General features: G+C 44.2%; 2 protein-coding genes across 2 annotated transcripts; one reads left to right on the top strand and one right to left on the bottom strand.

The window, feature by feature from the left end:
- Positions 1-8,025: 8,025 nt before the first annotated feature.
- On the bottom strand, positions 8,026-16,534 carry ARPC5 (actin related protein 2/3 complex subunit 5). Its single transcript, XM_060232411.1, has 4 exons — positions 16,390-16,534; positions 13,093-13,176; positions 11,618-11,794; positions 8,026-9,418 (listed from the first exon to the last, which is right to left on the bottom strand). The coding sequence occupies exons 1-4, from the start codon at positions 16,528-16,530 to the stop codon at positions 9,356-9,358; spliced, it is 465 nt and encodes a 154-aa protein (XP_060088394.1). The 5' UTR covers positions 16,531-16,534; the 3' UTR covers positions 8,026-9,355.
- Positions 16,535-23,834: 7,300 nt separating this feature from the next.
- LOC132567373 (adenylate cyclase type 10-like) lies at positions 23,835-118,368 on the top strand. Its single transcript, XM_060233047.1, has 34 exons — positions 23,835-24,193; positions 29,444-29,548; positions 30,673-30,711; positions 32,258-32,401; positions 35,940-36,145; positions 36,484-36,583; positions 42,123-42,211; positions 44,075-44,266; positions 45,815-45,936; positions 52,362-52,438; positions 54,627-54,816; positions 58,819-58,874; positions 61,664-61,817; positions 62,247-62,439; positions 63,837-63,923; positions 66,441-66,724; positions 67,376-67,512; positions 70,780-70,905; positions 73,857-74,063; positions 75,399-75,440; positions 75,504-75,854; positions 88,005-88,064; positions 91,780-91,828; positions 93,681-93,912; positions 96,060-96,167; positions 97,692-97,867; positions 101,909-102,068; positions 104,222-104,426; positions 104,508-104,604; positions 107,399-107,514; positions 109,246-109,363; positions 112,441-112,636; positions 115,114-115,296; positions 118,072-118,368. The coding sequence occupies exons 1-34, from the start codon at positions 24,037-24,039 to the stop codon at positions 118,264-118,266; spliced, it is 4,953 nt and encodes a 1,650-aa protein (XP_060089030.1). The 5' UTR covers positions 23,835-24,036; the 3' UTR covers positions 118,267-118,368.
- Positions 118,369-119,017: the final 649 nt, after the last annotated feature.

The raw sequence follows: 119,017 nt of genomic DNA, 5'->3' as shown, positions 1-119,017 counted from the left end.
ATAGGGAAACATATAAGGGTAGACACACAGGGTGATATTACCTATCGTAGTCTTCGAGGAAGGCTCCAATGGGCGACAAGCGAGGGAATGGGAAAGGGACCCGAAATTGATCAGGAATCGGGGATGGATCTATGCAGAGGAAGGTGGGTTACTGATAGAAGCACACCTATGGGTAGCTAGTCCACAGGTTATAAGGGCTCTCTTGAGCCCTCAGGGGATGGGAGGTAACAGGGAGGAGAAAGGGGAGGCTCTGCAATGACCATGAAGGCTGGACACTTGCATAGCCAATGGCGAGTTCCTTGGTGGCACCTAATTGGGTACCTGCTCTTGACCAATGAACTTCGCCTAGGTCCTGTTTACCTGAGAGAACTTCCAGATTGCAACAGGCCCTGGGGTGGCTCCAAAGTGTCAGTCGGGAAGAAGAATGGAAATGGCTACTGGGTGGGGAAATACTTAAGATTAGATGGACTTATCTGGGAAGGTGATAATAGGGAATCAAATATTGACCTAGGTATCCCCTGGTTTAGACAAAAGACTTGGCTCTGGCAGGAGATGGTCTTCCTCTTTCCTCATCATCTTCTGGGTAGGAGCCTTTGTCCAGGGTTTTGCCAGACAAAAGGAGCAACAGTTGAGCTGTTAATCCATTCATGGGGCAGACGGGTTGCTTGCAGGCTAAAGGTGACATAGGGTGTGTACGTGAGCCTTCCACTATGAGGGAATGAAGTCCAGCCTGGCGGGAAGATGGCTACGAGTGGTGTTAGCGTTACACGGTGGATTCCATGTTCAGCGCTTCATAACCGGTTGCCTGGATAGCTCCGTGGCGGCGCAGACTCTTCCGCTCCATGGCTGGCCCATGCGATGACGGGGAAAAGTCCGTTTGTGTTAGCAAGCATTCTGTACCGGTTTAGAATGCCTGTATAACTTGTAGCTGCTTATACACATAAGTCCCTTTATAGTCCTGGATAGTTTTGCCCACACTCTCTGGCCAGACGTGTGCGAGCTCACTTCTCCAGGCGCCCTGGCAACCATACTGGTGACTACGATGTTCGGAAAAAAGGGGGCTTTTCCTCACAATAAAAACACATGCAATGAAACATGCACAAAATAATGAATGCAAACTAAGACGGGTGACAAAGACAGTGACACCCTCCTCTAACAGACAGACAAAATTACTGGGACTCAGTCAGCCCTTTCTGCATCCTGCATGCTGGAAGGCAAAATCTGGCAACTTTGTAAGCTATCTCCTGGGAGGAGTTAGCAAAATTAAGACATAAAATTGTTCTTATCTTCCTGGTATAGTGAGCAAATTGGAGCAATAAATTGATGTTGGACGTCATTATAGAATGGGCAACACAGCAGAACATCTTCAGTCTCTACTTTCCTGGTATGACATGGACAAAGTCATTGAGGGAGCGGGACACAATGGTATCTGCTTTCTAGAAAGGCTGTAGAGTATTAAAGTGTGCCAAGATTTTTTTTTAAATCCTCTGATATTTGGAGATGTCAAGGATCTAAGATAATCTGCTGGTTGGAAGCATTTTTTTTTAGTAAAAATGAGTAAAAGACTCATATAATCTTTTTTTATATTACAATATTACAAGAAAAGCCCATCCAATGAGCACCCAGATACAGGCTCATTTCGTCAGAAAACTTCCTCAGGAATATTTCTATTCCCTTCAGGGTTATCAGTCTCTTGTAACAATTCTGTGTTAATGCTCTCTGCTTTATTTTCTTCAAGAGCTCTCATCCTGGAATAAACCATGATAATTACAGCGAGATTCAACACAAAGCTGAATGGAAGTGGATAATTCTTAAAATTTTAAATGAATGATTTTAAAAATATATTATTGTTAAGAACCTCTCAGTACCACTTGTGTTTATATTTATATTAGGAGCTTAAGCCAGTCCTGAACTTCTTCTCTAACCAGATGCAAAAGCCTGCTGGTTGGAAACATTTGACATACTGCAGAATAATTGGATAGTTCAGTATCTGAGCCCTGTCTGATTGTAAGGCATGTTTTTGATACCAAAGTTGCAGTAAAACGTGAGGGAAAGGCTATGCTCATTCCTAGAGTTTCCCTTCAACTGCTCTTAGCCAAGTTGAGTGGTGGCTGTCAGCAAAGACCAAAGCAGCTAGACCCACCTGATCGAAGATGAGCTTTAGAAGTGAGCAGTCACATATGTGCCTTCAAGATCAGTCCAACCTCTAGTCAGAAAAGGACTATATGGGCAAAGTTACCACAGCAAGGGAGGGCCCCTTTAGGAACATGGATGGAAGGTAAATTGGCCTTAGCCTTCCCACCTGCAAGGTAAGCTCAATCGCTGCTTAGGTCAATGTGGCTGTAGCTTTGACAGCTGTCAGTGTAATTGCCGTCAAAGGTAATTATTACTGTCTGAGCAATTATGCTGAGCCATTCCCTAACAAGGTAATAGGACAGCAACTCCTATTGGGCAGTCTGGAATGCCCAGGAGGGTTGGGATCCTTTAATTACCCACCATCTGAAAAGAGGGTATTGCAGAGGATATGCCGCTCTTCCCGGAACAAGCTTTACATGTCGTTATGCTGTCCAGCTGAGGACTGAGGCCAACATCCACATGGTAAAATTAGCCTGGTCCAATGTTGTGTGTTTAGCCTTTTTATGTTTAACATTTTTTATTTTCCTGCACTGCCTGAATTATGTACTTTTGACTTGCTTTTTCCTAAATAAAAAGCCTTGGTTTTAGCACTAGTCTGTTTGCCCACTAGAGCTATCCAGGGGATTCAGTGCTTTAGGCTCTTGGTAACAACACTGCCTGCGTACCTTTGGGTGTGGCTGCAGGTAGTCTACCCTGCAGGGCTGCAAGTGATCCTGGTAAGGGCAAGGGTGGGGTTTCCCCTTCTTCCCTCCTGAGGCCCCAGACCTACAAAAGGAATGGTGGCAGTCTACTGGGAAGGCTGTGTAGTTTTACAGCCTGAGGTTGATTTTCTAAGGAAGACAGCTCTGGCCTCCTGTGGTAGGCTGGCAAAGGGCTTGATTCCTTGATAATGTAGAAATTAAAAAGTAAAAGGGCCAGGATATTATGATGTTATATATTTTCAGATTGTAATTCCTTTGTGGGCAGAAATACATTTGGAGAAAACTACTGTGTGGTTACGGGACAGCAGGATCTTACATATACCAGAGGTGACAAGGGTGAAAGAATGAGAGATCCTAACATGATATGTGATTTAAACCTGGGGGACTTCTTTTCATAGGGCATGTTTGGAGAGTATACTACATGTTGAGTTTAAAAAGTTGCTCAACCACCTCTTCCTGTGCAGCAACAGCGGTTCCTTCCCCTTTCCCTCCCTTGCAGGTTCTTTCCAAGCTCAATAATATCCTCATGTGATTGACAGCAACTATCTGACACATTTCCTTTTAAAAATCTGTTAAGGGTACTGTCAGGTAGAAGCCTCATGAATGATTCCACCCACCATCATTATTCAGTTTAGATATGAAATGGGAAGGTGAGGTCTGAAGTCACAATTAGGGCAGGAAGAGGTAATCTGACTTTCTCAAAAGGAGAACAATTTTGCTGTAAAAGTTTAGGTTACAGCTTATGGCTGCCTACGGAGAATGATTTATCTGGCAGAAAGCACTGGACCAGGCAAGGATGAACACATGCAACTGCCTTATATTGAATGGTCCATGAAAGTCAGCATTGTCTATTCAAACTGGCAGAGGCCCTTTCACATCATCTACTGACTGGTCCTTTTAAGGAGAGATTGCAGAGACTGAGCCTTCTACATGTCAAGCAGGTGCTCTACCACTGAGCCACAGCCCCTCCCTAAGGATGGCTCCACCCTTCTACTTTGATATGAACCAGGTTGCCGGCTGCTTTTCGTGCTCACTATTTTTGTCAAACACTATCCTCTTTCTTTGTACAGATGATGGTGCTGCCAAATGGCTGTTCTGTATTTGTGTCATCCTCCCTTTGCTTCCTCTGGGGATGAGAATGACTTTGAAAGGGTATGCCACTTTGCATGCCACAGAAACAAAGCAGTAATATGCTGGATGTGCAGATCTCCATTCAGTTGTTCATAGTAACAATTATATGTTGAGTAGTGTAGCTACTGGAGGCCCTTGCTCTCCCTCCCAAGCAGATAGTGAGGGCTATCACTGAAAAACTTATTGAGCTATATACGTATGCAGCCCCCATCCGCTAGATTGGGCCTTGAGCCACATGTGCACGCCTGTATGGGTTTGTTCATCATCCAGCTAGGCAGAAGAGGACCTAACAGGAGGGGGACAGAAAACATAAAACAATTTATGCTTTAACAGCGCAAACACTCTAGCAGTGTTTTATCAGTAACAATATTTTACCCTTTATTTTTCCTCCAGCTACAATTGGCAGCAGCACTGGACCCAGGTAAGTTTCCATACCTGAAGCAAAATGTCAACATGGTGACCTCTTAACCTGGATTGGAGCCAAGAAAAAGGGTGCTCCTTGTAAAAGTAGCTGCCTAGAGCAATAGTTCCCTATTGCTGCATGGAAAGACCAGTCTTCCAGGGAGAACGGACCTCCCTATCATCATTGGAACAACTTTTGCATGGTAAGAAATTTATCCTTGCGTTGATTCCCTTGTTTGATGTTTTTTTTCAAAGCTGGAACATTTCTCCTGAGATGCAGTGACTCATTTCTTTTACATTAAGTTCAACACCAAAGGGAGAAAAATCCTCACCTTTTTGACACTTTTTGTTTATTCCCTGGTTATAGGCAAGGAGTCCCACAAGCAAATATTGAGCCACAAGCTGGGTCTTGGAAGTTGCTATAGCAACCCTGCATAATGCTGTAGTCAGGGGGCAGGGAATGCAATCTTTTTTTACTATAGGAAAAGCAAGGTTGAGTTAGCAAGGGAAAACTTGAAGAAACAGAGGGAAAAATACAAAGGTTGTGAGCACGAATTCTCTCATTTGCAGAGAATTCTTTCATAACTTTCTACAATAAACACAGAGGGTATTGTCTATTTGTACATGCATAATGCTATGTTATCCACCATCTTCCCAGTCCAGAACATTTTGGAGACATTAATTTACCATTGCAATATCTTTCAAAACTGAGAAACAAAAAGCAAAACATGCATGAATTTTAACCATCAGATTATATTGTAAGGTTTATCTTGAACAGTACTGCTTTTTCTTCAACTGCTTCATAAAAATTGGAGAGATGCTAACGTAAAAAGTAAAATACATCAAAAACATGTCTAGTTAATAGCAAGAATGGTCTTGCAGCTCACACTAGCAATCTAAATCAAGATCCATTTTCCATCCCCTGAATCCAGTGTGCATCAGAGGTAAACTGCTTCTGGGCATGGAAGTTCCATTTAACTATGATGATAAGTGCCAGTAGTGTAAATCCAACCACCCATGGACTTTTCAGAGCAAGATGTTGTTTCCATCAACTTAAGAACGTAAGAGAAGCCATGTTAGATCAGGCCAATGGCCCATCCAGTCCAACATTCTGTCACACAGTGGCCCCCCAAAAATTATATATTTATATATATATACACATACACACACTGTGGCTAATAGCCACTGATGGACCTCTGCTCCATATTTTTATCTAACCCTCTCTTGAAGCTGTCTATGCTTGTGGCCGCCGCCACCTCCTGTGGCAGTGAATTCCACATTAATCACCCTTTGGGTGAAGTAGTATTTCCTTTTATCCGTTTTAACCTGTCTGCTCAGCAATTTCATCGAATGCCCACGAGTTCTTGTATTGTGAGAAAGGGAGAAAAGTACTTCTTTCTCTACTTTCTCCATCCCATGCATTATCTTGTAAACCTCTATCATGTCACCCCGCAGCCGACGTTTCTCCAAGCGAAAGAGTCCCAAGCGTTTCAGCCTTTCTTCATAGGGAAAGTGCTCCAGCCCTTTAATCATTCTAGTTGCCCTTTTCTGGACTTTCTCCAATGCTATAATATCCTTTTTGAGGTGCGGCGACCAGAACTGCACACAGTACTCCAAATGAGACCGCACCATCGATTTATACAGGGGCATTATGATACTGATTTGTTTTCAATTCCCTTCCTAATAATTCCCAGCATGGCGTTGGCCTTTTTAATTGCAATTGCACACTGTCTTGACATTTTCAGTGAGTTATCTAGCACGACCCCAAGATCTCTCACTTGGTCAGTCTCTGCCAGTTCACACCCCATCAACCTGTATTTGTAGCTGGGATTCTTGGCCCCAATGTGCATTACTTTGCACTTGGCCACATTGATCCTCATCTGCCACGTTGACGCTCACTCACCCAGCCTCAACAGATCCCTTTGGAGTTCCTCACAATCCTCTCTGGTTCTCACCACCCTGAACAATTCAGTGTCATCTGCAAACTTGGCCACTTCACTGCTCACTCCCTACTCTAAATCACTTATGAACAAGTTAAAGAGCATGGGACCCAATACTGAGCCCTGCAGCACCCCACTGCTTACCGTCCTCCACTGCGAAGACTGCCCATTTATACCCACTCTCTGCTTCCTATTAGCCAGCCAGTTTTTGATCCACAAGAGGACCTGTCCTTTTACTCCATGACTCTCGAGCTTTCTAATGAGCCTTTGATGAGGAACTTTATCAAAAGCTTTCTGGAAGTCATCCTCTGCTGCAGTCCACTAAGCTCCCTGAGATTTGAGACAGATTGTTTGAGGGTGACAGTGACTCCTCTGGAACAAAAGTGGAGGTTTTCAGGTGGGAGAGTAGAACTGCCAGAAATGATCATCTGCTCTTTGAAAGATGGAAGTACTGCTAGAGAACTACAATGTTGGATACATGCCACTGACACTTCCATGAAAGCGTCCAGCACTTTTAAAAGTAACATAACCTGGTGGTTGCTCAGTGACTGTAAATTCCTTTAGCAACCGAGTAAAATATTTCTTGCTGACTTAAAGGGCGGGGGGGGGGGACCCTAAGCATTTTAAATTCAGTGACTAAATATTTTATGGTGAATATTTTTGCTGACTTCATCATACATATTTAACAGAAATAAAACAAACAAGAGCGTTTTAAAAAGTTCTCTTCCTTTTCATATGCATCATGTTAATCCAGCGTTGGTGCTATGCAGGGCAATAGTTTGTGGACTCACACCTAGAAAACCTCACCAGTTCATGAGCAGGATCATTTGATGAAGCTGCCTGGGGCAGTAATTGAGAGAGAAATCTTGGAAGACGTGCAGGTTGAATGCTGAGTCTGTTTTAGTAGCCTGAAGCCATCTTAAATTTAGGACTCAGTGAGCTGTACAGGATGGAAGCAAAAGAAAACTGCTTGAACTAATGTACTTCCAGCGGAAGGAATGGTGGTGGGTGACAGTGAGTGCCAAGAGGATGTTTGCTTAAGCTTGACACAGAGATGGGCAGCCAGTGTGGCAGGGCTTAGCTGCATCAATTACACAACTGCTTCCCAAAGGTAGCCCTCTTCTCTGCTTGATCAGCAGATCAAAATCCCATTCTCTAAAACAAATGGAATCCTCCTTTTAAAAACTGGAACAGTTATGCCCTACCTAGTTATTGGTTGTCTTTATTGCTTCTGTATTCCACATGTAAAGATGGGTCGCCATCTGAGGCTAGGTCAGACCACTGGTGATGGTTGATGCAACAGGTGCCATGGCCTCTGGACATGGGCCCCCTGGCCTCTGGACATTCATTCAGATCCCTTTTCACACACTTTCTTTTTTAAAAAAAAACCTTTAGCAAAACAGCCCACTTTTCTTTTTTATATTCTTCATAATAAGACTTCTGCTTTAACTGAAGATGCTCAATGCTCCAGAAGAGTTTAAAGCATTCTTCCATTCTTGGACATACCGATTTGTACAGGTCCTTGCTAAATGCACACTCTCTCATTAATTTCCAACCAAATAATTGTGCAGGGGCAAACATATATTTGTGCCTCTTTTGGAATTGTTGTAACCTTACCCCATCCAAGAACATAAGTTTCTAAACTTAAATGCTCCATTAACATTTGGCACATACTTGTATAGTAACAACAGATCAACAGGACAACAAAACTATGTGAAAAAAAATAAATATTTAACAGTGACCATTTATTTTTTGATTTTTTCATTTTACAAAAAACCAGGTATAAAAAACGAGCAAAGGTTTCAGAATTCCTTACCAGTTTTTGGATATGAACTGGCAATGAGTATAAATGAAACACACCAGTCAGCTTCACTCCTAAATCATTCATATTCAAGCTGTTTCCAGGTCTGGAATGCACAAGGTCTGGTGGAAAGTCACACTTTTTTTTATTTATAAGCACTTAATTTTTTTTCTTGGTCAATACTATCTCCTATAATACAACAAAGACCATGACCCTATTATGAACATAGGTCAAGCTCTTAGGTCTCTGGTACCTCAACACTGATTTCTGCATCTTAAGGCAGAACTACATATTACACTCAACATGCAGCTTCTACCAAAACCAGCCCCCTTATCAAATCTCCCCTACCTCCCTCTGGAGTAATTTGTCTTATCTCCTGTTGTCATCATATAATATGTTTCCACACCATCTGCAACCAATGAGGATTGAGGGCAGGGAAACACAAAACATTATGACATCAGGATATAGGGAGAATTGATCCTAAACATTATAACAGAAAGGAGAATCTGCCACAGGGATGCTATTTTTAACATAGTCCCAAATAAAGTATAACAGGTAGTTCTGTGCTAAAACATTAAATATACACATATTAGACCATCAAGAGGCAACCATTATATGGAGTTCCAGAAAAAAATTGCTTCATTCCCCTTTTGATGGCTCATCAAAGAAAGTAGGACATTTCTCCTCTTACTGATTCATCATGGAAGAGACTGCAAAGAAACACTGTGAGAGATACTTCTGCACTACATTCACCCATTGAGGGATAACCTGACCTTTTGGCAAACCCTTGCTTGATGCTGTACAGTCAGAATGTGATCAGGAAACACACAATCTAGTTTCCATTACTAGTGAAGGAATGTTGCCTGACCAGCTGAACAGTTTAGACACTGACCTCAATCCCCCTGAGGTCTGGCCATAAAAGGGAGAAGGCAGTAGTATCCTGTCATGATTCTCTGAAAATGCTAATCATCCTATGCAAACACTGTATTTGAGTCACTGAAATGCATTGAGAGTACCAAATCCTCTTTTTACAAATAAAATTGCACCTGTATAATTATCCAATATTTAACATAACAAAAAAAAAATCTGATATGCATATTTCACCATAGATATGAAAAAGCAAGATGGCAAGCTGAGACAGAGAGAGAGAGATGCTACCCACAGGGCAGTGATGGCATTTGGTTGTTTTGGTCTTTGTACCAGCATTTCCCACACCTATGGCAGAAGGGCACTTCCTGCTGGACTTAAACTGTTTTCCTGGCAGTCAATACACGGACAATGGAGCCTACACCTCCAGCAGCAAGAGCCTGAAAACCAAAGGCAAGAAACAAAAAGTTGAAGCTATTGGAAGAATATCAATACTAGCTATCAGCATAATTTATTTTTCCAATTGATATGACTGTCACAATGACAATTTTAACTGTGGACTTCTAATGCGTCTCATGTGAAGTGAGCAGCATTTTTCTATCATGTATGTGCAATGAGATTTTGACAGCATTTCTTCCCAAAGAAATGCAGCAGTTAGATGTTTAAAATATGCAAATACCTCCTTTCACCTCTTATTTTTCAATTATTCAGCATGTGATGAAAGACAGCTGACAGAGTGAATCAACTCATCTGAACCTTATTACATTAGATGCAATATGAGGTGATGTGAAACATTCGGGGCATTAGATCTGTGGGATTTTGTTTCCACAATATGTCATCACCTGATGCTGCAGTCTGAAGAAAATGACAGAACAGGCACGAATGAATCTGTCTTAAGTGAATATACTAGCTCCTACTTACAATAACATAAAAATGCATGGTATAACCACTCTTATCTTCCACAAATTTTACCCCTTCCATTTCTAAAAAACTCTGATAATAGTATGGGCAGTCACTATGACCTGGTCTACACACACAGCACAATGAGGTGGTAGAATCCTGATGTCATAAAATGGACTGTAGTTGGAAGAGTCACATATTTGTTCTTCCCCATGTAAAAACTCTGCAAACTCTCTGAATACTATACTACTTTTCCATATACAGGGAACTACCAATATAGTATTAGGGAACTAGACCAGGCCTACATCAAAGTCTAGTGAGTTTTATTATGCTTCCTTGCAAACTATAAAGCCTCCAGTTGCTCATTCCATTAGTTGTCCTCTGGTTCTGAGGATTGAACTATCCCATTTATGCATAGTTTTATTTTCTTATCTCATATTCCACAATCACGCGGCATCTCTTGTAAGCTGAAGTGAATCAGCTGTTTTCATTCTTCTGTGCAGCTCTTTTAGCCATCTTATTACAGAGTTACTCCCACTCATGTATGTGTGTGTGGGGGGGAGGGGGCTTAAAATAAGCACATGGAAACCAAAAGGCTGTATGAAGAATGGTCAGTCAATCTATTCAATGATCATTCTTTACAGGTACCAGTCTTCTGACTGAAGAGAAGTTGGGAGTTTATTTATTCCGGGTCTTGGTGAAAACCTAGTATCCCAGCCAATAATCAGTCAATGCTGTTTCTTCAAAACTTTAAAATCACCCCAAAAGTACCCTTGAACAGATGAAATAAATAAGAATCACAACTATACAGCTTATATACACTAACAAATTATAAATACTAACACACAACTATAAATAAAAAGCACACATGTAATCCCTTCTCCTATCTAACCCGCATTTAAGAATAAAATGGAATTTCTAAAGTTCTTACCAAGCCTTTTCCAAAATATGCTCACTATAGCATAGATTTTAAAGGTTCAGGGGGGTTGTAGATATAGTTATGTGAGCCTCACATGACTTTTATTATTAAACCTTCTGAGCTTTCCTTATGCAGAACGTTATCTAGCTGCTCATCTTGAAAAGTTTGAAATCTATTTGAAGTTTTTACCCCCAAACTAAATAAACCATCTACTTTACTCTTATATAAAGGGGAGTTTATAGGATCAAAAGGACAATCTCTCTTCCTGCTCTTGGTTCAGAACAATAAGACCAGTTACCTCAAGTATAATTACTTTTCCTCTTTCCCTTTCGCTATCCCTCTCACGCTTCTTCTTCTACTGCTTTCCACTCTTTTCTCCCTTTTCCCAACTTCCCTACCACTCCCTCTTATTTTATAGTAAAATATCCTTAAGCAGTTGCGACCAAATTAAAACAATTAACATCTGAACATTCCAAAGAATAACTGTTGTAAAGTGTAATAATTGTTCATTTGTTCAAGGACTGATTTGAGGTATAAAAGCCACTGATCCCTATTGTTATTCTTCTCAGACCATAAACCGGTAAATTATCTACAAGACTGAAAAAATGCATGTTTACAGATTTACACAAAAACCTAAAGGCAAATTCCCAGGCCTGTGTGAAAACATTCTAAATAGTGGTTTAAAATTAAAAATAAATATTATATCTTTTGCATACACGTTGCTCCCTTACTACTTCTCCACCTACCCATGTTTTAAAATATAGAGAAGAGAAAAAAGATGCAATCATCAGGCTAAAGGTGCTGTGTCTTGCTAACATACCTTTTCATGCCACTGAAGTAAGACAGCACTGCTGTTATCAGATGGGCTCTCAAAGCCCTTGTAGATGTATTTCATTAAGAGATCAACTCCATTCTTGTCCAAAGACTGTACAGCCTTTTCAATGTCATTGGCTTTGAAAGAGATGAGAACCTTCAGAACAATGCTTTCTGCACGATCCTAAGGACAAATGAAGAGTGTCACAAATAGGGGAAATACTGCAAAATCTTTTAAACAGCGTCTCAGTCTGGAGATTCAGATTGAAATCCTCAGAATTAAGTTCCACAGAACTCAGTCATTCTTACTTCTGAAAATGCATGCACACTGGATTGGCCTGTTGTACTTTACAAAGATAAAGGGTATTTGTAGAAACTCAATAAACCTCAAGTGATTAATCAGACATGCATCTATCTCCAGAGCAAAACCAGACTGGTTATAATTCCAAAACCACAAACACCTATTCCAATACTTGTGTTAGATATGGAAATCAAGAGATTAGTTATGCTTGCAGGTGGCATTTTTCTAAACACGTTAAGTTTTTTTTTAAGGTTTAATGCCTCTTTTCCCCATGTTTGCAGGGCCAAATTCAAGCTTAATTAACAAAATCTGTGCAACATGTTCAGAATGAATAGAATTTAAAATGTATCTGTTTCTACAAACCCTGTTGTTGTGCTCCATCCATTTCCTCTCAAGCATGGAGGTGCTGTGCCTTGCTAACAGAGCAGATAGATGGAGACAATAGGGTCTCAGTTAATTACATTCCACAATTAAGAACACATCAGTCTCCAATTCTGATATATTTATTTGCTTCACTATGTTTCTCCCCCAGAATTAAATCCAAACAAATGGTGACCATATAAACTAAGCTTGTTACTCCGGATTGGTCCTTGCATCTGTTAAACATCTTCATGTTATATGCTGATTTGCTGCTCACCCTCTACCTACATGTGTGGACTGGCAACTTCCATTTCAATGTATCTGAAAAAGTGTGCATGCACGAAAAAGCTTATACCTTGAATAAAACTCTGTTGGTCTTAAAGGTGCCACTGAACTCAATTTTTGTTCATACCAACACAGCAACCCACCTGAATCTCTACTAGCAGCTAGCAAAAAACATTTTTAGATCAATAAGAAAGCAAACATATGCTCTAACGTTACTGAAGAGCATAAAACCTCATTATTCCATTTTCAGAAATCAAATGTTTGCGAAACTGCTCTAAGTAGAACTATGTGCATATTTCCTATAATTAATTCCACATCTCCTAGCTTTATAATGGAATTGGCTTATGAACATGATTTAAGAGGTATTTTTTCGGAATCTTCTTTTTGCTTTTAATAATAAATGGCCACATTCCCAGTTCAAGCTCTGGGAGTACTTGTTTTTAGAATTACTGCTGAGATGTTACAATTCAGCAGAGCTTTCTTTAGATGTAGTAAAGAAAAAAAAAATTCACAGCATATTTCTCTAGCAACCTCACCTTTACTGCTTGACTCTTGGTGTTGATTGGAGGATTCTTCAAAGCTGCCTGTAAAGCAGCCGTCATGTTCCCTGTAAAAAAATGGTTAAGGAAAACAAAATCTTGACAGGGATTAGAATTCATAAGATAATACATTTATTCACTGCATTACAATCCTTACAATGACAATTTATGTCAATATCATTGCCCCCATGGAACAGTAGCTTACATAAATCCTCTTAGTGAAAATAAAGGCTGCAATGAAATTTGAACAAGGGCTTTCTAGTTCACATAGTCTTCCCAGTCTTAACCATTACACTATGCAAGCCTGGAGCAGTACTCTTAGTAGGCCCAATATTCAAAGCTGAGCTAAATCCATTATTAAAAGCAATGAGGTGGATACTAAGAGACAACTCAGTTAAGTTCACAAAGGTGCAATCATGCAAATAGCACTGCATCCTGGAGTAGCAGCTAAATCTGACAGCTGACAAACACCACACCTTACAATATTCCTGAATTAAAATTCCATTTACAGGGAAGAACTGGAACACAGGAAATAGAAAAATATTGCCAGTCATGATTTATGTCAATTTGCTTGAACTTATAAGATCTCTACAAATATATTTTGCTTGGATGCTTATACTGCACTTGCACGCATTTATTTATGTCTCACTTCTCTCCCTACAGTTGGGAATCAGAGTGACTTAGAACATTTTTCTCTCCTTTCTTTCTCAACAAACCTGCGAGGTAGGCTAGGCTGAGAGTTTGTGATGGGCCAGAGGTCACCTAGCAAGCTTCTAGGGCAAAACTGATGATTCAAACCTTGGGCACTCAGAGTCCTAGACTGCCACTCTAACCACTACACCACACTGTCTCTCCTCAAGTATATTCATCTAAAATTATGAGCAATCTTAGTGTCCTCCCTAGAAAGAGCTAATCCTGATCAGCTCTGATAAGCAAAGAAATCCAACATCACATTAAATATATAGAAAATGCAGACATTCTATTAACAGTGGAGCAGTATCTCAGTTAACTTCCAAATCTGTTTTAGGAATGGGAATTCCCCCTTCCCTATTTTTGTTCTGATTCATTCCAGAAGCCCTTTGAAATACATCACAACAGCAGGGCATTTCCTCTACAAGGACTTTTTGAACTAAAAGCTCAGTCCTATGCATTACTATGGTTACTCAGAAACAAGCCCTATTATGTTAAATAGACCTTTCTTCCAAACTAGTACCTAGGATTGCAACATAACATTGATAACAAATGGAGCGGGTCATGTCATCACTAACTAGATGCAACCGTTTCCATAAAAGGAAAGCCTCTGCAGAACTCACGTACTTCCTCTACTGCTTTAGTCTGACAGGAGGAAGTCTGACGGCTCTTGTTTCATTACAGCCAGCTTCAAATGCTTGCTTTACATCTGTGCAAGCAAAGCAGGATAAAAACAGGCATAAATATTGATGTGCAAAGCTGTTCTGGTAGGAGTTCAGATATGGATATTCATATTATAATGCATATAAAGCATTTCAATATGTTTCCTCTTCAAATCCTGTTGAAGTTCTTTAATGGAAACTTAAAAGCTGGCAGCTTTATGTTCTCAATTTACCCACATTTTTAACCAACGTTTTTGTTTTGTCGCCACTAAAAAATTATAAAAGGGTATCACAATGCACCTGATTTTTGAGATTATTAAGAAAAAAGAAGATTCAAGGACTACAGTGTTTTACAAGATTACTTGCTGAAGCAAGACGCATAGGGCACTAGCAACTTCAGCAACCCTGAAACCCTTTCATATTCAATAATTTCTAACAGAAAACTAAGCATCACGTATCTTATATTCTCAACACCATAATTATAATTAATAATAAAACAACCATAGTCCAGTAAACAAATGCACCTCCCCACACTCCTAAGGCTTAGCGCAGTACCAGGCAAATCGCTTTCCTTGGAAGCCCTCACTCTTTGCAGCTCACAATGGTCTCTCAATGCTCCTTTTGTAAGAACCAAGGGTAAGCAGTGTTCATATGATCTGAAACAATGCTAAAGGCCCAGAATATTCAGTTAAAATCTCAGCTCAGACTTGGATTACATAGCATCTATCCACAATTCCCACCTGCAAAAAAATCACTGTGATGCTTACAAGAATGTACCAAATTATAAAGCACTTTGCAGTCTTACATCCTGCTCTTGGAGCAGTGAGCATGCCCCTTTTACTACCGGCAGCGATAATACCTAGGTGTTCTTTTTTACAGGTTAATTGTACAACTTGACAGCAAATAAGTGTGTGATAGGCAGCCATCAGCTAACCATAAAACCAGGCTGTAAAGGCTGAGATCTTATCCAAGCTTGCAAAAGAGGAGAAAAGGCTATAACCAACAACGAAAAGCAAAGGCATTATTGGGAGATTATTCAAAATGCTTTGTGCAACCCCTCACAACAACCTTGAAAGGCAGGTCAGTATGTATTACCATTACTCTGTTGTGGGAGGTGGAGAAGGCTGGAAAATAATGGCTGACTGAAGTCCTTTACTAAGTTTATGGCGACATGTACAAAGTGAAGCATATATATAGAGGGCAGGGCTGGCCAAACTTGCTTTATCTACGAGCCACAAAGAATAAACATCAGATGTTTGAGAACCACAAGACATGAATGCAAGATGTGTGAGAGCAGGCAGGCAGGCAAATAGATGGGGGGAGAGAGAGGTGGAAAGAAAGCAACTTTAAATGCATTTCCCAAGCCACTGGCTGGTTTGGCTTGGAAAAGTGATTAAAGAGAGAAATGTCTTTTCCAAGCCAGCTGATTGGGTGGTGGAGGCTTCAAGAGCCACACAATATGTGAGAAAGAGCCGCAGTTTGGCCACGCCTGACATAGGGCAAACTTTTAACTTTAAATGCATTAAATGCAACATGACTGGCCATGCAATGAACAGAACACGGGCTACCTCAAGAAGTGAGCAATAGGGGCTACTGGTTATCATCATCCCTACTGAGGAAGCGGTGATCTCGGACCCCGGCCAAGGCCAGAACGATGCATGGCTCTGGGTGCTCCTTGAGGGAGAAGGAGGAAGAGAAGGCCGGGCCACCGTCAGGTGAAACGAAGAATAAACGACTCCTCTTGGCAGGGCGGGTCACAAGGCGCTTCGAGAGCGACAAGACAGGTGGCCTGCGAGAGGGGTGAATGAAGGGAGCCTCCCCAGCCCCTGAAAAGAACAAGCCGCTTCCGGGGAAGCCGCCCCTCACACTCTGAAAGGAAACCGGGAGGCGCCCCCCGGGGACTCTTTCTGTTAAGGGAAGCGCCAGCAGCGGAAGGATATTGCCTCAGACACGAGTCCACTTCGCCTTCGTCGGGACCGGCTTGTCCGTCGCCGCCGTCCTCTTCGTCCACGAATTTGTTCTCGTCGTACTCGTCAACGTCCACCCGGCGGAAGCGCGCGGAGGAGACCGTGTGCTTCGCCATCCCCGCGCCCTCAGCTCAGCGCAGACGCTCCGGTCTGTCAAAGAAAGGGAGCAATCGCCAACACCCACTCTCTGGCCTCAAGGAAGGAAGGGGTAGATGAGTCGTGGGGGCGGAGGGAACCCTGTATCGACACTGCACATGCGTGGAAGCGGAGACTGTTGTGGGAGTTCCCCCTCCCTTTTTTAATGCGCGCGCAACAAGCCGTTACTTAGTTTTTCCTTATGCTTTAACAGGAAAAAATACCAGATAGTACGCGGCACGTCTTTCCTACTGCTTCATATAGTAGAAACGAATTTTAGCATTAAGTTTTTTAAAAAACTGGCCACAGTTTTTAGTGATGTAAAAAAACATTTTTTTCCTTTTCTTTTGCGCATGCTTAAAGTAGCCGTCAGCATCTCCCCTTCTACGCCCGCCCATAAGCTAGTGATCGCCTATGTGCGCGCGCAGCATTATCGGACTGGCGGTAAAACTGGATGGGATTGGTTAAAATCTTGACGAAACACAGTGATCCTTACACCGGTACTATAGAACTGTTAGAAATGGGCTGCAGGATTGGCCCTCCATGTTTACTGAGGGCGGAAATGTACGGCTGCTAAGGAGCAAATGGGTTGTTATGCTAATGTGAAGACGGTCTCGGGGCGTGCAGTGGGCTTTTCCAAGAAGCTTTGTGCTGCATGTTTCCTGTCTTTTTTCAGTGGACATGTCATTTGCTTGCTTCTAGATTTGGCTAGATCTGAGTCAAGTGGCACCTTTAAGATCAACGAAGTATTGATGAAAGCTTATTCCCAGAAAGCTTATTCCCCTCCTACTTCAGACCCACAGGGCTCTCTCTCGGCTTGGCTTCGCGAACGAAGATTTAAGAAGGGTGCAATAGTCCACGTTTGCTGCAGGCTCGCTGGTGGCTGACAAGACCAATGCGGGACAGGCAGGTCCGGCCACAGTGGCTGCAGGGAAAAGTCTGATTTGGGGTTGGTGCTGTAGCAGTGCGATTCTTCCTCAATCTCCTTTTGTCCTCAAGACCAGCTATGCGTGCGTTCTCAAAGGAAGAGACAGCCTGGTGGATGGTGTGCCTCCATGCTTTGCGATCTGAGGCTAGGTCAGACCACTGGTGATGGTTGATGTGACAGGTGCTAAGGGATTTCTTCAAGGAGTCCTTGTACCTCTTCTTTGGTGCCCCTCTATTTCGATGGCCGGTGGAGAGTTCACCATACAGGGCAATCTTGGGAAGGCGGTGGTTTTCCATCCTAGAAATATGCCCTGCCCAGCGCAGCTGCGTCTTCAACAGCAGTGCCTCGATGCTGGTAACCTCTGCCCGCTTGAGGACTTCAGTGTTGGTCACAAAGTCACTCCAGTGGATGTTGAGGATGGTGCGAAGGCAGCGCTGATGAAAGCGCTCAAGGAGTCGCAGGTGATGACGGTATAAAACCCACGATTCGGAGCCATAGATGAGGGTTGTCATCACAACCGCTTTGTAAACATTGATCTTTGTGCCTTTTTTCAGATGCTTGTTGCTCCACACTCTTTTGTGCAATCGGCCAAATGCACGGTTTGCCTTTGCCAGCCTGTTGTCAATCTCCTTGTCGATCTTGGCATCTGAGGAGATGATGCACCCCAGGTAGCTGAACTGCTGGACTGTCTTCAGAACTGATTCACCCACAGTGATGCAGGGAGGGTGATAATCTTCCTGGGGTGCAGGCTGGTGGAGAACTTCTGTCTTCTTCAGACTAACTTCTAGGCCGAATAGCTTGGCAGCCTCTGCAAAGCAGGACGTCATATGCTGCAGAGCTGATACCGAGTGGGAGACGAGTGCAGCATCATCAGCAAACAGTAGCTCTCGGATGAGTTTTTCCATTGTCTTGGAGTGTGCCTTTAGTCGCCTCAGGTTGAACAGGCTGCCATCGGTGCGATAGCGGATGTAGACACCATCGTCCTCATCTAGATCTACTGCGGCTCTTTGAAGCATCATGCTAAAGAAGATCGTAAAGAGAGTTGGCGCAAGAACGCAGCCTTGCTTTACACCTGTGCCTATTGGGAAGGGCTCCGAGAGGTCGTTGCAGTGTCTGACTTGGCCTCGCTGGTCTTCGTGTAGCTGGATGATCATGCTGAGGAACCTTGGGGGACATCCTAAACGTTCCAAGATTTGCCACAGGCCTTTCCTGCTAACGGTATCGAAAGCTTTGGTAAGGTCGACAAAAGTCACATACAGACCCTTGTTCTGTTCCCTGCATTTCTCTTGGAGCTGCCTGAGAACAAATACCATGTCGGTGGTGCTCCTGTTAGCTCTGAAGCCGCACTGGCTCTCTGGGAGGAGTTCTTCTGCAATGGTGGGCACCAGTCTGTTCAGGAGTATTCTGGCAAGGATTTTGCCTGCGATGGAGAGCAGGGTTATCCCCCGGTAGTTGGAGCAGTCTGACTTTTCCCCTTTGTTCTTGTATAGGGTGATGATGATTGCATCGCGAAAGTCCTGTGGTAATTTGCCTTGTTCCCAGCAGGTGACAAGTACTTTGTGAAGTGAGCTATGTAGTACTGTGCCCCCATGCTTCCAGATCTCTGGTGGAATTCCATCAACTCCTGCTGCCTTGCCACTTTTCAGTTGCTTGATGGCTTTAACAGTCTCTTCTAGGGTGGGGATCTCATCCAACTCTGTTTTCACCGGTTGAAGTGGGGTGAGGTGGATTGCTGAATCTTGAACTACGCGGTTGGCACTGAAGAGAACCTGAAAATACTCCGACCACCGGTTCAGTATGGATGCCTTGTCTGTGAGGAGCACTTGGCCGTCTGCACTATGCAAGGGACTCTGAGCCTGATAAGATGGACCATATACTGCCTTCAGGGCTTCGTAGAACCCTCTTAAATCACCAGTGTCTGCACACAGCTGGGTTCTCTCTGCAAGCTTGGTCCACCACTCGTTCTGAATGTCTCGAAGCTTGCGCTGGAGGTTGCTACATGCAGCGCGAAAGGTTGCTTTTTTCCCAGGACAGGAGGGCTGAGCAAGATGTGCTTGGTAGGCAGATCTCTTTTTTGCCAGTAATTCTTGGATCTCTTGATTGTTCTCATCAAACCAGTCCTTGTTCTTCCTTGTGGAGAACCCGAGGACTTCTTCAGAGATCTGCAGGACGGTAGTTTTTAGGTGTTCCCAGAGTGCTTCTGGAGAAGGGTCTGTGGGGCAACTGAGGTCCTCAATTCTTGACTGGAGTTTTGCCTGGAAGGCAGCTTTAACTTCGGCTGACTGGAGGCTGCCAACCTGAAACTTCCTCCGAGGGATACCTCCTCTCCTGGGTGTGGGTTTAAAGTGAAGACGGAGATTGCAGCGTACAAGACGATGATCCGTATGACATTCTGCGCTGGGCATTACTCGGGTGTGTAAGACATCTCGAAGGTCTCTCTGGCGCACCAGAATGTAGTCGATAAGGTGCCAATGCTTGGACCGTGGGTGCATCCAGGTTGTCTTCAGACTGTTCTTCTGCTGGAAGATAGTGTTGGTGATGGTGAGCTGGTGCTCCATGCAGAATTCTAGCAGGAGGCGCCCGTTGTCATTGCAGTTGCCAATGCCGTGTTTGCCAAGTACTCCTTTCCAGGCTTCCGAGTCTTTACCTACTCTGGCATTGAAGTCGCCAAGGATGATCACCTTGTCCTCTGTAGGGGTCTTCCGTACGAGGTTGCGTAGATCAGCATAGAACTTGTTCTTTTCTGCAGGATCTGCTTGAAGGGTTGGGGCATACACACTGAAGAGTGTTGCATGCTGCTTGTTTTGAAGTGGGAGGCGCATGGACATGATGCGATCTGAGTGACCTGTTGGCAGGTTTTCGAGTTTGGAGGCAATGGAGTTCCTGACCATGAAGCCAACGCCAGAAAGGCGGCTCTCAGCCTTTGACTTACCCGACCAGTAGAGGGTATAGCCAGCACCGTGTTCTTGAAGACTACCTTCCTCAGGGAAACGGACCTCACTGAGAGCTGCTATGTCGATATTCAACCTGAGAAGTTCGTGGGCAACTAGAGCAGAGCGTCGTTCAGGGCGACCACTGCCTACTGTGTCAAGCATGGTTCTGATGTTCCAACACGCAAGCTTTAGTCTTTGCACACTTTGTGAGGCAGGTGCATGCCTTTTCTTTGTTGTTATTTTTCGACCGCAAGTAAGGATGCCCGTTGACCGCGGCTAGCCAACTGGGGTGGGGGAGACGAGCTTTGTTTAGGCCACCTTTTCTAGGCCCCTCTCCGTGTGGAGCAAGCAGTGCTGTCCCTAGATAAGGCTGCTTGGTCGTTCAGGGTGCTGCCGAAAGATGCTTTCGTCTCCGGGTTAGCATCAGGCGACCAATATCCTGAACCGCCTACATGCAGGATCGGGACTGCGGCTTCCAGTGGCACCTTCCACCTGCCGTTTCGCCCCTTGCCTATCGCTGCAGGACTTGATGCGTTGTGGATATGCCCTTCAGGCCTGCGCAGAGGAATTTTTTAGGTGAAGCGCAGTGTGCGCGGTACTGGCTCCACCCTTTCACCTGGGGGTCATCTGCCATGGCCCAGTAAGCCGGGACGCCGGCAGTGAGTCCTCCAGGTGGTAGGTGTTACATTAACGAGCTCTATCTGCCCGGGTTTGATGTTAGAGTTTTCCTTCTCTTAGGCTGACGAAGTTGGTGGGCCCAGCCTGCCCATCCGGTTATACTGCCGGACAATTCGGTCGCACCATGACGTAGCAAACTCTGTGAAAACGGGGGGGACCAGCGAGAAGGTGTTGCTACGGATGCAGTAATGCAGGAGAGGCCATTGCAGTGACCATCTGCCAGGCATAGCCAGACAGTGACCACGCGGCATTCACTACACCGGGAGAGGAGAGGCTATGTATTGCGCATGCACTTTCCCTGGGGGGGTAGGATTCCCAGAGGGAGCCCACCCCCCACCACCACCCACAGGGCTACTTACCTGAATATAGGAAGTAGAGATTGGGGGGAGGGGGGGCTGGTTAGTAAAAGGAATGACAGTAATGGCCCCTGGGTACAAAGGGAGGTGCCTGAAGTCCATTGGCTATAATGGGAGCTAAGAATGCTAGCTGACTTGAATGGGCTGCACAGTACGGGAACCAGAGCAATGAGGAACCTTTTAGAGCAATGCTTCAGCGGGGAGGGCAGGATATAGATTAAATATTATTATTATTATTATTAATGTGTCTTGTTCCAGGGACTGCTTTTCCAGTCCCACTCCAGTTTATCAATTTACCTGGGAAAGCTTGGCAGGCAGAATGTCCCTGGTTCAGTCCCCAGCATCTCCAGTTAAATAAATCAGGTAGGAGATGATGTGAAAGACTTCAGTATGAGACCCTGGAGAACTGCTCCCTATCTGAGTACACAATAATGACTTTGACAGACCAATGGTCTGATTCAGTATGTAAAGCAGCTTATGAACATATGAAGCTGCCTTATACTGAATCAGACCCTCGGTCCATCAAAGTCAGTATTGTCTACTCAGACTGGCAGCGGCTCTCCAGGGTCTCAAGCTGAGCTTTTTCATGCCTATTTGCCTGGACCCTTTTTTGGAGATGCCAGGGATTGAACCTGGGACCTTCTGCTTCCCAAGCAGATGCTCTACCACTGTGCCACCGTCCCTCCCCCGGAAAGTGGATGGTGAGAAGGTTTTCCTTCTCCCATAATACCAGTGTTCATAATACCATATGAAGCTGCCGTATACTGAATCAGACCCTCGGTCCATCAAAGTCAGTATTGTCTACTCAGACCGGCAGCGGCTCTCCAGGGTCTTAAGCTGAGCTTTTTCATGCCTATTTGCCTGGACCCTTTTTAGTTGGAGATGCTGGGGATTGAACCTGGGACCTTCTGCTTATCAAGCAGATGCTGTACCACTGAGCCACTGTCCCTGCCTAGCTTTATGTGTTCATGTGATTTTGAGACTAGACCTTTGTAGGGTTGCTAGGCGCCCCCTGGCCACGGGCAGAAGATGAGGGGTAGAGTTGCTGGCGATGTTCCAAAGTTGTGAGCTACTGCATAAATTAGTTTGCTCTGGGGCCATTTTTCCTGAGCTAAGACAAAAATGTGTGAGCTGGAGGCTAAAAAACTGAGCTAGCTCACACTAACTCAGCTTAGAGGGAACATTGGTTGTTTGATGTTGGGAGATTTGGGAATGGAGCATGGGGAGTACAGGGACCTCAGCAGGAGACAATGCCACAAAGTCTACCCTCTAAAATCATCCATTTTCTCCATTGCAACTGATCTCTATAGTATGGAGACGAGCTGTAAATATGGGGGATCTCCAGTTCCTCCTGGAGGCTGGCATCCCTAGACCATTGTAATGTCCTCTACATGGGACTGTCCTTCAAAGCAATTCGGAAACTTCCGTTGGTTCAAAAGGGACAGAACATAAAATGGCCAGTATTGTAATGCCCTTGTATAGATCTGTGGTGCAGTTTCCTTTGGAATACCATGTATAATATCTCAAAAAAATATTGCAGAGCCAGAAAAAATACATAATGCAACCAATATGATTGTATCCAGCCCACCAAGAGCTCATTTGCATATTAGGCCATACCCCCTGACATCACCATTGGTCCACACAGGGCTTTTTTGTAGAAAAAGCCCAGCAGGAACTCATTTGCATATGAGGCCACAGCCCTGATGCCAGTCCAGCCACAACTGCATTCTTGTGCGTTGCTGCTCAACCCCCCCCTCTCTGGATTATATGGTTGAAGTATTTAATTTCCACTAAGAGGAAAGGCTGAACAGTATGTGCTTTGGAGAAAGACAACAGAAGTTTATAAAATTATGCAGTGGATCAAGAAAGCAGATAGAACTTTTTCTTCCTTTCCAATAATAATAGAACCTAGGGGCATCCGATGAATGAGTAATAGATTCAGGACAGAATAAGAAAATTCTTCTTCAAGTCAATGTGCAATTAAATTGTAGGATTAACAGCCAATGGACATGGTATTGACCAAAAGCAGAGATAAGGATTGGACAGATCCATGGAAGATAAATTCATCAATGACTATTAGTTATACAGTGTGTGAATGGAACATCTACATCCAGAGGCAGTAAGCCTCTGAAACCCAAGAGGTGCCAGCAGGAGAAGACCTTTGTCTCTACTGCTTGCTTGTTGACTCTCTATGGCTGATAGTTGGCTATTGTTTGAAACAGGATGTTGTATGAGATGGAACTCTGGTCTGATCCGCAGGGTGGTTATGATCTTAACTTTTATGTGGGTGGTCTCCTCCTATTGGGAAAATGAATGTTGGTTTGTGGCTGGTGGGGTGTCCGAAGGTCATAGCTTAGGTCATCAACTGTCTTAAAACTGGGTTGATTCAATATTCCTAAGTAAAATGAGCAAATCTAGCTTAGCAACAGTTGTTGGAAAGGGACATAACTTTCATTGGAGGGGAAGGTGCTGTCAGTCCATTATGACAGAAGCTTCGCAACACTGATACTATCTAAGCATGGGCAGGATTCTCACTCTTAGGGCATCACTTCAGAAGATCTAAAGCCTTAGCAGCACTGTGGAAGTGGCGTGATGAATCCAGCAGTTTCACAGCCCACTAAGAATGAGAGCTCCACCCTCGGTAAAGTAGCTGCCCACATCCCTGACCTCATTGTGTATGGTGATTTCTCACAGGATTTGCCCTTCATTGAAACTTTTGATGGAGTTCTCCTCTTCATAGACATTTCAGGTAGGCAAAGGGCAAACTGATGCTGAGATGTGAATGTGTGTGGATTTTAAGGGCACCTGAGTATAATAAATGAAGAGGACTGAGATGTCCATACTTACAGGTTACCAGCAGTGTTCCCCCTAAGCTGAGTTAGCATGGAGCTAGCTCACAGATTTTTAGCCTCCAGCTCACGTATTTTTGTCTTAGCTCAGGAATGATGACCCCTAGGGGTTTTTTTGTAGAAAAAACCAGCAGGAACTCATTTGCATATTATGCCACACACCCTGACACCACCATTGTTTTGCACAGGGAATTTAGTAGAAAAAGCCCAGCAGGAACTTATTTGCATATTTGGCCACACGTCCTGACTCCAAGCAAGCCGGAATTGCATTCCTGTGTGTTCCTGCTCAAAAAGAAAAAAAAGCCCTGTGATCCTAGAGCATACTAATTTATGTAGTAGCTCACAACTTTAATGCCAGTAGTTCACAAAGTAGAATTTTTGCTCACAAGACTCTGCAGCTTAGAGGGAACATTGGTAACCAGGACTTTTTTTTTTTTTTTTTAGCAGGAACGCAGTTCCGGGTGTTTTGGTGTCAGGAGATGTGGCCTGATATGCAGATGAGTTCCTACTGGGCTTCTTGTACAAAAAAGAGCTTGCATCTAGACCCAGAATTCAATAAAGATTGTCTTCTCTAAACTAATGATTCGTACAAAGTTCAATGTGAGATATTCTCTGCGCTAACAGCAAAATAAACAGTTGGGCTCACAGGAATTTTATTTCTAGAAATCTTAACAGTGAAATCCTAAAGGCAATTTTTTTTCCTCCAGGTGGCTGGCAATTCTAGAAGTTGTCCAGTAAGTAGAGACCACTGCCCCTACTCTGGGTGGCTCAGTTGTGCATCTTTTGTCATCCATACAGGGGGGAGCCAATGCACTAATGACAATGGTGGACTCTGCAAAGCATAGAGTTCCTAACCTCCAGGTGGTGCCTGGAGATCTCCTGGAATTACAACTGATCTCCAGCAACAGAGATCAGTTCACCTGTAGAAAATGGCCGCTTCGGAAGGGGGATTCTATGACATTATACCCCACTGAAGTCCCTCTGCTCTTCAACATGCCCCCCCCCACACACACACTTAGGCTCCATCCCCAAGATCTCCAGGTATTTCCCAGCCCAGAGCTGGCAACCGTTTGAGAAGGGAGACCAGTTGGAAATAGGGTTGTCAGCTTCCTGGAGGGAAAAAAAACCCTTTACCATTAATAGATGCCTTTAAAAAGGTAGTCCCCTGTGCAAGCAGCAGTCATTTCCGACTCTGGAGTGATGTCACATCACGATGTTTTCATGGCAGACTTTTTATGGGGCACTTTGCCATTGCCCCGTGGCGCAGAGTGGTAAAGCAGCAGTACTGCAGCACTGTGATCTGAACTCTCTGCTAACAACCTGAGTTCGATTCTGGTGGAAGCTGGATTTAGGTAGCTGGCCCAAGGTTGACTCAGCCTTCCATCCTTCCGAGGTCGGTAAAATGAGTACCCAGCTTGCTGGGGAGAAAGTGTTAAAAGACTGGGGAAGGCAATGGCAAACCACCATGTAAAAAGTGTGCTGTGAAAACGTGAAAGCAACGTCACCCCAGAGTTGGAAACGACTGGTGCTTGCACAGGGAACCTTTCCTTTCCTTTCCTTTCCTTTGCCATTGCCTTCCCCAGTCATCTACACTTTCTCCCCAGCAAGCTGGGTACACATTTTACCAACCTCGGAAGGATGGAAGGCTGAGTCAACCTTGAGCCGGCTACACCTGAACCTAGCTTCTGCCAGGATTGAACTCAGGTAGTGAGCAGAGAGCTCAGACTGCAGTACTGCAGCTTTACCACTCTGTGCCTTGGGGCTCTAATAGATGCTTAATGGGCTACTATTTACTAGATAATGTTATTTAGTTCCATATCATAAAAAAATTTCAGCTGCTCTTTTCCAGATATTAAGACATGGGACACTTATTTCCAGGCTGCTGGCAACCATAATGGGTAATCCCAAAACCTCTGTATTTAGGATTTTCTAAATAGGGGTTTCTCCTTGATTTTTATTGGTTGTAATTTTTTTTTATTTTTTCCCCATGTATAATTTTTAATTTTTTTTAAATAAAAACAAACTTTATTTATTCATAAAGCATCATAGCAATGAAAAGAGAAAATGCAGTAGAACAACCCAAAAAGGGGCAAATGTGTAAAAAACAAGCATACAAATATAATAACCATGAGTGAAAAAAAGGTATACTGATACAAATATCAATGTATTAACCTGTGATTACCAACCATTAACCGATTTAAGGAGCCGTAAGAATAAATATATACCTAAAAAATAAGAGACCTTAAACTCAGTAGTAGGAGATCCTGAGCAAAAAAATAATACTAATTGAAAATTAAATTAAAAATATAGCCAAGAATGATAAGTGATGTTAGATGGAAGAAAATTATATCTAGACATAAAATCCAAAACCGGAGCCCATGTAGAAACAAATTTGCTATATCCAGAATGAGCAGAATGCACAATTGTTGAGATTTTCTGCCTAGCTAATTGACCCTAGACTTTGTCAAACCAGGCTTGTCAATTTGGAGGGAAAGAAGATTTCCAGACTGATATGATTGTGAGACATGCAGCAGCTAGTAGAATGCGAATAAAATTTTTATGATGAATATTTGAGGTTAACTCATCCCACAGATCTAACAGCAGAAGTTCTGGTGACATTTGTAAGGATTGTGATGTAATAAGTGAGATTTGTTTCAAAACATCAAGCCAGAATTGTTGAATGAGAGACATTCCTATCAACAGTGAAAATAAGTGCCTACAAGTCCCCAGTTTTTCCAGCAGTATGAATTGAGACAAGGACTGATCTGATGTAGTTTCCTAAGGGAATAATACCAGCGTGACATGATCTTGAAAAGTTGCATCCTAATATTAAGAACAGACGAAGAGTTTGTTGGAGAGCTCCAAATTTTTAGCCATGAGGTAGAAGAGATGGTTTTGTTAAGATCTTCTTCCCCAGCTCTTTGATAACGTAATGGAGAGGAATCTAGACCAATCAAAGTTTTATGAAGTTTTGCCAGAAGACCTATTATAGATGTGGAGGAATCCTGAAGGATCAATTCAAAGCTTGTAAAAGGTCTACTGAAAGTTCCTGATCTCAAAAGATTTTCAATCATATTTCTCAGTTGTAGAAAGTGAAACCAGAGGCCTATCAAAATAAGATTTCACTCTCATTCTCCCATTAAGCATTAAGTCTACAGGACGAGAAATACCAGCTTTATGCCTGGAAGATAGTTAAGAGACAATGTACGTCGTACTATAGATATCATCAGTTATAGTAAAAGCCTTCAAACTGACATGCTGATTTTGGGGATAGATTTCGAAAAAGCCTTTGATTCCTTAGAAGTCCCTTACTTGTTATCTCTACTTCAAAAATGGGTTTTGGCCCAAACTTCTTATGTTCTCTCAGTTCAATCTATGCTGAACCCAAGTCCATGGTAAGGGTGAACAGTTCAACTCTCTGGACTTCTATCCAACTAGGGGAGCTCGGCAAGGTTGTCCTCTCTCACTCCTCTTTGCTTTGGCCATTGAACCAAACCTCTCCTCAGGGAGCATGTGCTGAATAAGGATTGTGTATTTTGAGCTGAGGAGAGGTTTGTGAATGTATGAGTTTGTTATAGTTTGTTAAGGAATAATCCCTGAGGAAGCTGTGAACGTGAAACACTGTCACAAGCCGGTGGAGGTGTCAGGGTGGGGCTGCTTTGGCAGCTCATGAAGGATTTTGCTTCTGCAGCCTTTGGAAGAACATTGCTACATTGAATTCTAAGTGACCTGGATTTACTTCCTACAAGAGCTACTGAACTGGATTTCCTATCGGGTTTATGGATGCAATATCTGAAACTGGACTGGATTTTTGAACTGGGGGAAAAAAAAAACCTGGAGGGAAGTTATTTATATACACGGTGAATTATGTTGAGTGCTGGATGTTTATGAATTCTGTGTAAATCTTGTTGATTGTATAGTGTGAATTCTAATGTATATTATATTAATTTCTCTGATGTGTATATTTCAACAATTTGAATACTGGCTTGCACAGTTTATTTTTTTCACTACAGTAAATTGTCAGCCTGAAGTATGCTAACAAGGTCATTTAAGGAATCGGAGGACAGCAGTTACAGTGCCTTTGTGCATTCAACCTTAGGGACCATCTCTCCCCACATATTCCCCAGAGGGTACTGAGATCTGGATCACAAAATCTATTAGAGATCCCCGGGCCGAGGGAGGCAAGATTGAAGGCTACCAGAGAACGAGCCTTCTCTATTGCTGCCCTCCACTGGTGGAACCAACTCCCTGATGATGACCTTCCCCAATTCCGCAAGGCTTGTAAAACAACACTTTTTTGAATGGCCTTCAACTAAAGTACAGAGCTGCTTAACATCATGGTATGGAACTTAGCACCAAAACTGTTTTTAAAATCTGTTCAATATTTAAAGTGTAATTGTTAATTTTAATTGATCTTACTGTAATTGTTTTTATTGCTTTATGGTTTTATTGTTTTATTGTGGATATTTAATGTTGTTGTTAGCTGCCCTGAGCCTGCTTCGGCAGGGAGGGCAGGATATAAATGTGAAAAATAAATAAATTCAAAGACCCTCAACTTGGGTATCAGAACAGTAGCTCCGCTCCATCCCTGTGCTCTTGCTATGGTTGCCAATTCTGGATTGTGAAATTTGTGGTGATTTGGTGGTAGATACTGGGGAAAGCAGGGTTTTGGGACTGGAGGGACTTTGGTGGGGTATAATGTCATAGAGATTTAAGGTTGCCGGGTTCAGCTGGGGGAAGGTTGGGAGCAGAGATGTAGAGGGGGCATGCAACATTAGTGACATCAACAACATCACAGGATCATTTCTGAAGAAACCCCAGAAGTGACATAGGACTGCTGTAGGAAACTCCAGATCCCTACATCACTTCTGGGTTTTTCCCAGAAATGACATAGTGACAATGGTGATGTCGCTGCTTTCTTTAAAAAAAATTCTCCCACTCTTGTAGGCAAAGAGGGCTGCCAGCAAGGGATCTGCTACTGTTATGTAGAGAGCCCAAGGTCCACCTGTGGGGACGGTGGGATAGAAATACTAAATAAATAAATACTAGACATCCTGCTCAAAAGGGCAACCCACTCTTCCCATTTTCTGACTTCAGCTGCAGAATTCATATTTCCTATAATTAGTGACAAATGCTTATGCCTGTTAAAGGTTTCACAGCACTAACTGAAAAATACGGCACAAACACCAACTTCGAGAGTGGCGCTGACCAGCTGACCCAAACACTGAATCGATATGTGGGTGACATCGTGGAGGGTGAGTATGGCTGCAGTGCACTCAGTCTGTCCCAAGAAGAGCATACTTTTTCTCCTTCATAGAGTTTCCCTGGTGGGGCAGGTGCTTACAACACAACACTACATTGTTGTAGGGGAAAGTATCTCATTTCATCAGGTCCATGGTCATACTGTTTGTAGTGCTGCCTGAAAAGTGATTACTCTCCAGACAGCTCTACAACGTAGAGATTCACTGAGCGATAAATTACTATATGACAAGATCTCCTGTCTCTAAGATGGGAATTGTGATACCCAAGCTCACAGGATTGCTATGAGGTAAGATAAGACAGGCTTGAGAGAGTGACTGGTCTAAGCAATTCACTGAGTTTCGTGGCTCAGTGGTGATTTAAACCCAGGACATCAGCCTGATTATAACTACACCACACTGACACTTGGATCCTTCTGAAAATTACCACCTACTGAAGGATCTCCTACTGAAGGAAGAGTGTGATTTTCCTCCCTTCCCTTCCTAACCCCCAAAATTTGCTGGGGGAGAATGAAATCAGCAAAAATCTCCCCCTTCCACCAGTGGAATCCAACCCTGGCGTAGATGCATGTTGGCATATATTGGCTAGTGCCTGTGACATCAGTGGTGGCATCATATCTATGCCTTCTCCTCGTTGCCACTGTTCCCTCTCCACTTCCACCAGTGTTCAGTTTCCAAATACGAGACTTGCTTAACTAACACACTGTTTTCTGTTATCTTGGTTGTTATAATAAAATACATTATATGACTTGTTTTTAACCTTAGAGGTCCTGAAGCCCAAGAGCGTGCTAATATCTATTTCCTCATGTGCTCAGAGTTGTGTTCTTTTTCCATTATCACTGTAGAAGACTGTATTGTGACACTGAAATTGTTTTAGATGAGGATTCAAATACCAGTTCACCTAGAGATTCACTGAGAGATAAATTACTATATGGCAAGATCTCCTGTCTCTAAATTTAAGATGGGAATCATAATACTCAAGCTCACAGGATTGCTGTGAGGCTGATTGACATGAGGATTTAAAGCACTTTGGATGCCTGAATGGACTATTAAAAATGTAAGGATAAGTTTCTCCCCTAATTCAGTGCAAGCTTTTTTTCTTGTTTCTCTTTCATCAACAGAGGTGTTGGTTTTCGGAGGCGACATATTGAACTTTGCAGGTACAGAATGTGGAGAAAAGGTGTTAAAAAGCTGGGAGGGTTCAGGGTATAAATCCCGTAAAGAAATGTAAATGAACAAATAATAAATTATCATGCAGTTAAGCGGGGGGTGGGGTGTGATAGCCTAGTTGAGTTTGAAAATGGAGCCTAGTAGATTTCATGTGACTCTGTCAACTCAGTTAAATTGTGTGAATGCCAAAAGCTAGCCCTTTAGCCCACAGATACCCAATCAGCATTAAGTGTTAATTAGTATGAAATTATGTATTACCTTTAAGTGTGTTCTACAAGTATCATGTTGGGTTCTTTCCCCCAGTAAGGGCCAAAGTCATTAAGACCAATTTCAATTCCATCTCCTCAGGGGATGTTTAGCATTCCTCTTATACCACATGGCACCTGAAGCAGACAGAGTCTAAGGGTTGCCCTAAAAGAGGCAGTAGCTCAGTGGTAGAGAGGAGGGGAAGGCAGGGCTGGGCCTCCAGAGCAACTGTGGGGTAGGCAGGAGCCACTGACTGCACTGGCATTCTCTGTAGTAAAATCTTCCTTTGATGTAAAAGTCTCCTTGGGAGTAAAAGCCTGCTGAAAAGGAGACCAAGAGAGCTAGGCATGGCCAAGAAGGAAAGAATCAGCTGGCTGAGATAGGTAGGAAGACTGGAAGGCGGTCAGCCAGCAAGCAAGGCTGGAGCTGTTGGAGTCCCTCCCTGGCACTAGGGAGGCAGCATTCCTGGCCAGGAATAGTGCAGAAAGGCTGCAGTAGTTAGAGGCAAAGGCTAGAGGACCTTGGGAATGGCCCATGCCAGGGAGTGGTCACAGAGCAGGTGGAGGTAGTCATTGGGGAGCTGACCTCCTGACTGGAATCCGGCTGCTAAGCTCAGAAGTTCGTTGTTGAAGATGAATTATACCATTAATCCAGAAATATCCGCTATTCCCTGGTGTTGATTGTCATTGACAGGGCTTTTTTTGTAGCAGGAACTCCATTGCATATTAGGCCACACACCCCTGATGTAGCCAATCCTCCTGGAGCTTACAGTAGGCCCTGTACTAAGAGCCCTGTAAACTCTTGGAGGATTGGATACAGAGGTATGTGGCCTAATATTAAAAGGAGTTCCTGCTACAAAAGAAAAGGAAAGGAAAGGAAGAAAGAAAGAAAGAAAGCCCTGGTCAGGAAGCAATTCCTGTCCCCAGAAACTAGCAGTTCCCCTCCTGTCAGTAAGCAGTTTCCCAAACAAGTAGTCATTTGCAAGGGCTGAGCCAGCTCAGTGGCTAGGAAAGCACCATCTAGCCTGGTCTTTTCCAGGGGTGTTCTGGCCTCCTAGTCTTCGATCGTATTCCCTCTCCCCCTTCTTTTTTTCTTTAAACTGAAAAACCTTTCCCCATTCTTTAGCCTTTCCTCATAGAAAGAGTGCTCCAACCACTTAATCCTCCTTCCCCTAGAAAGTCTGACTGTTTTGCACATGCCTTTAGCCTGGAATGGCAGCTGTACAGCTGTGTAAAAATAGTGTCTGTAAAGAAATGAATGAGTTCTGTCCCCTTTCCCCGCTGTCTGCAGGGGATGCTTTGCTGGCACTCTGGAGAGTCAGCCGTCAGTATATCAATGACATCGTCATTCTGGCCCTGAAATGTAGCATGAGAATCCAGGAAGAGTACGGTGTCCGTGACACAGAAGTGGGGTTGGAGCTGCGAGTGAAAATAGGTACTTGTCTCTTCTTCTAGGACAGAGTCTAGAGAGCCAATTAACCCCAGGGTTATAAGGTTGAGTGTCACCCTCAGCACGTGGTAGGGAAAACAGAGACAGATAGAAGGAAGTCAGGCAACAAGCATTCTCAGCCCCTTGGCTCTACTGTTCCCTTGTTATCTGGGTATCTCATTATGATTAGATGATGGCTTTGCTCAAATATTGCATGAAACCATGGTTTGAGTACGCTCCGTATATCAGGTATCCCCGGCATGGCGCCCATGTGCTCCTGGCGCCCACCAAGTGTTTTTAGAAAGTGGGCGGGGCTTGTTGGTGAGGCTTTTGTTCAGCAGGGCTCCTGATTGGCCACTGGGGATGTGATTAGCTGTGCAGATTAAAAGGCATTCAGTTAAACAGAGTTTATGCCTGAAATGCTGAAAAGTTAGAGTTATGTATAAGCTCACTCCCTGACATTCTGTGGTTGGCTTTGCCTCCTGTGGCAGCCATTTCTTGGTTGTGTCCTTCACCCTGTGTCAGAATTCCAGTGGTGCTGCCAACAGGTTCAAAAAGCTTTGATCTATGATGATTGCCTGAAAACAGGCCAGTCTACAGATAGTTGGGATCTATCAAACTGCAATCTGAGAGTGGGTGATCAACCATTGCTAGTCCTAATTGGGGTTGCCAATCCCAGTTGGGGACAAGGGATCCCCCGGTTTGAAGGCCCTCTCCTCACTTCAGGGTTATCAGAAAGCGGGGGAGGGGGAATGTCTGCCAGGCATTCCATTATTCCCTATGGAGACCAGTCTCCATAGAGTATAATGGAGAATTGATCTTTGGTCTGGGGCTGAGGGGGCCTGTTTTTTGAGGTAGAGGTACTAGATTTTCAGCATAGCACCTGGTGCCTCTCCTCAAAACACCCCCTAAGTTTCAAAAAGATTGGATCAGGAGATCCAATTCTATAAGCTCCCCCAAAAGATGCCCCATTATTTTCAGTGAAGGGAAAGCATTTAAAAGGAGCACGATCCCTTTAAATGTGATGGCCAGAACTTCCTTCAGAGTTCAGTCATGCTTGTCACATCATTGCTTCTGGCTCCACCCCCCAAGCAGGCCTGTAGCTAACCAGGGGCCCATGGGGCCTGGCCCCCCTGACAGTTTTTTTGGGTCTCTCACCCCATCACAGGGCCACTCCTTTCCTTCTCTCTCCTGCACAATTTAAATAATGCATGAGGGGCTCCTGCAAGCCTCTCCCATGTGATATAGATCACACAAGACAAAGACAGATAGCCCCGGATTCTCCAGCTTCCTACTCTCACCCCGCAGCCCCTCCCCCATGGCTCTCTCATGGCCCCCTTCCTCCATGACCCCTAGCTACGGGGCTGCCCCCAAGCCCCAGATATTTCCTGAGTTGGACTTGGCAACGCTAGTCTTAACTATATTTTGGGTGATGTATGAACACAGGCATCCTAGTTTAATCCTGGCTTGTTCCCCCAGCGATGCCATCCAAGGCTACAAAGAGAAGGCAATGAAACTAGCATTTGATGGGGCAAATCAAGATCTTCTGCATAGTCTATGCCTCCTTCCCTCCCCACCGCCCCTGTGGCCTCCATGGCTGCTTGAGAGCTGCCCCTTCCTTTGCAACTCAAATCATAGGAGGGGTGTGCAAAAAAAAAAAAAGGGGGGGCCCACCAATCAGCTGAGGGTGGGAAAAGCCGACAGCTACTTCTGCACACCCCTGAAAGTAAGAAACCCTCAAGCCATGGAACTAATAGAAAGAGACCTTCAAGCTATGGCAGAAGTGGGGAGGGAAGGTCAGTTGGGGGCCTTCAAGTGTCTCCTCCTATCCAGCAAGACTTGGCACCCCAGGTGAACTCCCCCTGTACTGCATCTTGCCATGGCCTCTCCTTGTTTTCCTGGGCTAGACTGCTTCAGTGCCTGCCACCCCATTTCCAAAGTGTTCCACACAATAGCCCTGCTTGCTTTCTCTCAGTGCCTCTTGCTCACAAGGCTAACCTTCCTTTGCACCCAAAATTTGGGGAGGGGGGAACCACGCACTTGCCACTTTGGGCTTTCTTTAGAGAGAAGAAGCTATTGAGGGAGCAGGGGGAAGCCCTTGAAACAACTTATGTAGACAAAGGAGAAAAGTTTTGGTAAGGGTAAGAACATAAGAGAAGCCATGTTGGATCAGGCCACTGGCCCATCCAGTCCAACACTCTGTCACAGTGGACAAAAACCCAGATGCTATCAGGAGATCCACTAGAAGCCCTCCTACGGTTGCCCTTCCCCAAGCACCAAGAGTACAGAGCATCACTGGCCCCAGACAAAGAGTTCCATCTATACCTTGTGGCTAATAGCCACTGATGGACCTCTGCCCCACATGTTTATCCAATCCCCTCTTGAAGCCACCTATGTTTGTTGCTGCCACCACCTCCTGTGGCAGTGAATTCCATGTGTTAATCACTCTTTGGGTTACCTTGGTGTTTTTGCATTTTGTTTGGGGCTTGATGTTTGGAGGAGATTTTACATTTGGAAGCATGGATGGGGCAGGGTGGTAGATGGATCGCTCAACCAATCATCTCTTGAATGTTGTTCAGAGATCCATTCTTGGAAGGCAGTTAATTCTTTTCCCAACTATTCTCCTCCAGACTGCAGAGGAGGAGGCATCCCAGAAAGGAGTTTTTTGCTGAAGGAAGTCAGCCGGAGGTGGTGGTGGGGGGAGGACCCAGCAGACTTAACTTTCACAGTAGCTTTGCCACATTTATTTCATTTGCTTCTTTGTGCTGGTCCTCACGAAGTGCTGAGAAGAGAGGGAGGAGGGGAGGCAGAAGGGCTGGAGCTCCCCCCAGGGCTTTTTGCCTCACACCTGACAGCAAGAGACCCATTGTGGGTGGGAGAGAGCTGGCCGCAGCATCCTAATTTCAGCAACCTAGTTGGTGGATGGAAAATGGGGGAGGAGGCTGGATAGTTCTAATGGGGGGGACAGCCACCCTTTCTAAAAGAGGGAAGTGATTGATGCACTGTTTGCAAAGTCTAGGATGATGCATATGCGACATGCAGCAGTAGCCTGGAGAATCTCTGAGTTAATTAAGTTAATTTTAATTAAAATAACAAGTGCCCCCAAGGAATTTAAAAGACCCCCCCAACTTAAAAATTTCTAGCTGCGGGGCCAACTGAGCCTCTCATTCCTTCTAATAGTAAATGATAGTTGAGAATCTATCAATATAGCAGTAAATTTGCTCCATCTGCCGCATATGTTTGGGGAATTTACCAAGTTTACAGAAAAATATTGCTTTGTAAATTCTTTAAAAAGGGAAGATTCTCACCCCCTAAATGGTCTGAGGAGGACCGAACATTGTCTAGAACCATGGAACTCTGAGGGTAGTTGAATATCAATTAAAAGTCAGAGAGGAGGAAAACATAAAGGGCAGACCTGCTCATGTCCAAAGGGCCTTCGAGCTCAGGGTGTGGTTTGAAGGCACATGTTAGAGCAGATACTTTTTAAAAAGATTCTTATGAGGCGCTCAGTTTCCACAGGGATTATGTTTCCTGTCTTGCCCAGGAGTATCTGCAGGCCACATGTCAAAAGTTGTTGTTGGAGATAACAGGCACCAATATTTCCTGGTAATTGGCCGGGCAGTGGATGAAGTGCGATTGGCTCAGAACCTAGCACAACCAGGTGAAATTATTCTGTCGCCAAATGGCTGGGAGCTCTGTCACCGGAAACTCGTTGAGATCCAAAAGATTCCTAATGAACGAGCTGTCAAGGTGAGCACATGGTGTTGCGGACTGTTGTGGGAAGCACTCCCCGCTGGGATGATTGTGTTTCACTTCTGGATCAAACTTTTAAAAGAGTATGACAGAATCTGTGATAAGAACATGGCTGAGTTCAAAGTACCAATGGAAGTAACTGTAGCCAGCATGAGATCCCACCTGTCCTGAGGAGACCAGAATATGGGAACACAGGAGAAGGCGGGGGGAGACACACACAATACAGTTTGCTTGATGCACTGGGTGTGTCATGATTTGTACTTTGAAGAGATAGGCCTAGATAAAAGGGATTGGAGGGAATGCCACTGAATGGCACTGATTCCTTTCACTTTCAGGTTAAATACCTCAGGAGCAGCTCTAAAGAGTTTGATGAAGATGGGTTCTATGAGAGATGTGCAAGTCATCTGGCTGACAATCACATCTGTGACGGCATGGGTAAGTCCTATTGCCAACAATTCTGGCAAATAGGTGGTTTCTATGTTCTTTGATTGCAGGCACCTCACTCCCTATCACATATTGTTTTCTTGTTCACAACTGCTAGTTCAACTCTGAAACAAGTTACAGACTACTGTCCTTAAGCCAGTATCCCTGTTCAGTCAAGTTCCTCTCAGGCCTCGCTGTATATTCTGGGTTGTCTGTGCTTGAAATGCAGATGTCCACACATCCTCCCTTTGGCTGGAGTTCCTGAAGTTTACGGAGACTTTCTCCAACTACTGAAGGAAGAGCCACTTATGCTGAAGGAAGTCTCCTTAGGCCAGGGGAAGGCTTCAGACTCCGTTCAGTGGAGTGGTACGTGCCATCATGTATTTGATGGAGTGCAGCTCCTGAACCTTTTTGATAGTTCCATCTCCTCCTTCCTACCTTGTCCACTGAATAGTAGGTACAGCTGCATAACAATTCCTGGATGAGCTCCACCATCTATTTTTCTACAAAACAACCCCATGCTTGGTATAATTTGATGGAATGAGAGTTAGAACTGGCTCTGGGCGTATCCTTTCTGTCACCCACTTAGCTGTAAAATGGGAATTGTAGTGACGTCGTCTTTCTACCTAGACTCCTCCGTTTTGAAAAATGCAGTAACATCTATGATAATCAGGGCTTTTTTTGAGCAGGAATGCATAGGAACGCAGTTCTGGCTGGCTTGGTGCCAGGGGGAGTGGCCTAATATGCAAATGAAGTCCTGCTGAGCTTTACCCACAAGAAGCCCTATGTGAAACAATGGCGATGTCAGGGGGTGTGGCCTAATATGCAAATGAGTTCCTGCTGGACTTTTTCTACAAAGAAAGCCCTGATGATAACCATCTCATTAGCTTCTGACTTTTCTATAATATAGTGGGTTCTAGACATTGAAGAGGCGAGGTGGTAGTGATAACAAGCTCTGTATTGAATACAGCGTGGTAGGTGGCTGCACTAACTGAACTGCCTAACGGGGTCCAATGGGTCAACTATATACAACACTGGGTTCCCGCGCTAGCACGTACTTGGGTCATTCAAACCAGCAGGGGGCCCATGATTGGAGTAGGACAGTAGGGATTTGGATCCTACTGCCCATTGTTCCTAGGTCCCCAAGCTCAGTCCTTCAGGCTCCAATGAGCCAGGCAGAAAACCCATTTGGTAGCACTTAGATTCACATACATAACACTTTCCATTAGCAGTTATCTATTTCTTTCCATGTCTCTGTGTGTTTTACTGGTTACAGTGCCACTGCATAAATTATTGAGAAATTCCTGCCTGGCTTTTGGGGGATGGAAGGGGTAGCATTTGCAACTACCACTCCTAGTCTGCAGTGCTGTTTGTGCTCCAGGCAGTGCAAGCAATATCCCCGTTTTTCCCCCTACCGGCCTTCAGCATTGTCTGTCATTTGAGGGAGCAAGTGTAGCCTTTGCCTTTGTCCCCACCATCTGAACTTGCAGTGTGTATCCCAAGAAGCTTAAAAAGTAGAAAAAAACAAGGTATCTTAGACCAAAGATGTTCATTACCAGGCTATGGTGCTGTGCATAGGAATTTCCTCAAAGCCTTATTTGATTATAGTTCTTTTTTCTCAAGCTTTTCCCAATAATTTCACTATGTATATGTGTTGAAGCGAATGACTGCAACGACCACCAGTTCCAGAAAAGAAAAGAAAAAAGACAAAAAAGGACATTCACAACACTGAAAGGCATGCTTTCTTCAACTCTCACACTTCCCAGGTTCCATCTTTAGATGGTGGGTGGGTGGGGGGGAGGAATGGTGCTCCCTTTTGGAGTTGGACAGTCTGTATGAGACATTGTAAAACCCAGTCAAAGGGTTTTACAGCTGCCACTGTAAAGTCCTATGCAGAAAGAAAGATACTTTTAAATATGTGCTCATAAGTTCTGGGCAATAAATGGACTGTGGGGAAATGTCGGCATGCTTCACACCCTTGTGGAGTAGGGAAGTGGGAAATTTTTCAGAAGCACTTGCAGGATACCCAAACTTGAGTTAGCATCACTTACCTAATAAGATAAGGAAGGTTTGAAATTTCTGCTGCTGAGTGACATAGACATTGATCCTCCAAAGGAATTTAAATATGTCTAAGGAAGCAAAAAGGCATCTTGAGAGTGGATGTTTCGTTGTAGAAATGCAGCACCATTCAACCTAAGGTTATCATGTAATGAGGCACTGGGGACAAGAGGGGGGTGGTGGTTTGCAGCCACAATCCCTTAAAGAGGGGACAGCATCTATTCCTTTAGTATTCAATGACTTCTTCCAAAAATGACCGTCCCTCAAATTTGCGCAGTGAAGCTGCTGCTCTCTTGTATACCCCAATACAAAATGCTTAGTTGCCATGTTCAAATACATGCTGACAGCAGCCAGAATAATATGGGCAACCAAATGGAAAGCTGAGGAGTTTCCAAACAACAAAAACTGGAGAAATAAAATGGCAGAATATGCTATTATGGCCGAAATAACCAACTATATAAAGCAAAGGCTGGTCAAAGAATTTGAAAAAAAAATTAGGAAATTGCCATGCTTATTATAAGTAAAGATGAAATGCTTTCTGTTATCTCAATTAGTATAAAATTAGCATCAGCATGAATACAGCTGTATTAATATACTTTAGGTTGTTACAGACAATATTATAATTGCATAAATAATTTTGAAACTATGTTATATTTTATGACATAATTATACACTTAAGATTACAAAAGTTAGCTGTGATGAACATATAAACTTTATTATCTTTTTACATCTTTAAAATGTTTTTAAAAATACTCTCAAATTCAAATTAGACCATGATAACTGTATCACAGTCAAATTTGAATTTATATATATTAGGATATATTTAGTTCAGGTTTCACTTTAAATAAAGAAACCTGTTACAGCAAGAAATAATGAATGCTAACAATACAATAATAAATGTTAGGTTTTAGTAAAAAGCATAGTATGTAGAAATTACTGAATATTAGGTATCTCCCAATGCATGTTTTATGCTTATTCTGATGCTATTTGTCCTTAAAATGAACAAATAATAGATACAATACTTATAATTTCCCCGCCTTCTTTTCTGTACCCCTATCTCAATTTATAAGATAGATCCAAGTAGGCAGCCATGTTGGTCTGAAGCGGTAGAACAAAATAGGAGTCTATTGCACCTTTAAGACCAACTTAGTTTTATTCAGAACGTAAGCTTTCGTGTGCATGCACACTTCTTCAGACGAGGAATGAGGTATAGTAAGCAGAGCCACATATAGCTGGTGGGGTTTGGAATGCAAAGTGGTACAAAGTTAAAATCCAATAGCAGAATAGTAAAATTATCAAATTCAGAATACCTTTGATCTGGGTTGCTTTAGCGTGGGAAACCATAAAACAGTAACATGTCAGAATGTGAGAATGCCTGTTAATTATTCTATTGCTAATAAACATGGGTGACAATGGGGGCATTTTTTCCCCTTAACATGTAACATAAATATATACATCATTCTAGTTTTGCCATTAGGAAAAAATACATTAAACTACAGTGGAAGATGGGTTTCGTGTATGTAATGAGATAAACAGCCAATATCCCTTGTTTGAGTATGTCAATACAAAAGCATTATTCTGATAAAAAGGTAAAGATAGTCCCCTGTGCAAGCACCAGTCGTTTTCGACTCTGGGGTGTCATTGCTTTCACAGCAGACTTTTTACCGGGTGGTTTGCCATTGCCTTCCCCAGTCATTTACACTTTCCCCCCAGCAAACTGGGTACTCATTTTACCGACACACTATCCTAAAAGAGAAATACATTGGAATACTGTGAATATGTCGCCATACTTGGTGAAAGTGGGTTTAGCAAATGTAATGAGATAAAAAAACAAAACAACATCTCTGTTCAGTCCTGGGGAGGTGTTTGTACCAAGTTTCATAATAGTTTGTAATTCAGCAATTTCCCTCTCCATTCTGTTCTTGAAGTTCTGAGAGTGGGTTTAGCATCTGTAATGCTGGAAACTCGCGCCTGGCTTTTGACCTTTAAGTTTTGGCTGCGCCTTTTATTTAACTCTGATAAGAATTCTTTCACCTTTTTGATGCTGATGGACCATCATGCATCCATATGGTTGACCCTGATCCAAAAGAAAATCACATCCATAGGAATTTCCTTGGATGCATTTTATCTATCCTCTGCTCCTGCGGTATTTCAATCCATCAAACGCAGACTACTAGATATCCAGTTGCAACGTCTAACTGAGGCAGCTCGGAAAACTTGCTCCCCAAGCTATCTGGGTTTATCCCAGACTCCTGGGCTTTTAGCTCCCTATTTCCTCTTTTTAACTGATCCTCACCAAAGAAGAGCACTTATGCTGGCTAGATTTAATGCACTACCATCGGCCATCCTCTCCGGAAGATACCACAGAATCCCCCTCAATCTTAGACGATGCCCTTGTAGCCAAGGAGTCATCGAAACGGTCCCTCATGTTCTTCTGGACTGCCCTTTCTATAGCAGTCCACGAACAAGATACTTAGATGCTCTGCTCTCTGACCATCAAGGCCTTTCTGACAATGCCAAGGTTCGCTTTTTACTCCACGGAAAACAGAACTTTGTCACTACTCACGTTGCTTGCTTTTTACAGGTTGCGATCCAAATCAGAGAGGCTTTTACTCATGCATAGCCCACAGCTATTTTATGTCATTTAACTTTTGCTGTTTTTTTTAAGGTTTTATTATATTCTATAGTGTTACTGTTGGTTTTAAAGTATACTGTATTCTTGGGATGGTATGGTATGGTATGGAGATGAAAAACCAATATCCCTGTTCAGTCCTGGGGAGGTGTTTGTTCCAAGTTTCATAATATTCAGCAGTTTCTCTCTCCATTCTGTTCTTGAAGTTCCTTTGCAGTTAAACAGCTACTTTGAGGTCACCCACTGAATGCTTTGGAAGGTTAAAGTGTTCCCCCACAGGTTTCTCAGTCCTGTAATTCCTGATGTCAGATTTGTGTCCATTTATCCTTTGGCAGAGGGTTTGTCCTGCTTGCCCTATGTAGAGAACTGAAGGGCATTGTTGGCATTTAATGGCATATATAATGTTGGAAGATGAGCAAGTGAATGAGCCTGAGACGGTATAGTTAATGCTGTTAGGTCCAGTGATTGTGTTGTCTGGGTGTATGTGGCAGCAAAGTTGGCACTTGGGTTTATTGCAAGCTCTGGTTTATAAGAGAGAGAGAGGACTCCCATGCTCCATTCTTGCATAGGGCCCGGGAAAATGGAGTCACCCACTCCAAGCAGGCACAGAGAATAGGATTATTCTTTGTATTTTATTTGTCTGTAAAATTTGAACATATCTCATAATGAGCTTAGTGCCAGTTTTCCATGAGATTAATTTTTTTGATGCAAACATTGCAGTTTAATTGCCCATCAGTCCTGGTCAACAACATACTCGCCTAACAAATGCCAGGCAAAAAGCTATGAGAGAACTTCATTCCTGGAGGACTTTGCCTACTGCATTTAATTTTCTTATCAAAATTTTCTTCCTTTCCTCCCCAGAGGTGCTGAGAAAAGCCTCGGTACTGGCTCCAGATGCAGAACTTGAGAAAAGACTGCGAAAATTTGTAACAAGGAATGTCTTGAAGAAGGTACTTCAATGAGAGCCTGAATTACTGATGGTTTTCTGATTGCTGTAACATGATAGCTGTCTTCAATATTAAAAACCTGGAAAGGACAAAGGAAACATCCCCTGTGCAAGCACCAGTCGTTTCTGACTCTGGGGTGACTTTGCTTTCACAACGTTTTCACGGCAGACTTTTTTTTACGAGATGGTTTGCCATTGCTTTCCCCAGTCATCTACATTTCCCCCCCAGCAAGCTGGGGACTCATTTTACCGACCTTGGAAGGATGGAAGGCTGAGTCAGCCTCGAGCCGGCTACCTGAAAACCCAGCATCTGCTGGGGATCAAACTCAAGTCGTTAAAAACCTGGCAACCATGCAAATTGGGACTGCACTCTAACTGCAGTACTTCCAGTATGTACAGGTACCATGATATCCATGCAAAAGAATACATGTATTTTGCATGTGTGTATGGCATGCACAACCCAAATCTCTGAAAGTCCAGTGGTTGAATCACACATGCACATGCAGCATACTAAGGATAAGCATTCACTGGGAAAATACAATTCAAGATGCATGATTCTTGGCTGAACCATGAACTGAACCAAACAGGGAGGCTCATTCATGAAGTGAACCAGTTTGTGTAGTTTGTGGCCCTGCAAATCCGTTGAAGGAGACCACAGTCTCTTTAAAAAGGGGTTGCAGAAAGCCCAAAAAGCAGCTGAGTGGTGGGGAGCAGCTTGCTCCCTGCTGCTCAGTTGTTTTGGGCCGTCTTGTGCAGTCCCTTTAAAGTTTAAAAGGGCTGCAAAACAGTGCAAAAAAAACAGCTGTGCAGAGGGAGGTGCCTCCCCCACCTGACAGTGTTTTCAGGCTGTCTTCTGAAGTCTCTTTAAATTTTAAGGGACTGAAGAAGACTGTATGAAGAAAAGCTCTGTGGCAGGAAGGCACTCCCTACCCCGCTGCTCTTTCAGGCTGTCTTCCACAGTCCCTATAAACTTTAAAAGGGATGCAGAACACAGAGTGAAAAACAGTTGCACAGCAGGGAGGCACTTCCTGCCCTGCAGCTCTTTCTTCTTCCTGCAGTGCGCAATTGTTTTTTTGGTTTTTTGCTCCATCCACGAACCACCATGAACCACTGTAAAAATTCACTGTAGTGAACCCGTCATGAACTTTTATTTGTGAACTACGAAATTCATCACAAATTTTGCTTCGTGGTTTCGTTTGTGCCCATCTTTACAGCATACACATTTTTCCTGTTCAACTAACATGGCATTCACATGTATCGGAAAGATCCATACATGGTTGGGAGACTTCCAGTATGCATGTTAATCAGTTCAATTTTCTTTGCAAACTGAGCAAAAGTGGCTGCAACCTGCTTTGTTACTTATTTACTAAGACATAACTTTGTCGTTATCCTGTCATGCAAGTAGCTACTGCACAGGCACGACACTGTTCTGTACCCTGCTTGAGACAAATACCAATGGAAAACATTGAGGCTACCCAGTTAGCAGCAGGGGTAGAATTCTTGCAGGAGCTCCTTTGCATATTAGGCCACACACACCTGCTGTAGCCAAACCTCCAAGAGCTTACAAGGCTCTTTTTTTTAAGCTCTTGGAGGATTGGCTATATCAGGGGGTGTGGCCTAATATGCAAAGGAGCTCCTGATAGAATTCCACACCTGTTCATATGTAAATTCAATCGAGGTACATTTTCCTGTTGATCCTCTTTGCGATGGTACTTTCTGCATTATAGCTTACCTGCAGTCCAAAAGCAAGTAATGCAGCTTTTACAAGAGTTTCTGTACCATTTGTGAAAGCAGCAGCATTTTGGTGTTAAAAATTTCCTTGTCTCCGAGATCACTGAATGTGAACAGAGATGACCCTGTTTTTCAGATTGATGATGACCAGCCGCTGGAGTACTTGTCAGAACTTCGTCCAGTTACCATAGTCTTCGTGAACCTTCAGTTTGAAGAAAGCGCCAATACTCTCCACCTGTCCAAGGCTATTCAGGATGCCAGCATTTATATCACAGACACATTACGCCCCTTCAGAGGCAAGATCAACAAAGTCTTCATGTTTGACAAAGTGAGCCTTCTGATCATGGGTTGATTTGATTCCTTGGGACAGCAGCAATTTTTTGTGGCTATTCCAAAGAGATGTGTCACTAGTTCCAGTTCTACCAGTCATTACTTGCTTGCAGGACCCTGAAAACTAGTCTAATGTTTTGTGCTAGTGTGGTGTGATGTAATTCCTGAGAAAAGCAGAATGGTACATTTGGGCAGCACAAGTTAGAAGAGAGGTGAACAACCTTTTACAATCAAAGAGCCAAATTATGTCAAAATCCAGAGCAAAAGATCAAAATAAACAAGTGTAAGAGAGCTAATTTGTGTAACTAAAATACTATTTAACAATATTGATAATGATTTATTGACAGCATGGTTCTGTGAGTTGAGAGATGTGCTTTGCCCTGGAAGAGCTGAGTTCACATTCCAGCTCTGCAGATAGCCGAGGGTATGCTTCTTTTTCACCTGATACCTACAGCCCCACAATGGGACAAATAGTGTTTTGGGTTAGGAAAATAGTCCTAGTTCAAATCACACCCTGCAGCACTTGGAAAATAAGTTTCCCTGCAGCTGCCTTCTAGCTTTGAGGAATGCAAGTCATATTTGGACAGCCCTGGTCCAACTTGAGGCCAAAACTCCCATGTAAGTATCTTAAACCTTTGTTTTCCATCTCCTCAGTGTAAACAGTAATATTATTGTCCCTTGCCTAGACAGTGTGAGGCACTGAGAAACACGTGAATGTACAGGGCTGCATTACAAGTTAAGGAGAAACATCAGCATTCCTCTAAACTGTGGAGTGTTGTGAGGAAAAATTCTATTTCATGAGTTACTAGCATCAAAGTTGTGTGAGCCTACATCTCATAAATTAGTTTTTAGATTATTACCATAACCTTGTAAAAATCTCAGAATGAATTCTTTTAAACTGTATTTTAAAAGTGATTTAAACATTATTAGTGAAAACAGAATCAAGTCAAATTTCATTACAAAAATATTCTTCCTTTCTCTGGTTTCCAGAAATTTACACTGTCAATATTAATATTATTCCCATTAGACAGTTTAATTCTGATTAAGTTCTCCAGGTGATCTGTATCTAGCTGATTTCTAATCTTAGTTTTAATAGCATTCATCAAGCTAAAACTTTCTCTTAATCAGCACTTTTTTTAGTAAATGGGACTTTTGTTTACTTGTATTAATTACACTAAACCTAACTTTGGAAATAAACAAGGATAACATTGAAGTACCAGAGAAATAAGAAAAAGTATAAATTATTAATTCAATACCAACTTGTTCACGTTTGAAACACGCTGAATTCAACCAGATGCATGTTCATCTTATATACATGACTGACATACTCATAGTATTGTGGATTAATACTTCTCTGGCAGGACTTCTTAAAGGTTGGCTATCACAAATGCAATGGAAACCCAAAACAGGAATAGTCTTTTTAATCATCCTTTTTCAAAGAGGATCCCTATTGCCAGTAGTTTGTGAACATGCCTTTTGTAATCATTACATAGCTGCTTTTTGAATCAACCCTTTTTTGACATTCCTTTCTTCCCCCTCCCCAAAGGGCTGTACTTTCCTTTGCGTTTTTGGTCTCCCTGGAGACAAGCAAGCGGATGAGAGCGCGCATGCTCTGGATTGTGCCCATAAGATCCACGGCTTTTGTTCCACGTCACTCATGAAAGTAAAGTAAGTGACTGAGGGTAGTGATGCCAATGAGGTATATCTAGTGTGGCTAGGGTGACTTGCAGAGATCCACCTCCTGCTGCAGCACCAGAAATGGTTGCTAGTCCTGTTTGCTTTACACTTGCAATGACTGCCTGTGGTCTAGTTCCCAGCTGAGCATGCCTGGTATTGTGAAGAAAAATGAAAGCTGGGTGTCACGGCTGGGGCCGGGTCAGGCAAAGTCCAGAGGCAGTCCGAGGTCTGTAGCCAGTAAGCAGGAGGGTCCGAGGCGCCAAATCCGAATCACTGTAGAAGTATCGCAGGTCTGAGGTCCAGAAGCCGAGGTCAGGGAGTCCAGAAGTCCAAAGCCAAAGTCAGGGAGTCAGGAACCAAAGTCAAGCCGGAGTGGATGCTAGAATGTCAGGGAGATGACTAGTTGCTTCCACAAAGCTTCCTCCCAAAGCCCACAGCTATATAGCCCTCTGCTGGCTGTTGCCCGTTTGGGCTAATTGCTGGCTCAGGGAGGCAGCCAGGATCCTGTTACCACTCAAGCATCCTTGCTCTTAGAAGGGCCAGAATCCTCTCAGAACTCAGGGCTCAGGGAGCGTCTTGCTTGTGAGCGTGCCGCCCTCCTCCGATCCCTGAGGTCCTGCCGGAGGCGGTCACGCACACGAGCCACCCGAGAGGGCGAGGCAGGGGGGCTGGGATCTTCTCCAGCAGGAGGCAGGGGCACTGGTGCAGGTGGCAGGGGCACAGTTTCCTCATCAGACTCAACTTCCTCTGAAGGGTCCCCAGCACCCATGACACTATCCCCCCCCCCAGGGCCCCCCTCCGTCGAGGGACCTGGAAGGTCGGGGTGGTCGTTGTGGAACTGGTGCACCAAGTCCGGGGCATGAAGATTGTCCTCGGGCTCCCAAGACCGGTCTTCTGGGCCGTATCCCTCCCAGTCCACCAGGTACTGGAGGCCTCCACGATGGTACCGGGAGTCCAGGATCTGGCGCACCTCATATTCTTCCTCGTCATCCACCAACACTGGTGGTGGCGGCGGTGGGGAAGGAGTCCGAGCTGGGTCAGGGGGTGCAGCCGGAACAAGGAGGGAGCGATGAAACACGGGGTGAATGCGGAGGTGGGGTGGCAACTGGAGCCTGAAGGCGACGGGGTTTATTTGTTCAACGACGGGGTAGGGTCCAATGAACCGTGCATCCAGCTTGTGAGACCGACCAGGCCGGCGCAGGTAGCGAGTTGAGAGCCACACCTGATCCCCCGGCTGCACTGGAGGGCCTTCTTGCCTCTTTCGGTCCGCAGCCCGTTTATATGCCTCCTTGGCTTGCTGTAGCTGCTCTCGGAGCAAGTCTTGGCTGGCACGGAGTTCTTGCAGGTAGGCATCGACGGCGGGGACATTCGTGGGTGGTAGGATCGCTGGGAAGAACCGAGGGTGGTACCCGTAGGTTGCAGCAAACGGGGTCATTTGGGTGGATGAATGGACCGCGTTGTTGTATGCAAACTCCGCTAGGGGCAATAGAGTGGTCCAGTCATCCTGCTGGTAACAGGTGTAACAGCGGAGATATTGCTCTAGCGTGGCATTGGTGCGCTCTGTCTGGCCATCTGTCTGTGGGTGGTAGGCCGAGGACAGGTGCACTCGAGTACCCAGGCTGGAATGGAGGGCTTGCCAGAACCGAGAGGAGAACTGAGGGCCCCGATCGGAGATCAGATGGGCTGGGAGTCCATGCAGACGAAAGATGTGTTGCAGGTAAAGCTGGGCCGTCTCCTGAGCTGTGGGGAGTTTCGGGCACGGAACAAAGTGGGCCATCTTGGTAAATAGGTCGACGACCACCCAGATACAAGTCTGACCCTTGGAGCGTGGAAGTTCCGTGATGAAGTCCATCGAGATGGTATCCCAGGGTCCTGAAGATGTGGGCAAGGGCTGCAGCAACCCTGAGGGTTTGGCTGGGATGTCTTTGGCCCGTCGGCAGACGTCACAGGAGCTGACATAGCGGGCAACATCAGCGCGAACTCGTGGCCACCAGAATTCCCTTGTCAGCAAGTGGGTGGTCTTATGCTGTCCAAAGTGCCCGGCGGGTAACGAGTCGTGGGTCAGGCGTAGCACTTCTGCCCGCAAGGGCCCGGGCGGCACATAGAGGCGTTCGCGGTGTAGCAAGAGGCCGCCTCGAGTCGTGAACTCCCCTGTTGGGTCATCTTGGAGAGCCTGGAGGTGTTGCTGGACCCAGGGATCATTGGCCTGGCTAGCCCGAATGTCCTCCACGAGTGCTGGTGAAGTGGAGGTGGCTGCAAATACTGAGGGCGGCAGGATTGGAGCAGCGGGCGCGGTCTCAGTTGAGGCAGGGGCGTATTCCGGTTTCCGGGAGAGCGCGTCTGCTTTCCGGTTCTGGGTATGGGGGATGTAGGAGATCCGGAAGTCGAAGCGAGAGAAGAATAGGGACCACCGGATCTGGCGCTGGTTGAGACGGCGGGTGGTCTGGAGGTGTTCCAAGTTCCGGTGATCGGTGAGCACTTGAACAGGGTGGCGAGCCCCTTCGAGGTAATGTCGCCAAACCTCAAACGCCGCCTTGATCGCGAGCAACTCCCTCTCCCAGATGGTATAGTTCCTCTCTGCGGCAGTGAGCTGCCGCGAGTAATAGGCGCAGGGCTGTAGTGGCTGGGACGGCTCCTCGCGCTGGGACAGCACTGCTCCCAGGGCCACGTTGGAGGCATCAGCTTCCACCGTAAAGGGAAGCTGGGGGTCGGGGTATCTCAGGAGTGGCCCGGTGGCAAAGCGAGTCTTCAGGGTGGAGAAGGCGTTATCGGCCTCTGGGGACCAGTGGAAGGGTTCTTTGGGGCGGAGTAGTTGAGTCAGGGGTGTGGTCAGGGATGCATAGGCTGGGATGAATTGCCGATAGTAGTTGGCAAAACCGAGGAACCGCTGCAGGTCTTTGCGATTCTGAGGAGCCTGCCAGGTCAGGACCGCTTCTACTTTTTTCGGGTCCATGAGGATCCCCTGCGGTGACACGATGTGCCCAAGGAACTCGACGGAGCGCAGGTCGAAGTCGCACTTCTCCAGCTTGGCGTAGAGACCATGGGCTCGTAGGCGCTGCAGGACCTGGCGGACGTGCTCGGCGTGCTGGGCAGGATTGCGGGAGTAAATTAGGATGTCATCCAGGTATATGATCGCGAAGCGGTCGAGCAGGTCCCGGAATATGTCATTCATGAACCTCTGGAAGACAGCGGGGGCATTGGTCAGTCCGAAGGGCATTACCAGGTGCTCGTACTGCCCGTATCGGGTCCCAAACGCGGTCTTCCATTCGTCTCCGGGCCGTATGCGCACCAAATTGTACGCTCCACGGAGGTCCAGCTTGGTGTAGATTTGGGCCCCCTTTAGGCGATCCAAGAGTTCAGGGATCAGTGGTAGAGGGTACCGGTCGCGGATGGTGATCTTGTTCAGGGCCCGGTAGTCATTGCACAGCCGGAGCTCCCCACTTTTCTTCTTCACGAAGAGCACTGGAGCAGATAGGGGAGAGGTTGAGGGTCGGATGAATCCGCGTTTCAGGTTCTTGTCCAGGAAGTCTCGCAGAGCTGCCAACTCCGGCTCCGACATTGGGTACAGACGCCCCACCGGGAGTGGTGCCCCAGGTACCAAATCAATGGCACAGTCGTAGGGCCGGTGAGGGGGAAGCTGATCAGCTCCTGTCTCTTCGAAGACATCAGCAAAGTCCACATACTTCTGAGGGAGCTGAGGACCACCACTCGGGATGCCAGCTGCTAGAGTGGTGGGAGGAGTCAGATGGGGGCATGGGTCTCGGAAGCGTAGTTCCTGCTGGGCCCAGTCCACGATGGGGTTGTGCAGCTTCAGCCAGGAAAGGCCTAGAATCAGCGGGAAGCGAGGCATGCGGGCGACATCAAACCGCAGCTGTTCTTGGTGCTGCTGGACGTGGAAGGTGATGGGACAGGTCTCCTGGGTGACGGGGCCAGAACGGAGGAGGCGCCCGTCAATAGCCTCCACCAGCGACGGAATCCCTTTTGTCTGCACGGGGATCTGGTGCTGCTTCACAAAGGCGGCATCTATAAAACAGTGGGCCGCTCCCGAGTCCAGCATGGCATACACGAACAGCCAGCGTTCGTCAGGCAGACGGAGTTTGACTGGTAGCAGGAATGGCCCTGGGGTATCAGCCCGCTGTTCGGAGGACCCAGCTAGTCGCCCCAGGCTGGGGGGTCCACTTATGCCTGGGGCTGCCCTTTTGGCGGCGGTGGCAGCGAAGGTCCAGGTATCCGATGCTTAGCAGGGCAGCCAGAGGCATAGTGGCCTGCCGTGCCGCAGTAGAGGCACAGATTCTGCGTGCGGCGTCTGGTCTTTTCCTCTGGGGTCAGGCGGGGTCGAGCAGCTCCAAGCTGCATAGGCTCATCCTTGGTGCTGGTACTAGCTGGGGACGGGCGAGGAGCCAGGTAGCACGGCGCAGGGAGCTGGCGCCCTCTGGTCTTGGCTTGGCGGCGACTTTCCAGGCGGCCATCAATGCGGAGGCAGAGGGTGATAAGTTCTTGGAGCGTGGGTGGCTGCTCCACCCTGGCCAGTTCATCCAGGACCTCCTCTGCCAACCCCTCAGTAAACTGGTCCATCTGGGCAGCCTCATTCCACGCCAAGTCCTGGGTCAGGAGCTTGAATTCAGTGGCATATTGAGCCACCGAGGAGTTGCCTTGTTTCAGTGCCCTGATCTTCCGGTTGGCTGTGGCTGCTTGGACTGGGTTTGAGAAAGCAGCAGACAGGTGGGCCTCAAACCCCTGGTAATCAGTCAGTAGGGGAGAGGACGCGACCAGTAAGGGTGTGGCCCATTTGGCCGCCTGCCCCTTTAACAGACTGATGACGAAACACACCTTGGTTTTGTCATTGAGGAAGTCCCGTGCTCTCAGTTCAAAGTACAGCCGACACTGTGCTAGGAAGGCAGGAAATTCTTCGACGGCACCCCCAAATCTGTCAGGTGGGGGAACTGGGCACTTGGCTGGAGCACTGGCCGCAGGTTGTTGCTGCAAGTGCACTACTGCCTGTGTTAGCTGCTGTACCTGGGCTTGGAGCGCAGCCAGTAGTTCTGTGGTTTCACTTGCTTCAGCATCCATCCTGTGGAGTGGGTGTTTGTCGGTGGAAGCAATCTGTCACGGCTGGGGCCGGGTCAGGCAAAGTCCAGAGGCAGTCCGAGGTCTGTAGCCAGTAAGCAGGAGGGTCCGAGGCGCCAAATCCGAATCACTGTAGAAGTATCGCAGGTCTGAGGTCCAGAAGCCGAGGTCAGGGAGTCCAGAAGTCCAAAGCCAAAGTCAGGGAGTCAGGAACCAAAGTCAAGCCGGAGTGGATGCTAGAATGTCAGGGAGATGACTAGTTGCTTCCACAAAGCTTCCTCCCAAAGCCCACAGCTATATAGCCCTCTGCTGGCTGTTGCCCGTTTGGGCTAATTGCTGGCTCAGGGAGGCAGCCAGGATCCTGTTACCACTCAAGCATCCTTGCTCTTAGAAGGGCCAGAATCCTCTCAGAACTCAGGGCTCAGGGAGCGTCTTGCTTGTGAGCGTGCCGCCCTCCTCCGATCCCTGAGGTCCTGCCGGAGGCGGTCACGCACACGAGCCACCCGAGAGGGCGAGGCAGGGGGGCTGGGATCTTCTCCAGCAGGAGGCAGGGGCACTGGTGCAGGTGGCAGGGGCACAGTTTCCTCATCAGACTCAACTTCCTCTGAAGGGTCCCCAGCACCCATGACACTGGGACTTGGATGCAAGCAGTAGAGAAAGGTCTTTGAGCAATGGCTGTGGCAAGGGAAGAGGAGCCAGGTAGAGAGGCATAGCAAGCTGGATATGTCTCAGCAGGGCTTTTTTTGTAGAAAAAGCCCAGCAGAAACTTATTTGCATATTAGACCACACCCCCTGACACCAAGCCAGCCGGAACTGCATTCCTGAGTGTTTCTGCTCAAAAAAAAATCCCTGTATCCCAGGGATTCTGTGGCATTCTGGGAAAAGCAACTTGATACTTCAAGTTTGTGTATTTATGCATTTTCTGCTCCATTATTTTCTTGTAATAAATGTTTTGATAGAATAGTGTTTATAGTTCCACCCTGATGTTTCTTCTGTTACTGCTTTTCTCCCTAGCAGGGTCCACATAAAGCTTACAAAATAAAATTTAAATATATTTTTTAAAGCTATCTTTTGGGTGGATTCACTTGGCTGGCTCATCCAAGGTCTTAGTGAAAAGTATATGGGATTCTTAGGATGGTAAATCCTGAACAGTCCCACAGGCTTAGGCATTTCTATGCTTGCATGTCACGACACAATTTGTCCATCTGTTTTATGTCTTTATATTTGTTCCTAGCTTTGTTCTTTAGGCACTGGATAGAAGGAGAATACTGAGACATTCCAAGGCTGAAAGAGGTATCTAGATCTTTCCTTTGGCCTATTGACTTCATGTTCCTCTCCTTGTGTTGTAGGCTTGTCTCCGTTGGGATCACCAGTGGGCCAGTGTTCTGTGGAGTAGTTGGTCATCGTGTGAGACACGAATATACAGGTACAGGCAATGTGAACCACTGGTAACTGGCCACGCTCCATCTTTTAGCATTTGGGTGCTACAAGGGAAACATCAGTCCCCCCCCACCCCACTCCTACAACTACTCCTCCAAGGACTACCTCTCCCTATACACCCCCCCAGAGGGCATTACACTCATCTAGTAACAACTTATTTGTAATCCCTAGCCCCAGAATCATCTGGCTATTCTCGACTAGGACCAGGGCCTTTTTGGCTCTGGCCACAACCTGGTGGAACTCTTTGTCTAGTGAAACTCGGACTTGGCTTAGTTCTGCAGGGCCTGTAAGACCAAGATGTTCCACTGGGCGTATGGTTGAAGACTGTGGCAACTAAAAGATGACCTGGCCTCTCCATTGTTGGGCCATGACTTTTGCTGTACTGCCTACCCATTTTGTTATCTATCTTTGTCATGGCGCCAACTGATAGGTATGACAGTAAGGTTCCCAGTTCTGACTCAAGAAATATCTGGGGACTTTGGGGGTGGAGGACCAAGGTTGTGACAAGCATGATTGAACTCTGAAGGGAGTTATGGCCATCACATTTAAAGGGACCATGCTCCTTTCAAATGCCTTTCTTCCATTGGAAATAATGGAGGATGGGGGCATCTTCTTTAGGGGCTCATAGAATTGGACCCCCTGGTCCAATCTTTTTGAAACTTGGGGGGTGGGGTTTGAGGAGAGGCACCAGATACTATGCTGAAAATTTGGTGCATCTGCCTCAAAAAACAGCTCCCCAGAGCACCAGATACCCACAAATCAATTAGCCATTATACCCTATGGCAGGGGTGGGGAACCTTTTTTCTGCCAAGGGCCATATGGATATAACATCATTCACGGGCCATAAAAAAATATCAACTTAAAAAACAGTGCTCCACTGAGGAAGAATGATTCAGGCCAGCAAAATTAATGCAAATAATTGTGGGGAGAGCCTAATCTGGCACACACACACAAACACACCCCTGGCCCGCCGCCCTAGACAAATGCCTAGGTCCAGGGCTTTTTTGTAAAAAAAGCTCAGCAGGAACTCAGTAGGATATTAGACCACATCTCCTAATATTCTCATATTAGGTCACACACTCATTAGCATATTAGGCCACACCATCTGGGATAATCAAGTGCAAACTGAACTGTGACAGGAACTTTTCCACGCCCTGCAGCAATTCTGGCCAGCCAGCCAGCCAGCCAGGGAGGCTGCCGCACAGTACATCTGGGCCCTGTGGTCCCTGCCTGGCCCTGGAGAGGTTGCTGCACAGCGCTGCTGGGCCCCACGGAGGCTACCACATGGCTTGGTTTGGTCCAATAATCCCCAAGGGCGGCTTACAACATATAAAAACTAACATAAGAGTATAAAATTAAGCATAAAAGTTTAAACATTTCACAATTTACATAGTTAAAATCTAGACATTTCTCACGGTTATATACTTAAAACATTAAAAACATACAGCGATCTTACAAACTACACTCAGTTCAAGTTTCAGTGCCGGTTAGTTGTGAGCCAGCCGGAAGAGGACTGTCTTACAGGCCCAGCGGAATTGAGCAAGGTCCCGCAGGGCCCTTACCTCTTCTGGCAGCTGGTTCCACCAGGAAGGGGCCATTACAGAGAAGGCCCTATCCCTTGTAGTTTTCAAACGGGCTTCCTTTGGCCCGGGGACAACAAGGAGATTTTGAGTTCCTGATCTCAGTACTCTCTGGGGAACGTGTGGGAAGAGATGGTCCCTCAGGTAGGCAGGTCCTAGGCCTTTTTAACTGTGATGCTGATTTTATTGTGTTTAATTGTTGGAAGCTGCCCTGAGCCCTACCAAGCAGGGAGCGGAGCAGGACAAAAATAAATAAATAAATGTGAAGAAGTTTTCAGATGTGTCAGTGTCTGATTGAAGACATAGGCTCAAATTAATCCTCTCTCTCTCACTCTTCCCATGATAGTGATTAACATGTGGAATTCACTGCCACAGGAGGTGGTGGCGTCCACAAGCATATGGAGCAGAGGTCCATCAGTGGCTATTAGCCACAGTGTGTGTGTGTGTGTGTGTGTGTGTGTGTGTATATATATATATATATGTATATATATGTATGTATATAAATTTTTGCCACTGTGTGACACAGAGTGTTGGACTGGATGGGCCATTGGCCTGATCTAACATGGCTTCTCTTATGTTCTTATGTTCTTACAGTAATTGGCAGCAAAGTGAACCTGGCTGCCCGGATAATGGTTTACTATTCCGGGTTAGTGACCTGTGATGCAGTCACCTACTCTGAATCCAAGTTGCCGCCCTATTTCTTTCAAGAGGTCCCATTAACTCCAATGAAAGGCATTCTGAACCCTGGAACAATCTATAAATTTCTTGGTATCACAGAGAAAACGTAAGTGCTACCTTCACATACAGCAGGGAAAGGAAAAATCAGAGTGGACATTCCTTGGGCTGGCTGAAACCCCAGTGAGGGACATTCTTGAGAGGAAAATAGAGTCAAGGAACTTCAACTGCCAGAAGACTTCACTCCTCACATTCTGTTCTGAAAAGAAGGCAAAAATCTTATGGAGCAGAGAGCCATCAGTGGCTATTAGCCACAATGTATTGTTGAAACTCTCTATCTGGGGCAGTGATGCTCTGTATTCTGGTGCTTGGTGCTTGAGGGGGGCAGCAGTTGAAGGGCTTCTAGTGTCCTGGCTCCACTGATGGACCTTCTGATGGCACCTGGGTTTTTTTGGCCACTGTGTGACGTAAGAGTGTTGGACTGGATGGACCATTGGCCTGATCCAACATGGCTTCTCTTATGTTCTTATCTTGCTAATTTGATGTTCTTTTAATATCAGCACTCAGTGAAAAGATCGCATGATATATTTAGACCGGTCAACTACTGAAGAAACTTATGTATGATACAAAGTAGCTGGTAACACTTGACTATTAAAGTATGCTGCTTAAGGGTTATACCTTGATTCAGATAATAAAGGAGGGATATAAAAAGACATGCAAGAAAAAGAAATAAAGAAAAAGTTAACTCAAAACCCTCTTCTAAAGATAATGTAGGTATTTTGTCCTCTTTGTATAAACTTCTTTACTCATCAGGAAGTCCAAATCTTAATCATCTCCAGGATTTTCTAAATTCGAACAACTATTTCAGCAGATTTCTAACCAGCACAAACAGCTATTAGACAACCCAATCTCTGAACAGGAGGTCATATGAGCTTCCCAATAAAAGTGTAATTTAAAAAAAAACCCCTTAAAATATGTAGGACAGAATTTTTAAAGACTTTTCTTTATGCTTAGAAATGCTGGAATGAGAGGAAACTGCTTGGGAACAATCTACAGATGGTATTACCTAGTGGGGAACTCTAGACTCTGTGGGCAACGCAAGAACCAAGGGAGCTCTTGTAGGAATATATGGTGGGATATCAAGCACTTAGAATATTTTAGAGACAAATTCATAAAATAAGTGGTGAAATATTAGAGATTAATATGGAGATATCACCATGAGTGTATTTATGAATCTACTGCTCTCAGGGCTGACCCTAGACTGTTTGGCATCCTAGGCAATGCTAACTTCTGGCGACCCCCCCCCCTCCCAGTCTGATAACGTCACAAAGTCACATGGGGGCACCCAATTTGGTGCCCCCAGAAGGCTGGTGCCCTGGGCAGTTACCTAGTTTGCCTAGTGGCAGGGCCAGCCCTGACTGCTCTGGAAAGAAGACTAGAGGACAGTTATATAATCTGAGACACTTAATAGTTGCAGCTAGAATACTCCTTGCTCAGGATCAGAAGCAACGATTTTTGCCTAGTGCGGAATCTTTGTCGCACAAGAATTGCCATGTCATGTTAACGGTCAAAATATCATTTCTAAAACAAACAAAAAATGTTTTCTATTTATACCTCTGCTCCTTTGCCCAATGGGACTCAGAGTGGCTTACAATATGAGAGCCAGTTTAGTGTAGTGGTTAGGTGTGTGGACTCACATTTGGGAGAACTGGGTTTGATTCCCCACTCCTCCACATAAACCTGCTGATGCGACCTTGGGTCAGTCACAAGTTCTTTCAAGGCTATTCTGCTCAAGGGCAGTTATGGGAGAGCTCTCTCAGCTGCACCTACTTCACAGGGTGTCTGTTGTGGGGAAGGGAAGGGAAAGGAGATTTGTAAGCCGCTCTGAAACTCCTTTGGCTAGCAAAGGGTGGGGTACAAATCCAATCTCCTCCTTCTCTTCCTTCTCCTCCTCCTCCTCCAATGTATCCTCACAGCAGCCCTGTGTGAGATAACTTAGTGTCAAGCCCCAAGATTCCCAGTAATGAAGTCCTTTGTTTCTTTCAAATAAACTTGTTTATTCAGGATTTCAAAGGTGCTCCACGAACAGAGTTAGTGGAAATACTGAGATACAAAAGGTTATATGCTTGCTATATATAGGGTATCATAAACCATTACTAAAGGTATTTCATTTGAATCTTAGGTTCATAGGTTAAAGCAATAATTATCTTTCTACTACAAAAGCATTCTCACACTATACTGTGAAAAGATAAGCAAGCCTGTGAATTTGGGGAGTACATCCTTGAGACACAGCAGGCCCTTTCAGTATCATAAACATTCTGCTGTCAGATGGTAGTGCCTGCATGCCTTCTAAGTTGTAAATAATGGAGACTGGTCCAGCCTGCTATGGTTAGGTAAAATAACGGGGCTTGACACTTAGGTTGAGAGGGTATCACTAGGCCAAAGTCACCCAGCGATGGTAGAGTGAGGATTTGAACCTGGGTCGCCCAGATCCTGGTCCAACACTCTAAAGCAGGGGTGGTCAATGGTAGCTCTCCAGATGTTCTTTGCCTACAACTCCCATCAGCCCCAGCCATTGGCCATGCTGGCTGGGGCTGGTGGGAGTTGTAGGCAAAAACATCTGGAGAGCTACCGTTGGCCACCCTTCTCTAAAGAAAGAACAAAATGGCTGCTCAGACTCTTTTAATACAATGTTGGGATCCTTTCTTTTGATAATGACACAGAAAGCCTCCCAAGTAAGACATCTGGAGATATGTTTTTATGCTAATTGATATGGGCAGAGCTGATATATGTTTAGAGTATGATTAAATTACACTGAAAATGTATGATGATGGTCAGCTGTGTATTTTTATTATTACTTAGCTGCAATCTTGGTGGAAGATGGTCAGACCAAATAGAGCTAACTTATTAAGCTTGGTGACTTAGTTTAATTGCCCCCACTTGCCTCTGTGTCTTCAGCTATGCTGGATAAAACAAGGTAGTTTAATATGCTCTAAAAGAAATGGGATTCTAAATGAACTTATTTCAAAATCCCATGGCAGCGTAAAGTGGTGGATGATGCAGTGCCAAAGCTGTTGCTTCTGCAGTTTGGTGGTACAGCTTTGGAACAACTCAGATTCTTCTGCTTCTTGCTTTGCCTCATGTTTCTTTCTCTTCTGCTCCAAGAAGAATACATTAATATTTGGAGGGGGGGAATACATGCATACAATCAAGCTACAAACTGAACAGAAAGAATAAATGATCTTGTTTTCAATTCATGCAAACCTGCCTTTTGCTGAATTCCATCCAAGAGTACTGAATCCCAGACCATGAGTCTTTTAGACACTGCATAGGAAATAACCTTGAGTTAAACTAGTATTTTCAAGGATCTATTATCTACTGATATGGAGTGGAATACTTTCAGGTTTGCTAGTTTTCTCTCCAGTTACAGTGAAACTTGCATACTGTTGCTATACATGCTTTCTTGAAAGCAAATGCCATTGAATTAAATGAGGCTCCCAAGTAAGTGTATATAGAACTGAAGCTTTACTATGTATAATAATGGTATGTGGATCTCTGAATGCATAGCTGCTCCTTAGTTACTTTTTGGGAGTGTATTATCTGAGTCTACCAGCACCTTAAGGACCAAAAGGATTCCTAGGGTATAACTTTTTGAAAACTTTGTACAAATAAGTTTTGTAGAAATGTTCATTTTCTGAGCTTTTCCTCCAAAAGTTTGTTCTGTTTCTACATAATAACATTGAGGCCTACATGATGCCCTTAAGGGCAAATAGTATTGTTTACTTCCAAGCTTGCATTGGAAGCATTATTGATGGAGCATTATTGATGGGTTTTAATTTTCATGTTATTTTTTTCAAATTATGTATTTTCTCCTCCAAAGAATGTGGAACTCTTCTGAAGTTTCCCTGCACAGAGTTGTGGTTCCCAGAATCCCTGGGTAGAAGCTCTGCTCACTTCTAATAAGCCCCATTCATTCCAAGTTGTTTCCCCCCACCCTTCCCCTGTAACAGCAATAAAAGTTATTTTCCTCGTAGATATTTGAATGGATATTATTTGCTTGTTCAACTTTTAGGGTATACTGACCCTTCTTTGTCTTGTTCCCCCTTTTTAGAATGATGTTCAAGGCATATCTGACCAAGGAGAGATCTGAAAATTATCCTTTACTGGGTAAGTGGAATACTAGGTTCTTACAATGAGCACTTACTCAGACAAGAGCCAGGAAGGCATAGGCTCTTCATCCAAGGAGTAATTAAGAAGTGATGGCAGCTACAGGCATTGACAACTTCAAGAGGGGATTGGATAAACATACAGAACAGGGGTCCATCGGTAGCTAAGAGCCACAAGATATAGATGGAACACTATGTCTGGAGTAGTGATGTTCTGTATTCTTGGTGCTTGGGGGGCAACAGTGAGAGGTCTTCTGGAGTTTTGACCCCATTGGTGGACCTCCTGCTGGCAGCTGGGGCTTGGCCAATGTGTGTCAAAGAGTGTTGGATGGGCCAAAGGCCTGATCCAACATGGTCTCTCTTATGTTTAGGCTTGCCAATCCCCAGGTCCCAGTGGGGGTTCTTCCACTTTCCCAGACTCCTTCCCACCCCCAGTCAGCTAGCCGGCGGGGGGAAGCCCCGCCCCCAGAGGACCCTGTGCCTTTGGAGGCTTCATTCTCCAATTGAAAGGCTTCCTCTTGGGATGGTGTGTCTGTGTTACTTTGAAGAAGTTGGCAGCAATTTGTGAGTAGAGACGCCAATCTGTCGCTTCAGAGTCACCAGAAACGGGGTGTGTGTGTGTGGGGAAAACGTCTGCTGAGCACTTCATTATTCCCTATGTGGAGATCGATTCTCATAGGGTATAATGAGGAATTGATCTGGAGGTTTCGGGGGCTCTGGGGGAGCTGTTTTTTGAGGTAGAGGCACCAAATTTTCAGTATAGTATATAGTGCCTCTCCCCAAAGTACCCCCCCCCCCCAAGTTTCAAAACGATTGGACCAGGGGATCCAGTTCTATGAGCCCCAAAAGAAGGTGCCCCTATCCTTCATTATTTCCTATGGAAGGAAGACATTTAAAAAGGTGTGCTGTCCCTTTAAATGTGATGACCAGAACTCCCTTGGAGTTCAATTATGCTTGTCACACCCTTGTTCCTGGCTCCACCCCCAAAGTCCCCAGATATTTCTTGAATTGGACTTGGCAACCCTACTTATGTTCATAGATGTCAGTAGGTACTTTCTTGGAGGTTCATTCATAAGGTGGCCCTAAACTGGGTGAGTGGAGAGATAGTACAAAAAAAAAAGGGTATCAGCAACCATGATAGGTTTTATGCCTCAGTGGCTGTTTTAGGCTGTGATGTCTAAGCAGATGCTGGTAATCCCTACATTTTACTTAAGGAGTGTTACTGGGCAAATGCAGTTATGTCTGCATTCAGGTGTAACGATTCATGTAATGTTCAGAGGGGAATCTGTATATGGGGAAAAGGGAGAGGTCATGTGTTAGTGGTAGAGCACATGCTTTGCATTGAGAGATCCCAGCAGAGGTGGACTGCCTACTAGGTTACTGTAGCCAATTGCCTAGGTTGCAAGAAGGGCATGGAGGCACCATAGGTGGCAAACAGCTTCTGGTCCCAGCACTGCTGCTGGGGGTCTGCTCACTGGGCCAGCTGGCCCCGTGAAGGAGAGAAAGAGGAAGGAAGAGCAGGAAGTGGCCAAACTAGGCCATCATCGCATTCCCGATCCACTTGGCTCCCAGTGTAGCAGCAGCTTCTCTCCTGGCCGAGACCTTGCACTCCTTGCTGAAGGTACAGACACTTGGCTCTGGGCATGGTGGATCTGCACAGTGGTTGCCAACTCTGGGTTGGGAAATTTGAGATCTAGGAATGGAGCCTGGGAAGGGCAGGGTATGGGGAAGGCAGCGACCTCTTTAAGTCTTCCCCCCACACCAGATTTCTGCTTTCCATGTGTTGGCAACCCTGGTTAGACCCAAACACATAAAAGAAATTGTTAAGCAAACTGAGAACAAAGGGAGTTTACCTAATCCAACCTCTCCTATATTTTGCAGTTAGCAGGAACTGGTGAGAGTAGGGCTGCCAACTCTGGGCTGAGAAATACATGATGGTGGAGCCTGAGGGAGGCAGGATTTGGGGAGGGACATCAATAGGCATAATGCCATAGAATCCACCTTCCAAAGTGGCTATTTTCTCCAGGTGATCAGTATCACCTGGAGATCAGTTGTAATCAGTGTTCCCTCTCAGCTGAAGCTTACGTTCTGAATAAAACTAAATTGGTCTTAAAGGTGCAATTGACACCTATTTTGTTCTACTACTTCAGGCCAACATGGCTGCCTATTTGGACCCCTCTCAGCTGAGTTAGTGTGAGCTAGCTCACAGTTTTTTAGCCTCTGGCTCACAGATTTTAGTCTTGGCTCAGGAGAAGTGGCCCCAGAACAAACTAATTTATGCCAATAGCTTGCAAACTTTAATGCCAGTAGCTCAGAAAGTAGAATTTTTGCTCACAAGACCCCACAGTTTAGAGGGAGCATTGGTTGTAATCCCAGATCTCCAGTCACCGCCTGGAGGTTGGTAACCTTAGGTGAAAGAGAAACCCCTTGGGATGGGGCAGCATCATTTGAATCCCGGTTGCTTGTTGGAGGGAGGACGGCGATGAGTCTAGAACCCTCTTGGCATATATTTTGTTGTGCAGGCTAGGAGAGGTGAAACACAGTAATATTGTAGCACTGAGGTTTGGGCCAGGGAGGGTTTGTCTGATCATTGGTAGTCCAGAAGGCTACCTTAAGTTAGGGTAACTCACACTGAAAAGGGTGCTGAAGATTATATATCCTTGCTGCTCACTGACCATGAATGAAACCCTAGTTTAATCTTATTGAGAATTGTGTCTTCATTTGGAGGGGAGGAATTCGAAGTATGTTGCTTTTTCATGACATCTCACCTATGTTATTGTTTCTCCCCAGGTAGGAAGAGAGAGACTGATTTCTTTGAAGACTTGGTGGAAAAATTTAAAATCATCCAAAAAAGCCACGTCTTAATGTATGAAGGTCACTTGGGATATGGGAAAAGCCAGTTAATGAGTGAAATTGCGTACTTAGGGCAAGCAGAAGGCCAAAAGTGAGTGTATTTTAATCTCCCTTTTTTACATACGCCCAACCACACTAAAAACCCACTCAGACTGTTGCCCTCTCCCCCCCCCCCCCCCGCAGATCCTTGTCCGTAGCACAACATCACTGTTAACACTAACATGTCAGAATGTGAGAATGCCTGTTAATTATTCTATTGCTAATAAACCTGGGTCAAAAAGAAGACATTCATTTCCCAGAAGTTTAATTACCCTTTCAAGCAAGATGGGTGATACTACAGGGGTCGCGTGTTAGATGTTCTTGCATGGGTTTTTCTTCAGTTTCTCCAAACTCTCCTTCTTGAATCTGGTATGTCTTCAGCCTCCATACCTTAGACTAAGGGTTGTATTATGATCCTCTTTTGCCGTATCATCTTGTACTCCCTCAGATGACAGTTCACTTTATTCTGTGTCCTGGGTAGGGTTGTGGCTACGGAGCTAACGAAGATAAATTTGTCACAGAGCTTCTTCACCATCCGGATCCTCATGGCTATGTTCTTGGGAATCGATACCTGCAAATCCTTTGATTCCAGGCAGCACATCCTTCAGCACAACATCCGTGGGGCAGTGGAGGAATCCTATTTTTGCCTCTTCAACAGCTTCTTTTACGTTAAGGTAAAGAAGTAGCTTAAGTGTGCAGTAATGGTGGGAATGCAAACAACAGCACAATAGCTAAGATATAGTGATCGTCACTAAGTAAAACGACAGAAAAGCCCTTTCCAGTACTCAACATGAAACATCTAGTGGTGACTCTGTCCACATTAGGCTGAATGCTAAGTTCAGCTTACACAGACAAAGGCTGTTGTCCCATGGAAATATTTGGCAGTGGGCTGTGGGTGTACTGTTAAGAGCACTGCTTTTCAAACTTTTTGAAGTGAGGCTTGCTTCTCAACTTTATCTGTAGAACCACTTTTATACTTACTGTAATTTATGGGGCTTGCTTATAAAGTAACTCCACACCACTCCCCCCTCCCCCGCTCCCTGTATATTGAAGGAATATTATATTGTTTAAAACTGATATCATATGCTGTAACTTCTTGAGGTTGGCCTTTCTGGGGAACTTTTAAGGTGTTATTTGGAAACTTTGTTGTTCGTGTTCTGTTTTGTAATAGCCAGTGGCTATACACAATAAATTTTTGACTAACTGTCTGACTAACTGAACAAAGATATAATTTATTTTTTTCAGGATTAGAATTTATACTGCATTTCTGAGGAGCAGACTGTACTCCATGGCCATTTTGTACTTTATGGCAAAACAAACCAAATCTGTCATTGGACCTCTCAAAGCCTCCTATCTCAGCTCAAAGCCTTCTTCCCTTCTGATCCCATGACCCATCTACAAGAGTTGTGGCTCACTTTTGGGTCCCGACCCACAACTTGAGAACTGCTAGGTCAGAGTTTTGGACAAGGATCTGGGAGACCCTGGTTCAAATCTTCACACTGTGGTGGAACTCCCTGAGTGAACTTGGGCCTCCCTCAAAATAATCACAGGATTGTTGCGAGCATAAAATGAGGAACTGAGAGACATACATGCCTCCCTTCTAGGATGAAAGGCAGGATTCAAAGGTGGAGAATGCTCAATAGCATAATCCCCTGCCTAGGGAGCATGGGCTTTGCGGTTTCTTCTCAATCCTGATTGAATCAGGTGGCAGGGGAACTTAAGTCCCCTGCTGCCTGGCAGGAAAAGTCACTCGTTCTAGTTCACAGACTGGATAGCATGGGATTTGTGTCTGATCATCCCTTCCCAAAACCACCTACTCCCTCTCCTTTGTCAAGTAAGTGATGTTCAATTGGAAAGGAACTGATGGAAACTGGTAGAGGATAGGAGAGTGCTTCATTAAGTTGTTGTATGTGTTTTTAAGTTTTAAATAAACTTGCTTCTCAAGCTTTCAACAGGAAAACTAGGGGGGAAAGATTGTCCAAGTGAGCCAAGGGAGAAGAGATTCCACACCTCATTAATCAGTTGTGTTTGTGGGCATGTTTTTTTCTCTCCCCCCCCCCCCCCCAATCAGTTTCCCACTTCAGAAGTTGTTTCAAAAATGGATATGCAAAGGAGGCATGCAGAGATGGAAATAATTCTTGGAAAGATTCTCTTCAAGGTAAGTAATGATTTTGATCCTGTAGGGTAGGGTGCAAAGTACACAACACTGGTTAACAGGGCTTTTTTTGAGCAGGAACGCACAGGAATGCAATTCTGGCTGGCTTGGCATCAGGGGTGTGGCCTAGTATGCAAATTAGCTACTGCTAGGCTTTTTCTACAAAAAAAAGCCCTGTGTGAAACGATGGTGCCATTTAAGTTCCCATTTACCTGCTTGATATTAGGATGTTAAATTTTGGGCAGGACAAAATGGTATTACTGCAGCTGAGGTGAGTAAGGCTTTATTTCTGCAACCATTGTTTATTTTTTTCATCAATATTTATAACTAAGGTTGCCAGCTATGGGTTGGAAAATACCTGGAGATTTTGGGGGTGGAGCTTGGAGAGGGCAGGGTTTGGAGAGGGGTGAGATCTCAGCAGGGTATAACGCCATAGAGTCCATCCTTCAAAGCAGCCATTTTCTCTAGGGGAACTGAATTGGGTTGGTGGCCTCCTCTCTTTACTCCTTTGATAGTATTTTAGGCTATTTCTGTTTGCAAAATAGGCTTCCATGCCCACAGTGGCCTCTGAGCATGGCAAAACGTGTTCTCTCTACTGTAGATTTTAAAGAGAAAAAGTGATGGAGTATAAGAGTCCAGCTCTGGTAGGGATTTCCATTTTTCTTCTTCTGGCAACATTCCAAGCCAACAAACATGGGCAATCTTCTTTGTAGAAGGTGGCATGTGTCCTACTGCTTTGGTCAGCTGAAGCCTTCCTCAGAGCTGCTGAGAGCGGTGAGCTGAGGGGCCAAAATTCAGGTGGCTCAACTCAGCTTGAGGGGCCCCAGCTGGGGCTCTCCCAACTGCCAACCACACAGTAGAGTTTAGCTTTCCCCTGAAATGCCTCTGCTCTGTCTTTACAGCTGATCTCTCTCTCTCTCCCCCTCTCCCTCCCTCCCTCACACACACACACCATAGAGTAAGAATGAGAGACAGATGCTGGACTAGGGTAACCAGGTCGCCCCTGATCATCATCAGGGGACGGGTGAGGTAGTTGGGTTGCCAGATCCAGGTTGGAAAGTTCCTGGAGATTTGGGGATGGAGCTTGGGGAAGAGAGAGACCTCAATGGGGTACAATTCCAGAGAGTCCACCCTCAAGGCATCAATTTCCCTCAGGGGACCTGACCACAATGTTCCCTCTAAGCTGCAGAGCCTTGTGAGCAAAAATTCTACATTGTAAGGTACTGGCATTAAAGCTGTGAGTTACTGGCATTAAAATTGTGAGCTACTCCATAAATTAGGGTGCTCTGGGGTCATGCTTCCTGAGCTAAGACAAAAATGTGTGAGCTGGAGGCTAAAAATCTGTGAGCTAGCTCACACTAACTCAGCTTAGAAGGAACATTGGACTTGACCTGTTGTCTGGAGCTGACAGATGAGATGTAATTCCAGGGGATGAGATGTAATCCTGGGGAGTTCCCAACTCCCACCTGGAAGCAAGCATCCCTAGGCCATTGGTTCAGTTTCCTCTGCCTGTCCCCCCTTCCTGCGCCTGTGTAACCAGCCAGCATACTGTGCATGCTGGGAAGGCAGCATGTGGTGATCCTTCTCTCTCATGTGATGATCTGCTGGGCAGCAGCCGGTCCCTCATCTGTTGTCCTCCTCCTTGCACAATCTGCCTTGCACAAAGCCCACTGTTTATCAGCTCTGTTCCCTGTCCCATTTCCTTAGCTGCATAAGGAAGCGTCTCTACCACAAGAACAGAGTACTATGAGCTGGATTTCTTCAAATGTGTCTCATCTCATTTAATGTTGACATGTGCTTGATGGTTGTTATTTGAAAATGGTTTTTTTAGGTGGGGGTTGCATCATACCTAATTGCAGGGGGGGATTGGGTTTTTTTGGTAGCAGGAACTCCTTTGCATATTAGGCCACACACCCTTGATGTAGCCAATCCTCCAAAATCTTACAGGGCTCTTCTTACAGGGCCTACTGTAAGCTCTTGGAGGATTAGCTTCATCAGGAGGGGTGGGGGTGTAGCCTAATATGCAAAGAGTTCCTGCTACAAAAAAGCCCTGCCTTATTGCAATATGAACTGTGTAAATAAGTAAAATCTGTTTTTTAATAATCCTGCCCATTTTCCTTTAATCTTTCTTACCTAACAAACAATTATTGTTCTATTCACGGATGGTAGCAGCAAGCCAATAATATTTGGTTTTGATCAGGGTCACTTGAAGGGGGGGGGGGGCAGATGGATTCTTTGTCTAAGGGCCCACAGTGGCTCCCAGCAGCCCAGGCTTTCTTCCTGCCTAAGTAGGCTTCCTCCAGCTTAAGTAGCTGCGGAAACATCACCTAAATTGGAGGGAGACTCCTCATGGGCTAGAAGAAGGTTTCAGGCGTTGCTGACTGAAGTGGTAGAATGCAGACTGGTGTGCTAACTGAATGGGAGACAAGTACTCCATGGCTGTAGGATCACCTTATTCTGGGTGACTTTTTAAAAAATGTTTTCTGGTTTGTTTCCTTTTTTTTCCTTTCCCTTTTTTAGGCATCAGAGAAGGAAACCATTATCTTTGTAATTGATGAGGCTCAGTTCATCGATTCCGCCTCCTGGGAATTCCTGGATAAATTGGTCTTGAATGTCCCCATCTTTATGGTCTTGTCTTTGTCTCCTTTTGACCAAAGGAGACAACCGCTGTGCTCTGCTGCAGCTCGAATCCTGGGCAGTCCGGCAAACACTTACATTAGATTAAAGGAGTTGACTCCTGCGGTGATCGCCCAGAAGGCTTGCCAGGACCTTGGGGTGGTCAGTATCGCCAGGGAACTTGAGACGTAAGTAGGAAAAAACAATGTGCTCTACTGGTCACTGTGAGAGTAGAATGGGGGAAGATTGGGACTGAAATCTGGGTGATGCTGGGCCAGTCACTCATAGCCTATGGAGTTGATTTGAGGATAAAATGAAGGGAAGTCTGTGCATGCCACCCTAAACACATGAAGGAAGGCCAGGGTAAAAAGTAATTACTTGGCCCCTCCAGTACTCAGATTGGCAGTTCAGCACCCATTGCAGGGAGTGCTGATGTCACAGAAAAGCATAAATCAAGGAAATGGCTTTTCATCTGTGCTGTTGGCAGTGCATTACGAGACATGCAATTTTTCTAATTTCCAACATATTCCTCCAACACATGTAATTTTTTCTAATTGCCAGGTACCATATAGAAATAACACGTAAGTATGGTTCTTTCAAAGTGGTACAAATGGAAAAAGACAATGTATGCACAAGTGCTTTGGGGTGTTTTTTTTGTAGCAGGAACTCCTTTACATATTAGGCCACCCCACCCCACCCCATGTAGCCAATCCTCCAAGAGCTTACAAGGCTACATCGGGGTGTGTGGCCTAATATGCAAAGGAGTTCCTCCTACCAAAAAAGCTCTGACTGTCTTTGACCAGGTTTTGTTAAAAGATGTTGCTCAAATGCTGTTTTAGGTTCTTAGTACAAAGAAGCCATGGAAACCCATTGTTTTGTGAGGAACTTCTCCACAACCTCCATGTAAACAGTGTCCTTCAGTACCACGTAGTAGAACAAGATGAAGACAGTGAGGATGAGTGGGACAGCCTTTTCAGTAAGTAGTTTTTAGCCATTCACATGATTACTATTTCCTGACTGGCATGCTTCAAAGACAAGCTGTCAGTTAGGGTTGCCAATCCCCAGATGGGGAAGGGGATCTCCCGGTTTGGAGGCCCTCCCCCCACTTCAGGGTCATCAGAAAGCAGGGGAGGGGAGGGAAATGTCTGCTGGGCACTCCATTACTCCCTATGGAGACCAATTCCCATAGGGTATAATGGAGAATTGATCCACCATATATCATAGGGTATAATGGAGAATTGATCCACTGGAATCGGGGGCTCTGGGGGGGCTGTTTTTTGAGACACCAAATTTGCAGCATAGCATCTCGTGCCTTTCCTCAAAATGCCCTCCAAGTTTCAAAAAGATTGAATGAAGGGGTACAATTTTATGAACCCCCAAAAAGGTGCCCCTATCATTATTTCCAAGGGAGGGAAGGCATTTAAAAACTGTGCAATCCCTTTAAATGTGATGGCCAGAACTCCATTTGCAGTTCAATTATGCTTGTCACAACCTTGCTCCTGGCTCCACCCCCAATATCTCCTGGCTCCACCCCCAAAGTCCCCAGATATTTCTTGAATTGGACGTGGCAACCCTACTGTCAGTGCAGGTGGGAGTGGTGCAGGTGTGGTCATGGTGGTGTTCACAGTGGACAGCATCACAGCACAGAGTTTGTGCTCCTGCTCAGTTTCTATACTGCATTAGTTTCCCCCAGACCTTACAGTCTGTACAGTTTGCCAGTCGATCGCGTGCTGATTTTACCCAAACTTTTCCTTGTTTTTTCTCAGACTGCCTTTGAGCCTGTCTTTTTGGATGGATCGCTCTTGAAATGTTTTGGGGGGACTGTGTACATTTAAATGCATTATCAAAGGTCCTGCCCATTTTCTAGCACCATCATTTTTTATCTCTCCCTGTGCACTGATTACCCGAGAAATTGGCAGTGCTGGCCTGAAGCCTGGGAGATAGTGAAAGAGGGCAAATAAAGAGAATTCGTGGGGTTTTGTAATGATTCAGTTTCTTTGCCATGAAAATGTCTTCCACAGGTAAACCCACTACGGCAGTGGTCCCCCACCATTTTAGCACCAGGGACCGGTTTTGTGGAAGAAAATTTTTCCACAGACCGGGGTTGGGGGGGGGGAGCGCGATGGTTTTGGGATGATACAATTGTGCACTTTATTTCTATTAGTTTGGTGTGTTTGGTTAAGTGTGTAGACTCATCTGGGAGAACCAGGTTTGATTTCCCACTCCTCCACTTGCAGCTGCTGGAATGGCCTAAAGTCAGCCATAGCTCTCGCAGAGCTGTCCTTGAAAGGGTAGCTTCTGGGGAGAGCTCTCTCAGCCCCACCTCCCTCACAGGGTGTCTGTTGTAGGGAAGGAAGGTAAAGGAGATTGTGAGCCACTCTGAGACTCTAAAATTCAGAGTGGAGGGCAGGATATAAATCCAATGTCGTCGTCTTCTTATTACTATACTGTAATATATAATGAAATAATTAAACAACTCACGGCTCGATTGCTAACAGACCACGAACCGGTACTGATCCACAGCCCGGGGGTTCGGGACCCCTGCACTACAGGGTGTGTGTGTGTGTGAGTGAGAGAGAGAACAAACTGCTCTCCTCTCCTGCTTTAGGGCTCCCGGTAATTCTGCACAGGTTTGCTTCTGTGTTGTTGTTTTTGAAGGAAAGGCTGGGCTATTTTAAAACACAACTTTAGGTCTAGAACAGATGCAACTCTGTTCTCCTGGGAACATCGGCTCACATTATCCCACTATAGAACAAAATAGGAGTCAAGTAGCACCTTTGAGACCAACAAAGCTTTATACAGAATGTAAGCTTTCGTATGCATGCATACTTCTTCAGACGAGGGAATGGGGTACAGTGAGCTGTATATAGCTGATGGGTTAAGAGTGTAAAGTACCCCATTCCCTCGTCTGAAGAAGTGTACATGCACATGAAAGCTTACATCCTGAATGAAACTTTGTTGGTCTTAAAGGTGCTTCTTGAGTCCTACTTTGTTCTATTGCTTCAGACCCACATAGCTGCCCACCTGGAATTATCCCCCTGTATCGATATAGCATTGTTGCCTCTGAGGCAATGAAAGCTCTGCCTTAGCAGAAATGTGATACTTCAGTAGATAGACTAATGTGCAAAAGAAAGCCCAGCTTAACAATTCAGCAACAATTGGGGGGCGGGGGGAGAAAAGGAAAGCTATCAGTCTGGGAGCAGAGTGGCAGCAGAGAAAACATGGAGCAAGCATTTAGTGTGAAAATGGCCCATATAACAGAGCTCAGTAGATTTGCTGCAGACTGTGAGGCTCAGCTGGGACAGATCTAGTCTCACAATGGAAATGCCTTGACATGGCCACTACTCAGCTGATGGCATCAGGGAATCCCAGAGGTGTTACTTTTACCTGGATAGCAGCACATATGGAATGGAGATTTACGCCTTTGCCCCTGCACTGTTCTCCTGATCCGAAAGACCCTGCTATTCACTCTACTGGGCAACTTTCATGTATTGATGAGCGACACATGAGCTTTAACAATTGAAAAAATAGCGGCTCCCAAGCAGTACTCCCTCTAAGCTGTGGAGTCTTGTGAGCAAAACTTCTACTTTGTGAGCTACTGGCATTAAAGTTGTGAGCTGCTGCATAAATTAATTTGCTCAGGGGCCATTTTTCCTGAGTTGTCAAAGATATGTGAGCCAGAGGAGAAAAAACAGTAAGCTATCTCAAACTAACTCTGCTTAGAGGGAACACTGCTCCCAAGGGCTATTTCAGGTTGGAAAAGTGGCATGAATGGGGACAGGCTTGAGGGACCTCTCCCCACACAACTGGGCATTGAATTCCAAGCATAGAACTCCCAGGCCATGTCTGCTCCACAAGAAACGGGGCAGGCACAGGATGGGAGGGAGAGGCAAAAACACTTCACCCTACCTCCTCCAACCAAATTCTGGGAGCATCAAAGCAAACATTACACATGGAGCAAGACTATGCAAAACAGGAAGGCTTGCACAGTTGCATTGCTTTTAACTCTGAATTTATAGGACAGAATTTGGAAACTTTGACATAGCACATAGCCTGACACAGAGCATTGTTTATTTGCGATTTCCACATAGTTAAAATCTAACATCTCTCTCTCATGAGCAGAAGGGTAGTCCATTGCTATAGTACCAATTCCCCCTGCTATGGCTGAGGCTTTGACATATATTGAAAGCATCCTATGAACGGTTGTTACCTCATTGCTTCATCCTTTTCTTCCTCCATAAAGCCACTGCTCTTCTGAAGCCTCAAAACTCCAAATCCCTTGAAAACAATGTGAGTGAAGAAGAGTATATTTGCACCGTCAAGCAGAATGTGAAGCTGCACAACATAATGCTCCCGCCTACATTAAAAGGTGAGGCTAATTTGTGTGAACTCCTGGTCTGCTAAGGTAACAGGCCAGAGGTGTATTTGGAGGACCAGCACACTAGTATAAGCAGCTCTCTGTATTAGGTAAGGCTTGGGTGCTGTTTTTGTGGCCTTGCATAAGCCCCTCTAGTGGAAATAACAAAGGCCATGTCAAAATATCCTTGAATTCCCCTACTTGACAGCATGTACCCATAATGCTAACCATGTGGCATGTGTTATCACCACTGCCCTGCCACAGCACTGACCATTGCACTGACCGGCAGGAACAGAGAAACCCCTAATACAATAGGTGCCAAAGCATGGGATAAGTGTTACTGTTTGTCTTGAGAATCACAGGATAACTTAATGGAGCAATGTCATGTCAGCAGCAGTGCTGACTTTTGTGAATAGTTCTGCCTTAAAGTAGCTCTTCTTTGATACTTATTGATTTTGAAACTTCCATCTCTCCAGAAACCTGCTTGAGGCAGTCGCAAGTTAAAACAGTGCAGTAAAAATATACAACAACTGTGAAAACAAGCCACAAAACCTTCAGTGGAAAAATAAGGCAGGGCATAAAAAACATCCAGCAATTTTGAATGATAGTTATACATTTGCCTAGAAGCAGACCATAAAACCAGCTTTAATTATTGGAAAGCCTCAGTTAAAAGCCTGGCTTAAAAAGTATTTGGGCCTGATGCCTAAAGAAGTAGGTGCCAGGTGAGGCTCAAAGAGAAAACCCTGTCTCTGGTTGCCCTCCATCTCATCTCTGTAGATGGGAGTACAGACAGGCTTGAGAAAATGATCTGAACTGGTAGGGTAGACGGGGTCAGAGGGGGTCCTTATCTTAGATAATCCATCTTCTCCAAGAGCTTACAGAACTGTTTTATTCAGAGCTCAGTCTAGGACAGGGGTGGCCAAACTTGCTTAACATAAGAGCCACATAGAATAAACATCAGTTGTTTGAGAGATGAAAACATGAACATCAGATGTTGGAGCTGCAAGGAAGGAGGGGCGGGAGATAGAGGTGGGAAAAAAACAACTTTAAAGAGCTAGAACTTCTGGGTGCCATACAGTTGTAAGATTGCCTGGCTACTCTACACACATCAAAATTAAAGCCTGGCTTGTCTTGGCTTCGTGGTGCAGAGAGTTAAAGCTGCAGTACTGCAGTCCTAAGCTCTGCTCACAACCTGAGTTCAATCCCCGGTGGAAGCTGGGTTTTCAGGTAGCCGGCTCGAAGTTGACTCAGCCTTCCATCCTTCCGAGGTCGGTAAAATGAGTACCCAGCTTGCTGGAGGGAAAGTGTAGATAACTGGGGAAGGCAATGGCAAACCAACCCATAAAAAGTCTGCTGTGAAAACGCTGTGAAAGCAACGCCACCCCAGAGTCAGAAACGACTGGTGCTTGCACAGGGGACCTTTCCTTTCCTGTCTTGGATAAGTGATTTAAAGAGACAAATGCGTCCTCCTAGCTGGCAAATGGGGCGGTGGAGGCTTTGGGAGCCACATAATATGTATGAAAGAGCTACATGTGATTCTCAAGCCAGAGTTTCGCCACCCCTGGTCTAGGAGAAGAAAGGTGCATTTGTACTAAATAAGGAAGGAGCATTTGGAAACCATGTCTGGTGAGTTGCCTGGGTTGTTAAAAGCAAGCAAAGCTGCATGGTTTTTGTGAATACAACAAGACGCCTTTGCAAAAAAAAGGTAAAGGTAGTCCCCTGTGCAAGCACCAGTCGTTTTCGACTCTGGGGTGACGTTGCTTTCACAACGTTTTCACAGCAGACTTTTTATGGGTCATTTACACTTTCCCCCCAAGAAGCTGGGTACTCATTTTACCAACCTCGGAAGGATGGAAGGCTGAGTCAACCTGGAGCCGGCTACCTGAAACCAGCTTTGCAAGGGCTAACCAAATGTGACCCAGCCAGCAACCACTGATGTCCTGGTGGAGACCCACATCTTTGTGCCTTCTCCCAGTTGACAGCAGTGTGGGATGAGGCAATGGGTAAGCAGAGAGCAATCGGTGCCGTTGAAAGGTCTCACCCAAGCAGCCACTGTGGCACTGGCAGAATTGTTAGGGCTGAACTCCATTTGCTCACGGCTGCCAATGGACTTCCAAAATTGTAGCTCACCAGGAGCTTTCCCAGTAAGTGAAATGGACAGCCCACCCTGACAAGATCTCCTTTTCTAAAAATGTTATTTTATCCTAAATTGTTCTTGTTCAGGGGTCATTTTGTAGAAAAAGAGTTGCTGGAGCTCATTAGAATAATTCATTTGCATATGCCACACACCCCTGGCATCACCAGAAGGCATATGAAATTATTTCAGCTCATCATCTACTTTAAAATGCTTCTGGAATTATAATTGTCATAATAAAACCTATATCATGCGTTGAAAATTACTTTCTCCTACGTGGCCACAGAGGCATGATGAAGATTTCCATCTGTCTGCTTTATATGTTTTAGTTATTTTCCCATCTCTTGTGGGGGGAAATATTAGACAGTTTGTGAAACCTTAGAGTTCAGCAAAATTCTTACAGGGGGTTGGAACAATGGAGCCCAGAAGCAAGTATTGGGGGGGAGGGTCAGAAAGAAAGAGCACAATAAAATTTAGAGGTCCCAGAGCTCTGCTCCTGTGCGCCCCTGCCCCAAACGAAGTTTGTTCATGCTGAAGGTGGCTGGTGTAGTGTAGTTACACACAAATTGTGTCCCTTTTAGCAAATGTTGACGCCACATACAAAACCAGAACACAGGCATTTCTAGGCAGATGATTCAGCTGTTTATTCAATTAAGTTTGATATTATCTGCATAACCTGACTGCTCTTCTGTTCCCTTGTAACTTTTGTTGTTGTTGTTGATGTTGAAAATCATGTATTTAGAACACTGCTGCTGAAATTCTGATGCATTCTTAAACGTCACAAATGCTTTTCTGTCTGCATTGCCTGACCTGACTTTCTTTTGGGTAGGGATTGCTCTGGCTGAATTAGACAACATGAGCCCTTCGGAGCAGATGGTAGTGAAATGTGCAGCTATCATTGGTGCGACTTTCAGCACAGAATTGCTCCTCCACATCCTTCCTGAATGGACCAAGATGAAAATGAACCAGACACTAGCAGCTCTGGTGGAATCCCACACATTTGAGTGTTTTTCTGAAGGAAAAGAGCAGAATGCTAGCTGGAATTGGGATCCATTCTCCAAGGAAACATGCTACTGCCCATATGTTAATAATGTAGCTACGGCAGTATTAGGTAGGTACGTTCTTAGAAAATTGTGCAAAGCATTCTTATGCAGGAAGATCCTTAAGAGTTCCTGTAGGTACATATCAAGTGAAACAGGAGACAAAATGTTGGTGGGAGAGAACCACATGCACCTCCCTGAGCTACTTGGTGGAAGGACAGAATAAAACAAAAAGGGAGGGCTGTAGCTCTGTGTTAGAGCATTTGTTTGGCATGCAGAAAGTCCCACGTTCAATCCCTGGCATCTCCAGTCAAAAGGATTAGGTAGTAGGTGATGTGAAAGTCTCAGACCCTGGAGAGCCCCAGTCTGAGAAGAGAATGCTGACCATTAGATGAATGGTCTGATTCAGTGTAAGGCAAGCTTCAAGTGTGTTCGTAGATAGCTAAATTCATTGGTCTTAAATGAATGGTATTATATAGGCAGGTATGATGTCCCCCCCACCCACACACACACTCCTTTTTTATTTTGCCAAGCAGCTTCTTTTCCCCTCTCTTTATTCCCCAGATGTTAGAATATATATAGATATAGTCTGACCCATTTTAGGATGTAGCGAAACTGAAAGCCCTTTGTTGATATATGTCTCAATATGGTACATGTGAGGCTGTGGTGAATTCACAACACATAAGCTGTTCTATTTCACTCCCACAGGGAAATGGTCAAATCAGACTATTAGGGGCATTTAAGTTTTAAACCTGGCAGGTGAAAAGGCATCAGGAATGAGGAAAACTTTGAACAACTATATGCAATAAATAGTTTGTCACAAAAATATAGCTGTTTTGTCCTACAGACAGGTGTTTATAACTGTTGAGAGAGATCATTTCACTTGTCACTCCTTAAACAGGCATAAGCTTATTTGTTACGAAATTGTTAAAGTTTGTGGAGACAGAAATATACCCATTAGTTCCAATTTTGTCTAACATTTGATAGGGTTGACACTTTTCCCCCTAGGAGCTATTTCCCTCAGGGAAGGACTACTGGTGTACTTCCCTCTTTCAGGATCCTCTAAGATCCTTTACTTTCCTCTCTATTCACTCCCACTTTCCTTCTCAAGTAACACTTTCAACTGCCACTTCATTCCCTCCAACAGTAGAATTCTTCCTGAATGCTCTGTCAGTCAAGTGTTCAGGTGGAATCTAACACATCTGCAGTCAGCTGTCCTTCACAGCAGGATTATTTCCTGTCTCCCATCTCATAAAGTATGGCACAACATGATCACTATGACTTTAAGTCTGGGCTAAAAAAATCCAACTGCTTAGAATCTACCCAATAAGAAGAATTCAGTAGTTCTTGCTTTTATTCTCTCACCACGGTAGATGTTTGGGAGGGTGGACACAGGATGTGGTACTTTGACAGAGTAAAGCATTGAGGCCAAACACCAACTTGTCTTTCAGATCTTGGGCAAGTCATTGCCAACCGGATCAAGCATGAGGAGGCAGTGATGCAATGCAAAGTCATGAATTTCTGCACACCACTGTTGTCAGAGACTGCCTATGAGCTCTGGCTCAACAGCCAGAAAATAGCATTACACCTCAAGTGTGCCAGTTATCTGGAACGTGGCGCTCACCAGTGCAAGTACTGTGGGGAAGGGGATTTCATAGCTTTCCACCGCTACGCCGTGGAGGGCATGCTGTGGAAAATAGATTCACAGGAGCTTAGAAATGAGCCAGAGAAGGACAACCTGAGTGAAGCTGCTTCAGAAATTGTGTCTCTCACAATGAGAACCGTAGGTAAAGTTCCTCATTGCCACATGTCTGTGGTGATGATATAGGGGTACCCTTGGTTATAGGGTGCTGCGGAACCCAAAAATGGGGAGGGGGAGAGAGACTTTGGCTGCTGGTAATTACACTAACCTGTGGTTGTGAGGTGAGAAGCTGAAGGATTGTGAACAAAGAAAGAAAGGTCAATAGGAAAGTGAGTCCTTTCCCTTCCTTCTCTGAGTTTGCAATACTAAGGAGTTTTCAAGGGTGCAACCTGAATGCTCAAAGAAAGTAGCAACAACTTATTCCAGATAAGAGAAAAGGGGAGACAGAAGTAGAAGGCATAGGCAGGTTTTTTGGATAAGTTTTGTCGTGACCGGGGAGTCAGTTGACTCAGGCAGAATACAACTTATTCCAGATAAGAGAAAAAGGGAGACAGAAGTAGAAGGCATAGGCAGGCTTTTTGGATAAGTTTTGTCATCACCGGGGAGTCAGTTGACTCCGGCGGAATACAAAGGCACTGATAAGTTAAACTGTAAACATAACAGACTAGCTAAATACACCCCTGTTTCTGTTCTAAAATACCAGTAGTGTAACCAATGGGATACAACATTCCACCTTCATCCTCCAGTGTGTCAGAGCAGAACAGACTGAGTGTGATGGTGGTAGTAAGCGCTGTTAAGTCACAGCTGACTGAAGGTGACCTGTTATGTATGGGGACCAAAGATTACCTGTGGACTATTGAGGGTATTCTGGCCTGGTTCATTGGAGCCATACAGACCAAGCTTGGAGAACTGGGAACAATAGGCAGCAGAATCCAAATACCTGCTGCCCGGGACCAATCATAGGGAACCGGCCGGTTTGAATGACCCAATACCGTGCTTGTGCGGGAACCCAGAGTTGTATATAGTTTGGGCCCCGTTGGCCATTTCCTCTGTCTTGTAGCTTAACTGGCTACTATGCTGGAATCAATAAAGAGCTGAGGTTTCACTACCATCTCACCTCATCAATGCAGAGAACCCGCTATATTATATGACCCCATAGAGTTTTCATGACAAGAGACATTCAGAGGTGGTTTGCCATTGCCTGCCTCTGCATCATGACCCTGTTATTCTTTGGAGGTCTCCCATCCAAATACTATCCAAGTTAGTTTTGACCCTACTTAGCTTCTGCGATCTGATGAGACTGGGTAAGCCTGGGCTATCCAAGTCAGGGCAATGCTGAATAGACCTTTAAATAAATTATTTAACTTCTATAGGGATGTAAAAATTTTCAGATTCAGTTTTCAGGAAGAGTTTCTGTGCCAGTATTCTGGATTCGTTGGATTCCCAATGCAGTTTTGGAATTTTGGAAGTGTATTATTTCCTGTGGAGCTGGAGTGACTATCACAAACAAATGGCAGTAGAATTGCAGGGTCCAGTTCTATGGGTCCTTGAGCAAGTGTCCCCCAGATATCCTACTTGTCTTCATTGTTTCCCTTGGGGAAAAATTCCATGCATTCTCTAGGCAAAGAAGCCAATAGCCAAACACACAAGAGAAACCATTGACCAAAATCCTCCAAATGCAAACAGAACTAACAAGCCCAACAGAAACAACATCAAACCGGATAATCCCAGCAGAACCACAGACTAGTCCAGGGGTGGGCAAGCTTGCTTAACATAAGAGCCACATAGAATAAACTTTAGATGCTTGAGAGCTGCAAGACATGAGTGTCAGATGTTTGAGAGCCACAAGACATGAACATCAGATGGATGGAAGGAAGGAAGGAAGGAAGGAAGGAAGGAAGGAAGGAAGGAAGGAAGGAAGGAAGGAAGGAAGGAAGGAAGGAAGGAAGGACAGACTGTGTGAAAGCCACAGTCTGGCCACCCGTGTGCTAATCTATGGCAATCAGTGTTAAACTATGCTAAACTAATTTTTGGGGGGGTGGGAATTAGACCTGGGAGCCTCAAAATGTTGGCTGTGAATATTCTAAAATATTTTCAGAATTTTTGGGGACCTGAAAGGTGGGGATTGAGGGAATATTCTTGCTTGTGACCTAGTTGTGAGATACTACAGCAAGAATTGTTCAGCATCTCTTTCTGTTTGACAGGATCAGAGTTATATAATGGCCCAAATAATGCCAATGCCTCAGATGAGGTAGTAATGCCCAGGATACGGGACATTCCCACTAGGTCATCTAAAGGTAAATATCACTTCTTGAAAGGGGTGTGTGTGAGAGGTGAATAGCACTACTGACAGAAACCTTGAGTCCTTGGTGGGAAAGCAAAGAATCAGCTATGACCAGCTGGTTTAAAGGGGGTGTTATGTCTCTTGAATAAAGCCTCCACGTCAGTCTTCAAGTTTGTTTTATTATCTCCAAGTCAGTCAACACACACAACATAAAACCATGTCCTACAGCTGCAAGGTTCACTCCCTACTTCCTATCTTAACTTATATATAACCCTCTTAAAGGGACATACACCACGGGGGGGGGGCGGCTAAATGGCATTGTTTGGGGTTCCCCATGATGAAGGACAATGTGAAGCTTCTGATCCTTGCCCTGACCTGAGAATTTTCAACCACTCAGGACATGTCACCTCTTATATTACTGAAGACCTGTAACACAGTGGCACAAAATGGGGCCTTACTACAGCACAGAGAGGCTAGTGCCTTCATCCTTGTGGATTCTATAAGCAGCTTCTTTTTTCCTGATTGCGTGGGTATGCTCAAGGGAGTGCTGTATATGCTTAAGAGAGTGTCGAAAGCCAGCATCGTGTAGTGGTTAAGAGTGGCGGACTGTAATCTGGAGAATGAGAATTGATTCTCTACTCTTCCACATGAAGCCTGCTGGGTGATCTTGAGCCAGTCACAGAACTCTCTCAGCATCACCTGCCTCACAAGGTGCCTGTTGTGAGAAGAGGAAGGAAAGGTGATTGCAAGCAGATTTGAGACTTCTTACGGTACAGAAAAATGTATTGAAAACACTCCTCCTTCTCCTCCTCTTCTAGTTAGCACTGGAGTATCCATTTGCTTTTACTAGTCCTGGCCATGAGATGACAAAGCTTGGAGTAATGTGGGAAACAGGAGAGGAGAGAGACTGCTCCCTTTCACCTACATCAACCATAGTGATGACTTTGAGCAGATAGTTTTTATCAAAAAATCAACAACTTTCTATTGCAGCATAAGTGTTTGTGGACTACAACCCTCCTTCAGATGCAGTGAATCAGATATTTTATATAGCAGGGTGAAAAACAAAAGTGCAGGGTCAAGGTTCCAGGAAATGAAGGAAACAGATTTTCATTTTATAGATTTACATTTCCAGGAAATGCAAGAAACAGCTTTGCATTTTATGTGTTTATCTTTCCAGAAAATACAGGAAACAGTTTTGCATTTTATATAATTTCTTCCCCTTATATAATTTCTTCCCCTGCAAATCCTCAGGTGGAGGCAGAGGATCCCCTGGTTTGGAGGCCCTCCCCCCACTTCAGAGTCATCAGAAAGCGAGGGGGGGAGGGAAATGTCTGCTGGGCACTCCATTATTCCCTATGGAGACTGATTCCCACAGGGTATAATGGAGAATTGATCCATGGGTATGTGGGGCTCGGAGGGGGGGCTGTTTTTTGAGGTAGAGGCACCACATTTTCAGCATAGCATCCAGTGCCTCTCTCCAAAATACCCTCCAAGTTTCAAAAGGATTCTATGAGCCCCAAAAGAAGGCGCCCCTATTCTTCATTATTTCCAGTGGAGGGAAGGCATTTAAAAGGCATGTGGTCCTTTTAAATGTGATGGCCAGAACTCCCTTTGGAGTTCAGTTATGCTTGTCACAACCTTGCTCTTGGCTCCACCCCCAAAGTCCCCAGATAGTTATTGAATTGGACTTAGCAACCCTACTTCCTCTGAGTCCTGCATTTCCTGGCCCCTAGACCTTGCTGTTTGTTTCTTTCTTTCATCACTTCCTATATAAAATATTGTATTATGAGGATCTGCTCACTGGAACTAATGGTGCTGACTGTCGTTTATAAGGGGCAACAAAACTCCTGTTTAAATTTTTTTAAATGTTCACCTAGAGGAATACTTGAGGGGAGAGTTAAATCCTTTCTTCCATATTACAATGGCCTCAATCCAGGTTGGCTGCTTTAATGGGGAGGACTTTTTCCTTACTTCTGGATGCTCAAAGTTAATAGGGGTTACTAAGGGTGTTAGTATATTTAATACTGCATTTTTAAATAACTAAAGCTCAAAGAGATAATGGTTCTGAGCATACTGTTGAATTCTGCTTTTTTTTTTCCAGGACTGGGGTCATTGTCACACGTCTTTTCTAAACGTCCATCGTGGATGAGAGCAAGTTCTGGTAAAGATGTTTTATCCCCCCTCCTCAACTACACATACATGAAGTCTCCTTCTTCTTCTGTGAATTGTTACAGTCGTGTTCTGCAATTTGAGATCTAGCCAAGTTCTTGGGAATTGCAGATGCATCTTCACAGGATTCTTGCTGTTCCAAGCAACACTGTCTTATGGAGCTGACTGGTGTTATTTGCTTAGTTCCCAGAATATCCAGGTGATTTTTCAGACTTCTAGGCACTGCTCCAAAGGCTCCGATGACAACTAAGGTGCTCTAACTCTGTTCATAGGTCTTGGTATTTAGTGGTCTTCTCTTTCTTTTCTGTTCTCCTGGGATTGCAGTATCAGTGATCCAAACCCTGTTTCTCTCTCTTCCCCCCCCCCATAGTTGTGATATTAGGGGTGTCATGCTCCAAATGTAATGTAATTGGAAGTCCCAATGTATTGTTTGTAATTGGAAGTCCCAATGAATCTTTGTTTTGAGCATTCTCCATAATTTTGTCTTGTGTTTGGGCCCATGAATTTCTGGTGGATGGTAGGCCATACTTCTTGCAAAGATTCCAGTGCAACATACCTGCAACTCTATAGTGACATTCTTTATAGTCAGTTTGAGCAATTTTGCTGCAGGCACTGACCATGGGGTTCACTGTTTCATCCTATGTCTTGCAAAGTCGATATTTGCTGTCATCACTGGTCTTCTGAATCTCAGTTTTCATACTTTTTGTTTCAAGTGCCTGCTCTTGTGCAGCTAGAATGAGTCCTTCTGTTTCTTTCTTCAAGTGCCCATTTTGGAGGCACTTCCAAGTATTTTCACTATCAACTTTATTCTCTTTTGTCTTTCAGATGTTGCCCATCCAAGTGCTTTTCCTTCCAGTTGTCAAAGTGGTTTTGACTGCAAAATTTTTGTAATTTTCTTTGGTTTCTGTAACCTTAAATAAGTCTTTCTTGTAGACTTCAACTGGAAGCTTCCCTTTGCTTTTCATTGTGTAGTCATTCAGTGCTCAATTTTCTTCTTCAATTGCTTGCTTAACTTTAAGGAGACCTCTTCAACCTAATTTTCTTGGTAAGTAAAGATGATAAACATCGCTTCTAGAATGTTGTGAGTTATACATTGTCATTATCTTGTGAGTTTTGCCATCTATTGCTTCTGATTCTGCATGTTTCAAATCGATAATGCCAGCTGGGTGTCATAGAATTGGCACTGCCTAAGTCAGGGTTGTCAAACATGTGACCCGGGGGTCGAATCTGGCCCCCGGAGGGCTCCTTTTAGGCCCCCAAGCAACTGGCTCTCATCTGCTTCCTTCTCCCTCTCTTTTGCTTCCTTCTGCATAACAGCTTGCTTTGCAAGGCTTGCACAATCGCACAGGAGCTACAAAGCAAAACCTCTATTTTCTCCATTGGCTGAGGCTCTTCCCTTGGGGAGGAAGGGGGGGAGGCAGAGCTTGCTTTGCAAGACTCAGTCACACAGCGAAGCTACTGAGCCAAGCCTCTGTTGGCTGAGGCTGCTCCCCCTCCTTGTCCCCTGGGGAAGGAAGGAAAGAGCCAGAGCTTCCTTTGCCCAGTTCCCTGACTCCCATGGGAGAAATATCAAGAAAGCACCTTTAAGATCAAGTGCTAATGTTTTCAGGATGTTTTAATTTTTTTTTTAAAAAAAATCTTTAATTGTGTCTTTCTGTGTCCTTTATATCTCTGCTACCTATTCTTAAATAGGTACAGAAATGGCCCAGCTCGACGTGGCCCAGCCTGACAAAAGCTCAGTGTTTTCATATTGTTGTTTTCTTCTGGCTCAACAGTCTTTCCTGTATTCACTGCTAATGCTGCATACTTGTCAAGGCCAAATTCCATTGCTATATCTTTGTTGAATATTCAAACCATATTTAGTTAAAAAAAAAAAAGCCTGAAGAAGAGACAACCAAGAGGTGATTTGATAACTATCTTCAAGTACTTGAAGGCTGTCATATAGAGGATGGTGCAGAGCTGTTTTCTGTTGTTCCAGAAGATTGGACCAGAACCAACAGGTTAAAATTAAATCAAAACAGTTTCCTGCTAAACATTAGGAGTAACTTCCTGACAGAGTAGTTCTTTGGTGGAACAGGCTTCCTCGGGAGGTGGTGGGCTCTCTTTCTTTGGAGGTTTTTAAACAGAGGCTAGATGGTCATCTGACAATAATGCTTATTCTGTGAATTTAGGCAAATCATGAGAAGGCAGGCAGGAAGGGTTGCATTGTAGCAGAAAAATAACGAGGTCCGCACAGAATTTCTGGTTTGAAGTGAGGTTTACTTCTGGTACCAAAAAGTAGGACCCTGTTGGGCTTGCTGCCCCAAAGACTGAGTTCCAATCATTCTGCATATAGACAGCTTTATTCACACAGAGGCAAGCAAGCAGGCACATAAGCTTATCTGATTTCAAAGGGTCCCGCCTCCACTGAGTTCTCCCTGGTAAATTTCCATGACCAAGTTCCTTCACTTGTCTATTTCAGCAAGGCACCTCCACGGGGCCCTTCTTCTTATCTAATCATCCAGCTGGAGCTGTGGCCAGCATTTTAACGGAAAATTACTTCAGACATGTTAAAGGCAAAGCATGCTCTTAATCCTTATATTCATTATTATAGGGATATTAATTAATTATTCAGGGGCTCTCCTTCAACATCAATGCTTAGTTCTTGTGGCCCTTTCTTACCCTTCCCGGGGAAATGCCAATTGCTACCTTGAAGTCAAGAAGCAATTCTCTCCAGGCCAGTTTTGAGGGATCCTGGAGAGGGGTTTTTTTGTTTGTTGGTTTTGTTTTTGCCATATTCTGAGGGGGGGTTGCCATCTTCTGAGCATGGAGCAGGAATTACTGGAGTTGGGGAGGATAGTTGTGAATTTCCTGCATTGTGCAGGGAATTGGACTAGATGACCCTTCTGTGACTATGAATTGATTCTGTGACTATGAATCGTTTTTGCAGGTTTTCCAGGGTTATTGTAAGATCCTTCATTTGCTTTCCTTTCAGTTTGTTCTTCACATATATGATCCAAGTGGCTTTTTTACTGTATTCTTTGGAGTCTTCCCAGAGTTCTTACCAGAAGATTATTGTCTTTTCTTTGTCTGGTTTCACTTCTGCCTTTTCATCTCCCTTTAGTGCTTTGTAGAACTGTCTTTGGTTAGTCTGGAATTGGAAGTTTTGTCTGTATTGCTGGATCCCACTTTTGTATTTCTTGATCTTCTTGGATATTGCAACAATTTCTTGTTTCATCCCCCCCCTGCAACTTGGGCTGTTGTTTTTAATCTAACATACTTTTCCTGATAAAGAGCCCCGTGGAGCAGAGTGGTAAAGCTGCAGTACTGCAGTCCAAACTCTCTGCTCATGAACTGAGTTTGATCCTGGTGGAAACTGGGTTTTCAGGTAGCCGGCTCGAGGATGACTCAGCCTTCCATCCTTCCGAGGTCGGTAAAATGAGTACCCAGCTTGCTGGGGGGGAAGTGTAGATGACTGGGGAAGGCAATGGCAAACCACTCCGTAAAAAGTCTGCCATGAAAATGTTGTGAAAGCAACGTCACCCCAGAGTCGAAAACGCCTGGTGCTTGCACAGGGGACTACCTTTTTTTTTTTTTTTTTTACTTTTCCTGAAGTTTGTTTTTCTCCTTTTATTCTTGAATTTCCTTTCTTTTAAGGTGGGGATGTAAAATGTCTGTCCTGCAGACCAGAAGGCTCACTGTGCTCTTTTCTCCCCTCCCCCTCCTGTCCATACCCTTTGAAGCTTCAAGGCTGCTGAAGTTCCCTGCTCTTTCTGCCTTGTCTGACTGCAGCATGAAACAAAGCTGTAAAGAAAATTTGGAGTTGATGTTCCACTGAGGTCTCTATGCCCATATAGATAGGGTCCAGAGACTTAATAGAAAATCCATTCCATGTTTTCCTTGCAACTTTGTGCTGTTTCAGTGTTTCTATAGTCAATTGAAGTGCATGCTTCCTGGAGTTGTGACCTTGAAAATAAAGGGTTGATACTCCGAGCCAGCTTGTCTCTGCTCAGTGGACTTGAGAACTGGTGCCTAGTGAGTATTCTAACTTGGGAACCCACAGCCAAAGGGGGTATTACACTGGAGAGCCATTGCCAATCTGAGTAGACCCCGGGGGTTGGGGGAAAGCTTGCAATGCCATTTCATTGTTTCCCCAGGCTCAGAGCATTTTATATTTTTAGTTTCTGCTGTGATCCTTGTGATTTTTCTGATTGTTTTATTTGTAAAATTGCTTTGCTAAATTCCACTATTCGCCCATCTTTCCATTTTAAACAAAATATTGCAAGAGTTTTAAGCATGTTTGTATTTTAAATTAAAACATAATGTGTTTAATTGTGTTTGTCAGTATCCTTTGTAACGTTTATATCTCTCCTAACTCACATTATATTTTATGACACACATGGCCCAGCCCCACAAAGTCCCATTTGTTTCAGATCCAGCCCTCTTAACGAATGAGTTCGACACCCCTGTTTTAAGGCACTCAAATCTGAATGGCATTTGTTGAACCTGCCCCCCCCCCCAACACACACACACCTCATTTTCCAGTTTGGTTTCACATTAAAACCTTTAGTCTTTTTAATCCTCCAAAGGAAAAAAATCCAACTGTAGGGGTGGCCAACGGTAGCTCTCCAGATGTTTTTTGCCTACAACTCCCATCAGCCCCAGCCAGCATGGCCAATGGCTGGGGCTGATGGGAGTTGTAGGCAAAAAACATCTGGAGAGCTACCGTTGGCCACCCCTGTCTTTGGCATAGAAGTCAAAATGACCCCCACATTACAGCAAAAACCAACAGAAACCTGATAACTACTAAGAAAAAAAAATCAGAACTTTCTGCAGAAATGCAGGACAAAGGAGAGAAAAATTTGGAATTGGGGTCAAAAATACCCCTCATAGAAGATGTCAGAACCTCACAAAAACCATATGCAGAAGACACAGTTGGGAATCTATAAAACTGTTTATTTTTAAGAAAACAATCATTTTTAACCGTTACAACATGGAAACTTAACGTGTTAATAGTGGAACAACGAATAAGGACGAACAGAAGCAATTAGCTCAGAAAACAGGTGAATAGCAGTGCACATGTGGCTATGGGTCATCTAGAGTAACTTCCCGTGTAAAGTTGAGATGGTTAAATCAGAAGTTTGGGAAATCTGAAGGTGAACTGTTCAATGCAAAGGTCAGCTCAGTGGGCAGGTGGCTGGGGTCATCTGAAGTACTTTCTCCACCCCAGATATGTAAAGTTGAGAAGATCACTCTGAGGTTTGCAAAATTTGAAGGATAAGGGGAAGCAGTTAGCTCAGAAAGCAGGTGGCTTGGGGTAGAGATGTGAAGGCCCGGAACAAAACTGGAAAAATTTGGGAGAAAACCCAGGTTTTTTTCCATTTTTTTCCTGAAGCCTTGTTTGTTTTTTTCCGAAAAATTGAAAAAAATAAAAGAAAAAAAATGATTATGGAACGTTTTCTTTTAACATGATGAATAAAATATTTTAAGACAAGATGTTCAAATATTTTCCAAATCATTTCTAAAAAATATGTATGGTATCAGATTATTCTAATTTCTGTGCACTGAGGACAAGCAAGTCCTAGGTCATGCCCATTCATTGAAACTTAGTCCTACACTCCCTTCTATACACTTCCCCCCTTTTCAATTCTTTTTATGAGAATGGGTTTTTTGTTTATATTTGATACTGTGGAGAGGAAATATGAATAATTGTTACTTCTGGATTTTTAAAAATTGTTTTGTGGAGGTTTTTTGTCTGCTCTACATCAACTAGTAAACAGTTCAGGAGATTGTTGCTCCATTTGTTACAATTACAAATAAATATTATTTTAAAAGTAAATTCTGTTTGTAATTGTTTGGATACACTATATTTTAATATGCTAGTTGTGATAATTTCATAGTCATATTTTATGTTCCTAAAGTAACAGAATGACTTTCACTCTGGAAAAGAAAAAAGAAGTGCTAATTTAGCATTTTTTTCATTTTTTCTGAAAATTTCTGGTTTTTTCTGGAAAAAAACTGAGGGTTTTTCCGAGCTTCAAAATTTCCGGAAATTTTACATCTCTAGCCAGGGGTCATCTAGAGTTCCAGGCTTCATGGCTCCTTCAAGTTCTAGCTGCCTGATCTGTCGTAGATGGAAAAAGACAGACCCGGCAGCCGCCGTGACCTGGGCCTCCATAGAAAGTGAGGCATTCAGGATCACTCCCAGACTCTTCACTTGTTGGGTTGGCACTAACACAGTTCCATCCAAGGTTGGGAACTGGGTGCACAAACCCACCCACCTTCGATTCAGGCACAGGACCTCCGTTTTAGTTGGATTTAACTTCAGTTGGCTCTGCCGCAGCCATCCCGCTACGGCCTCTAATGCCTCGGACAGATGTTCAGGGGCAGAAGACCGACTGCCATCCATCAACAGATAGAGCTGGGTGTCATCAGCATACTGAAAACCTGTAGCTGCTCTGCCACCACTTTCTCAACTACCTTTCCCAGGAATGATAGATTCGAAACTGGGCAGTAGTTAGCTAGAACCATAGGGTCCAGCGATGGTTTCTTCAAAAGCAGCTGAATTACTGCTATAGGTCCATCTATTTAAACATGGGAACATTTTTTCAGTGTTTGTTGGGGGAAATAGAAACCCAGTAATAATAGGGTTGCCAAGTCCAATTCAATAAATATCTTGGGACTTTGGGAGTGGAGCCAGGAGACTTTGGGGGTAGAACCAGGAGACATTGGAGGTGGAACCATAAACAAAGTTGTGACAAACACAATTGAACTCCAAAGGGAGTTTTGGCCATCACATTTAAAGGAACCGTTCACCTTTTAAATGTCTTCCCTACATTAGAAATAATGAAGGATAGGGGCACCTTCTTTTGGGGCTCATGGAACTGGACTCCCTGGTCCAATCGTTTTGAAACTTGGAGAGCATTTTGAGGAGAGTCCTCAGATACTATGGTGACCTAAAAAAAACAGCCCCTCCAGAGCCCCAGATACCCCCAGATCAGTTCTCCATTATACCCTAAGGGAATCAATCTCCATAGGGAATAATGAAGTGCCCAGCAGATGTTTTCCGCTCCCCCCCCCATTTCTGATGACTCTGAAGTGGGGGAAGGCCTGCTCCCACCTGGGGATTGGCATCTTTACTCATGAGTTGCTGAACTTCCAACTTCTTCAAAGTAACACAGAGCAACTGAAGGTTCAAGTTTACCTTTCCTACGCAAAGAATCTATGAAATGATTGTGCAACCAACGGAGGGTCTGGGCTGCTTTCACAGCCACTGGGAGCAGCCATGTTGTTATGCCCCTGCCCCCATTCAACCTTAAAGACACATACACACCATCCCAAAAGGAAGCCTTTCCAAGTGGAGTCTGAAGCCCCTGGAGGTGGAAAGGCACATGGTGGCTGTGGGGGCAGGGCTTCCCCCGCTGGCCAGCTGACTGGGAGTGGGCAGGAGCCTGGGGAAGCGAGAGAACCCTTGCTGGGACCTGGGGATTGGCAAGCCTAAATAACAATTATGTGTAGTGCTTTCATTTTCAAGCCATTTTGATGAAAATAAAAATTAAAGAAAGGCAGTGGGCAGGGGAGAGAGGGACTTCAGGGCAGGGAATTGAGGAGAAGGCTCAACAGGAGTTTGGTGCCTTTAGAAAGCTTTGAATGGGTATACCCATTTTTTCCCATGACTTCCTGGGTCAAGCCCCCCCCCCCCCCCCCAACACACACACAACTTGCTTGGAAGGGTGAAAATGCCCATTTCCAATTATCTGGTTACTTCTCTTGTTAAGATGATGTTGATAATGACAACAATGATTATTTGGATCATGAATTAATATTGGAAATACACTGTGTGCTTTTCTTTCTTACCTCTAGGATCATTGGGCAATGCATTCTTCAAGGAAATTGAAATATCAAAACACATGTTTAGAAAAGGTAAGCTCATTTTAAATGTACTATATTATTATTGTAAAAAAGGTGGGGGAGACAGATAATGGGGAATGGGATGGGACAGAGACATCCCGCTCCAAAATTTGTGGGAGGGAATCCTCTTATCTCCTGATGAATAATTTATTATCTTCTCATTTTCCTGCAAAAATAATTCCTGGTTGGAGCTGAGTCATCTTGAGTGGGAAGGATTGCTTTTTTAATACTTCACCAGGCCATGCAGTCTGAGATTTATTAATCAAGATCTGACCTGAGCAATGCCCCTTTAAAATTACTGGAAATACTCCCTGCTCTTAACAAAATTATTTCCAACATTTCAGCAGTGGCAGAAGCCTTCCAGTTTGGCACTCCTCCACCTCTTCACTCATGCGAACATACACATTTGATTTTACACTCCAGTTTGGGAACTCGGAGACTGACCAGAAGCAACCTACATTGTAGGGTTGCCAAGTCCAATTCAAGAAATATCTGGGGACTTTGGGGATTGAGCCACGAGACATTGGGGGTAGAGCCAGGAACAAGGGTGTGACAAGCATAATTGAACTCCCTGGGAGTTATGGCCATCACATTTAAAGGGACAGCACACCTTTTTAAATGTCTTTCTTCCATAGGAAATAATGGATAGGGGCACCTTCTTTTGGGGCTCATAGAATTGGACCTCCTGGTCCAATCATTTTGAAACTTGGGGGGTACTTTGGGGGGAGGCACTAAATACTATACTGAAAATTTGGTGCCTCTACCTCAAAAAACAGCTCCCCCAGAGCCCCCCAAAACCTCCAGATCAATTCCCCATTATACCTTATGAGAATTGATCTCCACATAGGGAATAATGAAGTGCTCAGCAGATGTTTCCCTCCCCCCCTGCACCCCGTTTTTGGCGACTCTGAAGCGAGGGATTGGCCTCTCTTCAAGCGAGGGATTGCCAACTTCTTCAAAGTAACACAGACACACCATCCCAAGAGGAAGCCTTTCAATCAGAGACTGAAGCCTCCGGAGGTAGAAAGGCACATGGTCCTCTGGGGGCGTGGTTTCCCCCTGCCGGCCAGCTGACTGGGGGCAGGAAGAAGCCTGGGAAAGCAGAAGAACCCCCACTGGGACCTGGGGATTGGCAAGCCTACTACATTGGTGCCAGAATCAGTTCAGTGGTACAGGTATTCCAGGAGTGAGACTACATCAACACTGATAGCAGGGCTTTTTTTGTTGCAGGAATTCCTTTGCATATTAGGCCACACACCCCTGATGTAGCCAATCCTCCAAGAGCTTATAGGACTCTTCTTACAGGGCGTACTGTAAGCTCTTGGAGGATTGGCTACATCAGGGGTGTATGGCCTAATATGTAAAGGAGTTCCTGCCACAAAAACAAAAAGCCCTGATTGATAGAATCAGGTATGTCCTAAGGATCTTCTGATAGTAGTAGCTTCTGAAATTTTATCCCATACTTAAAGGGAGTGTCTTTTGTATGGATTCAGCAGCCTAAGTATGCTGTGCTTGGGACCCCAAGATGGTGTAGAGAAAGGGAGTGACTGAAGGACTAGGACAGAGAGTCTGTAACAAGTCTAGATATTTTGTGATGTCAGAAGACGGGCTTAAAGAGATGTGTAACACACAAGGATTCTAAACCATTACTTCTGGGCAAGAAACAAACCTTATATTTTAAATTATCATCCAGCAGCATCCATTATTGTTTGCTTAAGTGGTTATCAAACTCTGTTTTAGGGAATTCTAGGATTCTTTGGAAGTTTGTGTTGCATCAGTAACTGAGTTGGAACAGATACCAGGGCTGTTATTTTTCATAAGTTTAGAAACTGCCCCATTAATTGTACTTTGGGTATAATTACTCCATTTTTTCTTCAAGTCTGGTATTAAAACAGAGGAGAGTGGGGATGAAAACATCTTCAGTTTTATGCCAGTTAGCAACCGTTTGCAGTCCTGGTTTTAAATAATTTATCTACTTCGTAATAGTGAATAGCTAACATAGCCAAATTTGGCCACATGGCAATATCATGGAGACCAAGCAAACCTACTCAGAATGAGAGCATTGCCCATGAGTATCTTTTCTCCTTGATGACTACTGCAATGTGGGGTGCCCTTGTGTTGAATGGATGGGTTATAGGGGCCATATCACTCCAATTTTGTTCCATCTACACTACCTTCAGATTTGCTTCTGGGTTCACTTCAAGATGCTGGTATATTGACCTTTAAAACCCTCTGTGGCCTGGACCAGCTCACTTTAAGGAGTGCCTTTTCTCGTGTGAACCTACCAGTTCATTTTGATCATCTTCAGTTGCCCCATCATCTGCGGTTTTCTCGGTCATGGCATTAAAAGTTTAGAACTCCCTCCCCAAGGAGATTTGTCTGTTTTCCTCTACTGATGTATTCTGTCAGTGAGTGCAAACTTTTTTGTTTAATTCGGTGCACCCTCAGTAATGGTTATTGCCCCCCCTCAATTCTGGTGCTATATCTTTATGTGTTTTTATTGAATTATTTTATCATTGTAAACATTTTAACATGTTCAGATGTTTTCATGTGTGCCACCTTGGGGATCCTGATCCAGTGGCATGGTGGCATAAAATGTTCTAAATGAATAAATGATGTCATCATGTATCTAAATCTGATTGGCTATGGGATCACCTCTTTGTTTCAAGGAAGATGTCTGTTTTTTTAAAAAAGAAATTGGCACTGAAGAAGCAGCCAACTGGCCTTCAAACAGATTTTAAAACATAGCTGGGAGCAGCAAAGAGTGTGTGTGACTGGGGTGGGGGGATGCTGAAGCTGGGGTGGTGTACAGTTACAGAGTTAACATTTTGTCCTTTTGCACATGTACCCACCAAACTGGAAAATCAGTGGTTTTGTTTCACTGGGAGGACGGGGTCTTAGTTACTTTGCCAGCTATTAACTGGCTGAGTTTCTGTCCCTTGTCACATACAGTTGTTACAATTTGTGGGGATGCCTTCCTCTGATGGGATTCCATGAGGCTGCATAGTGCCTCTGAATGATACAGCTGGGCCCATGGAGCTGATCACAAATGTCTGGCTTCTTCCCTGTACCATCTGGTTGAGAGGCATTGGGAAAGACTCACTTTGGCCTCACCTGTACCATGCCACCATTTGTATGAGAAAGTAGCTTCTCTGCCAATCTGAAGTTGAAATTGGGTCATCTTTAGACTTCTTGGCTCCTTCCAAGAGAAGCTATCTCCATTCTCTTCCAGGGCTGTATAATGTCTGCTTTGCAGGCAGAGATCTTCGCATGAAAGGGCTACACGGTTCCAAATATACTCCAGGATTGCGGATGCACAGGTGTCCCTGGTTAGTGTCTTGCCAACAAAGTTCAATCCAGTCAGTTATAATCCGTTAGATTCAACCATTTTTTTCTGTTGGAGAAAAAGAAAAGAGGAGGTTTCCCTTTAACTACTAAAAAGGACTGTGCTGGAGAACTGCGTGGACCACATCCATGTGGTATGAGGAGCAGAACTGGGCAAGAATTGGGCAAGATTAATTTTTTAAAAACTGTCTGCATCCAGCCCAGCAAGTGAAGGTGCTCTGCAATTTCCTTTTGAGACTTCAACAGGAGGCCAGTCAAAGGGAGTGCTTGGTGGGTTGTAATAATTGTGTCAGTAAATTATATCTCCTTCTTTACTTTATGAATGAACCACAGAATTTATTCTAGACCAATACATTTATCTTAACTTTATTTTTTCACTAAGGCACACTGGACTTCACCCGGATACCGTTAAATCTGGCAGACTTCTTTAGGTATGGCGGCAAAGACTTTTCTGTTTACGGTATAACTGGGTATGATTGGGGAGCAGCATTTTGATCAGACTCTGAGGGATGATTCTATGTACATGTTAATACCTGGCTCCTTCGGTCATGTCCTTACACTCCACAGAAACTCATTTGTATGGTACCAGCTTTAAATGTGTTCAAGTTTTCCAATGCTTTTCTCTGTTCGAGTAATTCCAGATGTACTCTAGACCAGGGGTGGCCAAACTTTCTTAATATAAGAGCCACATAGGATAAATGTTAGATGCTTGAGAGCCGCAAGACATGAATGTGAGATGTTTGAGAGTCACAAGACAGGAAGGCAGGCAGGCAAATAGATGGAGGGAGGGAGAGGGGGAAAGAAAGAACTTTAATTTTAAATGCATTCTCCAAGCTGGCCCAAGCTGGTCCAATTTCCCCAGAAGGCTTCATTGCGGAGACAGGGTTTGAAACTTAACTTTCCTAGATCCTAGGCTGACACCCTAACCACTACACCACCCTGGCATTTTAAGGTGCAGAGAAAAACAATAAAGTTGCATTTCAAATACCTGATTGTCAAAGGGATTGCAAATATTGCAGATAAATCCAGCAGCAAAACCGTGAGAGGACTGGTGAGTATGTTGACAGAAAAAAAAATGATTTAGGCTTTGTAGAGGGAAGATAGATTCAGGTGGGTAGCCATGCTGGTCTGAAGCAGCAGAACAAAGTTTGAGTGACTTATCACCAGGGCTTTTTTTGGTAGAAAAAGCCCAGCTGAAAACTCATTTGCATATTAGACTACACCCTCTGATGTCACCATTGTTACACATAAGGCTTTTTGTAGAAAAAGCCCAGCCATAACTCATTTGCATATTAGTCCACATCCTCTGATGTCTCCATTGTTACACATAAGGCTTTTTGTAGAAAAAGCCCAGCCAGAACTCATTTGCATATTAGACTACACCCTCTGATGTCTCCATTGTTACACATAAGGCTTTTTGTAGAAAAAGCCCAGCCAGAACTCATTTGCATATTAGACTATACCCTCTGATGTCTCCATTGCTACACATAAGGCTTTTTGTAGAAAAAGCCCAGCCAGAACTCATTTGCATATTAGTCCACACCCCCTAACACCAAGCCAGCCGGAACTGCGTTCTGTGCAGTCCTGCTCAAAAAAACCACCGCCCTGCTTATTGCAAAATATGGGAAAGCACCACAAAATACTAGAAGTTTGAAAGCCAAGCATTGTCTTGTGATGGAGGCTGCTGTTTCCATATGGTTGTTGAAATTCCAGACATGTAATGAGGCCTTAGTTGCACTTGAGCATGCGGTTTTTAGGGGGTTTCCTATCAGAGAGTTTACGGGCCAGGAGTGTGTGGGGTCTGTTTCTACAGGACATCTCAGAGGTTGTGAGGTACTGGTGAACTCAGAGCATCACAGTTTTGGCATATTGTGAGTTTCAAAGGCATGTGGAATGATCTGCCATGCATTAAAGCTTAAATGCCCCAAGTCTTCAGGTGGTATGATGGAAGCCCAAAGGGGAAAAAAATATGGGCGGCTCTGGAGATTGAAATAAGACCCTCACATCTGTTGGAGAAGTTAATGGGACAGAATCATTAGGAACAAGATGGCCACTCCTATCACATTGTCTTACTCTCAGTTGCCTTACACCCTGCAAGCCTCATTGGGGTTAATTCCTACATGCTGACCAGCCAGATTTTTGCCTTAAGTTCGGAAGGGTCCAGTAATTCTGGGTGTTTTCAACTATTTTTGTCATTGCTGCTGCTGCTGTTCATGTTGGGGTGAGATGAAGCTCGATCCAGAAGCCACTGACCTTTCTTTTCCCTGCTGTCTTTTCTGCCAGACATGAGGATACAGAAAAGGCATTTATAGTCAAGCTGGATGAAATCCTCGAGATTATTCGATCAGGCAAGAACAGTGTCAACAACATAGGTTACTGTTATTGCAAAGAGATTGTGGAGTCTGTCATCGTGCCCTTGTCTCACCACTGTATGGCTCTGGGGAACTACGCCCGTGCCTTTTATTACTTGCTGGAATGTGCTGCTGCCTACGTACGCCTGTCCAATAACTACATGGTGAGTGGGACATCTCCCTTATTCCCCATCAGTCTCATAACTCCTGCTAACTTTCTTTCTGAGAGCCAGTTTGGTGTAGTGGTTAAGTGCATGGACTCTTATGTGGAAGAACCAGATTTGATTCCCCACTCGTTCACTTGCACCTGCTGGAATGGCCTTGGGTCAGCCATAGCTCTGGCAGAGGTCGTCCTTGAAAGGGCAGCTGCTGTGAGAGCCCTCTCAGCCCCACCCACCTCGCAGGGTGTCTGTTGCGGGGGAGGAAGATAAAGGAGATTGTGAGCCACTCTGAGACTCTGAGATTTGGAGTGGAGGGCGGGATATAAATCCAATGTAATCTTCTTCTTTCTTTACTGTCAAAGTTTTAAGTCTTAAAAGAGGACTGCTTAGATCTAGATATATTTAATGCATTTTGGGGTGTGTTAAATTTATTCTGGAAAAAAGAAAGTTGGATGCAATAAAACTTTACAAATACATCTTAAATTTTGTAAACAAATCATATAGAGCTTTCCCGTTTGCTCATTTTTCTTGCTGGTAAATTCTGGGATGGAGGGGGGTTTCTGTTCTGTATACATATTTTCCTCTAGTGGTCAATTCAATATCACACAAGTTTATTTCTAGCATATCTCCCTGAAGTTTCAAACTACAGGTTTTTAAAATCTGTGTGACATAAAATCAACCACTAGAGTGAGCAAAACAGACGCAGAACAGACGCCTGCCAAAAAACAGGAACTTACCAGCGAGTAAAATGAGAATGCAGAAAAGGCCGTATAGCCATTATTAAGTTCAGTTCACCATCCTAGTAAGAAGAACTTTCCATTTATCATACTTACCTGACTTTTTAACCATTCACCATATAGATTAGTATATTCAACTGTGTATGTTCTGTAGTTTCCCCAACCACTCCTCTTTATTTAGAATTATCTTATTTCCCCAGTAAATAGCAAAGACTAATCTTGCAGAAGTTATGGCATAAATAAATACATTATTGAGCACCTTGAGTAATTTTTTTGTAGTTTGTTTTTGGGTTTTGGTGGGTTTTTCTTTAAAAAACAAACAAACCCTTTAACCTGCACATACTGGAAGAAAGGAATCAAACAGATTACTTAAGGATGAAATCTCTTCAAAGAGCTATGAAACTAAGGTGGAGCCCTGAGCCACCCTCTTTAATTCTGTCCCTTCTTCAATTGGCTCCTTTGGCTCTTGCACTCTCTTTCCCACTCTAGGTCTCTGCACTATCTCTGTGGTGGAGAAGAGTTTGCAAACCTGCCCATTTGCCCCTTCTTCCCCACTTCACACATAGCGGAATCAGTCACCTACATATGAGTCATGGCTCAGAGGCTGACTGAGGTCCCGATGCTATGCATGCTTACTTGAGAGTAAGCCTGCATTAAGTTCCTCCTTGACCTCTGGGAGTTGCACAATATGTGTGAAGGAGCTGCATGTGGCTCCTGAGCCACAGTTTGGCCACCCTTGTGATGGAGGTTTCTAAAATGATTCACGAGTCGGAGAGAGTTGACAAAGAGAAATTTTTCTTCATCTCCCAAAATACTACAACTTGAAGACATCCAGTGAAACGGATGGGCAGTAGCTTTAGAATGGACAAAAAATAAATATTTTTTCACATAGAGAGTGATTAAAATGTGGAATTAATTGCCAGAGACTGTAGTGGTGGCCACAGGAATAAACAGCTTTAAAGGGGGATTAGATAGATTCATGGAGGATAAGTCTACCAATGGCTACTAGCCATGGTGATTGAAAGGGACCTCCACATTCAGAGGCAGTATACCTCTGAATCCCAGAGCCAGGAGGCAACTTCAGCAGAAGGTCTTGGCCTCTATGCCTTGTTGGCCGTCCAGAGGAACTAATTAGCCAGACTAGATGGACCACTGGTCTGATCCAACAGGGCTCTTCTTACGTTCTCAAGTTCCTACAATACTGAGTCACTAGGCTTTGCCCCCTACCCAACCCTGACAAAACCCCACTGGTTTATGTCCCAGCACATACTTCTCCAGGTGTACTTTGGGTTTTACCCCCTAGAACCCAACCTATAGGTTCATGAGTTGACAAGCCTAGAGTGTGTGTGTGTGTGTGGTTCAAATAAAGTTACAAAAAGTAAATTCTCTATCCTTTGGTATTTCTTATCTGAGGCCTTTACATACCTGAATACGGCAGAGTGCCTGTTGAGATCCTTGGAGACCAAACAGAAAGTTATTAGCCAGTTTGAGATGTCTGTTTTGTACAGTCTCAAGGGTGAGGTAAGATGACATCTTCTTAGTTAATACTCTTCGGTGGCACCATCTGGATGCTTCCAGTTGTTACTCCCCTCTCTGTCACTCCCCCTAAAACATGGGAGAGCCTAAAAAACATGGAACATGTTGCCTCCTTGCTGTCAGGAACAAGTCCCATGCAAGTTCTCGTAGAAATTGAGCTTTGATTGGCAAGCAAGAGGATGTTGGGGAACCACTGGCTGGAAGGTGGGGTGTGGCCAGACATGTGTTTTTCCCCAAGGGGTCCTGATTTCACATGTGCATATATAGCTACCTTTTATTAAGTCATACCTTTGCAGTGGCACCCTAAGCAAAATTACACCGTTCTAAACTCTGCTTGGTATGGCACTATTAGTCTGTCAAAGCTAATATTGCCTGTTTTGATTGACAGCAGCTTCTCAGGTCTTTCACATTTCATGCCCTATTCTTGTAGCTAGAGATACTTCAGACTGCATAATGATGCCATGGGCCTGGATCTCCAAGATCAGCTCTCCTGGAGGAAGCGGTAGCTTTGGAAGGCAAACTGTATGGCATTCTATCCCTACTGAGCTCCCTCTCCTCCTCAAACTCTGCCCTTCCCAGGCACTGCCCCCAAACCTCCCTGCAAAAAGTAGAAAGCAAGGGGGACCTGACATTCCCAAGTCAGGGAGCAGAAAGCAGGGGTTTAAATGGTTCCCGGCCATTTAAACTAAGCAGCCGAGCAGCAGGGGCACCACGGCTTTTTAAGTGGAGCAGAAAGCAAGGGTTTAAATGGCTCCCAGCCAAAAACCTTTAAACCAAACAGCTCTTAACCATTTAAACAGCTCAGAGATTTTGTGTTTTCTTCATCAACTGCCATAAATGGCATCAAAATTTATGAGAGTTCATAGCAGTCCTTTAGTTCATCAGCCAGTTCCGTCCCTAGTCAGTTCCCATGGAGAAAATGGATGCTTTGGAGGATGGACTCTATGACATTGTACCCCACTAAGGTCACTGTTTTCTCCAGGCTCCATTCCCAGATTTTCAGGAGTTTCCCAATCTGGAGCTGGCAACCCTACCCCCCTATCCCAACCTGCAGCTGGCAACACCCCCAAGCAGTACTTTCCCAAACTGGAGCAGGCAACAAAGTAGAATTTTTGCTCACAAGACTCCACAGCTTAGAGGGAGCATTGATTGGGACATTTTTTTTGTTTTCACCCACATGCTTTGGCACATAGGCATTCAAATTTCTGGACGAAAACAGGAAATGGTATATGTATCTTTGGTTTCAATTATATATGAACAATTATTTGTTCCCTTGCATATGAAAGGCACTCCATTTCTGATGTGACTGGCTAGCCAAGTTTGTTTGTTTTTTAAAGTTTGGTCCCCAAGCTTTTACTAGCAGAATTATTCACACACCTCTTTACAAACGAGAGATGAATATCTTTGGTTGAGGGACTTCAGTGCACTAGACTAATTACCTTCTGACCAGAGTACCCTAGTGACGCTAACAGTGATCACTGTGCTTTTATCCCACACGTGTCTCTGTAGGTCTCGTACAATATGGGTCAGATTCATTTAGCAAAAAAGATGGAGAAGAAAGCTTTGGATTTGTTGAAGAAAAGTTTCCCGGGGACCATCGTTGGAGCTTTTTTCATGTCCATGGTGGAAACTTCCAAACATATGTCCCGTCAGAAGAAGCAGAATACTTTGCAAATGGTTAATGGGTAGGATGCCAACAAATCTTTTAAAAAACAATTGTGGAGTTATGGCGTTCAAAAGGATCACCTGCTACCCAGTCCCATTTCTGGAACTCAAGCATGAATGGGCTAGGAAGCCTCTTCTAAAAGCAAATAAACCTTCCAGGCATGGGATTGTATCACCTTCTGCTATTTCTTTTTCATGAGCATATTAATCAAAGAGTCAGCATGGTATGTCAGGCTAGATCTAGGAGCTCCAGGTTCCAATCCTCACTCTGCCGTGGAAGCTTGCTGGGTGACATTGGGCCAGTCACACACTCTCAGCCTAAACTATCTTACAGGGCGCTTGTGAGGATTAAACAGAGGAGAGGATAATGATGTAAGCTGCTTTGGGTCTCCTTTGAGGAGGAAGGTGGGGTAGAAATGCAGTAAATAAATAAATAAATTGTGCAAAAGCCCTCTGTATTGAGAAATCATTTTTAATGTTTCACTCAGATCCATCTCAATGTTACTGTTGTTGGCCATAGTCCAATACAGAATTAAGCAGGGCTTTTTTTCTGCAGGAACCCACAGGAGCAGCACTCCACCTGGGCTGGCCAGCACCACAGCTGGCCCGACCCACCATGTACAGCTACGTGCTCCCAGGGCAGGTGGTGTGGCCTAATATGCAAATGAACTCCTGATGGGCTTTTTCTACAAAAAAAAAGCACTGGAATTAAGGATATGTGCAATTTACAGTGACCTGGATGCCCAGGTTAGCCTGATCCTACCAGATCTTGACTGCTAAACAGGGTCAGTCCTGGTTAGTATTTGGATAGGAGACCACCAAGGAAGTCTAGTGTTGCTGCTCAAAAGCAGGCAATGGCAAAACTGCATCTGTTATTCTCTTGCCATGAAAACCCTCTAGGGCTACCAAATGTCAACTGTGACTTTTCCCCCTATGCATTCATTTTTTTAATAAAGAAATAGGGGTACAGGGGGAAAAAAAGAAACAGGGGAATTGGAAATTTAGAAACACGTTTTTAAATATTTACAGATGACGGACATTCAAAAATATAAATGATGTATAATATATGGGATATACGTGTCAGATATAAAACATATTCAAGAATATTTCCTTTCTCAACCTTATTACAGTTTTTATGATTGCAGCTACATTAAAAATAGGGAGAAAAGGAAGGGGAATAAAATAAAAGGTAGTTTAATTCTATTTCCAGACACTATACATCCCGTTTACTTAAAATACTGTATTAGATTAAAACAGATAATGTAATGTAAAATTTTATTTGTATCCCGCCCTCCCCCGCCGAAGCAGGCTCAGGACGGCTAACAACATTTAAGGTGAACAACACAATAATAAAATAATAAATTCATATTAAATTCACATTAAAACCAATCAATGATTAAAACATTCCTAGATCTGATACTGGCGGTAAACATTATTAATCTGGCGGTAAACATTAATTTAGTCATTGGTGAACGTCTGTTTAAAGAGGACAGTCTTGCAGGCCCTGCGGAACTGGTCTAAGTTCTGCAGGGCCCGCACCTCCTCTGGGAGCTGGTTCCAGAATTGTGGGGCCGCAGCGGAAAAGGCCCGAGTGCGGGTGCTTTGAAGTTTAACTTCTTTTGGTCCAGGGATATTCAGTCTGTTTTTTCCCACTGACCTCAGTACTCTCTGGGGCTCATATGGGGAGAGACGGTCCCTCAGGTAGGTCGGTCCTTGGCCATATAGGGCTTTAAAGGTTATGACCAGCACTTTGTACTGGATCCGGTATACGATCGGCAGCCAGTGCAGTCCGCGCAGCCCTGGCCGTATATGCTCCCATCTTGGGAGACCAAGTAACAGCCTGGCCGCCACATTCTGCACTAGCTGCAGCTCCCGGGTCCGGTACAGAGGCAGCCCCATGTAGAGAGCGTTACAGTAGTCCAGTCTTGAGGTGACCGTCGCATGGATCACCATTGCTAGGTCCCGACGCTCTAGGAAAGGGGCCAACTGCCTCGCCCGCCTCAGGTGGAAGAATGCTGACTTGGCAGTGGCTGTTATCTGGGCCTCCATTGATAATGAAGGCTCCAGTAAAACACCCAGGCTCTTTACCCGCTGCGCCGTCTTCAGCGGCGCCCCGTCAAAGGCCGGGAGGGATATTTCCTTCCCCAGAGTGCCACGACCCACATGGAGAACCTCTGTCTTCGCTGGATTTAACTTCAGCCCACTCAGTCTAAGCCACGTTGCAACAGCCCGCAAAGCCTGATCCAGGTTCCCCGGGGCGGAGGCGGGCCAGGACTATAATTGTATAGTCTTCAGACTTTAAATATATGATCTTGCCGCAGCATTGTATTATTTCTTAAATGTAAGGCAGAGGACAGCAACAGGAGAACACATAGTCTGGCATTCTCATATCCCCCCACCCCAATCCTCCACTAACACCCCCCCCTAAAGAAGGCTATGGATGTTGCAATTTTTCTGCCATTTTGGAATGTATTGTTTTATTTGTTGAGATGATATATGTATTTTACTGTTTTTAACTTAATTTATTTATTGTATCTATTATTGTTGTAAGCTGCCCTGAACCCTGATTGCAGGGAAGGGCAGCCTAAAAATCTAATGAAATAAATAAATAAATTACTTTAGTAAATTATTTTAAACTGTAAGTACAAAAACAGGTAAGATATATCATTGAAGCATATTAACAAAATAGGCATGGATAAAATACTAATTATACTAATCGCATTATCAAATATAGACATCTCTGATGAAGACCTCTGATGAAAATCATAAAACAGTATTTCAGTTGCATCTTATAGATCAGACCCAATAAAAGTCAGCTATGACCTGATGGCCATTTTCCTTGGCTTCCCTTACTCACCAGTAATTGCTGTAAACCTTAGAGCTTAACGCAAGAGCCACACAGAATAAGATGTTTGAGAGCTACGAGACATGAATGTCAGATGTTTGAGAGAAGGAAGGAAGGAATGAAATTGATTGGGGGAGAAAGAGGTGGAAAGAAAGCAGCTTTAAATGTGTTCTCTAAGCCTATGCAAAGCACACATTAACATATTCCACAAAGTTCTGACAATGCGAAGTTGGAAGATGAAAGTAGAGCCTCCTTCTCACACACCCCACTTCCTGTTGTGCCCCAGCCTCAATAAGCTGAAGCATGAGAGGTCCAATAACGTGCCAATAGCTCTAAAATGATCTCATTGGGTGTGCTTTCTCCCTTCTGCTTTCACATACCCAGGATCATACAACCCCACAGGGCTTTCCCCAGTAGGGTTGCCAAGTCCAATTCAAGAAATATCGGACTTTGGGGATGGAGCCAGGAGACATTGGGGCGCAGCCAAGAGCAAGGGTGTGACAAGCATAAATGAACTTCAAGGGAGTTCTGGCCATCACATTTAAAGGGACTGCACATCTTTTTAAATGCCTTCCTTTCATAGGAAATAATGAAGGATAGGGGCACCTACTTTTGGGGCTCATAGAATTGGACCCCCTGGTCCAATCTTTTTGAAACTTGGGAGGTATTTTGGGGGAGGCACTAGATGTTATACTGAAAATTTGGTGCATCTATCTCAAAAAACAGCCCCCCAGAGCCCCCGATACCAGCGGCTCAATTCCCCATCATTCCCTATGGGAATCATTCATGGTGGTGCATGATGGCTGTGGGGGTGGGGCTTCCCCCACCGGCCAGCTGGCTGGGGGAGGGGGCAAGCCTGTAAAACCCGTGGATCCCCCTCTGGGACCTGGGGATTGGGAAGCCTATTCCCCAGTGAGCCAGATATCAACTCACCAGTACCGTTTCAGGAAAAAAAATGGGGGGGGGATGAAACCCTTTCTCCATATATACAGCACTCTTAAATTTGTTTCAGATAAATAAAATTATAGATTTATGTCTGCATAGAAGGAGTAGATGCCTATGATTCAGTGATTAATATATGCGAGGGGAAGTTATAAACAGTAACTGAGTTCATACTTCTATATTCTCTCTTTGCCCACCAACATATTCCATGTAATTCCTCCACGAGTGGCAATTCCATTATGAAATATCAGTGATTGTCTCCTATCTTTTGCAGCAGAGAGAAGAGATTAGCTGTTCTTTACCAGCAGGGTCGCTGCCTCTCTGTACTGTGGCAGGCCTTTAGCTTGGATCCTGCTGCGAACAGTAAGAAGTTCTCCTACTTGGCAGCTCTCATGACTGTGAACTGTGCAGAGGAGTCTCAGGACAAGGCCCAGGTATGCCCTTCACTCTGGCTTTGGGGCCTTTCTTGCTTTTGTTGTATCTTTGTCACACAGAAAGCACGTACCTGGTATGGCCTGAAAGTATGACCTCTAGACTGTTTCATGTGGATTAGTCCTCTCTTTCCCACCAAGTCATATTCTGTCAGGGTGGCTAAAGAATGGCAAAGGGGTAGATTTGTTTTCCATTTTTAGGTTGCATGCTTTTGCAGAAGTAAGAATTCTTATAAGAACATAAGAGAAGCCATGTTGGATCAGGCCAATGGCCCATCCAGTCCAACACTGTGTGTCACACAGTGGCAACCCCCCCAAAAAAAGGTGCCATCAGGAGGTCCATCAGTGGGGCCAGGACACTAGAAGCCCTCCCACTGTTGCCCCTCCCCACCAAGCACCAAGCATGCAGAGTATCACTGCCCCAGACAGAGAGTTCCAGTGATAAACTGTGGCTAATAGCCACTGATGGACCTCTGCTCCATATATTTATCCATTCCCTTCTTGAAGCTGTCTATGCTTGTAGCTGCCACGACCTCCTGTGGCAGTGAATTCCATGTGTTAATCACTCTTTAGGTGAAGTACTTCTTTTTATCCATTCTAACTTGATGGCTCAGCAGTTTCATTGAGTGTCCATGAGTTCTTGTATTGTGAGAAAAGGAGAAAAGTACTTCTTTCTCTACCCTCTCTATCCCATGCATAATCTTGTAAACCTCTGTCTTGTCACCCCTCAGTCGACGTTTCTCCAAGCTAAAGAGCCCCAAGCCTTTTAACCTTTCTACAATAATGATGCACCTTCTACACATGACACCTCTGTGTGCTGATTGAAGTTTCAGAAAATAGGAACTAGCATGAGAATGCTCCTTTCCGAACATTCCTGATCATGGGGAGGGAAGCGTATGTGATGTGTAGACACTTCCGCTGTGCATAAGTCTCATGCTTATAACCAAGTCATTGCGTGGAAGGAAGGGGGAAATGCCAGCATATTCATGGCCACACCCTGCATGTGTATTCACTGTACCAAGGGATAATGTATACAGGATTACTGTAAAGATACAATCATATGTACTTCAAATGAATTAATGTTCTGAAGACGAATTCTTAATTAATGAGATGACCATTTTAATGAGTCTGCTTCTAGCCAGTGAACTGTTTTAATATTATTATAGTATTAAATATTTAATTCTCAGGTTAGGTTTTTAATGGCTGAGTTTCAAGTAGTGTGTTCATTATTAGTGAATTCTACGATATTTTATATTTTTTTATTATGTTTTTACATTATAAGCTGGCCCGAGCGGGTGCTCTGGAGAGGTTGCATAGAATTTTTTAAATGAATAAAATAATAAAACAAAATGAACACTTCTGCCCCTGTCCAAAAATTACAGAATATATACTTCTGCATAAATCCCGATTATGCAATTTTTTTTTAAGCATAAATATTACTTTTACACTCATTGTCTTATAAGCGCTGTGGCTTCTGGTTTATTATGGCACCTCTTTTTAAGTTCAGGTGAAGTGCTCCCTGATGGAGATTTCTTTTTTAACAAAATATTTTTATTAATATTTAAAGAACATATAACGTCATATTTTAACAAACAAAAACTAAGATGAAAATAATCTAAACAAAAATAACAAAAAGTTGTGTGTAGTAGTTCAATTCAATTCAAAAAGATAGTTATATTCAACGTTCCCACTAAGCTGCAGAGTCTTGTGAGCAAAAATTCTACTTTGTAATCTACTGACATTAAAGTTGTGAGCTACTGGCGTTAAAGTTGTGAGCTACTGCATAGATTATTGTGCTCTGGGGTCATCCTTCGTGAGCTAAGACAAAAATTTGTGAGCTGGAGGCTAAAAATCTGTGAGCTAGCTCATGCTAACTCAGCTTAGAGGGAACACTGGTTATATTCAGTTATTATTTAAGTACATATTTTAAGTATTATGTTTAATAAATATACCATTTGCTGATAATATTTGGAACTTCACCGCAAGAAGTTAAATAATCGAGTATTGGAAACCAGATAGTTTCAAAATTTGTAGTTTGGGTTGGGTTTGTAAGAAATTTTAAGTTTGCTACAATTTTGCTAATTACATAAAGATTCTCGATCCTGATGGAGATTTCTAAATAAACAACAAATGCCCCTGTTTTTCTCATTTCACAGATAATCTCCTCCTACATGGAATTCTCACTCTGCTGTCAGCTGATTGGCTGTCAGCAAGAATGGATGAAATATGAGGAAATGGCCATCAAGCGTAGTTCATACCTTCGAATTGTTGGAGGAGAACTGTTTATAATAGCTAAGGTGGCGGCATCATTGGCCTACATGAAGCTTTGCTTAGGGAACCTGCTTTTGGCTTCCAGGCTGGGTGAGTTATCCAGACAGCATCCAACAATAGTGACTGTGTAATGAGGAGAGAGGCCCTTTCACATGTTTGCTTTCTTTTCAGGCTTTCGAGCACATGAACTTTGTGACCGGATACATAAATCTAAACTCAACTGTAGTGTTCTCTTTGACCTTTTCAATGCTCTTTTCCTCAGAGCCAGGTATTTTGCTTATATCTTCGTATATTTGACTGTATGTAGTGGTTCCCAAACTTTCTACCTTCAAGGTACCCTTTTCCCATCATCTTTTCTACCTTGAAAGCCTGGTATGTTTGTAATGGATTAAAGAAGGTTCTGCAGAATGTTTTATGCAGGGCCTTCTCTGTAGAAAAAGCCCAGCAGGAACTCATTTGCATATTAGGCCACACCCCCTGATGCCAAGCCACCTGGAACTGCATTCCTGTGTGTTCCTGCTCAAAAAAACCCTGGTTTTATGTAGGATTCAAGTTCAGCATACTGCTTTGGCTTCCTTTACCACTAACAGTCAATCTGCACTTCATATGGAAAATGTAATAGCTGTATGGCACATTGGATTTAGCTAGTAGGGTACCCCCTGTGTTTTCAGGAGCAAAAATGTAACCCTCCCATATATTCAATTCCCTGATCTCTTTGATGCATGAGGCATAAATTTCCTGAGCATTTCCTTCTGCTTCTGTGAATGGCAGACTGTGCTTCAACTGAAAGAGAAAATAGCAAAAAAGACAATTCTAATATGAACAAATGTATTGGCCAGCATAGGTTTTGTGTTATTGTTACCAACCACTTAGGCAGAAACTTAGTCTTAGTGGACCATACACTGAACATGAGTCAACATTATGATGCAGTGGCTAAAAAGGCAAATGCAATATTGGGCTGTATTAACAGAAGTATAGTGTCCAGATCTCGTGAAGTGATGGTATTGCTTTACTCTGCTCTGGTAAGACCTTATCTGGAGTATTGTGTTCAGTTTGGGCACCACGTTTTAAGAAGGATATTTACAAGCTGGAATGAGTCCAGAGGAGGGCAACAAAGATGGTGAGTAGTGTGGAGACCAAGTGTTATGAAGAAAGGTTAAAGGAGTTGGGCATGTTTAGCCTGGAGAGGAGATGGCTCAGAGGTGATATGATTACCATCTTCAAGTACTTGAAGGGCTGTTATATAGAAGATGATGCAGAATTGTTTTCTGTGGCCTCACAAGGTAGGACCAGAACCAATAGGTTGAAATGAAATCAAAAGAATTTCTGGCTCAACATAAGGAAGAACTTTCTGACAGAGCAGTTCCTCAGTGGAACAGGCTTTCTTGGGAGGTGGTGGGCTCTCCTTCTTTGGAGGTTTTTAAACAGAAGCTGGATGGCAATCTGACAGCAATGCGGATCCTGTGAATTCAGGGAGTGGGGCGGTATTTGTGAATTTCCTGCATTGTGCAGGAAGGTAGTCTAGATGACCCTGGAGGTCCCTTCCAACTTTATGATTCTGATTCTGTGATATTTGGACTGATACGATAAACAAAATTCCTGTCTATGTGAAGGTCTCTGCTGTGATAATCCTTGAGTCCTGGCATCGCTCAAGGAGACACCTGATCCAGGAACCTTGCTGAAACTAACAGTGCCATCTTACGTGTTATTACCCAGGGCTTTTTTGTAGAAGAAGCCCAACAGGAACTCATTTTCATTATTAGGCCACACCCCCTGATGTCACCATTGTTTCACAGGATCAAGCCCAGCAGGATCTCATTTGCATGTTAGGCTACACCCCCTGACACAAAGCCAGCTGGAACTGCATTCCTGTGTGTTCCTGCTCAAACCCCCCCCTGCACTTTTCTAAGGGACTGAATTCAGTGAATATGCTTAAAGTAGAACTAAAAGAGTTAAATCTATGGTGTTGTTCTATTGGTGCAGCAGCAGCCGCTCCTATGACACAGTAGCTTTAACATTTTTGGAAGAGGAAAACTGGTCTTTGCTGATACCCCTCTTCCTGCTGCTGACTCCCAATTTGTGGTACCCCATACCATACACACAGCTATGCTTTTGGGTCCACCAGGGGGATTGGATAAAAATATGGAGAAGAGGTCCATCAGTGGCTATTAGCCACAGTGTGTGTGTGTGTGTGTATAATTTTTTTTTTTTGCCACTGTGTGACACAGAGGGCGTTTTTGCACTGACCTTCAAGTGGTGCGACCACCCTCCTCACGCCGGCGGATCTGCAGGGATTTCGCACCAGAAGCGCCGGCGCACCCAAAAGAGCCGGCGACTTACGTCGCGAAACCAGCTCAAACGGAAACCGCCAAGAAGCAGGAAAACGTTTGAGCTGGTTTCGCGACGGAAGTCGCCGGCTCTTTTGGGTGCGCCGGCGCTTCTGGTGCGAAATCCCTGCAGATCCGCCGGCGTGAGGAGGGTGGTCGCACCACTTGAAGGTGAGTGCGAAAACGCCCAGAGTGTTGGACTGGATGGGCCATTGGCCTGATCCAACATGGCTTCTCTTATGTTCTTATGTTAAGAAAGGGAAGTTGTTTTCCTTTAGGGCAACTCCACCTATGCTGCTTAAGATGCAGTTTATGAACATTTCCTGTATGGCAGACCTTCTGGAAACCCTACATAGGCCACCTTGAGTTCTGTAATCAAAGAACGGCAAAGCTAGACACCATGTAAATATAAAGAAGTTGTGGGGCTTCCATAGTTGAGATGATGCATAGTTAGAATCAGTTGAGATGATGCATAGTTGAGATGATGCATAGGTCATTTTGTAGAAACAATAGGTGGTGGAGCTCATCCAGGGATTATGTAGCTGCACCTATTATTCAATGGACAAGGTGGGAGGGAGGAGGTGGAACTCTCAGACAGGTTCAGGAGCTTTGCTCCTGTGAGCTCCCACTGAATCTAAGGCCTGGTTAGAATGCATCTCAACAAATATAACTAGCACTTCTAGGATCTGACCTACTGTAATGGCACAAAGAGACTCTTTCTTTGCTCCACCCTAGTTTTGCTGAAGCTGTCAAGGTACTGAGTTGGTTGGAGAGGCTCTCGTTTCGAGATGACGATATCATTGGGAAGGCCTGCTTCATTTCTGGCTGCATGGATCTCATGCTTTATGCTAGTAAGTCCTGAGCGCTTGTCACAGCATGCCTGACTACACGTGTTGGAGGCAACAAATAAATATTTAAACTGGAAGATGTGGCCATCAGAGAGTAGCCATGGAAGGAATTGATGTAAGGGAGAGTGTTGACGCTTGAACTCAAGGGCATGGTTTTCAAGTTGGAGAAAAGTAAATAGTAGACTTCCTCTGTCTCTTATGGCCCAAGACATTTCCACGCTAGCCTTTGATACCATGGACCCATTCCATTAATTTCTGAGTATGTAGATAGCATTTTGCTTAGCCATTTTCTTTTCTACATGCTATCCTAGTTTCTCCAAGAACTGTAGAAATGTTAGGTGCTTGAGTTGCTATTACAGCACAGTCCTGACAGATGTATACAAGCGTGGCATTATTGTTCCATCTCAAATGGGTTTGTGAATATTGACCGTTTTCGCACACAGCTTACCTCGCAGTCACAATCCTGTTCCCTCCGCAGTGTCTGTCGGATTTCCCACCATCTGCGCTGGAGTTACAGGAAGTGCCGCGGCTTTTGCGTAGCAAACATAAACTGGGTTTTAGCAGCTTACTTTTGCTATGCAAAAGCTGCAGCACTTCCTGTAACTTTGGCGCAGATGGTGGGAAATCCGACCAGAGGGAACAGGATTGTGGCTGCGAGGTGAGCTGTGTGCGAAAACGGTAATTATTTTCTTCATTCATTGAACACTTCTTCATGATTACCTGTTGTAACATGTCAGGTCCATGAATGTGAGGGGGAAGGTGGATATAATAAGTTTTTATTTATACCCCGCCCTCCCCGCCAAGGCGGTTCAGGGCGGCTTACAAAGCATGATATAAATATCATGATATAGCAATAAAACAAAGAAATACAATCAATAAACAGGTGACATAAATAAATACTATAAGTTAACATTAAAATTAATCTAAAAACAATACAATCTCTGTTTGTACAAAATGGCTTGATATTAATTCTGGTTTCATCTTAAAAGGCTAGTTGGAAGAGGGCGGTTTTGCAAGCCCTACGGAACTGATTAAAATCCCGTAGGGCCCGCACCTCTTCCGGTAGCTGATTCCACCATTGGGGTGCCTTTATAGAGAAGGCCTGTTCCCTGGTTGTTTTTAATTTGGCCTCCTTACGCCCCGGGATTTCCAGAAGATTTTGTGAGCTGGAACTCAGTGCTCTCTGGGGAACATATAGGGAGAGGCAGTCCCTAAGGTTGGCAGGTCCTCGGCCATATAGGGCTTTAAAGGTGATAACCAGCACCTTGTAACGAACCCAGTATACAATTATATAAGAAAAAGAAGAGTCGGTTTTATACCCTGCTCTTCACTACCCAAAGGAGTCTCAGAGCGAATTGCAATTGCATTCCCTTCCTTTCCCCACAACAGACACCCTGTGAACTGGGTGGGGCTGAGAGAGTTCTGAGAGAACTTCTCTTGAGAGCAAAGCTCTGAGAGATCTGTGACTGGACTAAGGTCACCCAGCTAGTTTCATGTGGAGGACAGGGGAATTAAGGCCATTTCTCCAGATTAGAGTCCTCTACTCTTAACCACTACATCAAGCTAAGTCCAGCGTTTCAGTGTGGATCAAACTGATCAATGGACAGCTTACATTGAGTTCCACTCACTTCTTCTCCAACGGATTATCAGCCAACCCTTTTACTGAACTTTTTCCTATACCTTCTGGGCCTTTTGTTACTTCAGTTTTGGACTGACGCTTGTTTTCTTTCGCAGGTTTTTCATATAAGCCATTTCAATATTGTCAAGACTTCGTTATTACCAGTGGAACAAACTGCATCCTTGTGTCTCAAAACAGCATCATGCTCAGCTTGTACACTTCTATGGCCATATGGTAATCTTTCATAGCACCCTGGGTTTTCCCTTCTCAGTCCAAAAAGCCAGCCCAATGCTGTAGTTGTAGGTGGCTTGTGGACTCAAAAGAGGGGGATATTTTCACTCATAAAATCTAGCTGTAGAGTGTTCTGAACTGAGGCTCTGTATAGGCAGAAAGCTTGTGTGGCCAGAATAAGAGCATGCTGTTAAAATGGTAGTGAACAGGGGCCGCCATGTTGTGCTGAACAGTAGAAATGACAAGGGTAATTTGGATTATCTCATCTTTTCTGGCATGATTTAAAGAAGAAGGTTTTATATCCCTCTCTTCACTACCCAAAGCAGTCTCAGAGTGGCTTACAATCTCCTTCCCTCCCCCTCCCTACAACAGACACCCTGTGAGGTAGGTGGGGCTGAGAGAGCTCCGCGTGAACTGTGACTGACCCAAGGTTGCCCAGCTGCCTGCATGTGGAGGAGTGGGGTGTCAAACCCAGTTCTCGAGATTACAGCCTGCTACTCTTAACCACTATGCCATGGCTGGCTCTCAAGGACTTAATTTGAGCCAAGGCTCACTGGAGCTGTGCCCTACAACCCATTAGGCCCATTTGTAGAAAAAATCCAGCAGGAACCCATTTGCATATTAGGCTGCGCCCCTGACGTCAAGCCAGCCAGAACTGCGTACCTGTGCATTCCTGCTCAAAAAACACCCCCTGCACGTGGGGATTCTCCAGTTGTACAGAAGAATAAATTATGTTTTCCAAAAGAGGGAGGAAAGGAGACATCCCTGTCCCCCAGCTACCTGATGAGAACTGTAAATGCTTCAGGAGGCACAGGACATGAGAGCAGTTAAAGGATCCAGCATAGTTGTTAACCTGTCAGCCTAGAATCCTGAAAGACCAAGGTTTGAATCCCTGCTACATCAAGATGCTAGATGATCTTGAACCAGTTATTCCCTTTCAACCCAACCTAACCTAAGGTGGTTGTTATTAGGGGAGAATGATGTTGTAAGCTACTTTGTGTCCCGCTCAGGAGCACAGTGAGGTATAAGTATCTAAATAAACAAGCTGGTAACAGAAAAGAGAGGAGAAGGGGAAATAAGCACGGGTGACAATGTAGTGGGAGATTAGAGGATGAGGAGAGAGTTTCCAAATTGTTTAGCCTACCCTCTCCATGATTCTCACTGTCTCTTAGCCTGTATACTTGTACATTCCAAGAACCTTGAGTTTCATTAAAATTTGTGTTGGACAGGTGGCAGAGAAGCCAGGCATGCGATTTCTGCTGAAGGGTAAGAAAACAGAGTCAGGGGTCAGGCTTCTTGTAGGATGGATATATCCAATACTCCTTCTAAGCTGTAGAATCTTGTGAACAAAAATTCTGCTTCGTGAACTATTGGCATTAAGTTGTGAACTACTGCCAAAATTAGTTTGCTCTGGGGCTCTTTTTCCTGAGCTAACACAAAAATGTGTGAGCTGGAGGCTAAAAAGCAATGAGCTAGCTCACACTAACTCAGTTTGGAACATATATCCAGTACTGCTCTAAATCCTACCCCACAGCCCCAGCCAATCAAGTGATGCTCAATCTCTCCTTTCCCATCACTAACAAGTTTCTGAGGTGAGGGGAGAGGGAATCTATCATTCATCAAAAGTAAAATCTCAACAAATCTGGAATGAAATGCATCCAAATTCATCAGCATGTTCCAATTTTTGAAAAATTGAATTAGGGTCAAACCAATTATTACGGCAGCCATAGTCAAACTAAATGTTGTGATGGTCTCGCATGTTTGCCGGTGTCATTTGAGAAAATAATTTGGCCATTTAAAAATGCAATGGTGGTGGTGTGGTGGGACTAGGGTTGCCAGGTCCAACTCAGGAAACGTCTCAGGACTCTGGGGGTGGAGCCAAGAAAATTTGGGGGTGGAGCTGCGAGCCAAGAAACTTTGGGGGTAGAGCTACTGAGCCAGAAAACTTTGGAGGTGGAGCCAGGAGCAAGGTTGTGACAAGCAGGATTGAACTCTGAAGGGAGTTCAGAGTTCGTTAGAAGGCATAAATATGAAAGGATGAAAGTGGTACATTTCTATAAAATTAAATTAGAGAACAGCACAAGTGTGATTGTGTCACAACTGCTTTAAAACTACTTCACTGGTTACATATATATTTCTGGGCTCAATCTTAATTCTAATGGGAGAATGCAGAGTATAGATGTAGGGCTGCCAAGTCCAATTCAAGAATTACCTGGGGACTTTGAGGGTGGAGCCAAGAAACTTTGGGGGTGGAGCCAGGAGCAAGGTTGTGACAAGCAGGACTGAACTCTGAAGGGAGTTCTAGCTATCACATTTAAAGGGACCGGGCTCCTTTTAAATGCCTTCCCTTCACTGGAAATAATGGAGGATTGGGGCACCTTCTTTTGGGGCTCAGAATCTGGAGGAAGGGGGTTTGAGGAGCAGCACCAGACACTATGCTGAAATTTGGTGCCTCTACTAAAAAACAGCACCCCCCCCCCAGAGCCCCAGATACCCACAGATTGATTTTCCACTATACCCTATGAGGAACAGTCTCCATATGATAATGGAGTGCCTAGCAGACATTCAACCCCCCCCCCCTTTCTTTCCGATAACCCTGAAGCGGGGGGAGGTCTCCAAACCAGGGGATTCCCTGTCTCCAACTGAGGATTGGCAATTTTAGGTGGGACCTGGTGATCTTGTCACCCCATGTGCTTTTTCAAGTGCCAAAACAAAATTTAAAAGACACATGAGGTTGCATGGTCCTCCTGCATGGTGAGCCTGATCAAGCCATCATGGTATTTTTAAACAGCCAAATTCTTCTCTAAAATGGTGTTGGTGTCTATAGGTCAGACCTGTGGTCACCATAATGTCAAGCTTGGCTCTCTGTCATCAGGATTGGAAGGCACATACCGGGAGTATGTGAAACTGTGCTTTCATGCTCTTGCCCATGGGAGGGTGGTTGTTGGAACTTGCAGGCAGACCAATATCTTGTTTTAGGACTAAAATATTTGAAATCCACACTACATATTATGAAAGGAAAGGGCCCAGTCTCCTGCTGCCTAAAACATAATGCATGTGGATCTGTCTTGGAAATAAAGGTTTGCCAGACTTAATTTCTGGGATGAATTCAAAGAGCCGTTTGAACAGGCAAGAAGACTGGTGAGAAGAATGAGCAACTCGCTATCTGCTAATTACGGCTTCTGCAAGTATGTGGAGTGTGAGGCTCTGTTGTTACAAAACTGTATCGGAGAGAGGCCTGACAGAGTTCGTGAGCTGCGCAACAGGATGTCAAAGGTGAGGGCTGTGGGAAGGCGTGGAGCATGTTTGTCCTTGCAGAGGAGATGAAGAAGAAGAAGATAGCAGATTTATACCCTGCCCTTCTCTCTGAATCAGAGTCTCAGAGCGGCTGACAATCTCCTTTACCTTCCCCACCCCACAACAAACACCCTGTGCGGTGGGTGGGGCTGAGAGAGCTCTTACAGTAGCTGCCCTTTCAAGGATAACTCCTGTGAGAGCTATGGCTGACCCAAGGCCATTTCAGCAGGTGCAAGTGGAGGAGTGGGGAATCAAACCCGGTTCTTCCAGATTAGAGTCCGCACACTTAACCACTATACCAAATTTGGCTCTCAGAGGCCAAGAGCTCATAACTTTGAAGAAGTGAAGCTCAAGAGAATGTCGTGATTCTCAGGCAGGAAGGGGGGGGTGGTCACAGAGCTGTTCCTTGTTCTTGCTATGATAATTTGCTTGTCATAAACTGAGGCTGCTGCCAGTGCTGTTCAATTTTCTCTCTAAGCTGTGGAGTCTTGGGAGCAAAAATTCTACTTTGTGAGCTACCGGCATTAAAGTTGTCAGCTACTGCACAAATTAGCTTGCTCTGGGGCCATCCTTCCTGAGCTAAGACTAAAATGTTTGAGCCTGAGGCTAAAAAAACTGCAAGCTAGCTCACATTAACTCAGCTCAGAGGGAACACTGGTTCTGTTCCCACCATTTCTGTTGTGATAGGGATTCTCAGAAGTTCTTGCTTTCTTTGCTGCCATTTTGTCCCCCTTTTCAGCAGTGGAATGGGGCAATTCATTACACTGAAACAACAACATTTATTGTTATTGCTGTTATTGTTATTATCAGAGCTTCTTTTGTAACAGGAACTCATTTACATATTAGGCCACACACCACTGATGTAGCCAATCCTCTAAGACAGGAGTGTCAAACGTGGCCTGAAGGCTGAATAAGGCCTTCAGAGGGCTCCTATTAGGCCCCCCAAGTAACTCGATGTCATCTGCTTTCTTCTCCTCTCTTGCTTCCTTCTGCATAATAGCTTGTTTTGTGGGGCTTGCTCAATCACACAGGAGCTACAGAGCAAAACCTCTATTTTCTCCATTGACTGAGGGGAAGATGGGTGGGGAGGGAAAGCTTGCTTTGCCAGGCTCTCTCAATTGCACAGCAGGGCTACTGAGCCAAGCCTCTCTTCTTTCTATTGGATGAGGCTTCTCCCCCTCCTGGTCCTCTGGGGAAAGAAGGAAAGAGCCAGAGCTTTCTTTGCCCACCCCTGGATCCCATGGGAGAAATACAAAGAAAGTACCTTTAAGACTAAAGTTTTAAGCATATTTTATTTTAAGGGTTTTTTTTAAAAAAAATTTAATTGTGTTTGTCTGTTTCCTTTGTAAAGTTTATATCTGCTACCTAACCTTAAACAGGTTCTCAAATGGCCTGGTCCAACATGGACTGGCCCAGCAAGGTCTCATTTCAGTCAGATCCGGCCCTCCTAACAAATGAGTCTGATACGCCTGCTCTCAGAGCTCACACTAGGCTCTATAATAAGAGCCATGTAAGCTTTCGGAGGACTAGCTACATCAGAGGGGTGAGGACTAATATGCAAAGGAGTTCCTGCTACAAAAAAGGTCATAGTTGTTGTTGTTGTTATGGGACCTAGCCCAAATAATTAATTTTTCCCACTCTGAAACATCCTAGGGTGCTATTTTGCCTCATTGGGGAAATGTGGAAGTATAGAGGGGCAAATAGTGTCCTGGGGATGTTTCCAGGGCTGGGGAGAGGCTTAAGTCCCTTTTCCCTGCATAAGGCAGTTCCAGTTCCACACTAGCCTTATATGTGTCTGCAAATTAAGTTTCCCAGTCTGGACTTGCAAGACATTCCTGATCACACAGAAAGGGAAGAACAGGGAATACACCAGGAACATGCAAATTACTGCACCTTGTGGTGGCTTTTGGAGGAGTCTTTTACAATGCAAGAAAACTTCTACAATACAAGTTTGAAATGCCTGTAGAGAAATTACCAGATCAAAACTAGTTTCGAGAAAAACATTGTAACAGCAGCGCCAGAACCCATCTCACAGAAACAAATGTAGATGCTTCGGGCAGCAACGATGCAAAACAGTTGTGAGAACGTTAGGTAATGTAAAAGGTGAGTTTCCAATGCGGTGATAGAGAGTCACAAACTGTCAGTGTAAAAACACCCTAAGAGCATGGAGAATGCATGTTACCCTCTTGGAAGCTGGAGAGACAAGGGCACAAGAGGAAAGGCAGCTGGAAGGAAGTCCTTCAGGATAGCAATCTAAATAATGAGTGGATGGCAGCAGAACAGAGAAGAGGAATGTAGTCAAAAGGAACTGACCAATCCATCTTGCTATTTCTAGTGTCCCCTCTACAGTCCTGCTGTGCTTGGTGCAAAGAAACAGTATGCCATCCTTAACTTCCAACATGTCCTTGGTCACATTTGTAACTGCCTGACACCAGTCTCCTTTGATCTCCCATTAGAATTTGGAGCAGGCAATGATACAGTGCTCTACAAGCCCAGTCTACTACCCTAGGGTTTACCATCTTGAGGCCTATGTCCAATTGATGCTTGGAGATGATGAACAGAGCCAAATTTCTCTTGACATGGCAATCCAGGACTGTTATGAAAACTATCTGGAGAGAACATGGCTGACAATTAGCCAGGTAAGGTCTGAAGAACTTATAATCAATCTGCAAAAAACTTTTGAACCCCAGAATGTGAGGGCTGTGATGCTATAGAATACCACGCTGTGTACTTAGCAAGCTGAAAGCTGAATTTAAACATAACTTTTAGTTAGAGTTGGCATCCACTTGGCCCAGAGTATTGGAACTTCTCTGGGATGTCTTTAAAATTTGTGGTTGTGAGTCTAAAGGGCCAGCAGTCCTAGCAAATGTAGACCTGTAGACTTGTGACATTTAACTAGTCACAATTCAAATTGAAAATCACCAAAAGTTTGTACATGAGAAGTATAAAGCTGGATAGAAAATCTGGTAGCAAATGATATAGGAGTTCTACACTTTCCATCAATTTCAAATTATTTTTCCTCCCCACATAAAATAATATCCATCAATGATTACTCTGTCTATTCAGAGAAGTGGTCAGGCTGTGGCTCAGAGAGAGATTATGCACTCCCTGGCATCTCCAATTGAAAATTATCAGGTGATATGAAAAACCATAATCTAAGACCCTGGAGAGCCACTGCCTGAGTAGACCTTGATGGATTAATAATTCAAAGTAAGGCAGCTTCATGATTTCAGAAGCCTCTAAAAATTGCATTTCCTCTTTTTCTTGCTTGTGGGATGGTAACCCCAACTGGCCCGATGAAAGAGCCTCACAGTATTTACAGGAAAAGTGTGAGCATGGGCGTATGGTTTTAGACTTGGTGCAATGCCTACCAGCTGAAAGGTATTAAATTAGCTTGTAAATGCACACTGAGAGTTTTAAAAAAAACAAATAATGCCCTGCTCACATATTCCATCTCTGTTTATAGACTCGATACAACATAACATGGAACAGCTGGTCAACTAGTTAAACATCCAGCAAACAACTGGAGAGGCTTGACTGGTTTACATTATTTTTAAATTCTGTTATTACCTACCCTCCCCAGAAAGGTCAAGGTTGGATATAACATTTGGAACTAATAACATACTTCTTTAAAAAGCAATATATGCGCCACTCTTCCATTTGGCATGAATCTTCCCAGGAAATACAGAGGTGCATGCGCTTTTTTTTTTTTAAACTGCATTAGCATTCAATAATGCAGTCCTTAACACACTGAACTGAACTGAACTAACACACTTTAAATGACAACTTTAAAACCAAGTTTGAGTCCAGTGGCACCTTAAGACCAACAAGTTTAAATCTGGGTATAAGCTTTTGCATGCATGCACTTCTTCAGATGCTCCTTCATTCTTCATAAAAATATATACAGGTAAAGGTAGTCCCCTGTGCAAGCACCAGTCGTTTTCGACTCTGGGATGATAGATAGATAGATAGATAGATAGATAGATAGATAGATAGATAGATAGATAGATAGATAGATAGATAGATAGATAGATAGATAGATAGATAGATAGATTGTCATTGTTCTCAAAAAGGAAAATGAGAGCAACGAAATGAGGTGCTCTTCCACAAACATACCAACACATCAACACTAAAGAAAAAACATATACATAAACCATTTAAATACATCTAAAACAAATAACCATTCATAACCCTACATTTAGCCTACATCTAAAACAAATAACCATTCATAGCCCTGCATTTAGCCTAACCACAGCACTTGGATAGAAGCTGCCCTTAAATCTATTTGTCTTAGCCTTCAACACTCTATATCGTCTGCCCGATGGTAAGATCTCAAATAGCAAGTGGCCCAGATGTGAAGGGTCCTTTAAGATCATTTGTATCTTCCTTTTACATCCCATATTATACAGATCCACCAATGAGGGGAGAGAGCATCCACAAATCTTCTGTGCTCTTACCATCACTCTTTGGAGCACCCTTCTCTCTGCTTCCGTGCAGCTCCCAAACCACACGCAGAGGCAATAAGATATAATGCTCTCAATGGAACTACGATAAAAGGCAACCAGCAGACTCCCTGACAGTTTTTGTGATCTTAAAAGTCTTAAATAGTATAGTTGTTGCTGGGCCTTTTTCTCTAGAGCTGAAGTATTTGTTGCTTTCACAACATTTTCACGACAGACTTTTTACAGGGTGGTTTGCCATTGCCTTCCTCAGTCATCTACACTTCCCCCCCAGCAAACTGGGTACTCATTCTACCGACCTCGGAAGGATGGAAGGCTGAGTCAACCTGGAGCCGGCTACCTGAACCAGCTTCCGCTGGGATTGAACTGAGGCTGTGAGAGGACTCCGACTGCAGTACTGTAGCTTTACCATTCTGTGACACGGGGCTCTTAAAAGTATAAAAGTATACTCTATAAAAGTAAACACCCAGAATTAAACGTGTTGTTCTTAAAGGTGCCACTGGGCTCAAACTTTGTTCTGTTGCTTCAGAGCAACACAAAGTTATTTTCAGCTGTTCACGTGAAGATGACTTTAAAGTTACTGTCTGTGATATTTTAGGCAGTTTTATTTGCATTGCTCTTTATATTATACAAGTTTTGTAGCATTATTCCTCAGTTTTGTAGTCCTGTCCTAATTATATAGTTTTTCTAGTGCATTCACTACTTTTGTAATCCCAATTTTTATGGCATGCTTTGTTGTATCATGCTGTTCCCATTACATTGTTTTTTACTAGGTAATCCGCCTTTCTCAGCAAGAAAAACAGATTATAAATGAAGTTAAGTAAATAACTAATAAGTAGCAATAGTAGAGGGCACAAAGATAGATGAAGACCCTTGCTCCCCTGCTGTAAAAATGTTCAGATTTGGTTCCTTAACCATATTCTGAGCAATTGCCCATTGACTCATTTCTCCTAGGAATGGTGGTTCACTGGAAAAACGGCCATGGAAGATGAGTGGTTAAACATGGCTCCAGATTTTCCACTGTGGAACGCAGGAATGTCAAACGACGATCTTAAAGAATTGGAGAAAAGCAGGTACCTGCTGAAGATGCCAGAGTTGGACATTAACAATCCATTCCCAGAAACAAGTAGTGATGAACATATTTCATAGCTCTGAAGTATTTGTCAGGCCAAGGATGTCCCCAGGAGCCCTTCATATCTACAAGCAGTTGCCCTCCAGCTTGCAAATAAACACACCAGATAACAAAGCTTGCATTAAAATGTGCTTATTGAGTATCAGCTAATCTGCTCACCAGTTAACTATCCTCCTCCCTTGTTAATGTGTGTTACTTTACCTTCTGGGCTGCTTGAAAGCATGCCTGGACATTCCACCCTTGCTCAAAGTTCTGAACAGTGTTTCTGCTGCATTTCACTGTTCCTTGCCCACACATCCTAAATGGTGATTTAATGAGGGGCTGAGACCTGACCCCCTTCCCTGGATATGATTGACTATGAGAGATTACCTCAAGGTTCTTGCCATATCTCCTTATTATAAGCAAAAACCTGTATTATACCAGCCATAAAAAGTACTTAATGCCTCTCACTCCATCAAGAAGGAGGAGGAGATTGGATTTATATCCTGCCCTTCACTTGGAGTCTCAGAGTAGTTTACAATCTCCTTTCCCTTCCTCTCCCCGGAACAGACACCCTGTGATGTAGGTGGGGCTGAGAGAGTTATTTTGCTAATTGCTCTTGAGAGAACAGCTCTGCTGAGAACTTGTGGTTGACTCAAAGTCCCACAGCTGAGATTAGTTTCTCTGCACTACACTACAACAAACACCACTCTCTCTATATGAGAACAGTGCCTGTTATGGAAGAAGGTCTCTGATGCTAAAAGTTTATTTGTAGGGACGGGTAATCAG

The sequence above is a fragment of the Heteronotia binoei genome, chromosome 2, assembly GCF_032191835.1.
Source record: "Heteronotia binoei isolate CCM8104 ecotype False Entrance Well chromosome 2, APGP_CSIRO_Hbin_v1, whole genome shotgun sequence".
NCBI lineage: Eukaryota > Metazoa > Chordata > Lepidosauria > Squamata > Gekkonidae > Heteronotia > Heteronotia binoei.
This window is presented reverse-complemented; position numbering and strand designations above follow the sequence as displayed.

Excerpts from the sequence above, each read along its gene's own strand:
- ARPC5 (XM_060232411.1), bottom strand. The coding sequence starts at position 16,530 with ATGGCGAAGCACACGGTCTCCTCCGCGCGCTTCCGCCGGGTGGACGTT. Across the intron at positions 13,177-16,389 it reads AAGTGGACTCGTGTCTGAGG|CATTTTTTTACAGGGAACAT; the intron begins CAATATCCTTCC and ends GTTTTCCTTAAC. Across the intron at positions 11,795-13,092 it reads CCAAGAGTCAAGCAGTAAAG|GATCGTGCAGAAAGCATTGT; the intron begins GTGAGGTTGCTA and ends ATTTGTCCTTAG.
- LOC132567373 (XM_060233047.1), top strand. The coding sequence starts at position 24,037 with ATGAATCCAGCAGTTTCACAGCCCACTAAGAATGAGAGCTCCACCCTC. Across the intron at positions 44,267-45,814 it reads AAGTCTTCATGTTTGACAAA|GGCTGTACTTTCCTTTGCGT; the intron begins GTGAGCCTTCTG and ends CCCTCCCCAAAG. Across the intron at positions 91,829-93,680 it reads AATCTGGCAGACTTCTTTAG|ACATGAGGATACAGAAAAGG; the intron begins GTATGGCGGCAA and ends CTTTTCTGCCAG.